The following is a 144179-nucleotide window of genomic DNA, read 5'->3' as shown; positions in this document are numbered from 1 at the left end:
GGGCATTCCAAGAGTAACAATCTGCTTATTCATAAAGAAAGAACAATATAGGAATAGCCTCGTTATACAATACATGACATGTATCTCCCATAATCACGAGTCTCTCCAAACAAAATGAAAATTCTCCTGTTTATGAAGCAATACCTCTTTTTTCAACTTGACCCTCACATGATCCCAGCGGAAGGGTGCATCTTCCCCTGCAGCAAGAGGAGAACCACTTGTGTGTCCATGATGGATAGCTTCCTCCTCGGGACTAACAGGTGACTCCACTTGTCTTAACCCCTTTAGCCTGTCATCACTTTGGATGAATCCAAGAACATTCTCCACTGATTCCCAAGTCCCACAGATACTGCCATTAATTCCCTCTGGTGCAAGAATGATCCCACCTGAAACACGCTGAAAAGCATCAGCTTGGCAAGGTGCAAACACAATGGATGAACTTGACCAGCAGAAGAACAATGTAAAGGGAAGTGCAAATTACAAGGTCAGACACGTAAATACTATCCAGCCTAGAAAACAAAAATCTAAAATCTGCTAAACTCAAAGCAAAAAAAGGATAGTCCCAGACACTACAGGTTTGGCTACCATGTCCTATTCCAGATTCGTTTATTCTTCCATTTTAAAAGAATTTTTTTTTTTTTTCTAAAAAGAAGCTAGTATCAGTAATTACTGCAAGATTTAAGATTGAATGCGCTCCCATTTCTTAATAAAAATAAAATTGCCTTTATTGGCAACATCAATGATTCCTAAAATCTCAAAGATCCACTTTCTTCATGCCACATTCACTTGGAAAGTAAACTACGAAGCAACCACAGCCTATAACAAGACAATTAAAAAGAAAAATCCCAAATTTATGGCATTACAATTCAAATACACATCAAGATTAGATACTGCATAAATAAAAAAGAAAAAAAAACACGAATGATAATGATAGAAACAAAGTACCAATTCTTCACAAAGCTCTTTTAAGGGCTTTCTCATGTCAGCATAGTCAGGAAAATCAGCGAATTTGTAGAAAGAAACCACTACAAGAGTTGATTCTGGGTTCGAGTTATTGGATCCGGGTGCGCCCGAAATGCTAAGTTGGTCTGTACTAGCAGACCCAGAGAAGCAGCTGGAGATTGTCATGTTTTGAGGTAATTTGTGTGAATTTGAAAGAGAGACCTTAGGGTTATTAGAGAAGAGTGGAGGATGATTATGATTTTGCGATGAATTAAGGGTTTGGGTGGTTGATTTCATAGGAGTTAGAAATGTAAGGCTAGGGTTTAAGGTATGAGGTGATGATGACAGCATCCTCAGTAAGAGCAATGGAGGTGAACAACTCCTGAGCATAGTATAAGGCTGCTGCTGTGCACTCCTACTTTATTTTATTTATATCTCTGTTGGCCCATTGAATGTTTTAAGCAGTAAGCCGAAAACAGTGTATAAACACTTTTCAAAATCTATTTTTATTTAATTATATAATAATTAAAAATAGATATTAGTAAAAACAAAATATAATAATTAGAATTTTGTGAAAAAAAATGTATTTTTTAGTTAAAATTTTCTTCAATGTATTTTTTATATTTTAACAATAACATGTATTTCTATTAGTAGCATTGTTTACTAAATAAAACCTAATGGAATATTTATAAAAATAAATTTAGTTAAGGAGAGTTTTATTCTAAAATTAAAAAAAAAAAAAAAAGATAAGAACATAAATGCAATCATGTCTAGGTGAAGTCATTCTACTTTCTCATTTTGAAAACACTTATAGTAAATCACTCAACGTGAGAAAGGTAGTTTACAAAATAAAAGTGACAAGCTAAAATAGTTGATTTTTTTGGAAGTAGGATGGTTGTATAGGGTGCTTGGTTGAATCTTTCTAGAAAATCTCTAATGCTATTATAGATTTTAGGGATTTTTATGTAGAAAATGATAAATTTGATACAATTTAAGAAATCTCAATGTCGAGTCTAAAAGCCATATTTTTTAAATTAAAATGATTGGTTGAAAGCATTTAACATGTTATATATATTTTATAATATGATCGACTTATTTTAGATGAAAAATATTGTCATGTCCGACATCACGACAAGCTAAATAAAAACAAGTGCTTGGTTTTATGTTTTGAATATTGGGTAAAAATAGAAAAAAAAAGGTCGACATTTAGTATTATGATCATTAGAAGTCTTAATTGATCTTTAGACATCTAAAATATGGGACTAGTTATGCTAAAGAAAACATATTATCGCTCTAAAATATCATACCTAAGATAAGTTGTATTGTCACTTGTCTTTATTTATAATTATTTTTCATGCTTAATTTACCGATGGTTTATTGATTAGTACTTAAAAGTGCATATTTATAAAGGTTTTATATCATCATTTTGCACTTAAAATATCAATAACTCCTTAACTAAAGTGTGTTTTATAATAACAAGTCTAATACTATAAAATGCCCTAATATATGGTAAATGTTCATCTTAAATGCAGACCTATCACATAAATCAAAGGATTGATTAATGAATTCAACTACTGAAATTTGCGAAGATAAAGAGAGGGTGAAACTTAGAAAAGAGATGTTGGTGCAGTCCAAACTGAAACATTGTTCGGTAATTGGGTCATATCTTGAGTTATAGATGTCCAAATGACCTCAAATTTTTATACAGATTTGGTAAGACATAGGCCTACAACTTTAATGTTTTCATCAAGATCTAAGAAGACCCATATCTGGAGTTCTAGAAGTCCAAATGACCTCTACTTTTTTTTCCTGGAAAGCTGAGTCATTTCCTACAATAACAATAACAGTAATAATAATAATAATACTCAGTACGTAGCGTTGTTATACCTGAGAATGATCTAAAAGATCGAGTCACAGGTTTTCAGCCTATATACTGATTTTATGATAATAATAGTAATAATAATAATGGTAATATTAATAGTAGTAGTAGTAGTGTTAGTAGTAGTAGTAGTAGTAAAAAGAAGAGGAGGAAGAAATTAATGAGAACTTTGAGATGGAAGATTAATGTAAGGATTAAACAATGATAAAAACAAATGTCAAGGTTAGAGGATCCACTAATGGTATTTCCAACAAGTATAATATAAACTCTTATTACTCAATTTGGAAACCACACACGAAGGAGGTTCCAATCAGATGATTTGTCATTAAGAGCTCATTATAAATTATTATGATCATATTAATTATCTTATTTACGTAACACCAAACTTTTAAATATTGTCAGGAATTCATGATGCTAACTTATGTTAACAACAAATCAACTTAGCTAAAAGATAAGACATGTTAATATTAAACATTAAGGTCCATGTTGAGTTTACACTATACTTATTCTTACACCATTAGTGTAACCTTTTCACCTTGACATAATAAACTTAGCTAAACATAATGAAGAAGAGAAACATAAATAAACAAAATAAGAACATAAACAAGATACAAGTTAATTAAGTAAAGGAAAGGAAATGAAAAGTATAAACAAGATATTAATGAAAGCAAAACTTAAGAATTACAAAAAAAATAAAAAAGAGAGAAATAAAGAGCATGAACTTGATCTGAACAATCAAGCTCCCAAATACATGGCAAATGCCTCTTTTTATAGGCAAAAATTCAGAATTATTGATTTGATGACTAATTATTGAGTGGTTGGCCAACTTTTGACTTTGTGAAAATCCTTATCTTCTTGTCTGAATAAAACGAAAATGCTAGCATCAGAACTGGGTCCACTTGAAAACATGAAAGTTGTAGGAAATGACTCATCTTTCCAGGAAAAAAAAGTAGAGGTCATTTGGACTTCTAGAACTCTAGATATGGGTCAAACACTGAACAGTGTTCGGGCTGCATGACAGATTCGGACTTCTCCGTTGTTGCTATAATTTGGACTTGGAAACAGCATTCTTAGATCTTGATGAAAACATGAAAGTTGTAGGCCTATGTCCTACCAAATCTGTGAAAAAAATTGAGGTCATTTGGACATCTAGAACTCGAGATATGACCCAATTACCAAACAATGTTCCAGTTTGGACTACACCAACATCTCTTTTCTAAGCTTCACCCTCTCTTTATCTTCACAAATTTCAGTAGTTGAATTCATTAATCAATCCTTTGATTTATGTGATATGTCTGCATTTAAGATGAACATTTACCATATATTAAGCCATTTTATAGCATTAGACTTGTATTATAAAACATGCTTTAGTTAAGGAGTTATTGATACTTTAAGTGCAAAATGATGCTATAAAACCTTGATAAATATGCACTTTTAAGTACTAATCAATATTTCTCATACTCGTAGACAGTATTCACACAATAATATTTCTCATAATACATAGTAGTACAAAATACTTATCTATTGTATTATGGCATTACAACAATGTAAACAATTAAGAAAGCAAAGAGGCAACCCTTACCTTGATGTACAAGATCCGGAGAAGTCAGGTCCCACTCTGACCTCTTCTCCTACATCTCCCCAAACAATAATAATTAGCTCTCATATCGCTAATGTAAGTCTAATCATAGAAATCTTTATACATTTCAAAATCCCTAATTAATATTCATATATCACAATTATCAATTTAAACTCTCACATGAGACTTTTACCTTTCTATATCTTAATCTCATGTTTAACACATCACAAATCAGTAACTAATATTTATTAAATGCTTAAACACACACACACACACATATATAACAATAAGATGAAATATATATATATATTATATATATATATATATATATATATATATATTTCATCTTATTGTCCATATATTTTTGTTAATGTACAAATGACTTAATTTTTTTCCAATGAATTTTAATGTCCAAAATCAACTACCAAACACACTAATTAAGATAATTTCACACAAACATCAAATAATTCAAGACACAACTTAAGTCTCCTTTATTATCTATGGTTAATTTCTTCCCAACACACCACACTTACATTTCCTTCTCATGTAAAGAACATGTAATTTTTTCAACACAACTAAAAACTCATTTTAACACAGTCTTCCTTTCATATTCATTACAAGGCCATACATATTCATAAGTTTTAAACAAATTCCCATCATTTGTTTATTTTCTCTATCATGGTCGGTTTTAAAAGGGAGTTTTTCTTGGTTTATTTTGAAATTCTCCATAACTTCTTCTTGTTTTCACCCTAATTAACACTCATTTCATGATTGTTAAATCAATTTATAACAACATACTCTTTTCCTTAACTTCCTTTATGAACCCTAAAGTTGAAAATTAGGGGGTTTTTTATTCTTTATACAATTGCTCTAATTCAAATAGTTTCCATACACTCAAATAACCCAACAACAATAATAAATAAACCCACATGAACTTTAATTTCAAGAATTACGGACGTTTCCTCTTAGATTTAGCTAATGAAATGAATAGTATTGATCAACTACGATACCGAGTTGTTACAATGACTCGGCGAGTTGCTACAGTAACAGAACTAGTTCTGGGTAGTATTTTAGAACAACAATAACTCATAGAATATAAATATTCAAGCAAATCCAAATGGTAAAGTTGTAGGTCATCATTATACACATCACATATTAAAAAATCAGCTTCATTCAACGATTCAATTACAATAAAATAAGGTTTAACCGAACTGATCTAAAAATTACAAACCTATTATCCTGGAAAAACAATTTTTGTTCTGAGTGTTTGTTTCTTATCCTCACCTTTTCGAATTTAGAGAACATCTAGAAGAACAACATATCCAAATTCCAGACCAATCAATAAAATGGTTGGCAATTGAGACTGTCTGGAAGGGTGTTTTTCCAAAAAAATTCATCTAACAATATCTCTCAAACATAGACTAATATAAAAAATCCCTTCAGAAAGGACATTAAGAAAAACATTGTACCCAAAACTCAGCCTAATCTAATGGTAGACAGTAGAGATACAGCAGCTAAAATTTTCAACCATTAATGTGTTTTCTTTCTATCTACTCTTTAAATTCCCTCTTTAGATTATTTCACAATCTTTATGTTTAAGTGCTTGGATGATTTCATCACCAACTCACTCTTCCAACATAAAAAAAATAAATCAAACTCTCATATTATTTCTTCAAGGGGAAGATAAGATGAAAGAATGGAGAAAAGAAGTTTTTTTCTCTTTTTATTACCGTAAACTCCTTCATTTAAATGGAGCTGGCATGTTTTTTTCTTTTTTTAAGTATAGTGACCACAATTCCCTTCTCACTTATTTCAGGTGATATTTCTCGGCAACTGGTAATTTTGTATAGCCTTCATGAATTTTGATTGACTTTAAAAGTTTTACCCAAGATAGAAAATTATGTCATGAGACTCCTCATAAAAGTTTAGTCCAATTAAATGGTCGGATTGAGAAGTATGATTACCATAAAACTAGATATTAAATAATTTTACGTTAAAATCTGAATTTTGTGTACCATTTTATTTACTTAAATCATCAAGATTTGCAAAATAACACATTCATAACTGTGTTAAAAATATTTTTAAACTTGTTCTTTTTAATGTGCATGACATCAAGATTATGGCGGAAATGATTGGTTTTCGAATAAGAAAGCTCCTAGAAAAACACTTCACTTTACCAAATTATAGGTCACATCAAAACCAAAAAACATTTGCTTGCCAGTTTAAAAACTAAACACAATGTCATCATACTGCAACATCATGTCCTACAATTCTTTACCCGATGGTACTGGTGGTGTAACATCCATTTCAATTTTACCAATAAAGAAGTTCTTTATGTTCTTTCTATATTTGTGATCCATTGGCAAGAATCAAGAGTGGCAATAAAAAAAAGATGTTTTACCATCATTTATTAATATGAAAGCCTTGTTATTTTCTATATGGTATGGACACGTTAGTTTTCCATGCATGCTCCTACCAGAAACCATTTCATACGCAAAAAAATCATTGATGGTCCATATCAAAGTTACCTTCATCTGAAAATTCTGTTTCCTTGAGACATCATAAGTCAAAGTTCTGAATGACCACAACTGTTTCAACTCATCAATCAACGGTCAAAGATAAACATCTATCTTTTGACCTGAACTATTAGGACCAGGTATGACCATAGATAAAAACATGAACTCTGGCCTCATACACTTTCAATGTGACAAGTTGTAAACCATAAATATCACCAGCTAACAAGAATAAGGAGCAACAAATGACTTGAATATATTCCATCCATCTATATATAACCTAGATGTACATTCTTTTATTCTATTAAAAACTGAGGATGCACCCTATTAAAATTTTTCTAGGTTTCATCATTGGATGAGTGCATCATGACTCCATCCACCGTATCATGTGAATGCAATCTTGGGAGACATAAATAACCTTTGTCGTCTAGGAGTGATTGAGAAGTATCTAAGTTTTCTATGTGCGACAAAAGTCCTTCTCTGTCAATTCTAAGTTTATACTAAGCATGCTCACAACTTCTACACTTGGTCAAATATGCATTTTTAAGGTAGTATAACATGTAGAAGTTTGCACACATGTCAATTTTCTAGTATCCTAGGTTGAGAGGTTTCATCATGGATTTCACAGCATAGAAATTCTCTTTCAGCTTATTTTCTTCATGTAAAATGCTTCTCGTTCATTCAATAATTATATCATAATCGGCCTCACTTAACCCATGATCTTACTTGATAGTGAACACATATGCAACAAGCAATAATTTACTGTGATTTGTGCACCCATCCTATAATGGTTCATTAAAATCTTTCCAAAGATCAAAAAACCTGGTTATGTCTACATTTGGTTCTTCATCTGTAATTGAACATTCACATGCATAACCCTGATTCATTTTCATCACATCCATATTCATATTTCTAATATTGCCTCCACTAGTATTTCTCATATTAGATAATGCATAATTAATAAAACCCATAACTTCATTCATATTTATGCTAGTCCCTGTTCATGGTATTCAGTGTGAGGCTGCTCCAAGAAAACTTTGACACCATCATTACAATAATCCATCCTACGCAACCCTTACAGTAAATCTCAATACATCCATGAATGATAATCCATTACTTATATCAAACCTATATATAACATTGATGACAACATGTATTAATTAATTATGTGACTAAATAAATTAGCTAACATTGGTTTAGCTCAAACTTAATTGAATCTATTTTAATAGTACTCTTAAATCATTATCAATTATCTACATAAATTCAAATTCCTACACATTTACCAAAATTTTCAACTCAACAATACAATTGACAACATATAAAACGTACCCATTACATAAGTTATTATTTATTTCATTACAAAACACCTAAGTTATAAAATCAAAATCAATTTTATCAAATTACAAACAAATATAATTTTTAAAAATCTCAAACAAACCCTAACATGTACAATTCATACATTCATACAACAAATTTATATAGGAAAAAGTTATAAAGCAAGTAAACACACAAACATACTACATATACTATAAAAAAATATGCAATAAAAATTATCATTTTAAAATTTTGTTCAAACAAAAAATTAAATCAGAACAGTGAAATTGACAGACTAGGGTGGGCAAATTTATGGTGATGAGAAGTTAATTCATAATAAAATAGGGGGAAGGGATCTACTATTTTTTATAGAAAAAATAGAGGAAGAAGAAGAAATAAAGGATGAGAGAAGGGGGTCACTCACCAGATCATAACTTAAATATTACTGATGGATTCATGAACGGATATTGCTGACATGTTTATATATTCCATTGTTATTTTTTATGTAAAAATAACACTTCATTGTATCTTATTGTTTTTTTCCACCGTAATTCCCTCAGTATATATTGATAAAAATAATTTTGTCATTATTTACCGACAGACATAGCAAACTATTATATTGGTAAAGTTCACCACAATCTACCAATAAAAATTTTTCGATTGATATTTTTATTTGTATTTTTTAACTTTCTTGTAGTGGTGATAGTGAGATGGCGGTTGTGATGGTGAGATGATGGTTGTGGTGGTAGTGAAAGAAGAGATAATGGTTGAGAAAGAGGCGATGATAAGATATATAAAGGTGGTAGTTGAAATAGATGGATGATATTGTAAGTGCATTACTATTTATAAAATAGTTTATGGAACTTTATGAGCTAAAAATATTTTTTAATAAATAAACTATGTTTGAATGTTAACGGTAAAATCTTTTTTAATTAATCAATTATTTATAAGTTATTTTACTAGAAATAAACAGAAAAAAACTTTCTGAAATATATTTTCCATAAACACTTTCAAAAAAAAAAAATACCCTTGACTCGCTCGTGGAAAGCGATCAAAGCAAAAACAAACGAAACGTTGAGTTACGGTTTCATACTGCTTGATGAGAAGGCTTGTTCTTTGGACAGTATTATCCTTATACAGATCAATGAAATATTATTTAAAATAGATAATAGCCCAATTGCTAATCCTGTGCGTTTCATCCCACCCTTACCCACGGCTCTATACACACATCACAGGTTGAAAAATTCAGACCACTTCTTGATGAGGATCAGGTTTATGTTATATAAAAAAAAAAATGTTGTTAGAAACAATGCTAAGTACAGACCTCTCTCAAACAACCTTAAAGTAATTGTTTTTGGCGTTGTCAAGGTTCCAACTGCTCCATGAAAATTTGGATTAAATAACAATTTTTAGGTTTGAGTTCCAGGATGGTCCTCCTCTTGCAGCTAGATGTAATAAAACTACTTGCTAATAGATAATTTTGAAATTGCAGTCACGTAAGATTTTATAAAATTTAATGCCAATCTTGCTCCCTTGTGATTCTTCCTTCCTCTGACACAGATACATTGGGATTCTGACAGTTCGTGGGAGTATTGAAGAATTGGACAGGAGTAATTGAACTCATACCTCAAATACAAGTTCACAAAACGGTTATTTCAACATGAGATTTTTCATTGATTTTATAAAAAGGTGTCATTCAGCTTTAAAATCCTTTCAATTTGATCTTAAACTTGCGCCTTTTCACATCGTGGTATTACTATCAAAGATTTAAAATTTTCATAAATATACCGTTAAAGAATAATATAAATTACATCTTAGAATCTCATCTAATTATTTAATTTTTTAAACGGTATAGTTCTTTGACATGGATGAGAGTCTTGTTGATCAAGTGATCACGAGTTTAAATCTTATTATCTCAATTCTATTTGATAAAATTAATATCATAAGGTGATGTGAGTGTATATAAATTTTAAATTTAAACGATTTTTATACGAGAAGATATATTAAAGAATAATATAATTTACATTTATAATAATCTCGTGTAATAATAAGATATTATTATTAATTATAGCTTAAATTATAGCTTATTAGATCTTTGACATATATTAATAATAAGACAGGACAACTTTTTTTTGATTGCCGGACCTGGATCCAATCTCGAGCCCGACCTCAAGTCATTCGGTATTGCATGGACCCTTAGAAGTACTTTCGAGTCACTTGATTCGAATCCAAATGTTCTCCGGTCACTGAGGCTCAGCTCTTCACCCAATTTGGTTACAGTATCATAAAATCTAAAACCGAAATAATAGATGCAATGAATATTTTAATTCTATCGCTTCCTATATTTAGATTAATACTATGTACATTTTTTTCGTTAAAGTTTCTTATTTAAGTTAACATTGAGTGTGAAATCAGGTGGCCAAATGTCGTCATGGCATTGGCTACTATTTGTTGACTAATGGACCACATGGTCAATATTCTACTACAAATCAAAGACGAGGCTTTAAAATAACCAAAATCTAGAGTTTAATGGTTCAATATTTTGACCAAATTGATTAAGAGGATACTCAAAGATTGTAAGCATACTGTTTATGTGAAATTAGGACACACGTATCAGGCCATTAATTGGTCAATCAGTCGTCCTGTCGAGCTAGCGAATGTTAGCGGTGAACAAGGACAAAGTCCTAGATAAACACTTTTTTATGATATTAATTTTAATCCAGGTTTAGCATCAACAGTTTATTGGTGATTCATATTTCTTAATGAGCAAGGTATGCAATGCTGCCTCGAAAAAGCCAAAGGTAGAAGATTAGCATGGAAGAAACCTCGTATTCTTTATTCTTACAGAGGCTAGCGAGTTACACTGTTCTTCAGTACAGACAGATAAGTGTACACTACTGTTGATGACAAATGTCTACACCAACATCTGACTAACATGTACACGTTTAAGGATGATCTTTGCATAAACTACTATGAGGAGATTTCTTGCCTGCCCTTGAAGCAATCAACCAATATGAAACGAACAAAAAATTGCTATCAAAATCATACTCGCTAACCCAGCAAGTCCCACGGAAAGAGAAGAATCAGTACAGCCATGTTTACAATTTCAAATCGATGCCTTAATTAATGAATTGAGCTGTCAATTTAAGTAACTACGTTTTCCCCCTCAAAGAGACAGCAAATTAAAGGAAATCCATCCATTCTAACTAACCAGCGCTCCTGTGTCAATTGTTTTTGTCGCTTGGCTGATCCCTTTTTTCTTCCGAGATGGAAGGGAAAATAAGCTCCATGCTGTTGGTGCTACTACTGCCAGAATTAAACATGGCATCAGCCATATCTGATATAGGGTAATCAGCCTCTTTACCAAATCGACCAGCAGTGGAGGGACCAGCCGCACCGCCGCTACTACCTGCAGCCATGCTGCTGCTGCTGCTGCTGCCAGCACCACCTCCAGGACCCAGACGAAATTCCACCCATCTGCCTAGAGAAGTTGCTGCGGATGGTTGAGGCTGACCAATCATAGTTTGGGCCATCTCTTGAGTAATTCCCGGTGCTGGTGGTGGAGCTGATGGTGCGGTGGCAGACATGTGGCAAGTGTGCTCGCCACGGTATACTACTTCAAGTCTGCAGGGATCGTCATCAAGTCGCTGAACTTGTTTCTTGGCTGGGCAATTGTACAAGTTTTGGTTGGTGCACCTGTAGTAGGCCCTGAAAGGGACAACAGATTATAGAGTTAAAACTAGTCTTGATACCCGCGCGATGCCGCGGGTGTCAAAATCTGTAATATTTTTTTTTGCACATGTTATATGGGAATAGATAGTATATTCACAAAGTTAGTTGCAAAAGTCAAGTTCAGATAGTTAACAAAGTTAGTTGCAAAAGTTAGTTCAAGCATAACAAAAGCAGTGAGAGGTAAATATTTTATGCTTTATACATATAGGTAGAGAATTGGACGTGAATGAGCAGCAAGCTGTATCAACAACGCAGATGGTGAAGACGCCCAATCAGGTTGTGATGTTGGAAAAGCAAGCATTGACTAACCCAATGTTAATTGGCTTCCTATTGGAAAAAATCAGTGTAACTGTAAGTTATAAATTTTATACAGCAACAAATATTAAATTTTTTTTAAAGATAAATCAGTAATGAGAAATGAAGATGTAATTATTGTTGAGCATGTGAGTTCATAAAGAAGGGAAACTAATTAGAAGTAGATGCTTACTTTTTCAGGTGATGAAACGGAGAGGCGCTGCTTCTTTGAAAGTTGAGGTGCAGGATTGTCATCATCTTTGTAGAGATGCTCCTTTGATGAGTCTTCGTTGAAGGGTTTTGGGTGGGGAAGCTGGGTGCTGAATCATATGTTGAAAGGAAGTACTTAAGGAATGGGAAATGTAAACAATGTGAATGAAAGACAAAACAATTTATTTATTAGTAGAACAATTAAGTAATAACTTTCATAGGATGAATGTAGAACAAATATGAGATAGTGGTGTCTTGGAAGTTAATATCTTGAAATCAAAAAAATAAGAATAAAAATAATGATATAGCTGAAAAAAGATTCCACGGGATGATATTTGCATGCCAAATAAGATATTAAGAATGAAAGGGAAGACTATTTATAAAGTTGTTGATCAGGCAAGGAATAATTACTAAAGGAATGCATATCAAAGAAATGAGATAGTGGCCTCCGCTGGTGTGTCATGTTTGCACTGAAATTATTTGTTATGTGTGGGGAGGCAAAGCAAACCTGTCGTGTGGCTCAGCATCATTGAAGGTTAGTGCTCTTTTTGACTGGCGATGGCAGCTGTCATGAAACATGTCTTTTTGTGGAGAGGTGTCCTGCTGTGAAGCTGGAGTCTGAATCTGAGATTGATCTACATCCAAGGGATCTGCAACGTTTGGTGTTGGAGGGGTGAAAGTCCTTGAACTTCCAGCAGCAGAGGTTATTGAGGCTGGCGTGTCAATGTTTTTAATGGGGCTAGGTGGGCTAACAGATGCTTCAGTTGGTATTTCATCAAAGATGTTGCAAACATATATCTCACATCTGCCGAGAACAGATTTGTATGCTCCAAATCGAAGCTGAAATATTTTTGTCTTGTTTAATTTCTCAATCATTTGAGGTGGAACAGTAAATGGGTCAGTGAATTGTTTGTCGAACACCAAATGATGAGCTGAAGCATTGAAAAAAATACTCAGCTGTCTTGCCAGAGAGAAGAAAATTCGTGACATCTTGACCATCGCTGACGATGCAGTTAAGTCTGAACCTAAAAGATATGAAAAAGAGCTCCAGTTAAGAATGAAATAAAAGCATGTGTTAATATATGTTTCAGCTGAAAATTTAAGGATGTTTTGGTATGCATATTAGTTGAACCATGGGATCGGTGCAGAGGATGGATAGTCATGCTCCATGCATCGCAAATTATTAGGGAGTCCAGAGAGTGGCTTGTTGCAATCTGGACAGCTTTGACACCACCATCCCTTGAAGAGATCATAATCAACTATGAAAGCTTTACATGTAAATCTTTCATTCTGCAGGTGTCAATTAAAAGCACAAAGTCATACATTTTTTTTTTTCATAAAAATGAAGGCTATGCAGTGTTGGCGATTGCCAACAACAGTGTAATCATAATATTATAGGGGTCTGGAACCAGCCATCAGATATAAAATTATAGGCCTTGAACTTCTATGCCATGATTCTTGATCCTAGACACTATATTTGATGATCTATCTCTATTAGACAATTGCTGGGATTGGGCATCACGACATGAATTGCAATAAGTAACATTTAAAGAATAACATAATAGATACCTTGTGTTCGTATGGGTCCATACAGAGGATCTCTCTTATTGTTCTTCTATTTTCATTTATCTGAGTTTCCAATGAGAGGACAGCTCCTGATGATGGAGGCAACTGGTGTAAGTCAACAGCCATTTGAGCATAGCTACAAAAAGATAAAGAAAAAGGTGTTGAGAATGACAACAAATTTCAACATTAATGTGTGCATTGTATCGAAGCAAAAGTTCTTTGTTGTATGGGACAACATGACAATTTGACAGGGAAATGCCATTTTTAACAATGTGACCCATAGGCTGCATGCGTCGTTTATAGTAAACAAAGCCATTCTCACCAAAGATGGTTGCATCTTTGTTTTTTTTTTGGAAATTGTTTGGAACATTTATTCTTTTCCATACATTGAGCCTTTGGATTTGCAGCACCACATGGACCATGCATCATAAATTTTGAAACTATCTCAAAGCAAATAGGATCTTGATGCTTGTCAGGTATTTCAGCTGAAATAATAGAGTCAACATCCTCAGGCGAACGGAATTTGAATTCTGGAGCTAGCCAAACTAACAAATGAGTATGCGGCAAACCTCTTTTTTGAAACTCCACAGCGCAAACATCTAAAAAGAGAATGCAAGTAAAGAAGTCAAAACAGATGTTTGTAGAAGGATAAAAATAAAAACTTGAAATTTAAGAAATAAAAAAGAAATACCAGCAATTGTCCGCCCAAAAGGTTTTCCGGACTTGATGAATGACATCATATCAATTAGTTTGGAATGAAATACCCTTGCTATGATGTCAGGTTTGTCCTCAGGTTGATAGCCCTTTGTTTTTTTAATTTCTCGGCGAATTTCAGGCCAATTAACATTGCAGGTAAATGTGATAAAAAGATCAGGATTCCCATAACATCTACATATAGCCATAGCATCTTGGTAATTATTAACCATATACCGAGGGCTTCCTGTTAAAGACGATGGAAGTATAATTTTCCCTGTAGTTGATCCATCAGTATCACCTCTGGCAATAGCATCATGTATTCCTTTGTAATGCTCACTTCTAAGATTTTCTTGGTTTGCACGTATAAAATCTAAACGTTCCTCTTCAACATTAACAAATGCATCAACCAAAAATTGTTGGTACAATCGTCCGCCTTTTATGAGAGTGCTTTCTTGTTTTTTCTCTTTCATGAATGAGATAAGCATAATAGGCTCTCATTGAAACCTTTTGTCTTTTTTTTAGGTGGTTGCTGCTCTTGATGAGCTAATGGAATATCAGTGTGGAAACCATCCTCACCATATGGAAAAAGAAGTGGGTAATGAAGGGACATAAATTTTGGATGAAGCTTTGAGATCCTCTGAAGTGTTCCAGATAAACTTTCAATAATTATGTCTCGATCAGATCGACAATGACCAATGTCCCCAACAACCAAACCACCAATGTCATTTAAAGAAGGATCGTCGTATTGCCTTGAGTCATCATCTCTTTTACCAATTAACCGAAGTTTTGAGTTCTGGAACCTCGACATCCCCAAGTCTTTGTCGAGCATGACGGAACAAACGAACCAATTGATTAGATGAATCAAGCATATTGATTAGACCAACAACAATGTCACTATCCAAGCTTGATTGAAAATTTTCATTGCAGAATGGTTGCAGCCGGTTAGAAACCTCATTATCTGTATCAAAAATATAAAGTTGCGCAAACTTGGGGCCTTTATTATCCATGGGAAGAAGAGAACCCATAACATGGTGGCAATATCCATTGACCTTAAAAACATAAGATCCAGGTCGAGAATTAACAGAATTATCTACCACAGCCCCCATGGATGTGAAAGCGAACATTGAGTTATAAGCACGAATTTCACGCCGAAATTTTTTGGATGATGAACCATTGTTTGGGTTAAGAAGGTTATCAAGATAGCTAGGTGTTTCTTGTGGAGCAGGAAGCACCACCTTTCCATTATTACAACAAAGTGTAAAGCATGGGTTTGTTTTAGATGAACGGGCCAATCGTTCTTTGCAACCAAAAAAGAGCGTTGCAATGCTTACACTTGTATGTTTTATCGCCAAAATCAATGTATTCAATTAAATAACCTGTAAAAAATAAAGGTAAGATACTTGGAGGAATGATATGAAAGAGGTAATTACAAATAAAGGAAAAATGGCTACAAAAGGTACATGATTGGATTACATACGTCTTTTTTTTTTTCTGGTATGATGCTTGACTTATATAGTAGATTGATGATTAACGGTTTGCTCAGAGAATCCTTCAGATTCATGACTTGAAACTACATCACTACAGTGAAATGAAGCAAGGGCGATAGATTGTGGAGGATTGGATTGCCTTGCAGCACTAATTTGATTAGTTCCAGTTTGCACTATGTTGCTTGATAAGGAGAAGGTGGTTTGTATATCTATGTGCTGGCGTGAACAGACCAAAGTGCCAACTCCTTGAGTATGTTGTGGAGCAGATGGTGTATTTGAAGAGCTTGGGTTATCGGATAGCAAGATTCTATGAACGGGGGTTTCATAGTCATTCAAAACAAATTGTGAGGATTGAGAAGATGGCATATATCCATCCGATTGAACATGTCCGTCAGGACTTGTCATGTTATTGCTATAAAGAAACCATGGAAATTAAAAACGAAGTTAAATGAAAGGAAAACACAAAAAAAAACCATGATTAGTACATGATCATGGCCAAGTGAAGGAAAACACAAGGATAGAGAAAATCTTAATGACATGTGGTTTCTAAAGAAACCATGCAAAACATAGGGATAATAAGTAATTCAAAAACAAAAACGTAATGAAATTAAGTGCTGGCCAAAGATTAATTCGCTTGTAAGGTGAAGGAATTACATTAGACTAAAATCTTTGATATATCATGAGACATGATGACAGGGCATGCTTAGCTAAAAACAAAACTCCTTGGTTCAGGAGAGGATGAAGATATAACAATAAAAGATCAAGCAATTAAAAAAAAGATATTATATGTTGCTAAACACATAAATACCATAACCATGATTACGCATGCAAGGAAATAGAAATGCATAAAGTAAATAACAGAAAGGCACAAAACAAACCTGAGAAAACACCAACGATAAATAAAAGTGGCCGTTTTAAAAGATCTGAAAGACAAAGTTAAATTTTGATGAATATGTGCAAGAATAAAAACGAAAAGACACGCGGGATAAGACCTAGAGAATGAGGCATGAAAAAATAAACAAAAATAAAAATAAAAGATGAGGCAGCATGTTTAGGTAAAAGAAATTAAGATCACAATCACAGCAAGCGCTTAAAAAAAAAACACCAAAGAAAAAAAAGAAAAAAAAGCAAGAACAATCTTTGTAATTTGTTTAATGAGACTGTCATGTGTCCTGCAATGTTTTTTTAAAAATTTAATTTTCGAAATTGTCCTATAACCCATAGCTTGACTCATGCAAACATTGCTAAAAACACTAAGGACTCGTGACCTGCTTTCTACATATGAACATTAGGCATGTGAAATCTATTGCAAGCTCATGCCCCAAACGAATAATAAAAATTAATCTAACCTCATCATAAAAGTATAAAATCCTATGTTATTTCATGAAATGTCACCCACACCATCAACATATGTATAGCAGCCATGAAGAAAAAGTGTCTATTTGTACAAACCAACAAACACCTTGAATTTCTCTTTTCATATCAGATGTAAAACGATATTATATCAGAGTGATCTGAGAAGCATAGCAGGACAAAAAATGAATAACATTTATGGAAAAATAAGCATATTATATAGTTGATAGGGCATGAATTTTGATCCAAAAGTAAAAATATTTTTTAAATTAGCTTTTGATCAATCTCTCCAAACAAAAACAAAAACAAAAATAATATGTTTCTCGAGTGTCCATCTGATTTAAAAAGGTTTAAGTCTTTTTATATTTATTATTTTTATATCAAACACTAACAAAAATTACAAACTTCGTGGGTGTTTGTTTACGTGGACGAATTTACTTTTTACAATATTTGTTTTTTACTTGAAAAAAATATTAAATTAATATTTTTAATATATTCTCAAATACTCTTAAAAAACCATCATACACAACCTTACAACCTCACCAGAGACAAAGTTTAATTTCATACGGTATCAATAAATTATGTTATCCTGTTTATCGTGTACAGGCTACGCCACAAAGTTAATTCATATACAGCTTTCATGGCTTGATTTGTCACAAAGGATTGTTCAGCCCAAAGATTTATAAAAAATGAGATCGAAAAAAATACACTTGTCTTATCGTATTTTTTTCCACGTTAGATGGCGTGATATCTATCCACTTTCTAGGAACACCAAATTAATATTCAAGCTACCACCTAAAAAGAATTAATTAAGCTCTTTTTAATACCTGTTTGTGATATTTTAATACATAATTATCATTATTAATTTGTCAATTCATCAAAAAACGTTCCTGCACCTAAAAAAACAAAAGGTCTTAATGAATATAATATAATATAATCCAAGCTTCAATCAAAGCTCGATTCATCCATTACTTTAAGACCTCAAAAGTAATACCTGTTTATTTAATATGCCGATTCATCCAAGCTTGGTGAGGGGTCCATGAAACACGGAGTCATCCATTATATATCGAAGCTTTTGCTTCATTCAAGGCAAGATCCCCATGTGCATGTTCTCATTGACCATTGCCCCGTGATATTTTCAGGTACACATATCCACCCGACACCGTTTACCATTTACAACATCAAGACCGTCAAACCGCAGTCCTCAATCTTTTATTTTTTCCACGTTAGATGGCGTGCTATCTATCCACTTTCTAGGAACACCAAATTAATATTCAAGCTACCAACTAAAAAGAAATTAATTAAGCTCTTTTAAAAGGCAGACTCCAGTTTCCTTTCGAGCCTTTTGAATCATAAAAGCAAGATGGATCGCTAGTGCGTAGCCCCTACCAAGAAAAATGTTAAAAAGCCAGCAATCCATGCCGTGCTTTCTGTGGGCAAAAATGCTGATTTTCCTCTGCAAGTTGGCATTCTTCGGTCACTTTCTTGTGGCAACAGTCTACCACTGGCATCAATCTCGCAAGATGGATCGCTAGTGCCTAGTGCCTACCAAGAAAAATGTTAAAAAGCCAGCAATCCACATCGTGCTTTCTGTGGGCAAAAATGCTGATTTTCCAGGCAAGTTGGCATTCTTCGGTCACTTTCTTGTTGCAGCAGTTTCCAGCCCTCGCATATATATACTTGCCATCCCATTTTCCTTTCAACAAATCAGCCACAATCTAAAAAAAAGAAGAAGTTGTTTTTTCAATCTTGGAAGTCCAACTTCTCATCACAGCAAATCATCAGTTTTCTTAAATGAGTCTCATCAAGAATCACAAACCTTGTCCAGTGATTGAAGTTGCATATTCCTCACCCTTTCTCTCCGCCTATTCCCTTCTCTCTACGGCTTCTTTGTCATTGTCCTCCACATGTCCACCATCAAATGGCATGCAGCTCACATGATCAGCACCTCTCTAATAACAATATTTCAAGCATCAGTTTACGGATTCCTACTCTTCCACTCTCGTTCCTCTTCCTACAGGTGCGGGCAGCATACTATTATAGGGGATCCTCCACTGCACTGGAAACTTAAAGAGATATTTAGCACTGGTGTTGTGCTTGGAGGTTACTTGGCCCTGATGACAGTATTGTTCTTCTGGATTATGAAAGACACAGACTTCTTCTCAGCTTGTGTTTCCCTTTATTTAGATTTTATATATTTATATATGATTTTCGTAAGACAGGATAAGTTTTGTGCAAGATCACTGAGAGATAGCAAATATGAAATGATGGCGGCCTTGCACTTGCAAGTGAGTATTGTGAGCCAGGCCCTCATTTTCGTCAGACGATCCCGCAGCTGGTCTTTCGTTGAACGTCCTGGACTTCTTCTTGTCAGTGCGTTTGTAATCGCTTAGCTGGTAAGGATTCATCTTATCCGCCAATCGCTACTTAAAACAACCCTCCCTAGAGTGACCTTGAAGCGCGCTTCTTGTTCATTTTCTTCCCTTGGCTCCATTCCATCCTTTACAAAGTACAGGTCCCAGGTCCGCGCTTTCCTTTGAACATGAGCACTTAGATAGATATCAGCATAGCTTCGTAATTAAACTCCTCGCACATCTTCTCTGAAAGCGAGAGCCTGAGATGCATTGCTTGCATCTTCATTGGGTCTTACGTACTTAAAAACAAAAAACGAAATGACCAACATACTGTAATGGTCTAGTTCCAGCGCCCAACGACCAATATTTTCTAAGCAATATTTGTATACCATAACAGCTACCTTATTCATTACACAAACATATATAATTACAAAGACGATATGCCATCTTATACTGCGGCATGCAATGAAAAAACATCTCTACAAACTTTATAAAAAAACAACAAAGAAGTTCACAAAGCTTGGCAAAAGCATAAGATTTGGTATGTAGAAATACAATTGGCCGCGATGCTATTTTTTGTAAAACTAATTATCATGCACAGCTGTCAGACAAAGAAACACACAGAACCTAGAATGTGGTGCAGAATATCAAATCATATGCGTTAGGACTTGATGAAACGAAGATAGTATGCAGAATCACACAAAGCAGAAAGAAAAGAGAAAAGAGAGAAGCCACTCTTTTGAGCAACATGGCAACGACTGCAAAATGAGACACAAACGTAAAGACACTTGATGGCCAATGAAAAAAAAACACTCCTTTTCATAATATGACAGAGCACAGGCCATGCACAATATGCAGACAGCAAGATGAGTATAGTCACTTTCCACAACACAATCTTAAAAACAACTAAGGAAAATATTCTAACCTTGAAGCCCAAACTCTCCTGAAAGACGATATGATAAAGGGAACAACGAACTGCAAAGGAAAGCATAACAAATCATGGCCACCCGCATACAGAACAAACAAAAGTTGCAGGGAACAAACAAAAGTTGCAGGAAAACATACCTTCAAATATTATAAGAGAGGCAGGAGCTGAGAGAACTGGCTCGCCAGAAACACTATTTCAAAAGAGCATCATCCCATGCAATTAAACAATTAGAAAGCAGACTAACCAGAATAGAAATGCCAATGAAAACTGAACAGGAAATAATGAAAACGGAGGCAAGAATATGTGTATAATGATGCCAACGCCACATCCATTTAATGCACCATCAAAGAAGATCAGACAGCTTGACTTTATTCTAAAAGAAGCCTGCAAGCATTTAATGCACCATTAAAAAAACACCGGCTGATTTGACATTGTCCAAGTGAAACCTGAAGACGTAAGTTAATTATTCTAAAGGTGATCAGATGTCAGATAATTCAGAAGACCCAGTTACAGGGGGGAAAATGACAGTCTAATTTTTCAATGCATTTAAGACACTGGTATTATGATCTAACGTTTTTTCAAACCTCTGCAGCGACAATTTATGCCTTGGCAGGGAAAACCGTGGGGAAAGCTACAGTACTTTCCCCACGCGTTTTAGAGTTCTTTAATAAAGAACATACGTCAATGGCATAAGCAGTCCTGAACCAGATGATTTTAATCAACTTGGTCAATTTGATTTTTCTAAATCTCTCTCTCAAGTCTATTCATGCCATGGAATGGAAAATCATATGCTCGGGGAGTTTTCTAAGAGCGAGACCATTTCCCATAAGCAGTCAATGACTCAATCTTTTAGGTGGTTGTATACCAAGTCAATGTCTGCTGAAAGAAAGGTAAAACCTAGCATGAAGAAAACGCAAGTTTAATAGTATATTATGAACAGACTTGATTTCAATGCCTAAGAAGAGCCGCATACATATCTTAATATTCTATGATTTGAATGTGTCATATAAGATATATATGTTTTCTAGAAAATATAAAAGAATAAGATTTCCTCTCAGCCATTCACAATATTGTAATTACCTCGGAAACCTTGACCCCAGAATCTCTTTCTGCCCATATTTCCTCCAAGAGAAGCCATCTTCCGGTGGGATTTCAGTATTGCCGAACTGTTGAGCAGGTACCCTCACCGTCCGTTTCTCGGCATCATCACTAATCCTACAGGTTTAGAATCATAGCAAGATAGCCATTAGCCTAATAAAACGAATTCGAACTTGTTAATCATGACCCGCTTAAGCTTGATCTCCTTTATCAAGATAGGTTCTAGTTTCATGATTCCAAAACGGAATACAAATATATAGTGTATATGGTATGCATGAATATACATACCTGAGTCTGTATATTCAACATTTTCGTATATAGAAAACAATATGTATGGTGCGAACATTGCTACCGACCCTCTTTTCCAGGGAAAAGGGTTAAATGGGCTTTGCTTTTACGATTTACTTTCCATACAATTTCCTTCCGGCAATTGGCATGGGGGTTGTAAAACACATTGAACTACGTTTAATTGGTTCACATGGATGATTCCGAAGTAAAACACAAGTAATCTATATATATATTGCGTACAGGAAAATGTTACAGTGACTGAAGTTTTGATGATATGCAAAAATCAAAATGAACATGAGCATTGAATTCTCTCACCTTGTTCGCGGTCTTTTTGAGGATGATGAAGAACCTCTGCCGGAATCTGATGCATCCACTGCCTGGACATCTGATCTGCTACCTGATTCAATAGCTAGGCCTCCTGATCCCATCTGTATTCCTCCACCTATCTTACTCTCAATCAATCCCAAGGCACTCCTCTCAGCCATAACGCCTTGCGTTTGATGAAACAACGTCTCCATGGCCGATGTGCAACTAGTCCCTAGCAATTCCTGTAAGATAGGATCAGTATTCTGCTGTTGATGTAAGTCCTGTGGCTCACGAAACAACATAGGATGAGGGTATAAAGTGGTGCCTAGTTGATGAACATGTAGCCTCTCCCTGGCATTAGCGAAAACCCTAATGATTTCCTCACACTTGGATAGAGTTTCTGGTTGGCTGGCTGAGTTCGCTAGGTTTAATTCAAGGTCTTTAGCTAGCTTGCACCCATGAAGAATAAGAGAGATGGTGTCATCCATGGTTTCTTGTTGTTTTTTTAGTGCTTTTTTGGATGATCTTTGATGGGAACATAGAAGAAAGTTAAATGGGGGCAATAATGGAGCTTTTCGGTGAGCTTTCTGTGTTAGTGCTTAGGTACTTCATCTTAGAGAAGAAAAGGTGGGTAATTATTCAAAGTATTGATGTATCTATTACACGGTACGAAGAGGAAATTAGAACTTGGAAAATATGACCAAGTCACGGTCTCCTTAGCATGCACTTCAAACCTTTTAGTGAGTTTAGACGATGACCACTTTGTTAGTTTTGGACCTTGAAGAACTTTCCTCGTGTAGCCTTGAATTTCCCACTTTCCCATCTTCTGTCACTGATCATCAATCATTAATTAAGATCTATGCTAAACTTTGAAATAGGAAAAATATGCGTCCCTACAGAAATTCTTAGGCAAATAAAGAGCACGTAATTAATTACGAAATTGTCAACGACTAACGACCCGTCTTTTGCATCAATAGGGACCCCCTTTTTTTTTTTTTTACACAAAGAAAATTCAGTTTGTAACTTCTTATGCATTTGAAGTAATAATTGGTAAATTCGCGATGGTACCAAGTAGTGGTTCTAAAGGAAAAGACATGTGTTTATATATAAAAATACCAATGAAAAAATATTGTCAGTAAGTTACAGTATCATTTATCGATGGAAAATGACTTCAGTATTTTTATTAGTATTCATTGATGAAAAATTTCTATGGATGAATACAGAGGGAATTATAGATGGAAATCAATGATTGAAAAAAAAAAAAGGTATTCCTCGTTATTTCCATCAGAAAATATGAAGTGTTAATATTACAGACAGAATTATTAATGAAATATAATAGTTGTTAATATTTGTAAGTGAATTTATTGATAATATTTAAAAAATTAACAAAAATAGTATTAGTTGTTGATTAATGTTTTGTGGTGCATAGAAATGTGGAAATTTCATGTTTTAAAGTAAAATACGTAATACAAAATTGTGAGTGATTTGTGGAGATGAAATTGGTTGTTGTGGAAATGAAAAGTTTATGTTTGAATAAGTGTGAAAATATAGGTTGTTACAGTAGCTTGAATGTGGGGGAATTTAGGGTTCTTACGACGACTCTAATATGTGAAAATATAAGTTGTTACGATAACTTTAATATATAAAAATAAAAGTTGTTACGACAACCCAAAAAATGCATAAATATGGGTTAATGTGACAAACATAAATGTGAGTATTTATGAACTATTATGATAGTCATGAAAGCATGTGAGTGGGTCATCATGGTTGAAAAAATGCATGTATGTATTGTGGTTTTTATGTAAATAATGGCGTGTGTATCTATATATATATATTGATGGATTATTAGCCAAAGATGTGTATGAGTGTTTGAGTATGAATTTCCAAATATGCTTATATTATTGTTGAAAATAGATTGATTTTGTGTATGGTTGTAATGTCTGAAATGAGCTAAATTTGTACAAATGTGTATGGAAATTTGTGAAATCACGTGCTTAGGTGAAATTGATTTCTAAAAGAATAAATGTGTGTGTTTGGCCAAACCGGATGTTGATTTGTTTTTATATATATATATATTCTCTCTAGATGTTATCATACAAGTGTCTCCTTTTGTCTTAATGGATAGCAATAACATGCCATAATTATAAAAAATATATATATATTAATTAGGTGTTAAAATGTTAATTGAATTTTTGGAATGCTTTTTAAATTAAATGTTAGTCATAAATAAAATCAATTGGTTTGTGACTTTATTTATTAATGTGTATTTGCAAGTAATAAAATTTTAGGTAGTCTCTTATACAAGGGAGGTGCTGAATTTTTTTTTAAAAAAAATAGGATATGATGATAATGTTATTAACTTTTTTTATACATAATTTGTTTAGATAATGAAAAGAAGGTTATTAAAGAGAAGTGATACTGGTTCTTTTGGCAATGCTTTTGGTGACTATGAGCCGCTAAGTGTAGACCATGGCCATACATTTCAAGCATAGGCATCCTTTCTCAATGTAGGCTCGTTGAGTGTGAGGCCAACTCGCAGAAAGGACGTCTTTTCTAAGCAGGATGTTGCACTGAGAAATTTATTGGTTAGTGGAAGCCTGACCACAACATGTAAGTTTGTTTTCCTTTCCTGCATGATAAAAAATAAGCAACAATAGATAATTTTTTAATAATTAATTTCTATGAACAAAAAAAAAATTCAGGTTTACAAATGTGGAGGTTGCTCATATGATAACATCGATGATGAAATCATTAATTGAAGTGCCTTTGTTTCGGTTCAGTAAGGTTTTCAAAAATCTTGAATGAAAGCTTGTGATTGATGTTTGGTTGGGAAAGTTCAAGATTAGTATATGTATAAATATTTTTTTAATAGTAAATTTGGTTAGTTTTTTAATTTTAATAAACTAATCATTTTATGAAATTGACGTGTAAGGAAAATTTTTCTTTGGAGGAGGTTGTCAACATTGTTGCCAAGAGAGTTTGAGAGAATAATAGTGCTATTAGGTAAGATTGAATTCAAAATGTGATATTTTTTTTAAAATGTTCAAATTTTATTTTTTGTAATCTTAACTAATAATATTTTTCTACTAACCAGGTTATATGATTTCTATTATGGGGCCCGGAAAAATCAAAGAAATATCCAAAAGAAAAAGGTCTTCCAAGTTGGGAAGACGTGCTCATGTGGAGAGATTTTAGACCTCCACATATCTCAACAATTATCTGGGATGCTTATATCTAGCACGTAATGTCTGAGTGTTTCATGTGGTGGTCACAGTTCAGCATGAAGAACTAGACTAAGGAGATTCATGGTTATATTATCACGCACACCGACAGATCAATTCTATTTGTTTTGTATGCAAAACAAATGATAAGATTCTATTTTATAAGATAATTTTTTTTCAATTGTTTTATTATATGAAAATGTTTAACTAACAATAGCTTTTTTTTGTAGGTCACGATGCTTGGACGCGATCTAAGACCAATTGAGCTTTTTGTTGAAACCCACTTGTTTTTTTTTTTTCAAGAAACATATTACACCTAATTATAGAATAGATACGAGGATGATCTTTCGACCCATCCAGAACTCGATCCTGATTTGTGGTTGAATGTTGGATCGTCTAGTGGACCTAATAGAAATTAGGTTTATGATATCTCCAACACTACGACTAGGGATATATAAATGGGTTGTAATGTATGATTATTGATTCCTCATAATCAAGATCGAGGTAGTAATCTTTGACCATCCAAGCAATTATACAATAACAAATTCAAGCTCAGTTGGCCTGACTTAGTGCTAAGATGACCTAATTTAGGTCTGAGATAGCTAACTTGAGGGATAAAGTGAATGTCCTCGAGTAGTTGTTGGCAACCCTCACAAGTATATGTGGTTAACCTCATCCCTCTTTTAGTTCTGGTGAAGATTTGTCTTTGCCTCCGCCTCTAGCTTCTATCATATACACGACACAAAAGAGTGTCATCCACTCACAAAAGAGATAGAAATATTAATTTCTAAATGGTACCTTCAAGAATTTATGAATGAGTAAATACGATATGAATCACTACTAGAAAAATTGATAAATACAAATGAAAACACCAACGAAAGTTTTCCATTAATATTGCAATGACCTTTATTGATAGAATTTTCCATCCCTATATCTATCGATAAATACCGATAAAACAAATTTCCTCGATATATCCCAAGGGGATTGTAATGGGAAAATAAGGAATGAAAAAAATCAAACAATATGATGACGTGTAACTTTTACAAATGTTATTACCAACAGAATTACCTAATGGCAAAGTACACCCGTAAATATTACCAACAGCGATCGGCCCTCCTCTCCCCCTCCCCCATTTATTCTTCTTCCTTATGTATTTTTTTTCTGCAACAAACATTCATCGCCTTCCCCTAAATCTCAACACAATTCAACCTCCCACAACAAATTTGACCACCACAACACTCAGTTTGTCAGCATCCGTATTTCGATTTAAATTTTATTGAGGATTCTCCATTTTAAGTAAGCAAATCTACCCTTTTTTAGTATATGTATTTTGTTTGGGTGTTTACTTGTTTTATAGTTTTTTCTCATACACATTTATTGTATGGATTATGATTTGTATATGTTATGATTTATTTTAGATTTTGTAAAATAGTATTTATTTGTAAATTGACAAAACTTATGTTGAATTTTTAACTTATTTGTATTTTATCGAATTTCTATATGTTCCAGTGACTATGGGAATTGCTCCCCTTCTCCTTGGCACTGTTCATGATGTTCATTACTTGTGAGTATATCAACAGAATGTGTCCATCTTTTTTGTGTTTTTTTTACATTATTTTTTTTCAATTATGTTCTTTATAATTTTATGAATTAATAAAGGTGTTGAATTTTAGCTGTTATTGAATTATTTTTTGCATTATTTTGTTGAATTTTAGTTTTTATTTTCAAATTTGCTATTCAATTTCAATTAAATGTGTAGGATTAATTTTAATTATTATTTTGTATTTATTACATTTAGAATATTTTTTAAAAAAAATTTATGATTAAAAATATTATCACTTAGAAACAATTTTATTGAATTTTAGTTGTTATTGCAATACTTTTTCATTATTTTGTTGAATTTTAGTTTTTTTTTTCAATTTTGTTGTTGAATTTCAATTAAATGTGTATTAATTTAGGATTAACATTTTTATCTTGCAAGCTACAGTTCATAGACACGAGCCAAACCCAATTGAACTTTTTGTTGAAACGCATGTGTTAAGTGATGACTATCAAAAAGAGATGCAGCAATTTGTGGATAGCCAAGCTCAACACTTTTTCATATGTTTGTTTTCAACCATTTTTTTCTTAAGTTATTATTTCCTTGAATTTGATGATTTTTTTTTCTTTTTAAGATACGTATAACAGCCGATTGAAGAAGAGATATGGGGACAATCCTTCGACCCATCCAGATCTCGATTTGGATTTGTGATTGGAGGCAAGATCGTCTAGTGAACCCGATAGAAATCTGGTATACAGATTTTCTAACACCAAGATCGATAACTTACAAGAGGCCCATGGTGTTTCAATCATTGGATACTCACAATCAATTCCAAGCACTCAAACTCTAAAGTTCACGGCGATGTTAGACCAATGAGTACAGGCTTGGATGGCCTTTCTTAATAAAAAAATGTGATTGTTAAGAATTATGTCGATTGGTAATGGAGATGAGATCATAGATGGATTGTACATGTGCACCCCTTAATTGACTCTACAATCTTAGCAAAGACCAACCTTCTCCTCTAGCACTGTCTTTATTTTAGATTTATTGTATTTGAACGTACAAATATTTAAATTTATAATAAATACTTGATTTTTATATTATTTAAGTTTTTTTAATTATTTTTCTACTTCTAATCAATATATTTTTTAAAAAAATATTACTATGGGGTCACTGATGAAACAACTTTATCGGTATATTACAGAGAGAGATGGAAAAGAATTATTGCAAGTGTTGTTGCTATTGTTAACTCACCGATAAATTATAGATGATATTCAATCGGTGATAGTTATATTTACTGATGGATATATCGATGGAAAAATAAAAACACCAATGACATTACATATAGTTTTTTTTTTGTTGGTGATACGTTAAATTTACCGATAGAATGAAGTAGATAATTTTTTTGGCGTGCTTTTTCCATTTGTAAATCCATCGGTATATTTATTATCGACGGACTCACTAACATACCATAAATTGCCAACAAGATTTGTTTCTCACGGGTTGTTTCCATCCATGAGTCCATCAGTAATATATGTACCGACAGACTATGAGTATAAATACTTGTAAAAATTTATTTCGGTAAAACTGTTAAATCTAGTAATGAATATATAGGAAACAATCTTGATGATGTATTATTACCTTAGATAAGATAAATCTTAGAAGTCATATCTCCATCATCTTTTAAATTTTCAAAAAAACAAATAGTGCATCTTCATATCTCCAAACACGAAATGTCTCTTAGAAATTCCTATAGCAAAATCTCCATTATATCTTCAGGTCCTCATGACTACTTGTGTCCAGTTCCCTGTGACCAATTATGTCCAGGTCATGTGACCACTTGTCTCCAAAATTAAAAAAAGGAAAATATTCTAAGGCGGCGATAAAGACAACATTTTTATGCATACATAAGGGTAAAATTTTACACTATAAGTATTTTTCTCTTCCTCCTTAGCTTTTTAAAATCTTTCCAATATGTACGTTTACAAGATTTAAGCAATACAAAATAGAAGATTAAGATTGGACTTACTCAACTGAATTACTCATTGTAGTTTAATTAGGCACAACCTGACCAAGGCTCAATTGGGCTAAATCTCTCGGCTATATTGGGCTAATTTTTTTAGGTCAACTGAGCTACCATATAACTTGGTTGGGATGATTTTCAATTCCCAACAGGCTCACCTTTCTCTCTCTTATCTCTCTTTGATTGTTTTACTATTGCTTATGTCAATTATCTTGTTTTTTAGCTAATATCAGGTCCAGTTATACCAGCTACAATTTCAGTTAAAGTTACTACAATGGAGAATGCAACCTTTCATGGTGAGTTGTTCCTAATATCTTCAAAGGTAGGCTATAACTCAAAGAGAACACACAGAGCTTCTCTACACATAACCAAACACAATTTTTTAGCCTCTTGATTTTTTACATGCTTGTCACTTAATCAACCAAACTCAAGTACCAACTTAAGCATTGGATTGTTATTTGTTCCACGAGGAACTTGTTTTTATAGGAACAACTTGGGCCTAAAACTCGGTTAGGAAAAGTTCATTTATATGTAAAGTTTTTCTACGACTTCATCAACAGCGGAAGGCCAGTAAATTATCGAGTAAATACTATAATCAAAAGCTATCATGACTAGAAAAGCTCTTGAACAACAAACATGCTGCCTTTTTTATCTTGAAATCAAATCACATTTGATTTTCATTTCTTTAAATAACTTAATAAAAAGCCAAAACACTAAACAATAATTAAGTTTTTTAAATAGTAAATTAAAATTGTGGTTATAATTATTATTATTTATAAATAAATAAAAAACCCTAAGCTGGACCACACTTGTGCCATGTGTGATGATGGGTCATGACCGTTAATGGTCTTTAACTCCTAGAAGGATGAACATCCATGTTAATGGTCATGACCTTTTCGCATCGCAGAATTACTATCGAGAGTCAATCCTCCATGGGTCCTTTGTTGTGTACATTGTTATCAAACTTCACTTGTGGGTTGACTCTATCAAGAGGATGAGTTTCAGGTTGTACGGGTTGATCCAGGTCAAACTGAATCAACCCGGAAAATTAAAAAAATATATTTAAAATTTAATATTTCATATGAAAAAAATAAAAAACAATTCATGTGAATATAAATTATACATGTTATAAATAATGAAGTTTAAAAAATTATTTTAAAAGATTTTTTATCTCACATTGAAAAGATATCATATTATTTTTTTAAATTGAAGTATTTAAACCAAAAATATTTTTCATTCCACATTGAAAAAATAACTTTTTCTTATGAATATGAATATAGAGTATATATACTAAAGGGTTTCAAATCCCACATTGATAAAATAAAACATTATTTTACTATTTATGTAGTAAACTTTGAAATGTATTAATAACCAACTAAAAATATATATATAAAAAAAAAAATTTAGCTAGAAGAAAAAACATATTTAAAAATAAAAAAACAAGTCTCTCCCTAGTTTTACCCGATCATTCAGGTTTTGAATAAAACAGATCCAGTGAAGATGTCGGGTCACTCGTCTATAAATAAAGGGCAAAGGTGATAAATTCCAGGGCGACCGTTTGGGTTTTCTTAATTCGGAGGTAGCTTTGTGGAGAAGGTTTCCAATATTCCTCGTCCAGATTCTCCGTAATCATTGGCGCGTTAAAGCAAGAAGACTTCATGACTACGGTCTCTTCCCACCCTTCATCAACCAAAGTCTAATATTTATTGGGCTAATTTAGGTTTAACAATTCGAAAACATTTAGAGGAGGAAAATTATTGGATTGATTTTCCCTCTTCAAATTGTAAAACTTACAGTATTGAGCTTTTGCTTTTTCTAATTCTTTTTAATTATTTTTATGTATCAAGAAAATCAAATTCTTTCAAAATAATATTGCTTGATCATTAGTTTATTTACAAAGTAAATAATAGTTGAAAATATGATTGAAATTACTTTTCAAATAACTTTTCATGCTAAAATACATGTTAATAATTGTTTTTATTTTTAAAAATTATTTTTAACTTCAGCACATTAAAATAATTTAAAAACACTAAAAACATATTAATTCGAAGTAAATAAATAAAAAAAAAATTCAAATTTTTTAAAAATACTTTTTAAAATATAAAAAACAAACAGAGTATAAATTAAACGTCCAAGCCTTGCTCTACCACAACTTCAACTGTTTAGAGGTAAAACATGCCATTGAACCACTTCTATTTATTGTTGGTGGTGGTCTAGGTTGTAGAAAACTGAATTTATACTTAGCTGAATTGATGTGTTAATTTTTAGCTTCAACATTAACAAAAACTCGAAATCGATTACTGTGCACACACTCTAAATTTACTATTTATTGCTACAGCGCGATGATTTTTGTGTTATTCCGAGAAGAAAATGAGAGTGTTATGAGGTGGGGGTAAATCGATCTTTTCACTTGATTTATTAGTCATTGATTATGTGGTCCGTGATATATGTGATTTTCCTTGTTTTAAAATAACTTAATTTTTTGTTTTTCACGTAGGTTTTTTTTTATTAATTCCAAAATCACTGGGTTAATTTGATTATTTTAAATTAATTAATTAATATTAAATCTCAAAAAAGTGTTTACAATAACATAGTTGTTACTGTTTCTTTTAAGATGCGCCTCTCTTGATGGCTAAGTGTTTGGTATTATGATAGTTGTTGTGGTTATGATTTGAAAAAAATTGTTTTATAAAAAAATACTTTTTGTTCAGATTAATTTGGTATTTATGTATGTTTGGTTAAAACTGTGGTTGAAAGTTGAACAAAATATAACGTAATGTATTTGGTTAATAGTATTTTTGAAATTGAGGTTATAAAATAATTTTAAAAATATATATTGATATTAATGGTTTTTAATTTAAATATTGTAGATTTAACTATTTGTTATTACATCATGAAATAAATAATACTTTATATAAAATATTTTTCATTGTTCCATTAAACTATCTACAATTCCATCACGTATAAAATATATCCGACAAGATTTTTTTAGTTTCTTAAGCGCGTAATAAAATCAAGTAAATTATAATCAGGAACAAAATTGAGATTGCGATCAAATTTTATAAATGTTACGTCATCAATGATCTCTGTCTAATTTATTTAGTGTTATTGAATAATATTAACCATTAGTTTTTCGAATAAAACACAATTAAAAAATTAAAAAATAATTTTTATTTTTTATTTTACTAGATCAGACCCGGTTCAATGCATTTTGAGCTTTGAACTAGACCCGATCCGGTCGGAACCGGTCTGACCGGAATAGTGTAGCATTGTTCATGCTAATTAATTCATTCATGAACAGTGTAGCCTGTTCACGTTAACAGTGTAGCTATTCATGCTAATTAATTCATTCATGAACAGTGCTGAAGAAGCAACATTTTCTTGCTTTTCTTTACCAGTGTCTAGAATGCAAAAATATTGCGGGATCCATGAACAGTAAACTATAGTTTTTACTTTACCAGACAGGTTGTAGCTACGTTTTAAACAAAATGCAGACACAACTTTTTAAACAAACACTCTTTAAGAGTGTTTGGAAACGCAGTTGTACTCACATTTTAAAAAAAATTAATTTTTTTTGTATATTTTGAATCGTTTTAATGAGTTAATCTTAAAAATAATTTTTAAAAATAAAAAAATATATATTATTTTGATTTCCTTTTAACCATTTAAAAACATTTGGGAGAAGTTTTTGTTTTTGTTTATGTTTTTGTTTTTTTTTTAATGATGTTCGTTCAAATTCAAATTGTAAAAATGACAGCACTGCATGCTTGGCATCCAGTGTTTGTTTTTTCAAATTATTTATATATATATATATATATATATATATATATATATATATAAAAATTGATGGCAAGCTTTGATTTGCAAATTAAATAATAATTTAAGGATATAATAGATCAAATTACTTATTTTTATTTTACCATAACTCCAATAGTTTTACTATATATAAATTAATATAACGCTTCTTAAATAGGACTAATCTTGTCCTTTAAAAAAGTATAAAAATACCAGTATAAGAACCAAAAATATATATATAAATTGATGTATTAATTATGAGCTTCAACTCCAAAACCATATAATATATGAAGAATTAATAAATGAATACAGCTCGAGGAATATTGATCCGCTGTTACAATGCACCAATATTGTAATTAAATCAAATTATCATAAAAATTAAAAAATATTAATCTCTATATTTTTGTTATACTATAATATCTACTAGTTAATTTGCTAAAGACTCTTGTTTTGTTTTGCATATGACTTAATTGTTGACTGCCGATATAAATCTTAACCTCTTGGTTAATAGTCGATAGCCGACCATAACTTATATATATATTATTAACATGAGTGTTTAGGCCAGTTTGTGTACACCTTGATTAATTTTACGGGCCCTGAAGTTAACGACCATGAAAGTCTCCAATAACTTTAAGTTTTGTAAGACTCGAACTGTTGGCCTCTAAAAAGCAAATCTAAAGCCTAACTAGTTGAGCTACACTCATCAAAATTGATAGCCAACCATGATTATTTTTACTGGTTGATGACCGACAATCTCATATTTCTTCACTGATTTTTAAAATAAAAGGTATTATTTTAAGTTAAATGATACGTCATTATTATTATTTTGTATAAACATGTTCCGTATTATTTTCTATTTATTTCACAAATTTTTTAATATTTAAAAAATTTTAAAAATATTTCTTGACCTCGAGAATTTATAAAATCATTTATGTAAATATATTGAGTTTTTGTTATAATTTCTGAAAAGTTTCAATTAAAAAAAAACGAATATCTTTTCTAACTTTTTAAAAGCCCTTTTAATCAAAAAGTGGGTAGAATTTTTACTCAAAATGATGCGGACCAGCCCAGAAACACCATCAAGGACCCATTACATGTTCCAAATGGACCAATGACTCGGTCCAAGACAAAGACATTGAAAGACGCATTGAATGCATTGGTTTTGAAGGTTTCCACCAAGTCAGAATTGGAAGGTCCATTAGAGTATCAAGAGGAGATCCTAGTACATCTTATCCATGTGGAAGAGGAGTCCAATACAACCTTATTTGGGCCATGAGATAAGGGCTTTATTTTATTTTGTTAGCTACAGCCCAAGGCTTGTTTGGGCTTAATTCATACTTTGTTTTAACCTAGGATCCAAGGCTTGTTTGGATTAAGTTATGGGCTTTTCATTTTAGGGTTTTGGGCCAGTTTTGAGTGGACCTCATATAAGTCCACATAAAGGGTCCATTAGAGTTAACTTTTCAAGAACTATTTAAACTCATGTAGGCCAAAATTTCGGCAGCTTTGATGATTATTATTCTGAAATTTTCAGTTTTAACGTGTGAGAGTGATTCTTGCATTCTTCAGTTCTTGAACGAACTGAATCTGACTTATCGAAGATTAACTGGCTTCGTGGCGTCATTCTACTCATTCCAATAGTGTTGGTGCCTTGGGGCAGGTTTCCATTGTGTCGCACTCATTTCAGACCTATTTCGGCTTTCCGGGATCAGATCTCAATCTTGATTGTGGGTTGCGTGACCACGTGATCACGAGGTTCGCATCAGTTGGTATCAGAGCTAGGCTCCGAAACAAGGTCATATCATTCTGTTATTTTCGTTTTTTTTTTAGTGTCCCTTAAGTTTTTTAGTGTTTGCATCCATCTTCTTGTTCTTCGTGTCTGTGTCATCTAAGCAAAAAAAAAAAAAAAGTTTATATTTCATCTTGTTACTGCCTCTAATCATATCAGTTTGTTAAAAGAAAAAAAAATCAGAAAGAAATAGAGAAAAGAGTGATTAGTTGAAATTTGAAGGATCATTCAATTTTTGCCGCAGAAACACAAATCTTGGTGAACCATAAGCAAACCACCTCGGAATCAATTTAAACTTCATATTCAGTCTATTGGGGGTGGGATCGCATGATATATCAAATTTGGGCTTATTCTGATATTATTTGCTTGAGGTTTTAATTCGAGTTTCAATTCTGCTGCAAAACACTACTCTTAGTGAACCCTAGGTAAAACACCTTGGAATCTATTGAAACTTCATATTCTGAGTATTGGGTATGCGATTGCATCACATATTAAATTTGGGATTATTTTGATATCGGTTTCTGGAGGTTTTAATTGGAGGTTCAATTCTGCCGCAAACTGATCATACAAGGGGTTTGGGTACCTAGACATTATAGAGCGACCTATAAATTGATTTTTGGTGTTTTCATAGTATTGCAATACTAAATATTGAATTTGAGGTCATTTCGAGATCGTTTGGTCTGGGTTTCAATTCTGTTACGTAAAATTACGTAATAGGTTAGATTTGCCTCGAGTTTCAAAACATGATCTTTGCTGTTTAGTTTTGTCCAAATATTTTTTGTTTCTGCTATATTTGGATTATCTAGGAGTCAAGTAATTGTTTTCTTAACATTCGCTTCTGTTTTATTTCGTGTCTTCGTTTCGTCCACAATTCGTACGAATTTGCATTGCTACTCGCAAAATCGTAATCCTAGTTTTGTTTTGCTTTGTTTTCAGTATATTTATTGATTCTTGAGTCTGAAAATTATATTTAGAGTGCGCTGCGAAGGCTATTGACTTTGATTTGTTGATTTCAGTTCCTAAAGAACCAAAAGAAAGCAAGTTGTGAGGTAAAAGGCGTAGAGAGCTTAATAGAGTGAAAAGCCTTAATTTTTGTTTGTGTGATACACGAGAGGTGTGAGGATATATTTGTGCTACTGACCAAATTTTGCAGATTCAAAGAATGTCTGAAAACAACGAATCAGCGACACAAAACGTTGACGTAGCTTTCCAATTGCGATCCATAGGCCAGCAACTTGAGCTGTTGTCTAGGACGTACAAGGATCTGAAAGATGAGGTGAATTCGATAAAGCAACAGAATAGTGGGGCTGATCGACGGGGAAATACGGTCTGTATGGCTGCACGGAATGTTAGATCTGATTTTGAAGAGTTTGTTGATGAAAACGCAGATGCGGGAGAAGATGACTATGATTTTGCATCAGCTGGCCAAGGAATCAGGTCTGGACCGAACAGGGCTAGGAGGAATGTGAATTTCCGTGGCATGAGCACTCATGAAGATATGGATGGGGACTTGGACATCATTAAACTGAAAATTCCTACCTTTCAAGGTAAAAACGATCCCGAGGCTTATTTGGAGTGGGAGAAAAAGGTAGATTGGATTTTTGATTGCCATAGCTATTCTGAACAGAAAAAGGTGAAATTGGTGATAATTGAGTTTACGGAGTATGCGTTGATTTGGTGGGATCAGATTGTGATTAGTAGGAGGAGGAATGGCAAGTGACCCGTTCAGACTTGGGGGGAGATGAAAGTCTTAATGAGGAGACGATTTGTGCCAAACCACTATTATAGAGACTTATATCTGAAGCTCCAAGGTCTGAATCAAGGTTATAAGACAGTAGATGAATATCACAAAGAGATGGAGATAGCAATGATTCGGGCTAATGTTGTTGAGGATAGAGAAGCCACCATGGCTAGATTTCTTAATGGGTTGAATCGGGACATTGCTAATGTGGTTGAGCTACAGCACTATGTGGAGCTAGAGGACATGGTTCACATGGCGACGAAGGTTGAGAGACAACTTAGGAGGGGGCATGCTCGGCCAGCATTTAATTCGGGTTCGTCATCATCTTGGAAGCCGAATCTAAAGAGAGAGGGCACTGTCCGCCCAAGATCCTTTGGTCCATCTAGAACTTAACCACCAAAGGCTAAAGTTGATGTCCCTACTGATGCCAAAGGTAAATCTGAAACTCAACCTAAACGTACTCGTGATGTTAAATGTTTCAGGTGTCAGGGACATGGACATTATGCTTCAGAGTGTCCAAACAAGAGAATCATGATGATTAGAGATAATGGTGATGTGGAATCTGAAAGTGACAGTTCTGATTGTGAAGGCATGCCACCATTGGAGGATAGTGATGGGGATGAGTTAGCATTACCGGTTGAGGAGTCCTTGGTTATAAGGCGAACACTTCAGGTTCAGGTCAAAGAAGATGATACTAATGAACAAAGGGAGAACATCTTCCATACGCGTTGTTACGTACAAAGAAAGGTGTGTGGTTTAATTATAGATAGTGGAAGCTGTGTTAATGTTTGCAGTGCCACCCTTGTTAGTAAACTGAATTTGTGTACTGCTAAGCATGCTAAACCATATAGATTGCAATGGCTGAATGATAGTGGTGAAGTGAAAGTGACTAAACAGGTTGTGGTTCCATTTTCGATTGGGAAATATGTTGATGAAGTTTTGTGCGACGTGGTACCAATGCAAGAAAGTCACATCTTGTTGGGGAGACCATGGCAATATGATAGGAAGGCAATTCATGATGGGGTTAAAAATAGGTATACCATTGTAAAAGATGGTAAAACCATCACTCTTGTACCTCTTACACCCAAACAGATGTATGATGATCAAATAAAGCTAAAAAGTGAGCATGAGGCGATGGGGAGAGAAAATCAAGGTGAGGAAAAAGGGGAGAGAAGACCATCAGATTCGGCTAGAACCCAAACCACTACAACCCATTCGGCCACCCATCCAAATATAAGCAAATATTCGGCCAACACTCCAAACAAATCAAACCATTCGACCACAACTCAAAAACACCCAAATCTGGCCGAGAGTGGAGGTAAGACAAGAGGAGTGAAGAAAGTCAGCAAGTGTGATGAGAATTGTGTGGAAAAACTAAAGAAACAACCCAATTTTTATGCTAGAGAGGGTGAGGTCAGATCTGCATTTTTCACTAACAAGCCAATGATCTTACTTGTGTACAAAGAGGCTTACTTTAATACTAATGATCTTGATCATATTGTGCCTAGTGTTGCTATTTCTTTGTTGCAGGGATTTGATGATGTGTTCCCCGACGATATTCCTAGCGGATTACCACCATTGAGGGGGATAGAGCATCAGATTGATTTCGTACCCGGAGCTTCAATTCCTAACCGACCAGCTTATAGAAGCAATCCCGAGGAGACGAAGGAGCTTCAAAGGCAAGTTGATGAGCTGATGGAAAAGGGCTACATTCGTGAGAGTATGAGCCCGTGTGCTGTACCCGTGCTACTTGTGCCAAAGAAGGATGGAACATGAAGGATGTGTGTTGATTGCCGAGCCATCAACAACATAACGGTAAAGTATAGACATCTCATCCCTAGGCTTGATGACATGTTAGATGAGTTACATGGATCCTGTATTTTCTCTAAAATTGTCTTGAAAAGTGGGTACCATCAAATTAGGATGAAAGAAGGTGATGAATGGAAAACAGCATTTAAGACTAAGCATGGTTTGTATGAATGGTTAGTAATGCCGTTTGGACTTACAAATGCACCTAGTACGTTTATGCGTTTAATGAATCATGTGTTGCGTGCATTCATAGGTAAGTTTGTGGTTGTGTATTTTGATGACATTTTGATATATAGCAAGAACTTAACTGAGCATCTTGATCATTTGCGTAGTGTACTTAGTGTGTTGCGTAGTGAGAAATTGTATCCTAATCTTAAAAAGTGTGCCTTTTGCATGGAGAAAATTGTGTTTCTTGGCTATGTTGTAACTACACATGGTATCGAGATGGATGAGGAGAAAGTTAAGGCCATCCGGGAATGGCCTACACCCAAATCGGTAAGTGAGGTAAGGAGTTTTCATGGGTTAGCTAGTTTTTACAGGCGTTTTGTGAAAGATTTCAGCACAATAGTTGCGCCCTTGAATGAAGTTGTTAAAAAGTCAGTTGGGTTTAGATGGGGGGAGGAACAAGAGTTGGCTTTTGTTTTTTTGAAAGAGAAATTATGTTCTGCACCTGTTTTGGGTTTACCTGATTTTACAAAAGCATTTGAAATAGAATGTGATGCGTCTGGAATAGGAATAGGTGCTGTTTTGATGCAGGATCGGAGACCTATTGCGTATTTTAGTGAGAAGTTAAGTGGAGCGACCTTGAACTATCCCACATACGACAAAGAACTCTATGCTTTGGTAAGAGCACTTGAGACATGGCAACATTACTTGTGGCCAAAAGAGTTCGTAATCCATTCGGATCATGAGTCCTTGAAACATCTGAAAGGACAAGGTAAGTTGAATAGGAGGCATGCAAAATGGGTTGAATTCATTGAAACTTTTCCTTACGTAATCAAGTATAAGCAAGGGAAAGAGAACATCGTAGCTGATGCACTCTCGCGCAGGTATGTTCTTTTACACACCATGAATACTAGATTGTTAGGTTTTGAATATGTGAAGGAATTGTATGATAATGATTATGACTTTGCTGAGATTTATAATGCGTGTGGACATTCGGCTTTCGGTAAGTTTTATTTGATGGATGGTTATTTGTTCAAAGAAAATAGATTGTGTGTTCCTGCTAGTTCTTTGCGTGAATTGCTTGTTCGTGAAGCACATGGGGGTGGTTTAATGGGTCACTTTGGGGTTGCGAAAACCTTGGATGTATTGCATGAGCATTTCTATTGGCCAAAGATGAAAAGAGATGTGCAACGAATTTGTGAACAGTGCATTGCTTGTAGAAAGGCAAAATCTAGAGTACAACCGCATGGACTATATACACCACTACCTGTGCCTACTGAACCTTGGGTAGATATCTCTATGGACTTTGTTTTAGGTTTACCTAGGTCAAAGAAAGGTAGAGACTCTATCTTTGTTGTGGTAGATAGGTTTTCTAAAATGGCGTATTTCATTGCATGCCATAAAACAGATGATGCATCTCATATCGCAGACTTGTTCTTTAGAGAGATTGTACGTTTGCATGGCATTCCTAAGAGTATAGTGTCAGATCGTGATGTTAAGTTCCTTAGTTACTTTTGGAAGACCTTATGGGGAAAGTTGGGAACTAAACTCTTATTTTCGACAACATGCCATCCTCAAACAGATGGACAAACTGAGGTAGTGAATAGAACATTATCCCAACTTTTACGTGTTGTAATTCAAAAGAATTTGAAAAGTTGGGAAGAATGTTTGCCTTTTGTTGAGTTTGCTTATAATAGAACTGTGCATTCAACTACTACTTTTTCTCCTTTTGAAATTGTTTATGGTTTTAATCCACTAACTCCTATGGACTTAATTCCTTTACCTTTTGAAGAAAGGGTAAGTTTAGATGGTGAAAAGAAGGCAAAGATGGTGAGAGAACTCCATGAGGGAGTTCGACTACAAATAGAGAAAAAGAACAGACTTTACGCTTCTAAAGCAAATAAGGGACGTAAACTGGTTGTTTTCCAACCCGGTGATTGGGTATGGGTGCACATGCGTAAGGAACGATTTCCTAACCAAAGGAAATCAAAATTACAGCCTCGTGGTGATGGTCCTTTTCAGGTTTTAGAGAGAATCAATGACAACGCATACAAAATCGACCTTCTAAGTGAGTATAGTGTTAGTGCTACCTTTAATGTTGCTGATCTTACTTTGTTTGACACAGATTTTGATTCGAGGTCGAATCCTTTCGAGGAGAGAGGGGATGATGCGGACCAGCCCAGAAACACCAGCAAGGACCCATTACATGTTCCAAATGGACCAATGACTCGGTCCAAGACAAAGACATTGAAAGACGCATTGAATGCATTGGTTTTGAAGGTTTCCACCAAGTCAGAATTGGAAGGTCCATTAGAGTATCAAGAGGAGATCCTAGTACATCTTATCCATGTGGAAGAGGAGTCCAATACAACCTTATTTGGGCCATGAGATAAGGGCTTTATTTTATTTTGTTAGCTACAGCCCAAGGCTTGTTTGGGCTTAATTCATACTTTGTTTTAACCTAGGATCCAAGGCTTGTTTGGATTAAGTTATGGGCTTTTCATTTTAGGGTTTTGGGCCAGTTTTGAGTGGACCTCATATAAGTCCACATAAAGGGTCCATTAGAGTTAACTTTTCAAGAACTATTTAAACTCATGTAAAATTTCGGCAGCTTTGATGATTATTATTCTGAAATTTTCAGTTTTAACGTGTGAGAGTGATTCTTGCATTCTTCAGTTCTTGAACGAACTGAATCTGACTTATCGAAGATTAACTGGCTTTGTGGCGTCATTCTACTCATTCCAATAGTGTTGGTGCCTTGGGGCAGGTTTCCATTGTGTCGCACTCATTTCAGACCTATTTCGGCTTTCCGGGATCAGATCTCAATCTTGATTGTGGGTTGCGTGACCACGTGATCACGAGGTTCGCATCACAAAATATAATAATTCAAGGATAAAGTTGGAAAATTGATGCCTTACATGTTACTACTCCAATAATTGAAGTATAAAAACTACCATTAAACTGTACGAAGAGTAGAGTCCAAAAAAGACATGATATTTGCTTTAACATGAGACTGCCGGGAATATATTCGCTCAAGAAAAGCTTCTCAAAGCTTTTATAGGAGTGGTCACATGTTCTTCCATCTTGCTGCTTGGGAAGAATGATTGGTGAGTGGGATTTTGATTGTTTTTTAAAATATTTTTTATTTAAAAATATATTAAAATAATATTTTTATTTTAAAAAAATTATTTTTAATATCAACACATTAAAATGATTTGAAAATACTAAAAAATATTAATTTAAAATAAAAAATAATAATTTATTAAAATATATTTTTAAAATAAAAAAATAAACATGGCAATATAGAAAAACAAAGATGATTTATATTGTGCTGATCTGTACCTCTATTTATTTTTATTCTTTTTTTATTTCCATTGGCTACGGTTTTATTTTTTTTGAGGTAAAACAAAAAAAAGTCCCAACAACAATACAAACTCAAAATTTAAGCTCACACCTAAGCCCACACCAGCCCAGCCCAGCTCAAAATTTGATGTGGTTGGAAGTCAAGCCCAATTAATCAAAACGACTAATTTAATTTAATGTTTTTGGTGTAGTTATCTCCAGTTCATTCCATTTTGTGTATTTTATTTTACTAGCTGTGGAAACCATGCTTTTCCGCTGGCCGCTTAATTTTTTTTTAGTATAAGAAAATGATATTCATTCAACACAAGTGTGTTATAAAGAAGGGGGAGAAAATCTGCTTTGTGGGTCATATACCTAATTAAGCTAAATATATTTATTAATTTTAAGAAAATGATTAAAAAAAACCTAAAAGGAAAAAAAAAGAAGCCAATGACTATAATGTGAGGATAATCTAAAAAAAAATAAAACGTAGTGGCTAAATTATAAGCACACTCCACACGGAATGATGCAATTGTAGGGGGGGGGGGGGACAGGCTAGGGGTCCTCGTGGTTCTCGATGCTTGGCCCATTCAGAAAGAAATTTATTCAATTGGCTAATTTTTTTTGGACGAAGATGAAAAAACTATTACATGTAAAAAAAAAGAAAGTGAAAAAACAAAAACTCAAGTAAATACAAGTTGATATATAAAATATATAACCTTAGACATGAGATCTTGACAAACCTATATAAAAAAACTAATGAAATTAAATTCTTGACAACATAATAATAAATAATGAAATAGATAAAAGAATAATTAAAAATAATATATAAAAAAAGATTGGAGTCAACTCAAACTAATTTTTAAAACCTGTCACTTAGTTTACAATATCAAAATTAGCCTATAGAAGGAAAACATCAAAAAAATAATGAAACTAAATCCTTATTATAAAAAATTCTTAGAGATGAAGTTGAAAAAAAAAACAAAAATCAAAGGAATGAAGTTAGAAATTGTAACACAAATAAAATAAAATAAAATAAAATATTGAAGGATAAAATTCAAAAAATTCAAAAAAAGAATTGAGGATAAAATAAAAAAGAAACCAAAACAATGAGGATCAAATTAAAAATAAACAAATTGAATCAAATATAAGGGATGCAATTGAAAAAAAAAAATGATTCAAAACAAAATAAAAATAATTAGTAATCGAGAGAATAAGAACCAAATTAGGAGATAAAATAGACCAAAAATGATCAAATTGAAAAAAAATTAACCACAAAAAAATTTGAAGATAAAATAAAAAGAAATCAAAACAATGAGAGTCAAATTTTTAAAAAAATATATTGTATCAAATATGAGGAATGCAGTAGAAAAGAATGATTCAAAACAAAACAAATCAAAACAATTAATAATCAAGATAATAAAGAAGAAGGAGAAGATAAAATTAACTCGAATAAAAAAAATTAAAGTTTGGCAAAAAAAAAAAAATGAAAAAAGTAGGAGAAGAAAAAAAGAGTCAAGAATCATATCTCTAACATCAACACAGGCCAAACTATTATGAAGAGGATGACTGGTCCTTTATAAAACCATCACAAAAGGTGGGGTAGATCATCGTAATGCACCTTGTGTGTCAATCAAATGGCGTGGATAGAGATGGTGTATTTCTGCGTGGATCAAACATGCCTAATGACTTTTGATATTAATAATATTAGATTTATGTTAAAAGGTAAAAACCCTTATCTCACCATAAATATAACAAAAAAAAAAAACAATATAAAAATACAAAAATACTCTTAAAGCAAAGCTAAAAAAATATAGTATAAAGGGCAATTAAGTATTTTCATTATACATTAAAAAAAAAATCCAAAAAGTCTTTGGAATGATTATATTGAATCTTTATTTTTAAGGCTAATTCAATCATTACACTATATAAAAAAAGTAATTAATCAAAATATCCCAATAAATGTTACAAATACTATTTTTTTATACGACTAAGCTTTATAAATAAATAAAATAAAAAATGAAATGATAATTTTATTATAGCAATTAACAGTAAATGATGTCTATATTGTTAATTTTTTTTATTTTTATTTTTATTTTTAATTTTGCCGATGCCATCCCCACCCCTCCCCACCCAGGTCTTCTCTTACGCAGAGAAACAGAAACAGAAAGGAAAAGAAGTCTCTCTCTCTCTCTCTCGCTCTTCCTCCCTCTCAATCTGTGATTTGTTTAGAAATAGATCTCTCGAGTCCTCGAGCCCAGTGACTGGGTTAATTATAATGCTGAGATTTTTAAAAGGAGTGGTAGGTGGTGCATCTGGTACTGGACTTAAAGATCTCCCTTACAATATTGGCGATCCTTATCCCTCCGCTTGGGGCTCCTGGACTCACCATCGCGGCACCTCCGCAAAGGTGAGAGTCTCTCACCCTTTACTCTTCTCCTTTTCCCTTTATTTATCTGTCACTTATGATGCTTAATTGCAGTTGGTTTTGATTTGATGTTCAGGATGATGATGGATCTCCGGTGTCCATCTTTTCTTTTTCTGCAAGTAACGCACAGGATGCCCATTTAGCTGCTGCTCGTAATGGTGTCAAGCGTCTTCGTACTGTCAGTTTTCCTTTTCTCTTTTTATTTGCTATAAAATTGATTTCATTTCTGCCTTTATTAATCCTGTCTAGCGTTTGTTTACTGTCCGGGATAGAAGAGACAAAGACAATTAAGATTTCTTGCTTTTGAAGGACAAAAATTCAATCCAAAACTGTCCCTGAAACCGATTTACTTTTATTTTTCACATTTTTGTGTTTATGTTTTTCCTGTTACGAGACAATAACCAAATGCAGCCTAAAACTAGGTTTTTAGGCTGCTTCTTAAAATTATTTTGTTTTATGATACATATCAATTTCATCCTTGCTTCCTTGTGATCTATAATTTATGATAAGGTTTTACCTTTTTAAGGCTTCTTGTATCCTCCTGCAAACTGCAATGAAATTAGGTGTTCACAATCTTTGACCTGCTTAAAGCTTTCGTAATCGTATCATAAGGGCTTTTTCTATCCTTTATTGTTAAATTTACGTATTCAAACCATTGCCCCACTCGTAATGAAGCTGCTGTTCTTTCTTTCCAGGTCAGACATCCAAATATTCTGTCATTTCTTCACAGTACTGAAGTTGAAAGTGTTGAAGGTTCTAGCTCGAGAATTACTATTTATATAGTAACTGAGCCTGTTATGCCGCTATCTGAGAAGATTAAGGAACTAGGTTTAGAAGGAACACAAAGGTTTGACTGCTCTAATCTGCTGGAGTTGTTTTCTTATTTCGCCTATTCCAATTCAAGTGGCCCTTTATATATATATATATATATATATATATATTAAACAATACATATATATATATATGTATGTATGTATGTATGTATGTATGTATGTATGTATTAAACAATTCCTAACACAAGCTTTTGCTCTCCTTATCATGATAATATATTTTCTTTTGACATGCAGATTAACATTCTAAGAACTTCCATTTATAACTACCTTTTGATTTGGTAGTGAAAAACACAGTCTAGGCACAACTTCAGGATCATTTTGTTTTAGCTGGATGTTGACAATCTCCTATAATTCCTTGCTCTCATTCTGTGATGTTCTCTACATAAGATGACACGCTCAATACATAAAATGGTGACACTTGTTGAAAACGACAATTAGAAATTGAACTGCTCTCAATCAAACTAAGCCTTATCCAAGAGTGTTTTGGCCAGTTTCCTCCACCCTTTTCCTTTCTGGAGCTATCTTTCACTTTTAATTACCTTTCAATTAATGGGGTTCCTTAAATTTTTTCTCATAATTCCTTTTTATGGCAGGGATGAGTATTACGCTTGGGGGCTGAACCAGATAGCTAAAGCTGTGAGCTTTTTGAATAATGATTGTAAACTTGTAAGCATTTTCATCTCTACAAGTGATCAGAAAAAAATCATTAACTTCTTGTGCCCTTTCTTTATTCTTCTTTGTTTGCATCACTTTATGACTAGATTTGACCATGGCAGGTTCACGGTAATGTTTGTTTGGCCAGTGTCGTTGTCACACCGACATTAGACTGGAAGTTGCATGCTTTTGATGTTCTATCCGAGTTTGACGGAAACAATGGGAATGCAACCGGACCAATGCTGGTAATTCAAGTGTCTGGAAGTGAGCAATTGATGCAAGTTTCATGTTTCTCCTATACCAGGCTTATATTGTACTATATTCCTAAATTTTCAAAATTGAGCAGCATTTGCGAGTAGGAATACACTGATTGCTTCTTTGAGAATTTTGTTCCTTGTCAACTGATTTACATTGACTAATAAACTTATTTTCTTCAGGAAAGAGTTTTGATTAATTTAGATTAAGGCTTATGCAGCCTGTTTTGTTCTTTGTAACCTCATGTTTTCAATGATAAAAATGTTTTACTTTATTCTGATGCTATAAATTTTCAGCACATTCTTCCATCACTCAACTATATAATTCTTTATGGTGGTGGATGGTAGAGTAGGAATTACCAAGGCTGATATCCTTTCTGTTTATCATAGTTTAACATGGATTTGTTTTAAAGACTAGCAATGGTTATAGCTGGATGGGTTTAACATACTATTTATGCTTGTTTTTCTTTTCTTTTCATCAGCAATTTGAATGGCTTATTGGATCACAATATAAACCAATAGAGTTGGCCAAGTCTGATTGGGTGGCAATCAGAAAATCTCCTCCTTGGGCCATTGATTCTTGGGGCTTGGGTAAGTCTCTTTTGCTCCATTTGTTGATGTGTTGCTTAATTAATATGTTGGCTTAGCTTTGTACTTAATGACATTCATCAACAAAAAGCCGTGTTGGGCGTGCTTATACTGATTTGTTGAATTAACTAGAACTCAGCCTTTCAACGGGACAAGATAATACATGTTCATTTTATTTTCCTTGTAGATCTTTTTTAGGAGATTATGTGAATATGATGCTGGGCCTATAGACTCATCTCCATGATTGTCACATGGGCACCATATTGCATTTTTTTTAAACACATGATCTAAGATGCATATATGTTCACTTAAAACAATTTGTGTTTTTAGCGAAACGTGATCATTTCTACAGGAATAACAAACTTGTCGCTACTCTATTATTCAAGTGTTTCTATTGGTCTATTCACTTTGCCAATGGACATGGGGATTGCCTCTCAACCCATATTACAAACAGAATGGCTTTTGAAGCTTTCTGTTCTTTGAGGCCAAGACAAGCTCTTCAATAAAACCCCTGAAATTTCTTTAGTCATCTTTTAAAAATCTTTTGATCCCTTTTCAAATGCTACTGTAGTTGATCCATGATAACTATTGAAGCCCGTTGCTATGTACCCACATTCCTAGCCACTTATATTTCACTTCCCCTAAGCTGTACTCTTATGTTCTGCTACACAGTCCACATTATCCCAACGATTTCCTCACTTTCCCTTTAGTCTTCTTAAACAGTCCTCCCTTCATTACATATGCTCTATCTTTCCTCACACCTTTAGATTATTAGATCCCCAGACAATCATTCTGCATTGTTTGCTTTGTGCTTTGGGGTCAATTTTATCAAGTATGAGAAAATGTTCCAAGTTTTCTTACTATTAGCTCTTTATCTATCATCATTATGCACCGTGCATTGTTTGCAACTCTTGTAAACAAAGTTGGTTAAATTAGCATGTGGCGAGGCAAAGAAATGCAGGGGAAAAAATAATCTCTAGCTATTTTTATTTTCTTCCATGCAAGTTTCTGCGCACAATCTGATTGTTTTCCTTTTCCTTTCGTTTTTAATTGAATAGGATGTCTTATATATGAACTATTTACTGGTACGAAGTTGGGGAAAACAGAAGAGCTGCGTAACACTGCTTCCATTCCAAAGGTTTGCCTTCAGGAATTTATTCGCATATATTAGTAATAATGATAGTGTTAGATACTGTTTCATGGCTTCTTTCTGTGTTTTATTATGTCCTTGATGATTCCTTTGATTTCAACTCATGATTTATTTTCATTTGCATCTACTTCTTCCCCAGTCTTTACTTCAGGATTATCAGCGCCTATTGAGTTCTATGCCTTCTCGCAGGATGAACACAGCAAAGCTTCTAGAAAATAGTGGTGAGTTCTTATTAGGAGTTGATTGTAGTTTTATATTCTTGGAGGAACTTTCTAGTCCTACTAGCAGCATGTCTGGCATCAGATCCATATTAAAATTCAAGTGAACTGAAGTTATTTTTGCTAAACATACTTATTTTGTATAAATTTGTAAGGATTAGAATTCAATGAGGTAGAGCTTGTTAATTGAGGGAGAAACAAATTGATGAAATTCCTATTTTATCCATCTCAAAATGCTGCATTCATAAAATTTTAAGGATAATTTTGGCTTTTAAGAAAATGTGGCCACCCAACAATATAGGGACAAGTAATTGTGCTGATCACATTTCTTTTAGCTCCCCTCTTTATTTACCTGATTATGTTCATAAGCTTTAGGGGATTTTGATTTTCCAAAACTGGGTCCCTGCACCAGCTGAATTCTTGAGCAAATCTGACCCTTTCACACAGGTTTGAAAGTGCTCAAAAATCATGGCTTTTAAAAGCCATTTCAGTCATTTTAATAAAAATCAATTTAACAAAAAATGAATATTGAGTAAAAGTGATGAATTTATTTGAATTCACCACAATCATTTACTTTCCAAACAGCCTCTATAGAATGAGTTTAGGGGTTTTTCTTCACTGATTAGTCTAGTCTAGTTACTGTAGCTATCTCAACCAATTAAAGGTCAAATTTTCTCTAGTTATATTAACATCAACAGGTGTGTGCAGTTGCAGAAGAGAAGTAGAAAATGTTAAGCTGACTTATGTTGTCCTCTTTTCAAACAGAAAGTAAACTGAAGAAGACTTCACTCAAATCTATAATTGCACTAAAATGATTGGGTAACCGATGGACAAACATAGGGTAGGCTGACCAGAGTGTTTGAGTTCTCTAGCTATGTCTCTAAGTTATTGTAGTCAGTGGCTTGTCGTCATTTGGAGAGAGTTGAGGATCATTATTTGATCTGGCCACCTCAGCAGGAAGAGAGGAGAAAGTAGAAGTTAAATCTGATTTTGGAAATTCTTAAGAATGGATTAGTGAAAGCTGACTTTCATGTTTTTAATAGTTCCTCACATACATATTATAGGAAATTGCTATTATATTCGGCCTTAAGTTAGATCTCCATGCTCAATTAGACTGCATGAGTTCAGATACTTTCTCCTGGTTGTTTTTCTTCTGTAGTTTCTTCTTTGTGTTTTGTTTCCCATTGTTTCCTTAACTTCTAAATTTGCTTAGCTTTCCATTGTACCTTACTAAATTTTTTAAAAATTGGATTTTGCAGAATACTTCCAGAATAAGTTGGTGGACACCATACATTTTATGGAAATTCTTACTTTGAAAGACAGTGTTGAGAAGGACACCTTCTTCCGCAAACTTCCAAATTTAGCAGAGCAACTTCCTCGCCAAATTGTACTGAAAAAGGTGGGAAATTCAGATTCTAATGTGTATGTCAACATGAATTCTATACTATATACTTTTTTCCTTTTTTGATTTTCATCTTGGTTTCTGCAGTTACTTCCTTTATTAGCTTCTGCCCTTGAATTTGGTTCTGCTGCTGCCCCTGCTTTGACCGCGTTGTTGAAAATGGGTTCTTGGCTTTCAGCTGAAGAATTTAGTGTCAAGGTCTTTTTCCTTGCCTCCTTTTACATTATCTTTTTTTAATGGGTCATGGGTTGGTTTAAAGATTTTTATAACGCTTCTCTTGAAGTGCCATGATGTTGTCACCATTTGTGTAGTGTTGTCATGTCATAGAGGTAAGTTCCAATTATTTTTTTTTTCAGGTGTTACCGACTATTGTGAAACTTTTTTCCTCCAATGATCGTGCTATTCGTGTTAGTCTCCTGCAACATATTGATCAATTTGGAGACTCATTATCAGCACAAGTAGTCGATGAGCAAGTATGCATCACTGATTAAATGATTTAGTGTTTTTTTTATTCAAGCAAGCTAGTTATTTTTATTTGGAATGTGGTCTTCATAATATTTGTAACTCTCAAAATTGGAATAATGTGGCTAGGTTTACTCTCATGTTGCTACCGGGTTCTCTGATACATCTGCTTTGCTTCGTGAATTGACTCTTAAATCCATGCTGGTTTTGGCACCTAAGGTACCTGTATAACTTTTGCAGTGGCCAAATGTGGTTCTTGTTATTCTCTGCTGTTTTTCCGTTTTAGGTTTATTGGTTCATTTTGTGTTATGCTTGTGTGAACAATTAATTGTGGTTTTTGAGTCCTTCCTGAATGTTGCTTTTGTGTTGACCTGAAATTGCAGCTTTCTCAACGTACTATTTCAGGCTCCTTGTTGAAATATCTTTCAAAGTTACAGGTCTGCACAATTTATTTGTTGATACTACTGAAGTCTATTTAGATTACTTTGTTACTATTTAGACTGCCAATTCTGCATTTCTTTTAGGGTTAGTTTGAAATTCTTTTCGTTCAATTGACAATCCTTTTCCCTCTGACCTTCTATATGGAAGCAAAAGGAATGCTTCTACTACACTGTGTAGTCTGTGGTTTAATATATTTATTTTTTCTGTAGGTTGATGAAGAGCCTGCAATTAGAACAAATACCACCATATTACTTGGGAATATTGCAATCTACTTGAATGAAGGGGTAAGAATCACTGAATTGTCATGTTGTCTTTAGTTCTACCTGTCAAGAATTGCATTCTACTCTTGTTGAAGAGGGATTCTATTAAATTTCTGTAATCATTGATTAATAGAAATTTACTAGATTTTCTTTGTGAAAATGTTCTCTTGTTTATTTGAATTACAAGCAGACAAGGAAGAGAGTTTTAATTAATGCTTTTACAGTCCGTGCACTGCGTGATACTTTTCCTCCTGCCAGAGGAGCAGGTACAAAACTTTACATTTTGTTTATTTCTTATTTGCTTTTGATCAAGTTCTTTGTTTTGGGAGAAGGTTTCATACATTTCAAGGTTTTTTCTTTTTATTTTCTACTGTCTATGCTGATTTTTTATTAGTAGATATTATTTCACTCTATTACATCCCGGTGTTTTGTGCACCTGCTAAAATAAACTTGTATTATGGCAGGAGTAATGGCTTTGTGTGCCACTAGTTCTTATTATGATGTCACTGAGATCGCAACTCGGATTCTTCCAAATGTTGTTGTACTTACCATTGATCCTGACAGGTTATATTTCTTTGGATGATATATACATATTTTAGTGTTTTCCCTTCATTGCAAATGAACGGAAATGCTTTTCTTTTGGACAGTGATGTTCGATCAAAATCGTTTCAAGCAGTTGAACAGTTTATGCAAATAGTGAAGCAATACCATGAGAAGGTATGCTTTTGAATTGCTGTTCCTTTTGTTTCAATATGCTTTCTGTTTTCAATATGGACATTTAAAAATTTGAAGAGATTACTAAGGGCACATGCATTATAAAGGATATTAGACCCCATAGCTTATATGAACCAAGTTATGCTGCTTTTCCTGGTCAATACTTGAAAGCACTCATGTAGAAATGGTATTCTCATGTAAATATTTGTTGTGGTTCACTGATCATTTGCAAACTTAACATTGCTTTTTTCATTAGATCAGTATAGGTTCCAATCGTAAAAAAATCGTAAGATTTTACTAATTATAAAAATAGCTAAAAAAAAATAATATGCATGTGAAAAACATTACTGAAACAAAAAAAAATTCGAACAACATTACTTTAAAAGTACTGCTTTGGCAAATCAATCCAACTGAAATTAGTAAATAAAAGTTAATATTCAAATATTCCTTCAAATAATATATATAAAGAAAGTCCTAAAGATGTAAGAAAACGAAAATGATGAAAATGGTGTTAAAATCAGGATTTCAATGATTTTACAGTTTTGAATCGCAAGTCAGGCGTGATTTCACTTAGCTGCAATTTCTTGCTGATGTAACATGGTCACTGCATTTTGAATCTTAAGATCGTATGATCTTATGCTCCAAATTGCTATTTTAGTAACCTTGGTCGTAATAGTACATAATTGGTAGCCCATTCAGTGCCCTTTTTTCCTGCCCCTGCTTCACCCAGGCAAAGCACTTATTATATGCAGCCTGCTGATTTGTTAGTATCCCTGACTGGGAGAAGTTTATGATAGTTGCCACTCACATGTCTTACTTTCTGCGTGCTGCAGTAACAACGAAACTTCGATTTGTATGGCATTATTATTATAACAGTTCCATGAAAACTGCATTTTAATAATGTTGGTTAAAGAAGTTCCAAGTCGTTTAGTAGAGTCAGGTGTCTGCGTCCTTGATAGATGAAAACATCCCCCTTTTTAATACTAAACTCTGTTATTCATCCTTCACTCTGTCTCTCCATGATATAGATGACCATAATCTAGATGTGTCCATGATCTGTTTTACTTCCAGCAAGATACTGTTGCTTTTTATTTCAAAGCATTGAGCTATTTTGATTTGCCCCCTTTGGTCATTTGTAGACAAATGTTGGAGATACAACAGCTGCAAGCACAAGAATCTCATCAATACCAGAAAATGCTAGTTTACTTGGGTAAGTTATTCCTGAATTTGTCATATTGGAAAACTTCAAAATGCTCTTGCTTGACTCTAGTCCTTCCATAACTGGGATTTAAGTTCTGGTGTAGCTGGTCAATTGAGTTGGCGGTTTTTTCTATGTACTACCATCGGTAGGAGCATGTCTTAACATCTATATATTCTGAAAGTGTATGTGTGTGTTGTATTTTCCTTTTGAACCTCTTCTGCCCCATTTTTGTTGTATTCATTTTTTCGTAGAGGTTCAGATTAGAGTTTCTTTGTAATCTCATATCCTATATTTTTTTATCAATTGCATATCAATCTATTTCTTTTTTTCTGTGAGTGGTGAACATGAATATGTAGCAATTTCTCATGATCAAAATTGCATGTTCAGATGCTTACAAGTTACATTGCACTGGTTGCAATGGCTGCAGGACTCCTAAACACCCTCTTAATTCTCCTTGACCGATGCATCTCCATTTGCAGTGTGTAACTTCATTTAAAAAATGCATAAAGCAACTCTAAACCATTAATGATATTTTTGTCCAGTTTTTATTTTCCTTAAGCATTTCTCCTTACTTTTTTGCTCCATGAATTTTGTATTGATCTGAAGCCATTCCTTTCCATTCAGATGGGCCATGAGCTCCTTGACAATCAAAGGTAAACCTTTGGAACAAGCTCCACTTGCTCCTGCAAATTCTGGCTCCCCTCTATCTTCCACAACCTCCAATGCCAGCTCAGGTATATATCTCAATAGCTTGTTTACATTTTTATATGGGTTTAAATGGAGGAGAGCTTCAATTGACCAAGTGTCCAGTATCTTAATGGCCATTTTGTTCTCTGGCATGCCTCATGAAGCGTTAACTGCACACTGATAGTAGTTGGTGAAATGCACTGTTGATTCAACAATGCTTGCCTCATCATTGCTTATGCCTGCTTTTATTACGATGCATTTATACTATTCAATATCGGATGGTGTTTTTGTACGGCAATTGTAGTGATGGACTCTCCAAGTATAGCAGCAGTCCAGATAAATTCCAGCACAGAATTGGCTGATCAACCTGTACCGGAGTCCCCTCCTTCAACAGATGGCTGGGGAGAAATTGAAAATGGAATTCAAGAAGAGCAGGGCAGTGACAAAGATGGGTGGGATGATATTGAATCTTTTGAAGAGCCAAAGCCTTCTCCAGCTCTTGTGAACATTCAAGCAGCTCAAAAGCGGCCGGTCTCACAGCCAGTTTCTCAGCATAAAGCGCAAGGTGAAACCATCATCATACACATAACTCAGACACACAATTATAGTTCTTAATTAAAAAGTATAAGCTTCTGACTGAATGCTTTGACCATCTGGGATCTGGCTCAACTGCATGGTTCTGTCATCAACTGCACGCATAATTGCATTTCTATATGTTTGGATTAATGAATTATCAGAAAATCAAGAAATCAAAAGGGATGGTATAGAAGCATTGTTTCAAGGAAGAGGAGCAATTCCAAGGGAAATTGAGGGTATTCTGAGCTGGTTATAAATGAGTAGAGAATGGAAACCCTTGTCATGAAGAGGGGAGAAATTTAGAGACAAGGGTAGGCGCTCCTTAACAATTACAAGACCTGAAGAGTCTCAACCTTTGAGAACTTCTTCTGCCAGCATGATAGGAACTGTTAGCATGTAAGAGAAATTTCCTTGCATTTTGTGTGGGTGAAATCCTCATGGAATCAAGGTTAACTAAGAGTTTGTTTTGTAGTGCTTATAAGTAAAGCAGCCACCCTCTATAGCTGATTATAAGACAAGCTGGAGAAGACATGCTTCTCTCATAATAAACCTGTACCTTGATTGCTTTTCCTAAAAGCAAGCTCTTTACCAATCACATTTCTTTAATAGTTATACCAAAAGCTGCGTGATTCATAAGCTCAACAGGGCCAAGTGGAGCCCAGGAGAAGGAGCTCCACATAGAATTGCAGCTGCTAATGCTGTCCTGAAGCAAGCCATAGCACATTAGCGTGCCTGGGTCTGTGAGACACCTTAGAGTCTTTACTACCACTGGGTTCATGTGGTCCCTCTGAAACTCCTTTGAATTCCGGGCTTATGAGTTGCTTTATAAACCATTTTGGATACTGGGCTTGAAGGTACTCTTAGACTTGGAGCCTTTTAAAGTGCTTCAATTATACCGAAGTTGAAATCCTTATGTCTGCTGTAGAGCTTCCAGGGATGGGTTTAAGACCTTCATTGGGGACGACTTCTGCGGGGTACTTGCTTGTTTAGAGAAATCTGCGTTACTTTTTCCTATGAACGTCCCATTTTACTTTGTTTGCAGTATTATTTCTTTTATTATAATTGCTTCCATGAACATATTGTTATGCTATGAAAATGTCAATGACTGTCTTTGACATATATTCATGATGTACGCAAACGAACTCTCCTAGAAGCATGTCTTTCTGTCTATTAGCACCTGCTTGGATATTAGATGCATATCCTTGTCATCTGTTCTCTTGGTGAGATATTCAGCAAGTCTCTTTAATTATTAATTTTACCCCTCCTTCCTCAGCTACAAGTTTGCGACCAAAAAGTACAGTGAAGGTGACAAATGATGAAGATGATGATTTATGGGGTTCTATAGCTGCCCCTGCTCCAAAAACTACGACAAGACCTTTGAATGTCAAATCAGCTACAGCACTTGATGATGATGACCCCTGGGCAGCGATCGCTGCTCCTCCGCCTACTACTAGGGCCAAACCATTGGTAGCTGGTAGAGGCCGAGGTAAACCTGCTGCTTCAAAATTGGGCGCACAAAGGATAAACCGGACGTCCTCATCTGGGATGTAATTCAGGGACAGAGAACACAAGGAAGCAAAATGAAGTTTTGTAAAAAAACAAAATTCTGGTGACTGGTTGACTTTAAAATGGAATAGATCCTAGTTGACGTGAGTTATATCTGCTACTTTGTGCCCACATATTTGATTTGTAATATCATTCTTTTCTGCATCATATTCATTCTGTTTTGTTTCTCCTTTTAATATAACTGATATCTGGTAGAACAATTTGCAATGTATGTAGTAGGTAAATTAGTTTCTGCCACAGCTTCTTTTTTGAATTAGCAAACTCACAAGGCTTGTAAACATACTTGAGATGTAATGCACTTGATTGGAAAAGTTGTGGAAATATTTTTAATTGTTTGGATGTTGATTATTGTTATCTCAAACATAAGTTTGTGTTTGTGTGCCTGTAGGTGCATGGACCAAAGCGAGTTTATAATCAATCTTTAGTAGCACATGTCACTGTTGCATAAGGTCGTCGTCATGCTAAAGCGATCTTCCATTCATGGTTTTCTATGTTTCTTGTCTTTGCTGGGCTCCTCAAATACTCGGTTTTGATTTTGCTCGTGATAGGAACAAGAGGAATCAATGTCTTCACTCGTGGATGGAAAAGATTTATTCCGCGTGGTTTATGTTATGAATCTTGCTTTTATCGCTGGGAGAGTAGCAAATTTTTAATTTTCACAGCAATGTCTCGAATAATTTGGTGAAAATGAGGATTTCCAAGCAGCCAGATGCAGAATGATGCTCCTGTGTAGTAAATAAATGGATTTTAGATAATCTTTCCCTTGCATGAGCCAATATGCAACGGGTTTTATGCATAAACTATAGTTTGGAAATTGTTGCTCCTGGGAATTAGTAGCTGTAAATACTTCCAGTCGAGGAATAGCAAATTTTTTTTTTTTTTTGGGTTCAGAAATTGATTGTGCCTTAGTTTTGGATAACTTTGCGAGTAAAGCTAATCTTCTCCTTAATCCTTATAACCTGAAACGATGTAAAATGAAAGCCAAGCCATGCCAAGTTGCCCATGTTGCTTCTTTATCCTGCGGCTCCATTTGTCCCCCAAACTCGAAGAAACAAAGATTTTCATGGCCTTTATCAGTTTCTTCCATTGGTACACATTGATGCCATAATCATTGCCTGTCATACAGTGACAAAATGGAAAAGCAGTGCTATATTCTGCACTGTTCTTCCTTGTGCTTCTTCAAATGGTGAAAGCTGCTGGCCAGATCAACCTGGACATCATAGCTGGTTCTAACCAGATCCTCCCGACCAGAGTAGTTGCTTCCTTGTTCAAATCAGTTCATGTTGCTCAAACCTCAACAGAGCACTCTGTAAAGCAACAGTACTCTGAACAGGTCTTTTTTTTTTTTTTGTAACTCTGTATGAATCAAACTACCAAAATCATATGAACCAACCGAACTGCAAGATGATAGAACATCTGTCACTGTAAGGGAATCAGTGGGAATCTTAAGCATCTTCATCTGTTTGTAAATTTTCGAAACATTGGAAGCACATCCATCAACAACATATGCCGAGATAATTGCATTCTACAATTCAGTCTTTTTCTCAGAAACCTGATCAAAAACATTTTCAGAATCTGCAATTAATTTGCACTCGGAATACATGGTCAAATAATGAGTGCAAAAATAAGGGCCATTCTCCAAACCCAGCTCAACCACATCACAATGAACCTGCCGGCCAAAACTAACAAATTCACCTTGACAACACGCACAGAGTACTAGTAAAGGATGCCAAAACAAATTTCAAATTCTCGTTTTTAACAAAAACTAAAGAAGTTGAAGGTCCGCCACTATTAATAGTGAACCTCGTGCTCTTTTTTTTTTTTTTTTTTTTTTAATTTCAAACTTTCTTTTTTCTTTCAGTTGTATCTTTTTATGGTTTCATTATATAAAGTTAAGCTCCAAATTAAAACAAGGAGAGAATACATGGCTCACCTCAAATTCATAATAATTGTATTTTGATCTAGAAGTTTATTTTTTAATTCTTGAGTTAGAGAAAGGTGAGAGAAAGTTGCTGAATTTTTATTTTTCTTTCAATTGCATTTTTTTATGGTTTAATTATATAAATTTAAACTTTAAAAATTAAAATACAAAAAAAATACATGACTCATCTCAAATTCACTCCTTCATATGTCCAAATGAAAAGTACCCATGAACTATAGAATTCCAAGAGGTTACATCTTGGACTGAAACTTCACTTTCCGGCCATTTATCAAACATAGCATCCCCAAATGAACCCACATTTAAAATGCATATAGGCAATTGATTTTGGAATTGATCAGATGTGATAGTGCTAGATTTAAACTTTTGGTTTGGGCTCTTCTATTGGGGATTGTAATGATTTCGAATCACCAAATTGTTTGCCATTGGCTTAGGGAGTAGTCAGAATCACCAAGTTTCTGAGAACAGAAAACAATGTACTAGAAGAAATTGGAAGTGTATAAATTATCTGAAACCACAAAGTTTAAAACAATAACTTGTGTGTATTAGAATTGTAAAATGAGTCAATAAAACATGATTAGCCCTATATGCATAAGATATTTCATGCCCAGTGGCAAATTACGAGTTCAAAATAACCATGAAAGGCAGCAAATCAATTCTGACGGGCATGCCTGCAATTAGCCACATGTCCGGTGTTATAGCCTCGGCATCTGTCTGTAGTCTCATCAATCTGCCATGTTTCAAAATGATCTTCTTCATGTTTTAGGTTCGTGTTTTACGAGCAAACTTTTTCTGCTTTGATAGTCCCTTTTGCTTCCCTTCTCTCTTCCTCTTCTTTGCTTGATTTTGAAATGATTGTCCAACCAATGATGGCTGCTGCTTCAGTCCAAAGCTTCTGGAAACGTGCCCCAAATGAAGTTTCTTCACCATAAAAATTCTTTTCAGGTCACCACGATGGGCTGTGTATGCACGGACCCAAGAGCAAAATGCAGTCTGAGCCAGTTTATTCATCCGTGGCTGAAGAAGGATATGAAAAGCACTAATCAACTATGAAGTACATAAGAAGAAACTCAGGCTCAAGGGGGCAGCGAATAAACAGATTATAGACAAAAATATAGATGCCAAATGCAATGTTTATAAAAAGAGATCCGAACAACTTTGAAAAAAATATCAAATGCCAAATGCAATGACTGAAAAAAAAGATCAAAACAACTTTGATATAATACAATCAGAGAGCTGATAGAAGATTATGCCCAGCATCACCAAAAAAGAATATTAAGGATTGCAGGCAATACAACTCAAAACAAAATAACATGATATTGGAAAGCCATACCTCAGACAAGATAAATGACTCCAGTGCCCTCTGCAAATATAGAACCCAAGGATGCAAATCTAAAGAAACAAACTTTCTGGCACGATACACCTGACCATATAATGGGAAACTACCCAACACTTTGAGGATGGGATACTCTGTCAGTGATACACCATGTTTCTCCAAGTCATGTAGATAATCTACTTCAACTGGTTGAAGAAATAGCAATGAGTCTCCCTTTTCACCTAACCGAGCAGTACGACCAACCCTGCACCATGAATTATTGCTGTAATCAAGCTCAAACAAACCATTTATCCAATCTTAACAAAAACAAAGATACAGTTGACTCGAGAAAATATGCATATAACCACAAGAGAAAGAAGTTCCTAAAAACCTGTGAACATATTCAGTTGCCTCTCCTGGAGAATCGTACTGAATAATGCATCTAACTTTTGGAAAATCCAAGCCTCTAGCAGCAATATCTGTGGACAAAAGAAGAGCTGATTTCTCAGTTTTGAAGGCTTGAAATGTATTCCTTCGGTCTTCCTGCTTCATGTTCCCATGCAACCGAAGAGTGTTACATCTCAAGAACCTCTCTGTATGTTCTGCTTCTGATTGTGAGTTGGGTGACCAGCAGAATTCACTTAGGAGGGAATAGTGAAAATCAACTGCATCACATGTTGAAAAGAACACCACAATCTGTAAAATAAGTAAGTGAGTGATTTGACAAGTTGAGGCTCAATAAGCCAGTAACTAGTGAAAGAAATTAACTAAGTAAACAGAACAGTGCACATAATCTCAAGCATAGAGTAATCATGAAGGCAAGAAATATTCATTTAGGTTTAAGTAAGTGTTAAAAATTCGATATTGCTTAAATTTAGGCAATTATTGTAAAATAAAGACAAGAGAATATTATAGAGCAAAACTATTGCCTAGACTCGGGATTGGAGGCAGTGAACATAAGCTCCAAATAAGTGAACAAGGCAGAATTTACATATCTCAACTAGAGGACATATGATAATAGTCAATAATAACAAAATTCAAAACTGGTATCCTTTGGATTTTGGACCTCATAAACCAAGCTAGCTTTACTGCAAACACTGGTCATGTATTTTAACCTCAGTTCAATTACAATTCACTATATTAGAGATTACTTATTATGCTGGGACCCACACCAGACTATGATGATCTTGCAGAGGATAAAGTGATGGCGACAAAACAAAAAAATTAAAACAGCACCAATACACACAAATTTCAAATACCTGTATGTAGGGCATCTCGAAAGCAACATAATGAATAATAAATAAATCAAGTACAAATTAGGAAAGCAGCCATACCTTATGCGAAGCTTCTCTCTCAAACAGATTCTTGAGAATGGATAAAAGTACTGCAAGCCGTGAACCACAAGGCACTACATGGAAATTGAATCAGGGCTCCAAAATCAACCATCCAGCTGGAAAGGTTCACAAATGTGCTTTAATGAGCATGTACCTTTCACATATCTCTGAACCAACTGAGCTGGAAGCTTATAATCTCCAGTTGAAGAGTTTTTTACTTTGCTATATCCTAAACCATCATCTTCATCAGATTCCGCAGTTTCAATATGATCTACTGATTGATCCGGTTGTATCTTCTTGTCATCAAGACCAATCATAACTGGATTTTCTAGACTGATTTTAGCAAGATGATTTACCTTTTCATTTAAGGTAGCTGATAGTAGCAGATTTTGTCCCTGAAAATTAGAAAGGCTTGAAACTTGATTTCCATTTCCCTCAGACCCAATATGCCTAGATCCCAAAAGATCCAGTATCTCCTCTATTTCCTTGCCAAATCCTAGTTCCAAAATTCTGTCAAGATGCTCAAACAGAGTTAAAGATGTCATAGGAGATGCATAATGGCAAAATAAAATATCTCCAACTTATTTTGCAAAGAATACCTATCTGCTTCATCGAAGATGATCCAGCGCAGATTTGTGTGAACAAAAGATGCTGTGTTCTTTAAGTGATCCAACAGGCGACCAGGAGTTGCAACAAGAATAGATATACCTGAAAGGAAACATATCAAGTATTTAAGAGCCCAACCAACATAAAACAGCATCTATGTTGGCATTTGTAGGTCATTCATAAGTTTATAACAAATGACTTTATTAAATTGAAACCATTACAAAGATATGTTGTAGGGCAAATGAACTAACTAGGACAACCAAGTGCTCAAACCCGCATCAAGTATAACACATCTAATCAAGATTACTAGGATCACGACTCCCATGCTTTTAAGAAGGAAAACACTGTAAAACATAGCATTCAGACCATATAACAAAGGTTGAAGAACCGAAGCAAATTTCCTACCTTTGCGCAACCTAGCTTTCTCTTTCGACCGGTTTTCACCACCCATTACATAGCCCGGTACAATCCAATGAAACCTATGCAACAACTTTTGCAAAATCTCATAAACCTGCAAACAAAGCTCCCGCGTTGGTACAAGAACCAACGCTGTCACCAACCATATCAAATTCAATCATAAACAAGTGCACTAACAACAAAAATATAATCAATTCAACAATCCCACATTCATTTTTAACCTCAAGTAAGAAAAAAGAAACTCAGATCACATACCAAAAGTTCCATTCTCACGGTCGATTCTCGAAGGGTAACTATGCAAATGGTGAATAATCGGAGCTAAATACACAACAGTTTTTCCGGTACCAGTCGCCGCGTTAACAAGTCTATAAATTTTAATTTCAGTTAAGTATATATATATTAAAAAAAAAAAAAAACATTGAATTAAAATGAGATACATAAATTGTTGAAAGAATTTTTTTATTTAAAAAAAAAAAAAAAACAGAAGGATACACGTGACGGCCGGAGAGAATGACTGGAATAGCTTGAGCTTGAACTAAAGTCGGACCTTCAAAACCCAACCTTTCTGGTTTTTTTTTTAATTATTTACATAAACAAATTCAATGATTAATAAAAAAAAATCAAAAGAAATTGAGAACACAAATATTAATGAGAGAGAGAGAGAGAGAGACCTTGGAGTTGATTACAGAGAGAGGGGTGTAGGCCGAGAGCAGAGAAAGAGCATGATGCAAATATTTCTGATTTTTGGTTGTCCTTGCCTTCTTTCTTCTTTTTTGAATCCATATGAGGGAAAGGAGAGAGACGCTGAGAGGGAGGGTTGCTTCTTTTTTCCCAAACTAATAATTTTAGGGTTTTTGCACCTGATTCTTAAACCCTATCAGCCAACATCCATAAGCGCCGACGACAGGTCTTGCATACAATTTTATTTTTATTTTTTGTCTTTAGACAGAACGAGACAGATAACTTGCGCTTTCCCGCGAGCCGTGATGAATTTTATATGGTGTCAAAAAATGAAGCTCGAGTTATTATTGTATTTTAAAAAATAGATAAAAAATCAATAACTTGACATTATAGAAAAATAACTAAAAAAATAATGATAGTCAATTTCTAAGAATTAAAATGTTAAAGGATTGTTAAACTAATTGAGATCAAACACAAAAAAAAAAACTAGAATTCTGAATAATTTATATATTATGAATGCATAGTCTTAACCTAAATACAAATAAAGTATATATAGGTTAAACTGAAAATACTATTCTACTCTTAATAAATAAGACTACATAAATATTATTTAACATCTCCCCTCAAACTCACGATGCGGCAGCTATAAGCATCGAGAGTTTGCCAACCAGAAAACGAAAACGAGAGATGAAATGCACCTTGGTAAAGAAATCTACAATATGCAAAGAAGAATGAACAAAAGGCAAAGTAATGGTTTCATGCTTGAGATGATGACGAGTAAGATGACAATCGATCTCAATATGCTTAGTCCACTCATGAAAAACCGAGTTGTGAGCAATTTGAATAGAACTCTGGTTGTCACAATACATAGAAGTAGGATGAGAAAAAGAAACTTTCATATCAGCAAGTAACCAACATAACCAAATAATCTTTTTGGTAGTAGATGCCATGGCATGATATTCTACTTCGGTGGATGATTGACAAACAATAGATTGTTTCTTGCTCTTCCAAGAAATAAGAGAATCACCTAAAAAGATACAAAACCTGGTAACAGACTTGCGATCTGTGGGATCACTACCATGATCAGCATCAGAGTATGCACGCAACTCCAAGGAAGAGGTGGATGAAAATAAAAGACTCTAAAAAACTGTACCCCAAAGATATCGCAAAATACGAAGAACAGCTACCTAGTGAACATAGTAGGAGAAGCAACAAATTGACTAACAACATGAACAACATAGGCAATATATGGACGAGTAATGGTGAGATATACCAAACTCCCAACAATAGTGCGGTATAAAGTAGGATCTATCAAAGGTAAACCATCAGAAGAAGAGTACATCGTGTTAACCTCAATAGGAGTATCTGCAATCTTGTTATCAGTAAGTCTAGCCCGCTCAAGAATATCTGCAACATATTTCGACTGAGAAAGAAGGTAACCTCTAGGTGAGTATGCTACCTCAATACCCAGAAAATATCGAAGATAACCCAAATCCTTCATCTCAAATCGTCTAGCAAACTCTGTCTTCAAAACTGAAATACCATCAATGTCATCACCAGTAATAATCATGTCATCAACATATAAAGACAGAATGATACGACCTACATCAGTGCACTTAATAAAAAAAAGCAGAATCGTGACTGTTACAAACAAAGCCAAGAGATGAGATCACAATAGAGAATTTCTCAAACCAAGCTCGGGGTGCTTGTTTGAGACCATATAATGTTTTCTTAAGCTTACAAACATATCCAGAGTCATGTGATATACCAGGAAGGGGTGCCATAAAAACTTCTTCTTGAAGATCTTCATTCAAGAAGGCATTTTTAACATCAAGTTGAGAAATATGCCACTGACAAATCGAAGCTACGACAATAAGAGTACGAATAATAGTCATTTTTGCAACCGGGGCAAATGTCTCCTCATAATCCATATCATACTGTTGAGAATATCCTTTTGCAACCAACCTAACTTTTTATCGCTCAATAGACCCATCAAAATTAGTCTTAATCTTATACACCCAACAACAACCAACAACACTCTTACTAGGAGGTAGAGGAACCAGATCCCAAGTATCTGTCTTATGTAAAGCAGAAAGTTCCTTTTTCAGAATAAGACTGAAAATGTATTTCTTCAGCCAATAACTCACTGACAACAGAGTCAACAAAAGGCAATGGAGACCGATGTAGAATTGAACCTCTAAGTCTTTTGAAATCACTGCGAAATGCTGTTAAAAACTGTACCAATCTTTGCTGCTCTCTACGCTCAATATAGGCACCACATGCCTTTAATTCTGCCGATTCTGTAAGAGCCAATTGATCCCAAAGATCTGTCATTGTAGAATAAAACTCTTGAATACTCATATTCTTCTTATGAAGAACTCGTATGTCATTATTTAATTGATACTGTTTTGCAAAATTTAATTGTGTGAATAACCTTTACAGATGATCCCAAATCTCTTTTACTATCTCATATTTCGCCAACTGCGTACCTATTGAATGCTTAACATAATTGTTGATCCAAGTAATGATCTTTGCATTATTTGCTTCCCATGTATCTATCAAACCAGTATCCCCCTCCTTAATATTCTTAGGTATCACATAAGTTCCACTAACATACCCCCACATCTTCTTACCCTTAAGGAAATTTCTCATTACATAACTCCAATATGAATAGTTCTTCCCATCTAACCTCACACTCACAAATTGAAGCGAATCATCTCTTTCAGTAGCCATAATCAACAATCATAGATAACCAGAATGCAAAAGTAGCGGAAAACAAAATACTAAATTGCAGAAACTAAACAAATATCTTCTCGAAATTATACGATTACTCCAAAACATAAAATAAATTTGCAAAAATTAAACGCAAATACCAAATTGCAGAAGCTGAAGGCAAGGTTGTTAAAATCGCGATTTTGACACGGCACGGAAAATACAAAACAAACTCGGATCGTAAAATCATAAAATCATAAGGAATTTTAAAATACATTAAAAAAAAATTCATGATTCAAATAAAAATTCTTATATATTTTGACATGGATTTCTTAAGCCTTCACCAGTTGAACTGACCAAATAATTGAATGGCAATAAAACAAAAATGGCTGCAAAGCAAATATATAATGTCAACAAAAGCACTGATGGTAAAGAAAAGCTAAAAAAGGTCATTGAGTTTGAAATAGTATCTTTGAAAGGAAATTCATGGGTTAAGAAAAATAGTATATGAAGGCTAACAAAATATATGAATTGAATTAACAAAGAAGTTGTGGAGAAATATATGTTCCACTTTAGATTAAGGAGAAAATTACAATGCATTGACACAAATACCGTCATTTGTATTCTGATAAATATGACCCAAACTTGAAAGCATAAGACAGGCAATGCAAATGAGACAAAAATGAGAAAGAGTAAATAGATATTAGAAAATTCCACATAGCAGTCCTATGTGGTTCAAGCCTTTTTCAGATGAGAAAACTGACTAGTTCAAGTCTATTTAAATAAAATGAAGCTCTAATAAGAACATCATACGAGCTGCAAAACCGACTCTTTGCAAAACTCCAGGCTGACTCCCGCCATAAAATACTGAATGAGATGCATTGTTAAATGGGATACAAGGCTGCACTATATAATTAAGTAGCAATCTCCCAACAATAAAATTAACAAAAGAACTTTCCAGCAAATTATGGAAGACATCCATAATAAGATTGCAAGATCTAAACAATTCTAAACTTAGAGCAAGAAATAAAGCCAAAGGTCATCCACTAACCTGAACCATGGCTGCATCAATAAAAGGGTTCATGTCACTTGGTCCAGGAGATGGTCAGTAGAGAAGTTGGGTTGACATTGCAATAAGCATGAAATTGAGCAACTCGTGATGTAGAAGGTATGTGTTTGAACTTGGAACAAAAATAACGCATTTTAGAAGATCAAATTGCATAAAATCTTAACATAATGAGCATGGTGAGAAATCCATGGTGTACCTTACTTCAACAGAGCATGGAACATAAATCCACTATGGATGCTTTGAAACAAGCCTACACCCTGACATTCAATTTGCAGTACTTACCAAATAAAAAAAATGAAATACCTGTGTTCAAATCATTAGGTGCTGGTTCACTTACATTCAATGACAAATACAACTCCTCGATGCTATTACTGCTTTGAGCATTTTCAATTAAATACTTCAAAAAAACAAATGAAATGTAAATCGCATTAACAGCCTTCGCATAAACCTCCAAAGGTGCAACAGAATTCGAAACACTCTCTTGCGAACACCATGATAAGTGAATCAAAATATTCACCAGATGCCTAGTATAACAATTATTTTGTGCTGTACAAAATTTGTTTTTGTTAAAAATACATAATTTCTATAATTATAGTTCCAATAAAGAGAGAAACAAATGCACTAAAAAATGATGAAAAGGGGGGGGAGAGAGAGAGAGCATGGTTAGTGTGCGAATAAAGTAACAATTAAGGCAAATACAGATTATTATATAATGCAGGATAAGCTGTTAATGAATAGAGGAGGAGGTTTCGTGATAAACTAACCGAAGAGCTTGCAGGCTTCATGGAGAGAACCTATAGGAAACATCTTCTCACCGACAAATGAACCGATTAAATACTCGACCGTGAGCACTGATGACTGGACTGAAGAATGGACTGATGACTGGAGTGAAGACTGGATTGATCGTCGCCGCTTTGTGGTTGCCGGTTGGTTGAAAGAGAAGGATATTAGGGATTTGTTTTCATTGAAAAAGAACAAAGGTGATGCACCGATGATTGGAGACTTTGGAGTGACTATGCATTTACTCAGCCATCATTTTGTATTTTTTCCAACGTAATTCTAATCTTTTTGGGCACCAAAAGGATAGGCGCCACCCATTCACTGTCCGTGATGGAGTAAATGACTCCTGCATCATGGAGGATAATTTGCAAAACTTGCAAATCCAATGCTGAGTCATGCATGTTTCGGGGTACACATATATGCCTCTTCATCTCTTCTATCTTGGTAAAATCATAGCCATAGCTCAAAGCTACGCTTAATCCATCCTCACTATCAAAATCACAAACTTGTTGCACACACTTATCAACTTGGTCATAACATGTGATAGAATAAACATTGCTATAAGGATATGTCATTGCATTATGAAAATTAAATTCAATCTTTTCATCTCCTACTTCCATAGACAAAGTATCCTTACCACAATCAATCTTTGTATTAGCAGTTTTCAAGAATGGTCTCCCAAACAATATAGGAGTGATGTTTGATGAATCACAAGAATCATGCTCCATATCAAGAATATAAAAGTCGCATAGAATGACCAAACTATCAATCTTGACTAGGACATCTTCTAGTTTTATTCAAAGGCTCAAGACTAAGTGAATCATAAACATGTTTGGGCATAACATTAATGGATGCACCTAAATCACACAAGGCCCTTTTGAAACTAGCATTACCAATAACACATGGGATAGTAAACGCACCTGGGTCCTTTTGCTTCAAAGGCATATTCTTTTGAACAACAACAGATACAACTTCATCCATACTTACCATTTCATGACCTTTCAGTTTGAAAGCTCTCTTGGTAGTACACAACTCATTCAAGAATTTGGCATGCTTGGGAATTTGCTTGATAGCATCAAGCAAATAACAGTACTAGCACAAGAATCAACTAAAATTACTTCCCCGGCAACGGCGCCAAAATTTGTTGCGATGTCGCGGTCGCACAAATTAATTACCCTAGCTTAAAACACAACACACAAGATAGTATAGAGCAAGCAAGGGGTCAATCCCACGAGGAAGATTTAGTTCATATTTTTATGCTATACGTTATGCAATTTGGGGGGGTTGGATGTTATATAGGCTAAAGAAAAATAAAACAGAAAACTATCAAACAGAATTTAATAAAATAAGAAAATTATCAAGAGAACAAACATTGGTCGCAAGCACACATCCACCTATAGAAATTAGAACTAATCCTTGAAACAAAACTCCAGTTTATATTTTGAATTTTTATCTTTTCTTAACGTTGGTTAATTAACGGATCCGCCATATAACTAACCCTAACCAACAAATAATCACAGTGTCCGCACTAATGATTTAATCCAATGGCAGCCTTAAGATCTAGATAAATTCATTAATCTTAACAACTAAGTTGTCTGCTTATGTTGCTTTGATCGAATGTTCTCCCTAAGATTAATAACGTAGATCCGCTACAATTATTAAACTCAGTTGCTTCACAAGTTCATATACCACAACTCCGGTTTTGATATCAAACTTAGCAATAAATTGTCTACAATAATAACTTAGAGTCCGCTCTAGCAATTAAAATAAACAATCATAGGAAAAATAAGCATAGGAGAACAAACATATTCATCATATAAACTGAAAAGAAAAATATAAAATAGATCTCACAGTTCTTGAAATCCGAAGGTTTCCGTGTCCTTGCAACCAAGAAAATGAGTTTAGCATTGCATGTTTGTTGAACAACTAATCAAAAAGATGGAAGAATGCATGATTTAGGGTTTCTTACAGTAGGGGGGCGTTTTTCTCCTCTTGGGTGGTTGCCCCCCTTCTCTTCTCTCATTTTTTTTATATGCTAGGAAACCCTAATCTCTATTTTACAAAATAGTCCTCCCTTAAGTAGACAATTTACATTTAAGTAGTTCAATAACTATTTTCCTAAAAAAGGAGAAATAGCTTTGCATGAAATCTTCAAGCTTTGACTTAGAGGAGCTACATTGCTGAAATAAAAACTTGGATGTCGGTTTAGATGCTTCGGAATGTAATTTGGACTCGTTTCTTCACGAAACCTGTTTGCTGGCAGAATTCAGTTGTCATCTTTGAAAAATCATATCTCCCTCATATGACATCATTTTTGGCTGAAATTTGGAGCGTTTATAGGCCTTTGAGTCAGGAATCCAAAAACATTGAGTTTGCCTCAATTGGACTTTTGTAGCTCTAGATATTCAAGTCGGAATGACCAAAGGTCAATACTGGCAGATTACGAGATTTGACTTTGAAAGTTGCGATTTCCATGCTCTTCCTTATTTTATTGTCTTGCCTTAGATGTCCAAAAAGGTATGGATGTTAGCTTTTTAATGCCACTAGAATCACTTGATTTCGACCTTTAGAGCTCACGTTCTGCACAAAACATCGACTGAACGTCAAATCTGCGAATTACCTTCCATTTACTCATTTTTACATCTTTCATCCAAAAGTGCCTTCAAAATATAAAACAAAGAATATCAAGGCATTTTATATATAAAACATAGGCAAAACACTAGTTAAATGTGGATGAAACTATCGAATAATATGGTTGCATCAATGAGGTTTCGTGATAAACTGACCGAAGAGCTTGCAGGCTTCATAGATAGAACATATAGGAAACATCTTCTCACCGACAAATGAACCGATTAAATACTCGACCGTGAGCACTGATGACTGGAGTGAAGAATGGACTGATGACTGGAGTGAAGACTAGATTGATCGTCGCCGCTTTGTGGTTGCCGGTTGGTTGAAAGAGAAGGAGATTAGGGATTTGTTTTCATTGAAAAAGAACAAAGGTGATGCACCAATGATTGGAGACTTTGGAGTGACTATGCATTTACTCAGCCAATAGGCACCGGACAACTGGAGCATGGAGGGAAACATTGACTTTAGTTTATGTATTTGGGTGAAATTATTAAATTGGTCTTGAACTCGCGATCTTTTGTGATTTCACCCGATTTTAATGATTTTACCTGATTTCAACCCGATTTTACCTATTTTCGATTTTTTCAAATAATTCAAAACATGATTTTAACAACCTTGGATGAAGGGAAGACAAAATACCAGAATAATTATAGAAACTGTCGAAATACCAGAATAATTGCAGAAACTGTCGAAATACCTAATTTTGTAGAAGCGGAAGACAAAATATCACGACAAGTTGGATCCGTGAAGCTGTATTTAGGATTAAGCCTCGTTTCATAAAACCAGCTCTGATACCATGTTAAACTAATTGAGATCAAACACAAAAGGGAGGCTAGAATTCTGAATAATCTGTATATTATGAATGCATAGTCTTAACCTAAATACAAATAAAGTATATATAGGTTAAACTGAAAGTACTATTCTACCCTTAATAAATAAGACTACATAAATATTATTTAACAAGGATAAAATTAGAAAGAAAAAATAAAAAAAAACAAAGCACCAATAAAACCAAGTAAGATTGCCAAAACCCGTGAATAAGATCATGTGGACAAAATAATCCAATAAAAAGACAAAACAAGAAAAAAAAAACTTAATTTTTAAAGGAATTGAATTTTGAAGAACAAAATAAAAAAGGATAAAACAAAAGCGACAACAAAAAAACTTGGACCACTCGGATAAACCTTTTATCTAGATCATGAGACATGGAGAACTAGATTGAAAAGAAAACTAAAGTAAATAACAAATAACCTCAGGATGTAATTGGGAAGAAAACAATGTCCACCTGTGTTAACTTTTTAAACCCATGATTCTAACTAGTGACTAAACTAGAAGTACAACATCTGAAAAAAAAACTATTTCAAAACTTGACTCGACTTGACAGCTTGACACGTGACCCACGTGACCCTTGGCTTAGACCGGGATGAGTTTCAAAAGAAATTAAAAGAGAATTGATCAAGTATAAGACGATCAAAAACCCAAGTTGACCCATGTTTCAATTAGCCTAGGAAAAATCTAATAAGAAAGGGGTCAAAATCCATTAACTGATTTTATTTTTTTTAATGGCATCACTTTGATTTTTTTATAAAACAAAAAGATTTGGTTGATTTGGGTGAACTCGAGTTAACTCCCTCAACCCGTGACTCGATTATTGTCACGGATTGACTCTCAGGTAGGGCCTAGAAAGAATGGGAAAAACCAAGAAGACCAAATCCCAATAAATCACATACCGAATAATTAAATAAAATAAAAATCGAACAATAAAAAAATAGCAATTGAAGGAATAAGAATCTCGTTTGAAAAATTAAGATGATAAACTAAAATTTTAAATTGAAGGGCAAAATTGAAAAACAAATAACAAATGAATCCAAAATAAAAATTAAAAATCAAGAGAATGAGGACCAAATCTAAAAACAATTAAAAAAATCAAGATTATAGATCTTAGGATGAAATTGAAAATAAATTAAAATTTGATAAAAAAAAAAAAAGCTAAGAATCAAAATTAGGAATCAAAACATTGAGGGTCAAATCTTAAATATCATAAAAATTTGAATTGAAGGACAGAATTGAAAAGAAAAACCAAATTTACTAAATAATCCAAAACAAAAATAAAAATCAAGAGAATGAGGACTAAGTTTGAAAAAAATAAAAATAAAATCATGGATCTAAGGATGAAATTGAAACGAAATTAAAATTTCATAAAAGAGCCGAGAATCTAAATTAGAAATCAAAACATTGAAGGTCAAACTTGAAATATTATAAAATAAAAGGACAAATTTGATATAAAAATCAAATGACAAATGATGCATGAAAAAATAAATAATTGTAATTTGATACAAATAAAAAAAAAAAAAAAAGATGACCATAAAGATAATGAATAACACATCCTTTTGACTTTGGCAAAGACTACATATTTTTCAAGACGGAAGAGAGAGAAGAGGGGGGGGACACGCCGTCAGAGCTCCACCTTGCATGGAACAGAGGAATGCGCCTCACCACCATAAAAGGGGTGGCGAGATGCTTTCAATGTCACCTCGACATGCAGTGTTCTTCCAATGGGAGGCGTAGCACGCGCCACCCAAAAGGCACAAACGTCTCCCACATGCTAGCACGTGTAATGCACATGCTGGCAATTTTTTTTTCTTTTAATTTGTTCTATACAAATATCAAATTGCCCATGATCCCATATAATATTAATAAAAAAAAAAAACATAATAAAAAAAACTGAAAACCTCCTCAATATTAGCTAAAAATGATTTGAGTCAAAGGGCATTTAAGTAACTATATTGTTTCTAGAATAAGAAAAAACTAAAAACACCCTTACCTGTGTAGGCGGGAATTCAACATTTGAGGGTATTATTGACATTGCATTATATTAATAAAAGTTTAAAAGATCCCTTTACCCCTATCCAATGTTGCAATCTCTAATATATCTTATGAAAAATATTATATTACTCTTGAGTGAGTGTTAGGAAGCTTAAATTATGAAGGATAAAATAGCTAAAACACTGCTTGGATTCACAATTTTTCTCCTTATAATGCACAGGAGAAAACTAAACTCTTTTGGTTTTTTTTTTATTTTGTGTAATTGTTGAGTATAGCCGTGATGGCCCAATGGGTTGTCCTGCTGCCAACATTTTAAATGGATTATAATGGTTACAAAATAAGCCATTCAAAGTTGATTTTGATAAATAATAATAGTAATAATGAAAGAAAAACATAATTGTTTAAACTAGGGTTTTTTTGCATTAATTACACTCACATTTAATATAATCTGGTTTTAATATTGTTAAAATCGCCATTTGTAGCAATTGTTTTTGTTTTTATTTATTTATGGTCACGGTAGTTAATCCATTTTTCACTCAATATAAATTACATAAATCTTGAAGACAAACTTTAAAAAATGATATTAGCATCTCACATTATATTAATCTTTTTATTATTATTTAAATTGAATTGGATGCTTTAATTATCAATTATATAATTAATTTATGTTCTCTTTGTAATAAAATTTATGTTAAAAAAAATTAATCATTTTCGATTTGGTTTAGTTTTAAAATTTATATCAAATCATAAAAATATAATTCGATATAAATTATAAAAAAAAAATTACCTTTTTTTCCTTAGTTTAAGGAACAAGGAAGTTTATAACACTAATAAATTACATGATATAGTAACAAGCTAGACTAATTTGTGTTAACTATTTTGATGAATGCACACGTAATTAAATCAAATCCTATATTAGTGTGGTTTTTATAAAAAGAATAGTTATATATAATGTAATATTGAAACAAAAAGAGAACAATAATGCAAACAAGAAATTAAATATAATAAATCTAATTTTAGAGATAAGCTTTGAAACCAATTAATATGAATTTAAAAGGCAAAACATTGGAACCTCCAATCAAGAATTGGAATACTTACTTAAAGAAACTAAAACGAGATTATAAAACCCTAATCTGTTGATTATTTAAATCAAGAAACGAAAATTTATGGTTAGAATGCCACTAATATGATTTTTTTTATAAGTTCTAAAAAGAGCAATGAAAAACCAAAAGCAAAAGTATATATGTAATTTTTATTGAAAAACTATTTTGTCTTCACATCCTAAACATAAAAGGTATTTATATGTTTGACAGAAACAAAAATAAACTCTAATTAACTATGGGTCAAAAGTTAAACCCGAATAAATAACTAACTTAAAAGTATGAGTAAAATAAAATACAAGCCCAAATCTTGTACAAATAAAAGCCTAATTTGTATAGTAACTTCTAGGTCTTATCGAAAGGCCTTCCAGAATTTGATTTCTATAAAATTTTAACTCTTTAGGAAATAAAGCATTTAAAATCTTGTGAAAAAATCTTAGTAGGATCAAACTGTCGGATTGAGAGTTATAATTATTAACATAAAGCTATGTAGTCAAACCCTAGTACATGTTAATTAGCTTCATCTCTCACGTGGATCACATTAATCAAGGTTTAATTCTCCTTTGAACCCAATTTCTTGCTTGACAACATCTTAGAAGGAATTCTTAGAACATGTTGGGCTCGAATGTTATAAATCATATCATTAAATGTTTTTTTGATCCTTTTAGCTCATATCCTTGTAATTGATTCAATCAGCATATATAAAATGAATCTTATAATATTAGTGGTTAATTCTCATCACCACATGGTTTCATTTTTTAGCAAGCCACTTAAGAGTCCCTAACCTTTATTAGCAACCTAGATTAGGTCCCAACTTATTTTTATCTCAATTAGATCTAAAAAATATCGATGAATTTTCAAACGTGTTTCAATTAAAAATGCTAACTAGATGCTTGAAACTCGTGCAATTTATCTTTTCTATTTATAAACCATTGAATTACTTAATATCCCAGCTTTGAAGCATATGATTAGAGAAATTTTATTAAATTCATATAGTTTTCTTAATAAAGCAAAGAGTTTTATTTGATTACTTAATGATTTTGTTAATTAAAACTAATAAACTATCCGATTGATTAATCTATTAATATACTAGGGATCTTTGGGGACTACGTAAAGTTTGTTCCTAAATTGAGGATTTTTTTTAGGTTTTCCCATTTTTAAAACTGAAATGTATGCATGGTATTCAACTCCTACAATCAATCTTCCAATATTTTATGTCATTACTATACTGTGTTGCTAAAAATTAGTAGTGATCTAAATAAAGAACTTGAAGCAATTCAGATTAGTTTTTTATTTAGTTTAATTATAAGAAAAATGCATGTAAATGACACTCAGATTACAAAATTATTCTAACAAATATAATATCAAGCTGAAATCTTAAAATATAAGAAGCATGCTTCAATGAAATAGCACAAACAATAATTAAACAATTTTTTTAATAATATTTACTTGTGGAGCCACTTATAATATGATTTGGATGAAAATTTATTATTGTCAAGAATCAATTATTTATTTTTAGGATTTTACTACATGCTTTTTAATGCAAAACAAATAATTGCAATCACTTTCATAGGATTCGATAACATCACTTGTTTAGTTATACTACTAACAAGATCTAGAAATACAAAGGAGACAAAAGTCAAAACCTCTTTATAAAAGACAATAGCCTAAGCTCTCCATCATAGAGGGGAAAAAGAAAAAACTAGAGGCAAAAGAAACTAGAGTTTTTAAACTCATTTTGGTGGTCAATCCGATCCAAGACTCGGGTCATAGATTTTATTCGGGTTACCAAGTCACCCAGGTCTATCTCAATTATTTTTTATAAACCAAAACGAAATTATTTTGGTTAAAAAAATAGTTAATGAATTGCAACCGGGTCTTGCCGGGTCAATCAGATCATTGGATCAACCTACCAAGTCAGCCAGGTCATCTAGATTTTTTATTTTCTTTATTTTTTTTTAAACCCGGCCTGATTCCAATTTTGGATCAACTCGTCGAGTTGGACCGAGTTTCAAAACTATAAAAAAAAACTGAAAAATAATAGAAATGAAGGCAAATAAGCTATTGTAAAGTGTGGAAAACATCTCACATTAAAATACTAAACATATATAAAGCATAATATTAACTTTTTTGGTTAATTGTAGATGTCTAAATCAATTTACACATATCTTAATTAATCTCTCGAGATCTTAAAGTTAATGACTATATAAACTTTTAATGATTTTAAAATTTATGATACTTGAATTAATAACTTCTAAATAATAAATTTGACCAATTAACCGCACCTCTCAGAGGATTAACATAATTTTATCTTTACCAAGGTAGCTTGGTCGAGATTATTGAATTGTAACTCGAGAAGAAGGACAACATCATTGACAAGTTTTAATTGGGCACTCGACACACTAACAGGAACACGCAAACGATACGTTTTCCACGCGTATAGCAAAGTTTTCATTCAACCCTCGAAGCTCTGCTGTCTTTACGAGAAAAGCACTCCCATCCTCTCGAATATTCTCCATTACCACCCACCACTAACAAAACAGCAACTTGCTCTTTCATTATATACAATTACTCCCTCTCTTCCATCCTTGTTCTCTCTTCATTCTTTCTATGCATATACTTTGTTGTTATTTCGATCTCAGCCATCGATAATTTCCATCCATCAGAACCAAAACCATCGCCATGCACGATCTTCAGGGTACGAAACATGACCTGCTCTTTAACTAGAGCATGTTCTTGTCCCTTTCTAGTCACTTCTCTTGTTATCTTTCGTAAGACCTGATTCTTCGCTGGTTCTGTAATGTTTTAGGTGATCACGATATGAAGAACCAAGTCAAGGGCGGTAACATTCACGGTCAGCAAAAGAAGAGGAGAGGTTATGGCAAACCTAAACGCATGGCATCTCGTTGCTGCCCTTGTGTTGCAGTGTCATCAATAGCTAGAAGGATTGGGAGATGCCTGTTTGTAAGCTGTTACCCTGTCATGCAGTGCTTTCGATTGGATGACCACAGACATCAGCATGACCACCACAAGCATTTCCATTCCTTCTGAATTTGTATCATTTTCTTTTCTTAAGGTTTGGTCCAATCTCGAGCTTTTGAGTTTGTACCATGTTAATGAAGAAAAGAAGTTTTTATATGATTCTTTGGCGTATTTATTTATGCAAGGATCTTATGATCAAGCTGCCTTGCTTTTTGGCTTCAGTACTTGCACAGTCCTGTATGCTTATTGTCTTGATAGAGACATGAAGGAGAAAGAGAAGAAAAGGAGAAGGTTTGGAGGTTGTATAAGAGATCGGTTGAATCTGGGGGAGCTGAACACTTGGGGTTGCGAGGAATCAAAGTTACTAGGGAAGGTTCTATGCTTTATATAATTGGTATCCGGCTCTTTATGGATTTGGAGAGCTGTTACTCATTCATTGCAGCTTTTTTGTCTCAACTGATAGAATAAGTTAATCAATTATTGGATTGAAAATTCATGTTGACTTTGTAAGCATGCATGTTTTTGCGGATCAAGGCCAAGCAGAGCTGCCTGGTAACCAGGGAATTCTATTAAAATCTTTGGTTAAGGCCATCTCTGATTTGATTCTGTAAACATCAAGCATATGCTACACTTATCATTGCCAAAATTTGCCTTTTGTAGTCAGGGAAAATCAGAAACAGAGTAATCAACACAGAAGTGAATTATGACCATGATTGGATTTTTATATATATATATATATATATATATATATATATATATATATATATATATATATGATTCATAGCACAAGGGGCGCCTTAGGTTTTCTCCAAGAGCATCAGTTTAGAAGGATCTGTAGATTCAAAGATGGATATGGGTAACAAAATTTCTTGGGATGGGTGCAAGGCCCAGAAGTGAACTAAAAAGCAGGCCATTATTTAATCATACAGAAAGGTCAAAGCTCAACACCTGCCTGAAAAACAGAAATGTAAAAGCCATAAATGCAGCAAGGAAGTCATTGAAGTCATTTTAACTTGAGAACAAAATCAAAATCGATTTGGTTTAGCTTAAACCAAGTTCATCTAGTGATAACAAAATGTGGACTGCGGAGGATTGTTCATTGTCTGGCTTCATTCCTCTGGTAATTTTGATCACTAATGTTCTTAAAAAAACCCACCATTAACATAATAATTAACTTCTGCAGTTCATCAAATTACATCTCAATTTCACCACATCTGATTGTTTGAGGGGCTTTAGCATGAACATCTGAGCTCCTTCCTCTAAGCACCTGTTTTGCGTGGTGAATCACTTAGAGTGAGCGAGGGGTGAAAAATAAAAGCTTGCACAACATGTTCATCAGAAATAGAAATGTCTTACTTGTTAATACGGGTTGGGATATTCTCAGAAGACATAATCACAACAGGAATCTCCTTCAGAATTGACGATTCCTGTTTGTGAGAAGAAGTGTTAATATGTGGTCAGCATTATGGACCTGACTGGGCACCAAAAACAAAAACAAAAACGATAAGGATACCTTTATTTTCTTGAGGAGCTCATACCCTGTCATTCCTGGCATGCAATAATCTGTAATTATTAAATTCACCTTTGAGACCTGTAGTGTGGATAATCAAACATGAAGACAGCCATTACTGTTTGTCTTCGTTTCAGCTCAAGTGCATGCAATTGATTATGACATGAACAACTTACATTATCCTCCAAGGAAGTCCTTTTCTCATCTCCCAAGCCCAAATACTCCAACGCCCTCAGCCCATTCTCCGCAGTAGTCACTGCAGCAAATCAAATTAGTTCTTGAGCATGTGTTTATAACTCCGCCCACTGCCAAATCTACATGTTCTTCTTGTCTGAAGTAAAGGCAAAGAAAATGGAAAGAAAAGTGAGATTGGTTTTACCCTTGCAGGAAGAGTTCTTGAGCAGTCTTTCCACCAGTTTTCGATCAACGAGACTGTCATCAACAGCTAAAACATGGAGTTCTTCCGTATATGCTCCCCCCGCCGTCACATTCTCCCTTGACCCACCACCACCATCCATATTCTCCCCCCGAGGTAGAGCAAGAGGGAGGCCTGTGGACGAATAACTGAAACTGTAATAAAAGCTTTGCTTGCAGCAAATAACTAACACAGAGGCTGAAGAACACAGACCCTTTATTTTCCAACAAAGTCTTACAATTATAACACGAAGGAAACAAACTCACAGGAGTTGTATGAACGTTTTATGATGCGTATTTATAGTGAGAATGAGAAGCCCACAGCACAATGAATGTGAAACATGCTGTTAGGTGAGTGGACTCGAGAGACAAAATGTTACAGAGAGAAAAAAAGGAAGGACTAAATATTCACAGCTAGAGGGTGGGGGATAATATCAAAGTAGATCACAGATATTTCGTGATCCTTCTCGGTTTCCTATGGATTTGATTCAGTCAGTCTCCATCATCCCACCGAACCATATCACACCATTCTTACAGTCTTTTATAGAATCAGTATCAGTATCTGTGTTCGTATCCTCTCTGCAAGATCTTCTTTGCCTCGCCTTGCAGCTGCCTGCGGGCATTTCATGGATTTTGGACCGCCTAACTTAACAAGATTGAAATCAGCAGTGGACACATAGCCATAATTTTTGTGTAATTACTCTTGACTTTCTTTAAAGTATTTCATGGCACTGTTGAGGTAATAATTAAGGGCAGATTTGAATCTTGATCTTCGACTTAAAATTAAATACTAGAGTCTACAGTACCTTTTTTTTTTTTTTTGGCAAAATATATGAAGCTTCTTTGTCAGCTAAAACTAGCATTCACCTACCTTGACCATGGACACCTAATTAATTATCATACTATCCTTTCAAGCAATGGCTAGGTTATGCCACGTTACGAAATTACACCTCCCCACTTAATTTCTTTCATTTCTATGGGGACTATAGAAATTATGTCCCATTATTGTGTTTTTAATATAAGGTTTTTTAGGTTATCTCTTTTATATATATATACATATATAGAGAGAGAGAGAGAGAGAGAGAGGGTATCTTAAGTCAATTTACATGTACTGAATTAGATCTTTACACCTCGAATAAAACTTGCAAAACAAGATTTACAATATGATCCATGGCCATCAATTTTAGGGTAAAGAAAGTCAAATTAAAGACTATATATGATATTTTAACCCACACCGACATCCACTTTACCAAGTCAGCCACTCATTGTTGGTTACTTCCATCTCTTTTCTTTCCTTTTTTTTTTTTTTGTAAAAAAAAATGACACAATGATTTTGTTACCATAGGATCTACAGAAAGTATAATACTAATGATCCTAAATGATATGAAATGATTTTCAGATTGGTTAACACGATCAAAGCTTTACCTGGAAGATCCAATTTCTTGACCATATAAAATCTCCATCTCACAACTGGACAGATTTGGAGAATAATCATTTTGGACTATAAAATATGTGGCCAATTTTTTAAAATTTGATTTAGGAGTACAGAATCTTTGTAGTCTGATCATGGACAATTCAGGATTATGGAGAGCCGGAGCCTTTGTTGATTAAGGATTAGTGTTATTAACCAACAAAATCCAATGCGATTCCCTCCCTCTCTCTCCCTCTCTGTTTTGGTGCCCAAAGACAAGCAAAACAAATCACAAATCTGTGATTTCACAGCCAGTTCCTGGCTAACACACCCCCCCCCCGCTTGAGTGGCCTTTCCTTTTATCGCCAAGCCATGCACGTTTTCTTTCCTTTCCTTCTCTCAATTGCCTTGATTATGTAGCCGAGCCCTCTCCCTTTCTTGGCCATTCAATACTCGATGATTTTCTGGCAACAACATCAGATGATGCTTCTCTGCTAAGATTCTATTAAACATCTTTAAGCACTCAAACGTCTTGCAAGGAATTGAGAACAAGGGATGTCCTCGAGGCTTGTGGCATTGGATCCAAGCCATGTGGCGTGAGACCCACGTAGGGCCTGCTGGGCAGAACAAACAGCATTATTTGGGTTGACATGACCATCATCCGAATGAATCCATTATGATTCATATATTAGATTTGATATAATTCACAGATGCAGTGAGACTAAAGATTTCCTGCGTTCTCAAACGTCATGGACTATGATTTTTTGTGCGAGTGATATGAGATAACTGGCCCTGAGCTTCGCATGCATGATTTACAGTCACAAATGCAGGATTTACTTCCAATTCAGAAATGCCTGGGATAAAGGGAAAATGAAGGAAGCATCTTTAAATTGAAATCCGAAACGATCTTGCATTCTATATATATATATATATATAAAGGATTTTTTATTGCTTGCGAAGCTCTAGCGTGTGAGCATGCAACAGGGTTTTTTTTTTTTTTTTTTTGGAGTGAATGAGGAAATATACTGCCTCGAACGGAGTTATCTTAACTCTTAGGAGAACCCATAGCAATAAATAAGTGAACTAGTGTGTGTGCCCACTGGTGTGGTGGCCGTTCCCTGCATGCATGGTAATGGGGCCAATCTGCAACACAGATTTTGCATGTGGCCTGTGCCTTCTCGAATCCATTGTCATGGATGGAGCAAATTGGGAAAGGGGACTTGATGAGCTATCAAGAATGGTTGGCCATTTTCTAGAATGCGTTCCAGTACAATGTACTGCACAAAAGAGAGGGAAGGAGATTACATAAATTTCTGAGAACGATCAGAGCAGGATATGGGATTTCACTGGAAAAGATTTAAAACGGATTGTTCATTATGCCACAAAAATGCAGCACTCATCAATTAACACGATATATTCATCATTAATGAGTCAAGACAACAAAATTTAACTTAATACAACAGTCATCAAACTGATTAAAACAAGACTTCGTTAAATATTTTCAAAAGACAACTGAATGACAGTTTACGAGTATCTTCTCATGTAAAGTTGGAATATGAACCTCAAAGGGGTAAGCCGCATGGCGTTTTTAAGGTCCAATTGATCATTGGAATCATTTGATGCTTGCCTTCGGAATGGATGATGTACACGGCCCACCAGATGTCATAAATGGTATTCCCTTAAATGTGGCCACACCCTTGTCATCCGAGAAAAGATTCTGCGCCCATGAAACACCCATATGATCAAATAATGATACTCTTAGGATTCCTATAACAAACTTTAAGGAAAGACAAGAATTGCACAACTGATGATCACAACATTAATGGCTAGGTATGACAACCATGCATCAGAACTGTCGAATCAGCTCTTTCAAGGTAACCCAAAAACTTGACGTGAAACTTCTAGCGATTCAGAAACCATATAAAAGCAAAAACAAGCTAGAGACTAAAGTAATGACTTGCTGGTGCAAAGCATTTTACAAAATCCACAGGAAAGAAAATATGATCGGTATGTCTTGTATTTCAACAGAGAGCCATATCAACAATTTGACTATTCTAAATTGCTTTTGCCATTGAAAATGCTTTTTTAGAAATATAGTGCTTATTCATATGTTCATTGTTTGTTGAATATATCATGTATTTCAAAAAAAATATTGGGGCATCAAGCATCATATCATTTTATTAATTGAAGCTGTTTGCAATGGGAAGAGCAAACTGAAAACTGCATCGTCCAACTGACTAATTCACAACCATGATTCTAATAAATGATCAAAAATTTAAGCTGCAAGTGCATATCAAGAGGATGCTTGCTGAACATAAACCTATAACAAAAAAATACTTAAGCCTGAACCTCATACCGGTGTTATTTTCTCTAACTGCTTCTTTTTTGGGTTAAGAACATCTTCTGGCTTCCCATCAATCCTACATGAAGACATTTAACATTTATACATGGGAAAAAACTATTGCAGTAGAAGATTTTTTATTTCTGAATAAGTAAATACAGAGAAAATAATAGATGATCCAGCCAAATAAAAAATGCTTGCTGTAAATAAAGGTTACACTATGATTATTGCAGCCAAATGCATGCATATAAGCCATGTATAGACACTACGCATCACAGTGCACTATTCCTAATTTTGAGAATCATAATGGCACAGCACTTGGTCATTTAAAAGCACTTTGGCTGCCCAAAGTCAAAACAATTCCAAGACCAATGACCAGTGCCCCTCATTTGCTCTCTACTGATTTGTGAGAATGATGTTTCTCCAACAATTACAGATTATAAGTGGGGTTATACAAGCCTGCTCACATTCACATTTATGCCAAAAGGTGGCAGTGCCATAAGTGGCAACATGGCAACAAAAAAAATGTTTTTCATCATCAAAAGAAAAAAAGAAAGAAAAAGAAAAGGTGCCTTGCCTGTCTAAAAGATGCATTGTCGATCATGAGAAAACAATTCAACAGTACCTTTGTAAAATCTACATAGCAGTATATTGTAGTGACAACAAGCTATATATTCAAAGGGCACATCGAAGGTAACATTACAGGACTAGCTAGTTTTAGCTTCTTCCTCTTCTTTCTTTCTTTTTTTTTTTGGATGTGATAAAAAATTAGTGTTGAAAGCCAAATAGCATTTTCTAAAGTGTAAACTACAAATTCTTGTTCCCCATAAATAATTCAAAACAGTGAAGCAGTAAGTGTTAGAATGGTTCAATTATGATGTAGTTCCATGTAATCTTTAAATACATACCCCAAGAATGACACACGTTCTCCAATTTTGGCACCTTCTGGAGGCAACAAAGGCTCTACAATGGTGTGATCCTCATTAGATGCACAAAGTACCTGAAAAATTAGGAATTATAAAACGCATATAGACATCACTGCACTCTTCAGTCATTGCAATCTAAAATAAAGGGGATATTCTAGTGCAATGACAAAAGACATAGATATTGTAAGCAACTCGTCAGAATAAACTAACATTTCAATCATAAAAAAAAAAAAAGCATTCATAAAGAAATAAACATGATCAAGGATTCAACAACATTGTTATGTAATAGCAGAAGCAAGTCATTTCAAATTCAAAATTGGCATTTTTCCACAATTAGAGTGCAAGAACCATAGAAGTTAGATATATTGCTTTGTTCAAAAGTATTTTACAAACTCAGCTGGTATCACAAGCATCTTGACATGATCGAACAATTAGATTTTTTAAAATTTGTTTTTCCTTTCCATTTGTAAGCTGTACGTAGTTGAAGATGAACAAGTGGATCAATTAGAAGACTACTTTTTAAGCTGGATGAGTATAATAATTTTATTTTGAGATGAAACAATCACAACACAACTACCTAACCATTGTACAGTTATTTAAGATAGCATAGCTCTACCAGCAAGACACAGTAAACTCTAACCATATTGTCCAGTTTTATTTTCTTGCAAAGAGTTCCAGGAATGAAAAGGAAGAATCTTGAAATAAAAGCGAGGACCCGGTTTAACATAGAATATAAAAGGCATTGATTAAAATGAAAATGTCAAATTAAAAGTAGTTACCAGGCCTTCTGACATCACATCTCGTAGCTTTCCAGGTTTAACATTTGTAATCAAGACAACTCGGCGGTTCTTTATAGATGAAACAAACAACAAAGAATGCATTAGCAACTAAACTTCATAACTTCATAAAAGCAATCCAAAGAGCAGAATAAAATGAAGTGACATATTATTTAAATCAAACTCGACAAATCATCATACCGTCAAGTCATCCGGACTACAAAACTTCGCCAAACCACTGACTACCTGCCTCAATTTAGCATCTCCAATATCTATCTCCTCAACCAGTAAACTGAATCATTAATCAAAAATTAAAAATATCATAAGATTGTTTTCCTTCAAAAAAATGAAATAAAAACTCAAAGATCAAAAGAAAGGGAACTGTCAGCATACCTGTCAGCAGAGGGATGCTTCCATGCTTTGCGAATAAGACCAACTTGTATATTCAGTAAACTGACACTTAGTTCTTTGTCTTTCTCACCTGCTTCAGTTTCAGATGGTTTCTTCTTCTCTTGAGCAGATTCTTTTTTTCCAGTAGACTTATTCTACAAGTTCCAAAAACACCAACATGATACTCAGCAAGAATTGCACCAAGATTAAAAATAATAGTAACAACAACAATATGCACAAAAATTGAAGGCTAGGGCCGTCTCCAAACAGATTTTAAGACCTTTAAATAAGAATTATAAAATATCAAAAGCATTTATTAGGAATTATTGAAGTTTGACCACCCATGCACTCACTCACAATAATGCAAAGTTGGAATAAAAATGTTATCTAACCATTACAACACAAGTCAAATTGGAATAAAATGAAATAGAAAAGTCATGCAGGAGGTCAAATATAGTACAATACACTAAGTTTTCTATGCTTGCCATGAGCTGTTATCACCAGGCCAACTGCCAAGCAACTTGAGAAATACTATTGCTCGAATAAATAAACCAGGCATCATACAGTAAAACTGTAAAATATAAATTTACACGTGGGAAGCTCTATGAAATCCCTTATTTATCTGTGAGGAAAGAAAACATTAACTGGGATTATGTAAAGTCTTTTGGAGCAGCAAAAGATTGAATCACATAGTTGACACTTCTAGTGTTTATCCTGATAGTTTTCAGCAGTTCAGACCTGAGCTAGTACATGGCAGCCCAATCTTGGAATTATCTCATATATTTTATGAAGATTCCATGATAGGTTTAGGGACTGAATTTTCAGTGTAAAAAAATCAAACTTAACGAAGTTATTGATAAATTATACTTTGAAAGTAAGAAAAGTTAATTGACTAATTAAAACCCAATTTTTGTTCAAATTCTAAACTTAGAGAACTTTTGTTTCTCCAAGAAACTCATTCCTCCAACTTTAGTACTGCTAGTGCCAGGTAATTCTCCACTAATTGTCAGTTATCTCTAGCACATGCCACTGGGTTTGTTAAAACTTAAAGAGAGCATGCACACCTGTCATCAATGCAAGCATGGAAGTATGTTCAAATAAACCCCTTGTGTAGAATTTTAGATGCTAGTTATGACTTCAATAGGCTGTGATTTTGCACATTTTCTTAATTCTAATGTTTTTTCCTGCTGTCATGATGAAGCTACTCAACAGGATTCTTCATAATGACAGGATTCTTCATAATGACAGTACAGAGTTGTGCACGGGAAAAATAGTAAAACTACAGCCTTAAGGAGAAAGAAAAGTTTGAATACATTAGATGCTAGTTATGACTTCAATAGGCTGTGATTTTGCACATTTTCTTAATTCTAATGTTTTTTCCTGCTGTCATGATGAAGCTATTCAACAGGATTCTTCAAAATGACAGGACAGAGTTGTGCATGGGGAAAATAGTAAAACTACAGCCTTAAGGAGAAAGAAAAGTTTGAACACGTTAATAACAGGTATTGAGGGGGGGCGCTAGAAAAAGACATACCCCAACATCACTTTTCTTCGTACTTGGGTCTGCTTCCGATTTTTCTTTGTTCTTAGTGTTTTCCACGGTCTTTTTTGCATTTGTATCTGTTTCTGATTTAGCATCACCTTTTATTCCCTGCAACTAGAATTAAATCAGAACGCAGAGAAATAAGCCACTAGATGCTCTAACTCAATTAATGGCACATTAGTGTACAAAACTACAAATTACAGAGTCATAGTAAATTGAAAAAAAAAAAAAAAAAAAAACCCTTTGAAACAACGAAGGCAGCAATAAGACACGCAACTATTCCATTTAAAATATGACTTTACATGTTAGAATCAATAAGCTGTCCTTTCCTAAAACTTTTGACATGGGATGCACAGAAAATATCAAATTCCCAAAACCACACATAAATCAATTCCTCTTCAACCTTAAACCTTCTTGCCTTCATTTAAAAAAAAAAAAAAAAACAGTAAAAAAGAATGAACAGATGATGTATATTGATATCAAGATAACCTACCTGAAGTTCAAATGCACCCTTTTCTAGCAAAACCTTTTCAAATAGTTTCCCAAAGTCTACCTTGTTCTGCAAAAAAATAGAATAAATTAACCAAACATTTTTTTAACATGAAATCAAGTACCTAATTTATTTTACAAACACAAATTTGAGAGCCGTTTATTCTTCTTTGATTGTACAACTATGGCTATCAGGTGCAGGCATGTAGATTCAAGTTCTGATAGAATTGAGAAGAAATAACAATTTTCCCAAAAACTATTCACTGTTCTTTCTATCAGCTGGATCTAGTTTCTCAATCGCATACCAAAAGCCAACCACTTGACCCCCAGCATAAAGTTATTCAATGGTAAACATATATGTACAGTGATACGAGTAGTCAAAGTCAAACTGCAAGCCTTTGAGGCTTTGACACTCCAAGTCAATTACATGCCACAAGATGTCTGTTACTTGAATCAATAAGCTGCCAAACATGACAAGGACAGCCAAATCAGACAGAAGCCCATCACACACAACATAGTAACCTAGCCAGAAACAAAGCAGCTCTCAATAGTTACATCACATAACGGGTGCCTATGCAATAGTTCGTCTCATGTCAACAGATAGCAATTAAGAAAGTTTCTTTTAATACACGTCATCACCCATCTCCCATGACGTTTAAAAATATGAATATGGTCTTACCTGGATGTAATCCATCCATCTCATTACATGCACCAACTTTCCCCTCTCTAAATGTGAAAGGCCAATCTAGCAATAAATAACCAATCAAAAGTCAGGAGAATTTCAAACATGTGGGTGAAGTGTTTATCATATGATAAAACTTTTGTACAGGGAAAAATATGTATATATATTTCTTGACCCTGCCGCTCTGAATTTTGAAGCCTCCACCCTTCAGATTTGAGAAGCAATAAATTCAAAAAAGAGGGCAACCCAAGCAATTTTGAGCAAAGCACAGAGGATGCAACTGATTCATGAAAGTATTCAATTTTTCCACGCCAAGTTGTTTTAAATTGTTTTCAACGACAGAGGAGGAAAAAATGAAAATCCATGCTGGAAATAAAATTTGTATATAGTAACTTTATGGTTAGTGACTGGGACAACAAATGTGAAAGGAGAATTTATCATGAAAGGAATAGAATGCATACCACAGATGAATGTATTACTGAAAAAACTATAATATCAGCTTCAGAGGGTGTCAATCCATTGCCCAAAAGCACAGAATTCAGAGCCAAGTCTTTGTTCAACCCACTGAGAGCATCAAAGCATGTCGAAGAATCTATTGGAAAAATCTCTGCAAAGCTTATCCATTTCATCACCTATAACAAACAATTACTTTTTTAGATCAAGAAATCAAACGGGGACCCCTAAGAGTCAAGCATGGCAAAGAGCAAGATCCCATGGTAGCGCAGCTGTGTGCTCATAACAAACCAGAGAAACCTTACCGCCTCACTCTCTTTTGATGGGGACCTTTTTCCTGATGACTTCAAAATGTTCAAATACAAACTCTTAATATCATACTCTCCAAGGTCACCTAAAGGAGCTTCCTACATTAATCAAGTATTTTAAGCTGTTAAGTAAGTAACTATCAAATAGAATAACTCCCAAATTCAACAATGTCAAGACATCTGATTTTCAAGCATTCAGAAAAGAAAAGTATTCCTACCAAGACCCATTACCAAACAATGCTAAAACTATGATGAAAAATTGACCAAATTTATAAGAATTGAAACAAATAATAGGATGCATAGTCAAAACATCATATAGAAAACTAGACGAGTTTATTTGAAGTAAAAGGGCAACAAAAATACGTGTCAGCAAAAAACAAAATTCAAGAAAGAAGAAATGGGCATCAAAAGGAGCAAAAATTACCATTCCAAGCCAGGAACCTTCCTTTCTAAATACCCAGAAGAAAAGATTAGCATGCAGTTATCTAAAGAATCGTAAAGTGCTTCATTTATTGATCACCAATTCTCCATGCAGTAATTAAAATTTAGAGAAAAATTAAAAACATAGATCATAAATTTTTTCAAGTAATTGAAAAGGGTTGTTGTTTATGAGCTTACAGGAGATAAAGAGAGGTGCTTGCTAAGAGCTGATGATATTATTTGCTTTCTTTGCAAACCCATGCTTCTTCTTGCTTCTTCTCTCCTTTTCTGTGTAATTTAGCTTTGAGTTTTCGAGGGCAAGAGTGAGGTCGGGTTTCAATAGGGTTTTGGGAGGGGTTACGTGGGCTTACAATAAATCTGGTCCATTAGTATTGCACCTCCGGAGTCATCGGCGTTCTAATTCTACTCCTATACTATACTTATAGCCTGATTGGTTTTTTTTTTTCAAGTATTTTAAAAACTTGATTTTTTTTATTTTTTATTTATTTAAAATTATTATTTATTTATGTTATTAGATTATTTTACTATACTGATATCAAAAATAATTTCTAAAAATAAAAAAATATTATTTTAATATATTTTCAAATAAAAAACATTTTGAAAAGTACTCGTTATTATATCCCTAAACTTTAGCAATGTTATTAAAAATGATATTATTATTACGTGCAAATTATATACTTTTATAATTTAATATTTTTTTCTCTAAATTTTTTTAATTTTAAGGATTTCAAGTGTTTTTTTGTTAGATGTTATAGCATCAGGAGGATGACATGAAAGGATAATAGGAAAATAAGAAGAATGGATTGTTTGTTAGTTCTTACATTTTGAAACCCTTTCAAAATTATAGGAATGGAAATTTCAGAAAATTGTGGTGGAAGTGGAATATTGATAGAACAAAACTAATTTCGATAATTAAAAGAAGCAAAGCAATAGGCAAGCACATCTACCCTAAAATTCAAACATGTTTAATTAAAAAAATAAATTTATTTTTGAAATTTCTGTATTTTTAAAACAAAATATAGAAATATATATCTTTGAAAACAATATTTATGATTCTTTATTCCTAAATTATCCTTATAAAAAATTATCAATTCTAAAATTATCTAACTAAAACATATAAAAATACAAGTGATTATTATCATAGTTTTAAAATCTAACTCAAGTTATCTGTCAAAAAAGTCAATTCAAGTTTATCCAAATATTTTTTTTATATAAAAATCAAAATGACATTATTTTAATTATTTTTATAAAATAAGTTTTTTATTTAAATATTAATTGGGTTTTTATCTTAGGTCGCGGGTCAACATCAAAATTTTAATTAAATCAGATTAAGTTAATTAATTTCTATTATTTTTTTAAGTTTGGTCTAAAATCTAAATCAAGCAAGTTTTAAATTGACTTATCAAGTTAAATATCTTTCAAGTTTTACTATCACTACAAATTTCAGGACTCACAATTTATCATGAGTCACGCCCTAGTTAGCTAGTACTCACATGTTTGCGTTTGTCAACATTTGCATTCGACAAGGTGCAACTTCCACACAAAAAAAAAAAAAAAAAAAAAAAAAGGACATTTCTCAAGTGAGAGAATGGCATATTTTAGCATTTTCTTCTCAACCACCTGTCTTCTTTTCATGTTAGTTAGTATGGAAGTTTGAATTATAAGATAAAAGGTTGGCGCATGTCCTTAAAAAAAAGTGAGAAATCAAGTGGTTGAATGAACACATCAAAAGAAATGGTCTCAGGTAGCATATATTGTATCTCGATACATGAGAATGGTTTTGTCTATGTTAACATCAAAACAAAACAAAAATAATGGGATTTGAGTGTAACCCTCCTATGAAATATTATTTATTATAATAATATATTTTTTTTAATTTTAATTTCATTCTTTAATATTAGGTTTATTAGAAATTGAACTTTATAGTTTTTTAATTTATTTTTTATGATATTATCCTAGTCTCATGATCTAAACCATAGATTTGATGAGTTAACTTGGTTGACTTGGGTTTTTTTTTTTTTTACTAATTGATTTTTTTCTTCAATTTCACCTTTTAATATTGGACTAATTAGGAATTAAGCTTTATGATTTATTTTAATTTGTTTTCTATGAGGTTATCATATTCTCATGACTCAGGTCATGAATTTAACGAGTTAAATCGAGTCGTTGTTTTTGTGTCTTTTTTTTAATCAATTTTAATTTTAACTCCTTTCAATATTAGGTTTATTGAAATTGGACTTCATGATATTTTTTAATTTAATTTTTATGAGACCATCTCAATCCCATGACATGGACTATTGGTTTGATGAGTTGACTCGAATTTTTTTTTCTTTTCTTAATTCAATTCCAACCTTCAACATTAACTTTATTGGGAATCAAACTTTTATGATTTGTCTTGATTTGCTTTATGTGATGTTATTTTTGTCTTATAATTCAAGTTATAGGTTTTACTAGTTAACATGAGTTGACTCAAGTTAGTTTTTGATATCCTATTTTTAATCTATTTTTCAATTTTAATTTCATTTTTTAACATTAGATTTACTAGGGGTTGAGCTTCATAATATTTTTTATTTTTTTATGAGATTATTTTAATATCACGACCCAAACCTTGAGTTTGTAACTCGGTTGACTCAAGTTTTTTCCCCTTTTTCCTAATTGATTTATTTTATCAACTTCATCTCTCAATATTGAATTGATTAAGAATTAAAAATACAATCAGGACTACACCAAAAGTCCATTACAAGATCTAATTAGGCCAATTACAAGATCAAGGGTAAATAAGCTTAAATATATATTTAATAGGCTTTTTTAAAGTAGTTGGGCCAATATGAATCTTAAAAATGCTACATTTTCAACAAGTGATAATCAAATTTTAGTCAATTTAATCTATTTACAAAAAAGGGTCAAATCCATATATTTCATGGGCTAATTAATTTTTGTAGTTAAAGGTTTATTTTTTTAAATGCATAGTGTTACTTTAACAAGCATAATATTAAATTCGACATTTAGATCATGATGAGATTTTACCAATAGATTCCAAAGGCCTTGTTTTTATTGGGTTAAATTTTATATCAATCAGACATTGAAAAGGTCTTATGATAAGGTTTAGAAGCTACTATGCAAGATTCTATTAGTTTCCTAGTTAATTTAGGATTCCTTTTTCTATTTTATATAAAACTCTTTTGTTATTTTTTCAGTATTTTTTATGATGTTTTTACCAAGTATGAGTAAGATATTTAGCTTGTATTTGATTTTATTTTTTTTCAAACTTTGATTTCAGTAATTATTACTGTATTGTGAGAAATTTCTATTACTTTGATTCTTCAAAGAGCTTCTCTTGACTTATCAAAAAATTAACTAATCTTCATAGTATCTTTTATATTTCTCATTCAAGATTCTCTATAACTGTTAGGTAGGGTCTATTATTATAGTCTTGGTGACTCGGTGTAAGATATCATTATATCAAGCTCAATTCAAAAGCCTGAACTTTAGCTTTGTTAGGATTTATGATCAATCTTGATTATGGGTTTTTGGATCTTTGTATTCATGAGATTTGTATCGAATAGTATCAAAGTAAGGCTTTAAATCAAGTTATATCCCTTTTGTCTTCAAGTTTTTGCATACTCTATTGTTGTTGAGTTCTTTATCTTCTCTAAAAATCTTAGTTACGACATCAAGTTCAAAAAAAAAAAAAGCAAAGATTATTTGTAATCTTCATTAAATAATTTAAAAAAAAAAAGAATAAAGAAAATCATAAGAAAATAAATTTTTAGGGCCTACCGCAATTCTTGATTTAAAAAACATAAAATTTTGCCACTTTTTGCTTTACATCTGAAAAAACCGAAATTCTTTTTTTCCCTACTCCCCATATGCCTTCAAGCTAAAAGGGGTATTTATACTTTTTTGTTAGAACCGTTTTGCTAGGGTTTTGGGAGGTTTTGAATCTATTTCTAACTTTTTGATCTCGAGGGAAGTGTTGTAAACTCTTAATAAAGAGTCATTAAGAAGGCTTTATATGTGAATACATGAAAAATTGATCGGTTTTTGCATAATAGTTGCATTGTCATAGCTGACTAGGTTGTCCATCTTCGAGGCATCGTTGAAACAATTCTGACATCATCTTCATCTGAGATCACCTGAAGTTGGTAGAGGGGATGCACACCTTTGATTTGAATCCAATCTTGCTCAATCTGTAAGTCTATAGCTTCACATTTATATATTTGAAGTTGTCAGCTTGATCAGCCAAAACTGTAAAAAACATAGGCCAATCGACCGAATGACGTGTTGCTCACCTTCTCTTCTTTTGGTTTGAAAAACACGTTGTTTAAATTTTTTTATTTGGGATTGAAAATTTTCAATTGAGCTTCTATTCTTCCAATTTCTTTTAATAGATTCCAATTTTTTGGATGAAAATGAAGTTTTTCGTGCACAAATGAGAAAAGCACATTAATTCTTTGTTTTTACTTTAGTTCTTTTACTTTTAATTATTTTTCATCTAGTATATTTCAACTCTATTTCATTAAATTGGTTTCTAATTTAATGATGAAATTCTATCAAAAACCTTGAATTCTCTAACATTAAATGAAACAATAAAATTAAAAACAAATAAAGTTTAATGAAAAAAAAATACTGAACTGTGATACCGAGCACATAAACATTCATTAAAAAGTTTTTTAAATGTACTGTATGCTATTTAGTTAATATGAGTAGTTTTATTAACAAATTAATATTATCAAGGTAACAATAATTTTTTCTTGAGGTAAAATTGAAAATATTGAAAAGTGTATGACAATCATTGGTCCCCAGCACAGAGCATTAAAAACCATATATTCCCCGATCCAATTTACCAATGTTTCTCGAAGAAAAAGAAATAGCTGACAGACTGTGCATTTTGACCAATACGCTAGCTCAGACCCTCTAGGGTAAAAAGACAACAGGTAAAAACAAAAATAAAAAAGAAAGAAAACAGTGTCGTTTTATTGTCTGGCTTTATTTCACCTAGAGACTAGCGAAGCCATTTTCAATTTGGAGGGAGGGAGCAGAGAGGATACGTTTCCCTTTCTTTTTGCCCTTTTGAATATTTTTATAATTTGTGCAAACCCCAGCAGCTTTAACAGCATGGGCAACTGCTACAGGAAAATTCACAGTATGGGCACGTCTTTAGGCAATTCCCATTCCTAGCACCCCTCCAACTTTCTTCTTTCTTTTGCATAATTGTATTTTTTTTAATTAATATTGATGTTCGGGCTGGTTTATTCTCGATTAATTTCATGAGTTCTAAAATTAATAGTTATATAAGTTTCTAACAATCTTGAAAGAACACAAATAATAACTTTTAAAAAAACTTAAATTCGTGATGATTATTATTATTATTATTATTATTTTATTAATGGGTATCCGGTCAGCTTGCGCTCACCTCGATTAATCCCATAGGACCCTGAAGTTAACGACCATATAAGCCTCCAGTGATCATCATATTAGCAACTATATGGTTCGAACCTGAGACCATAGGAAAAACAAACTTCTTAATCCTAAATTTTTACTACTAGATCACTTACTAGATGATTAGCATTGTATTTTTTTAATTAGAAAGAAGATGATCAACACCATATTTCTTAGGCAGAGGAGATTCTACTGTGACTCCAATGATATATATAACTTCTTATTTAAGTTGAATATTGGAATATTTTCTTTCTTTTTCGTATTTGCAATTAAGTTTTTATTATTTCTTTTATTGAAATTAGCTGGCTAGATACGTTGTTTTGAGAGGAGTATTAACTATAACTGAAGAATCAACTTGAATCCCAATCATTTTGGTTGGACACAAATGAATAAACTGTGATTATACAACTCATACCGAATTTGCAAGGCAAATTCCCATGAAATCACATATCATATCCATGGTAAAATCACATGTATGAGTTGTTTTGTCTTTGATGGGTGACTCGTGTCTCTATTAACAATTTTGCTTTTTATTAATTATTTTTTCTTAAAAAAAAATTATAGCTTGACCTTTTTATTTGTTTGTAATTTTATTATTCGATTCCAAACTATTAAATATTATGTTTTTCATTTTAGTTTTCATTCTTTGAATTTTTAATTTTTTGCCTTGATTTTTTTTATAAAAGTTTTATTGGTTTTTAATTTCATTCTTTAATTCAAATTAATGGTATATATTTTTTAATTTGATCCTCATTATTTTAATTTTTAATTTTTTTTCTTGGCCCTTTTGAAAAAAATATTTTTTTTTTTTCAATTTCATCTTTCAGTCAAAATATTTATTTTTTTTATGTCAATGATGACCCTCATTCTTTTGATTTTTTTTATCCTTTTACTAAATTGATTGTTCTTTTCAATTCCAACCTTTAATTAAATATAAGATTTATTTTTTATTATAATTTTGATCATTATTTTTGTATAATTGAAATTTTTTTAAAATTTTTGTTCTTTAATGTTTGATTGATTGAGAATTGAGTTTCATGGTTTTTCTAATTTGGATTTTTCAGGTCTAGTAATCATAAGTTTGAAAAGTTAACACGAGTTTTTTTTAAAAAAAAATTTATAATTTTTTTATTATGTTATTCTAATCTCATGATATAACTAATAAGATTAACCAGATATTTTAGGTTAGTTCAATCTTAATTATTCTAATTATAGATTTTTCATGATTTTTTTTTTTTTTTTTTTGTATTTTTGTACTCCGTTCCAGCATACAAACCCCGGCACCAAGGCGAGGACTTTCAAGTTATAGTGTCATTGTAAAGCTTGCAACGTATATTTTATGTCATTTTCTGCGCATCAGTAGTAGCAATCTGATCTGTACATCTCAAATTAAGAATATACACGCCATTTTCCAAAGGTCAAAACAAGGAATCCCTGGGGAAGTCAAGTTTTGTGTCTTAAAAACACATTTTTTTTACAAGAGCTGTAGCTATTGTGGGTAGACGATTAGGTACATATTTTTGTCTCCTGCTGTAGGTAGGCCCTGCTTCCCAACACGTTAGGATGGCAATTTGGGAACAACGCATACCATTACAAACCTTTTATTTGAATTAATATTGAAAAATAAAAAAAAAAGATACCACCAGCCACATAGTAAGTTCCAAGCTTGCTAATAAGTCAAACCATGGCAGTTTATGTGATAAGACAATGTTCCACATGCGTAGTCTCAATCCTTTTACAGGCTTTAAGCCCTCAAGAGATGACAAGCTGTATAGTATACAACTACATTTTTCTAGTAATTAGAGATTTTTTTTTTTTTTTTTTTTGCTATGCTACACTAAATTGTTCCACGTGCATATCTAATTTTCAATTAATAAAATATTAAGTGGTGAAATTAAAAAAATAATTTAAAAAAAAACTAAAAAAATCAAAATCAACTCGTGTTAACCCATCAAACCCGTTACTAGAATAATGAAACTAAGATAGCATCATAAAAAAAAAAACTAAAATAAAATATTGAGCTATGATGTTTTTTTTTATAAAAATCAAATAAAAAGGGGAATAAACCCCGAGTCAGCTGGTTTAATCTGTTAAACCCGCGACCCGAGTCATAAGATTGAGATAACCTTATGGAAGACAAATCAAAACAAATCATGAATTCTAATTCTTTAAAATTAAAATTAAAATTGCAAAAAGAACAATTATTTCTTTATAAAAAGAACAAAGTACTATTGAAATAAATAGTGCTTTTACGAGGCGGTTCATTGTAAAAGTATCACATCTTTTAGTGTTTTCTTAACTAAATAGCTGACTCGTGCTATATCCTAGGTAGAAGTGATCATTTTCAGTTTGGTTTGGTTTTTATCAAAAAAAAAATAACAAAACTAGTTTTTTTTTTCAAAAACACCGAACCGATTCAACTGAACGGTTTCTGTTCGGTTATTTTAGAACAAAAACTGGTTTTTTCTTGTTCGACTTAGTTTTTTCGGTTTGGCTCGGGTTTTTTTTTTTCAATTTTTTTGTTTGGGTTTGGTTCAATGTTTTTGGTTTCAACTTATAAAACAAAAATTGAACCGAACCGGTCAGTTTTTTAAAAATTCTAATCTATTTAATTGGTTTTTTTTTCACGGTTTGGTTTTTTAGATTATTTTTTTCCCGATTTTCTTGATTTAATCGGTTTTTTTGCTCATCCCTAGTCTGGGTTGGGTCAAATATTTTTTAACATAAAAAACGATATTCAAGCGATGCCATCATTTTTAAAGAAGCGAGAAAAATATGAAAGTCATTGACTTGACTAAGTTTAAAAAACTCGATTAATTCAATAACATGATTAAAAAAGGGTATTAACAGTAAACAAAGCAATTTTTTAAATAATCAACTATAAAAAATGAGCTATCAATAATAAATTTGAGAGGAGAAGAAATCAAAAGTTGTTATATCGCTCTATTATAGACACCATCCCATTATCAAAATGAGCTCGCCAAAAGAGAATTATAATAGTATTATGTGAAAGGCTACACGATGACATTGAAAGAGACCTTATGCGCCATTAGAGTAATAACTTGTAAAGCAAACCAAATAAAATATCATGAAGTGAGAATCTCGTACTTATATTTAATCAATTAACTTAATTTAATTCAAAAACAAATTTTTTTCTGAAAGAAGTTAAACTTAACAAAGAACGATAAATAAAAAAATTTATGATAGCTTGAGTTATTTTTAAAATTACTAAAAAATCCTATAAAAAGGCAAATAACAAAATAAAGAAGCTCAATCTCTAATTGAATAAATTATGAAGGATGAAATTGAAAAAAAACATAAGCTTAAAAAAATAAAAATAAAAAGTAAAGGAAAATTTTGAAGAATAAAACTGGAAAAAAAACTCAATTGAAAAAATTTGCTAAAGAAAAATAAAATAACAATCAAAAGAACTGAGGATTAAGTTTAATAAAAAAACTTGAAAAAGATAAAATTATAAAACAAATTCAAATTTAAATATTATTTCAAATAAAATAGATAATAATCAAAAGAATAAAAATCAAGTCTAACATACGAAATAATTGAAGAAGGATAAAATTAAAATAAATCAATTTTATAAATTATTTTAAATAAAAACAAATAATAAAAAAATAAAAATCACATTAAAAAAAAAAACAAATTAAATCGCTGCTTTAACCATTTAAAAGGCGAGGTGTAGAAATCAAGTAGAAAAAAAAAAGTTGTTGACATCAGACTTCAGGTCTGTAGATCACACGCGTTGCTAAAAAACAGAAAAGCAACCGAGATGATTCCAACGCATTTTAGAAGTTAGAGTTTGGTTGTTGGGCGTTGCCCGAAGAACGCAGCCACGCAATACATGGACTGAATTGTACAATGCATGCAAATCACTTTTTAAATAATATTTAAATTTATTAAAATATCAATGTTTTTTAATTAACTTAATTATAATTAATAACCGGCACAATAAAGTTTTTTTCAGAAAATCAAAATAGTAATTTCAATGTGCTAGTAACGTGTATAGCATCCTTAGGTTTTTTTTTTTTTTTAATGATACTGTATAATTGATTAAACCCGAAGTAAAATATCAATGAAATATTATTTTAGTGATTAAAATATTATTATATTTTTATGAAATACAAGTTTGAATTTAAAAAAACATAATTATTAAAAGAGCAAATCACAAAATTTTTAGTCTTATCTTTAAAAAAATACGGAGGATATCGGGTGGAAAAAAAAAACATGAAGTAAAGTGATACACGTTGACCAACTAGAATTAGTGGTTGCATGGAATTAAAATGTGCAGGTCACAGTGGAATGTACTTGTTCAAGAAGCAAGGCAGGCACATACTTGAGACCCACCACCTGCCCATTGACTCTCAGATCAGAAGCAATGGAGACAACATCGAAATGAGGCAAGTTGAAGGATTGAAAAAAGAGGGAAGCTTCAGATAGGTTCCCCAACTATTTATTTTAGCAATGTTACCCCTAAAAATTTCCCAAATTCATCGATGTTGCCTCAACTAATAGTTTTAACTAGATAATTGCCCGCGCTACATCAAATGGTAAACAATTTGTTTTTTAATTTGAAAAAAAATGTCCATGTGCTATCAATGTGTATATTCCTATAGCATGAAAAAAAAAAAATCATTAACTCAAAACCCGACCAGATTGGTCAACCTTGAATACTTACATGACTTGAATTTCAAATTAAATCATGAAATGACAGTTTAGATGACGGATAAAAGCATAGGCTTGACTAAAAAATTTTCCAAGATTATATTTTTTAAAAAATACTAAGACGATAACATATATTATATTGATGTTAACTGACTCACCAAACTTGACATATTAGTCATGAAATTCAATGAATTTAATAAGTTTATTTTTTTTTAAAAAAATCATTTTTTTATTTAATCACTGATAGTAGAATTAGACGATCAAAATAAAGCCATTGAATAAAATATAGAAAAAATATTTATGATGGATTTCACAAAAATAAACCTCTTTCTAACATTACAAAAATATTTACTATCTCACTTGAGAACAAAAAAAAAACCAAGTAAAATTTAATAAAATAATATCCTAAAATATATTCTTAATTAACTTAATGATTTTTAAAAACAATATATATACATATAATACATTTTATATTATTTTTTAAAATTAAAATATTTTTTTGATAAAAAAACTAAAAAAACAGGTCGTTCACGTTGACCTAGATGCCCCAAAACACCTGAGTCCATATAAAAAAAGCCCGGGTCTATCCTGGGGCTATATTTTTCTCTAAACTAGGCAAATGACACGTGTTCATTAAGTTTTTTTTTTTTTTTTTTTAAAAGACAACATATGATATACAAACCTAGTTTTGAAATAAGATTGAAATCAAACATGAAATCCAATGTCAAGATTTTTTTTTAAATTGCAATAATCATATAAAAAAATTAACAATCCTAAATTTTAATTAGCACAATATTAAATGTTGTAATTAAAGTTCAATTATCAAAGTAAAAAAAAAAGAAGACCAAAACAAAGAAAAAAAAACCATTATACTAATCTACAATCTTATGCAAGGATAGAAGTGTTGTTTCTCCCACACCTTTTAGGTTTTTTTTTAAACCAATTTACCAAACTCTTCCTGTAACACAAATTCCATCACATGTCTTGTTAAGGACACACTTTGAATACCCAAATTAACCCCTAAACTTATTTCATAAAAAAAAAAAATCATAATACAACTTGATAATAAATTCGTTAAGTGAAATTTCATGAGTGATGTAAGGGTGATCTGTTATAAATTAGAGGGCATTCAAGCTTAATTTTAACATCCAAAATACAACCATATTCTATTTGATGGGTTTATTGAATTGAAACCGATGATGGGGATGCAATTGAAAAATGCATGATGCTTCGAGGGTAATATTGCTTAAATAGGTAGCTGAAGGATGTAATTGAAAAATATATGATGCTTTGAGGGTAATATTGCTTAAATAGGTAGTTAGGGGACGTAATTGAAGTTACCAAAAACAAATAATGCGAACCAATCGACGTCCTCCTATTCATACATAATTTTTTTATAAATATTTGGGTTAATTTACGTATTTTTTAACTAATTTTATAGGTTTTAAAATTAATAATTATAAAAATTTTCTATAATTATGAAATTTGTGTGATTCAAATCAGCCAAATGTCTTGACCAACAATTATTTGCATTCTTGCTTGCATTGCAAATCGACACCGGATTCAGCACTGGTTTTTCGTTTTTCATAAGAATGATTATTAACTTTTTGAGAAATCTGGTTTAGTTGCTTTCAAGGAAACGGCATCACTCATAATTCTACTCTTGACCAAGATCTCTAGACTGTCCAATGGTGTTAGGTGAACATTCCCCCTTTTTTTTTCCCCAGGCAAAATGATGTGAGATTCACCAGAAAACCACCAAGCATTCTTTAATCCACATGCATTTCAGTCACAGTTTTTTCTTCAATGGTTCTAGGGTTCATGCCTTTCGGGTCTTGAAAAATGGATAGCCAGCCCAGACCGCTCCACTTAACGGCAGGGAAGAAGCTGGTTTCCAAGAGCAAAATCAATCTCAAGAAGAGAAGTTCGTCGACATTCAATGAGAGTTAAGACACAGTAACTCTGCAATGAAAATGGAGAATTACAGGAGGCAGGAGGGGAGGGGACCCTCCTGTGGATCGCGGGCAGTGGGATTTAAGAAAAGCTTGTAAAGCAGAAGTTATGTCGCTCTCAGTCCTTCTGCACTGTGCAGCAGCAGCAGCACCTCACACTCCTTCCTTTATTACACAACCCACCATTCCACCTACTCTCCTTTATTGCTTTTCTCTCTCTCTCTCTCTCTCTCTCCCCTCTCCTCTCTCTCTCTGCTTATCCCATGGCTGCTCAACCATCTCTTCGGTCTTTTATTAGCTGAAAGGGAAGCCCCTTTGCCTCTTTTATGTCCTCGAGATTTGGATTTATGCTTTGGTTTTGTTTACATGGAAGCCATTTTTTGTTTTGCTTCTTTCGCCGGAGAAGACTGCGTCTGCATTTTGCTCCGTTTCGACCAGGGGACGCAAGAGGAAATTGCTGTCCTAGATTCTCTATCAATCTGCCCGAATTATTACAGCAACTATACATTACATTACATTACATTAAAAAATTTTAAAAAAATCCCTTTATATTAGTTATTTTTTAAAATAGTTTTTATTTGAAAATAAATTTAAATAATATTTTTTTTATTTTAAAAAAATTAATTTTAATATTAGTATATTAAAACTTGAAAATACAAAAATATTTATTTAAAACAAATTTAATTTTTTTTAAAATATATTAAAACACAAAAATAAATATAATATTAAAACAAAAAATAGGCTACTTGGGTCGTAACTCGTAATCATCCATTCACATTTTTCTACAGCTTTTTTGTTTTCTAACAGTGAAAAGGACTACGTGTAAAAGCCACGTAGGACAGCCCATCCACCTAATGTAAAGAGACACGTGTCCATAAACTCATTAAATAGCCCCCACCTGCTAACCAGGTCCATTCTCTCTATTCTCTTTCCCGTTAATAAAAACGCCAACTTCATTACGACTCTCTCTCTCTCTCTCAGTATCCTCAGCTCAAACACCAACACACCCCTTAACTAAACTCTCTCTCTCTCTCTTCCCTGTGCGTCTTGACGGCAACTCTCACCGGAACCCTAACTTTTTCACCGGAATCTGGCGAACCATCCTCAGCGTTCACTAAGCTTCAAATGTGCTAGATTTTTGCAACTTATTTTGTTCTCAGATCAACTGTTTGCTTGCTTCAAGTTTTTATCCTTTTCTTCTTTGTGAAACTTGAACCCTAAAAGTTGTTGCCTTGTGTAGGAACACTTCTGGGTTTTGGTCACTAGGGAGAAATACAACATAACAAGTTTTTGGGATAAAGGGGTGTCATTTTGCTGAATTTAATCCTTCTTTGTCTATTCTAGCTGTCTCTCCTCTTCGAATCTAGCCGTTGTAAAGAAAAGAAAAGAAAAGAAAAGAGCCCATTTTTTTCCACTTTAAGCCAAGAATATATCACTGGTTTTTCTTAGCTTTCCCTTTGTTTTCCATCTCCATCTAAGTTTCAATGGGTTGTAGTGCCTTTTGAGTTTCTTGATCAGAATTAGCAATGTTAAGGGCAAAAGAGTTGCTAAGCTTGTTAGTGTTCTTGGTTTTAGCTTTTCAATGTGTGAGATCCCTTAATCCATCATTAAATGATGATGTTTTGGGTCTAATTGTGTTTAAAGCAGACCTTCAAGATCCAATGAGAAAGCTCTCATCTTGGAACCAAGATGATGACACTCCCTGCAACTGGTTCGGTGTCAAATGCAACCCGAGATCCAACAGGGTTGCGGAGCTCACTCTTGATGGGCTCTCTCTATCAGGTCGGATCGGCCGTGGCCTCTTACAGCTCCAGTTCCTCCACAAACTCTCTCTATCAAGGAACAACCTTACTGGTAGCATCAATCCTAACCTTACTCGCCTTGAATACCTTAGAATCATTGATTTAAGTGAGAACAGCTTCTCCGGGACAATATCGGAAGACTTTTTCAAGGAATGTGCGGCTTTGAGGGATCTTTCTTTGGCTAACAATAAGTTTTCAGGGAAGATTCCAGGTTCTTTGAGCTCATGTGCTAGTCTCGCATCTATAAACTTGAGTTCGAATCAGTTTACTGGGTCTTTGCCGGCTGGGATTTGGGGTTTGAATGGATTGAGGTCACTTGATTTGTCTGGTAATTTGCTGGATGGTGAGATTCCCAAAGGGATTGAAGTTTTGAACAATTTGAGGAGGATTAACTTAAGCAAGAATCGGTTTAATGGGGAGGTTCCAAGTGGGATTGGAAGCTGTTCGTTGTTGAGGTCTGTTGATTTCAGTGAGAATATGCTTTCTGGGCACATTCCAGACACAATGCAGAAGCTTGGCTTGTGTGATTATTTGAGTTTGAGTAGCAACATGTTTGCTGGTGAGGTTCCAAACTGGATTGGTGAACTGAATCTCCTGGTGACTCTGGATCTTTCTGGGAATAGATTTTCGGGTCAGGTTCCAATTTCAATTGGGAAACTTCAATTATTGAAGGTGTTGAATTTGTCTGCAAATGGTTTAAGTGGGAATTTGCCAGAATCTATGGCCAATTGTGGAAACCTTTTGGCTTTGGATTTTAGCCAGAATTTGCTGAGTGGTGACCTTCCTACATGGATTTTTGGTTCAACGTTGGAGAAAGTTTTGCATTTGGAGAATAAGCTTAGTGGAAAATTTAGCTCTGCTCCAAAGCTTCAAGTCCTGGATTTATCACACAATGATTTTTCTGGCAAGATTGCATCTTCCATCGGGGTTTTAAGCAGCTTGCAGTTCTTGAATCTGTCAAAAAACTCCATCTCTGGTCCTGTTCCGGGAACTTTTGGAGATCTGAAGGAATTGGATATTCTTGATTTGAGTGATAACAAGCTAAATGGTAGCATTCCTACGGAAATTGGAGGAGCTTTTGCTTTGAAGGAACTGAGACTGGAGAGGAACTCACTGTCGGGGCAAATCCCAGATTCAATAGGGAACTGTTCTTCATTAATGACTTTGTAAGCTCTCTTTGATCTATCTGTTTTGTTTTTTGTTTTTTGTTTTCTTATCCTTGTTCAATTTGGTAGCCTAGAGTTAGATAAGTTCATAAATCTTGTTTCAATTTCTCTTTATCAAACAGTTAGAAACATATTTTTCTGCGCTGGTAAGATCTCAAATTCTTCATAAAACACGACAGTTGCTGCTGTAGATACCTTTATTGTTAGGGTTGGTGGTGTATAAGTTTGAAGATTATACAGTCTCTAGATTATGATTTTGGACTATCAATTATTTGTTAGAATTTGAATTTGTAGTTGCTTATTGCTTAAACTAAAAGGATGTGATGCTTTCGTTGCGTGCCATTGTTATATGATGTCTACATTCTAAAACACGAAAAGATCCTGTCCTTTGACCTTTGCTTCTCTTTTCCTGAAAAGTTAATATTGGTTGAAGCTGGCATAATGGTTTTCATTAGTCTAACAAGCTTTCTCATTCTTGTTTTTCTGTTTCTTTCAATGATGTAGAATCCTATCTCAAAACAACTTGGCTGGAACAATACCTGCAGCAATAGCAAAACTTGGAAACCTAAAAGATGTGGACCTGTCTTTAAACAGCCTCACTGGCAGCCTACCCAAGCAGTTGGCAAATCTTCCCAATCTCTTCTCCTTTAACATTTCCCACAACAATTTGCAAGGTGAACTACCTGCAGGAGTTTTCTTTAACACTATATCACCTTCATCTGTCTCTGGAAATCCATCTCTTTGTGGCGCTGCAGTCAATAAGTCTTGCCCTGCGGTCCTTCCCAAACCCATTGTTCTCAATCCAAACTCTTCTTCTGATTCTACTCCGGGCTCACTCCCTCAAAATCCTGGTCACAAAAGAATCATTCTAAGCATATCTGCTCTCATTGCCATTGGTGCTGCTGCTGTCATTGTTGTTGGTGTGATTGCCATCACCGTGCTTAATCTCCGTGTTCGGTCATCAACATCTCGATCTGCAGCTGCTCTCACGTTATCCGCAGGTGATGGCTTTAGTGATTCTCCCACTACAGATGCCAACTCTGGAAAACTTGTCATGTTTACTGGAAAGCCTGACTTTAGCACAGGAGCACATGCTCTGCTCAACAAGGATTGTGAACTTGGGAGAGGTGGGTTTGGAGCAGTCTACCAGACTGTCCTCAGAGATGGTCATCCCGTTGCAATCAAAAAGCTCACTGTCTCGAGTCTTGTCAAGTCTCAAGAAGATTTTGAAAGAGAAGTTAAGAAATTGGGGAAAATCAGGCACCAAAACCTTGTGGCACTTGAAGGTTATTACTGGACTCAATCCTTGCAGCTTCTCATATATGAGTTTGTCTCTGGTGGTAGTTTGTATAAGCATCTGCACGAAGGATCAGGCGGTCATTTTCTGTCATGGAATGAGAGGTTCAACATAATTCTAGGGACTGCAAAAAGCTTGGCTCATTTGCATCAGTCTAACATTATCCACTACAACATAAAATCAAGCAATGTCCTTCTCGACAGTTCAGGTGAACCAAAAGTAGGTGATTTTGGCCTAGCAAGGCTTTTGCCAATGCTAGACCGTTATGTTTTAAGCAGCAAAATTCAGAGTGCGCTTGGCTACATGGCACCAGAATTTGCCTGTAGAACAGTAAAGATAACTGAGAAATGCGACGTGTATGGTTTTGGGGTTTTGGTTCTGGAGATTGTTACTGGCAAGAGACCCGTCGAATACATGGAAGATGATGTGGTTGTGCTTTGTGACATGGTTAGAGGAGCATTGGAGGAAGGCAGGGTGGAAGAATGTGTTGATGGGAGGCTCATGGGGAATTTCCCAGCAGATGAGGTGGTTCCAGTCATGAAGTTGGGTTTGATTTGCACATTGCAGGTTCCATCAAACCGGCCAGACATGGGAGAGGTAATTAATATATTAGACCTGATCAGATGTCCTTCAGAGGGACAAGAGGATTCAGGATGAACAGGAATCATATTAAGAAATTAAGTGATGGGATTTATAACGGGGTTATCCGGGGAAGAGGAATCCGGTTTATTCAATTAATCAATGAGGAGAAATTCAGTTGTTGGGAGTTCTTTTTTCCTTTTGTTTTGTATTGGTTCTTCTCCTGATTGTTTTTAGTTTATGTTTGTGGTTTCTTCTCGATGTTACTGTTAGATTACCGGATTCCTTTTCACCGGGCTCTAATATAGGACCCCTTTGGATATCTTGTCGCGCGGTTGTTACTAATTCTTCTGTACTGCATTTTGTATCTTGATTTTGTTTCTAGTTGTGAGCTGATAGTAGAATTGGTTCCTGACTAATTTCACAATCTTTAGCTCATGACCACTTAAGTGCATTCTGAGGTGTTTTTGAACACTTTGGTTGATTGAGCTCGTACAGTTGTTTTTCCTAGCTATAAATCTTGCTTTGATATCGATAGCAGACCACTGCGCCTTACGGGTCTTGTGGTTTGGTGTTGTGCTTTCAAGCCTTAGTGACCAGCTATTGAATCATCTCCCTGAAGGAAAAATGCCACATCAGTAAGAGAAGTGGGCAAAAAAGCTGCTCTTCTAGTTCAAGCATCGGTCCCAGCACAGTAGTAGGTAGCATCTTCAAGAGATATAGATAGCAGAATGCAGATCCCTTGCATATGTAAGGAACTCCTGTTGGTGCTAACAAAATAGTTTTGCACTGTTCTTAATCCCAATCCCACCGGAACCGAACATAGTAAAATCCATCAAGGCTAATCCCTATTCTTACAATGCTGGAGAGGTCACCAGGTTGATTGAATAAATTCTCAAGTTTTTTGATTTTCTTGTACATGGCAAAGGGTAAATATGACTCTCAACATCCCGAATAAAGAATGCTTGTTTCGCTTAGTATCAAAACCAAGTGTTGCCAATGATAGCAAGGGTGGAGGAGGCATTAAAATGCTTTCTTTACAAGTCAAAAGTGTCCTAGAGACGGCGAGGACTCGAAAAGATTCTTAGCACCCACTTTGAAGCAAGTAATCTTAGTGCTCAATTGAATAAACAGGAAGAGGCACAGGAAAACCTAAAAGAAAACAGGAAGACAAAAGGGAAAGGTAGGGCAACAGCTAGAAAGAAGCGAGGCCCTAGAAAAAAAAAAGAGTGTCAAGGTATGGGAATAGAATATTGCAGCACAAGATGATGCTGTCGGAATAGAAGCATTCTTTTTTAAAATGTTGGATTTTGACATCCAACGCCTTCAGTTGTTCATAATCAACTTTGTTTAAATGGGTTATTTGTTCCTTTCCTCTTGGATTTGTCTTCATTTCAACACAGCTAATCTCACATGGTTCTTAACCTTTTCATCCATTCCTTTACCCCTTCTCAAGAACCGCGATGCACCTTTAAACACACCCATCTTTCACCCTCCGGGAAGAACAACCTTTTCTTGTACAAATTTGGACAGCCATGTGCAGAGCATAGAAACCAGTGTGCTGTCCCTACTCTGCTGGTGGAGTCAGCCTCAAGGTTCTATAAATGATGCTGGGCCCAAGAGAACCACCTCATGCTCGTCGGAACACTTTTTTTTATTTATCATCTTCAAGCAGCAGCGCATGGGGCCCTCCACAATCCTGTTTCTTGTCCAAGGATGGAATATCTAAGCCTCTTGGCCATGGAAGTGACAGCTTGAAATACCCACTTCTTCTTTTCTTGCTGTACTTTTGAATTGCCTCACCACAGTATCTCCATTATCAAAAGATGTCTGTTTAGTATTATTATACCCTTCCACGCTTAGCTACCTCTGCCCTAGGCGCTGCTTCTTTTCGGTTGCTCCTCCAATCAAGCCTCCAATCTTACCTTTATTGCAAGAGTGTTTAATTTAACAGCAACGAGGGGCAGCAAAACCCATCATCCTGTAATCTATGGAAAAGGAATAAAACAAAATACATCAAAAGAGCAGAAAGCATCATTTTGTTGAGATGCGCATGTAAAATAATTTGCACCCGCATGGCATGCATTTCTTATTCAACTCTAATGTTTTTATTCTCTCATCCATAAATATATTTTTTAAGCTATCTATATAATTTATCCGTGATAGATTTTTATCTAAATATACATCTAACTATTTAAAATTATTTATTATCATAAGTCTAACTACATTAAACATTATTTTAAAACATATAACATATTTTAATAACAAATTTATAAAATTATAAATTTTTATATAAAATAATCAATCGATTTATATAATTAAATCAATTAGCTAACCATTTGAGTTAGGAGATTGGTAATGAGACTTGATATTTAAATGTTGATATTATAAAGGTGACAATGTAAGAACATGTTATTTTATTTATTTATATATATATATATATAAATTCAAATAATATTATTCTCTCAAAATGTGAAAACATGCTATTTTCCTTTTTATTTTTAAAAAATAATGTTATTATGTGAATATGCATGATTGGATTGCTACGTGGGAAGGAGTCAAGTGCCCTTCTCAACAAATGCTCTCTTGAAATGAAGTGGGATTTGTGCAGCTTTTTACAGAAAATAAGGCGTCCAAAGCCATCATCAGTAAAACTTTTTAAAAACAATTTCAAGAATGAACATATTTTTTTACCTTTAAATATTATACCAATTCGTAGGGAATTATATGGAAACAGATTCAATGCGTATTCCCTCTCTCATCTTTAAAAGATTAAACGAAGTATTTCCAACAAAAAAAAAGAAGAGTAAAAGTAAAACATAATAAAAAAAATGAAGGTGCCGTATGTTTTTTTTGTTTTAAAAGTATTTTTAAAAATAATTAATTTTTTTTTCCAAGTTAATATGTTTTTAGATTATTTTAATGCACTAATATAAAAAATAATTTTTTAAAAATAAAAAATATTTTAGAATACAATTCCAAAAAAACTCAAGTGTGTTTGGCAGTGTGGCAGCGGTTGCTTTTCAAATAGCTTTTCGTGCTGAAATACATGCTAATGATGTTTTTTTATTTTTTAAAAATTATTTTTGACATCAACACATCAAAACAATCCAAAAGTACAAACTGCACTTAATTTTAGTAAAAAAAAAATATTCAAAATTTCCCGAAACACAAATACAAACTCAGCCCAAACAGCCCCAAATCTCAGCTCATTCTCTCTCTCAAAAACTAAAAACTTTAACTCTCTCCTGGTAAAACTAGCTATTTATTTAAAAGATAAATAAATCATTCATTTTCTCAAATCATTCAAATTAAGGGCCCACCAAGACGCCCTTCAATATTATTGTGGTTTTGATGGGAAATTTATTTTCATATAAAACATGAATTTTTTTTTATATTTTTTTTTAATTATAAAAATAAGCCAACTTAATTAAGTTGATTCATATCAATTCAAATTAATACTGTTTTATTATTTTTTTTTAAAAAAATTAAACAATGTTTTTTATAGTTTTTTAAAAAATTAAATTAAATTTTATTTAAATTTTAATAGAATCACGTATTAACCCGCTGAATTCATTGAATTTCATCAAATTAACTTTCACACTGTATTACCATAAAACCTGTCTCAAATAAATTCTTGGTCAACAAATCACTAAATTTTAAATCTCAATGAAAGTTCAAGAGTTTTAAATTCATCAAAAGAATAAAAGAAGGATAGGAGTGCTTTAAAGAAGAGAGGGAGTGTTCCGAAATATCTCCTCTTATTATGCCAAATATAAACATTTTCTTTTTTCAGTTACACACTTGTAAATAATTATTAAAGGTAAGTTTTACTTCAAAACTAGCCGTATGTCTCCACGTTGCAAGCATTAAAATAAAAGATAGAACCAATAAAAATAGGAGATAAAACAAAAAATAAGAAGAAAATATAATTATATTTGGTATTGGTATATAGAATAGAGTGCTCATTTAATTGATGGTGAGCAAAACAAAATAAAATAGAAAAAAAAATTATTTTATCATTAATAAGTATTGTTATCAAACTTATATATTTTTAAAAAATAATTAGAGATTTTTTACTTTAATTTATTTTGAGTATTGAAATTAATAATATTATAATTACCCTAATTATAAAACCCAGACCAGCTCGGAAGTAGATCTGAGACCAGAGCCTGGATTGGTTTGAGGTTAAGAAAAAATAAAGGAAGGATTCACGTGACCTGACCTGAGATAAAACCTAGGTAAAAAATGTTGACTTTTATTTTAAAAAAATGGTCAAAATGACTTGATTTTTTTACAAAAATAATTTTGGTTAACTCGGGTTACCTCTCTTGACCTTGTGACCCGAGTCTTACATTGAGTAGACCATCAGATTATGTTTTAAAACTATGATAATAACCTCTTTTATTATTACATGTCTTAGTCAGACAATTTTAAAATTAAGAGTTTTTTATAAGGATATTTTAGGGATAAAAGATAATAAATAGTGTCTCTAGAGACATGTCCCATTTATAGCTTTTGTTTTCAAAGTACAAAAATTGACTCCAAAATCATTACTGAGATAAATTTATTTTTATGTCTCTTGTCTCTTTAACCAAATATATTTTTTATTCCCATTATTTTTTTGTCTCTTATGTCCTGGAATAGTAACCAAATGCTACCTTAGGGTTTGTTTGTTTAACGAAAATATTTCCTTGAAAAAATATTTCCTCAAATAAAACATTGTTTTATGAAAAATAATTTCTTGGAAAATATGTTATTTTTCATTGTTTGGATATATTAAAGAAAACAATTTCTTATAATATAAATTAATTTTTATTTATAGTTTCTGAATGATGTTAATAGAAAAGAGAAATTACAGAAATTTATGATAAAGATGGAGATGATACTAATTATGGTGATTTTAATAATAATATCGTCGTTGTTAGCATCAACAATGGTGATGATGGTCATAAGATGATGATTATTATGGTAGTGATTATATTAACAATAATAATGAAATGATTGTTACATTAATAACAAGTTAACTATGGTGTAGTGACAATACTTTTTTATTTTAATGGTAGTGATGTTGAAGGAATATGATGAGATGATGATAAAATAATAATTATATTAATAATAAAATAGTGAACAATGATGGTGAATTTATGATTGGGTGGTAGGTGGTGATGGGGATAGTTGTAATGGTGTGGTGGAAGGGCTTCATGGTGGGATGATGAGAAAATTATAGTTACATTAATAATCATCACAATGAGTTAAGGGTAAAATAAAAAATAAAAGTTGCTTTCTAGTTTTATGATAATTAGAATCTTTCAAAGGTCCTAGGTAATGAAATGATTATGTAATAGAAAAAATTATTCACTATATCTTTTCTATCTAATATAAGCTTCATTATTGTTTGTTTTAAAATGTGTTTGTTATGCTAGAAGATTGCCTTAACCTATAGTTTTTGTTTTAAATTTAAATTAAAGAGTGATTTTGGATTTTGACTAGGAAATGATCTAATCCCCACCTTGACACAAGACATGCATTGGACTTGACGTAAACTTGTATTTGCCAATTTAAATATCCAATAATCAATCTTCAATGAATGGAGCTGAGAATGAGTCATCTAATCTTAGATTGAACTCTCGATATATATGATAACCACATAAACTTGTATTTGCTAATTTAAATATCCAATAATCAACATTCAATTATAGGAGCTGAGAATGATTCATCTAATCTTAGATCAAACTCTCAATATATATGACAACCAATAAACCACAATGATAATTTTTTTTTACCAAAATAACATACCAAGGAGAATAAATGTGTACCCATCAATTTTATTACATGATAGTCAACATCTAAAGATAGAAGTCAATAACATGCAACCTAATCTTGAGTTTAGTTCTCGAATAAAAGATGATGAGTGCATTGTTATTAAACACAATTCTCAAAACAATCCCATAAATATATATCTACACATTAAAGGAAACATGTTCATATATTACTAAATAATTCAATACAACTCAATTAATGTGAACAAATATAATCTAACAAAAAATAATTCACACAGTGAACATTAATCAAAACAAAAGCAAACAATGACAATATTCAACACACATTCATGAACCAAAACCCAATGAATATGTCATAAATAATTCTAAAATTTGGCAAATCACATATTAAGGTTCAAAATTAACCTTTATGAGTTGAGGAAGTTAGCTAGAATGAGTTTCGAGGTGTCAAAATTGTTGGAAAAAAAAAGTGGTGGCATGTGCTAGAGATGTGTTGGGTGAGTAAGCTGGACTACGAGCATTGTTAATACACGTTGTGAGTTAGGGAGGCATATGAATACGTCCATAAGTTACTCATCTTCTCATACCAACAATATATCACCACTACTTAATTAAGGTGGGAGACTGGTGGCTTCAAAGAATCCTTTTGCTACTGTTTTTTTCTCAATTGCTACTACTTTTCTACTACTGTTATGGGATGTTAGAGCTATTATGAATTGTAAGGTTGTTAAATTGATGAGATAAGGTCTGTTGAAGTAGGTATTCATTGGTTACAGTTAGAATTTAGTGATAGCAATAGGTCGAGAGGTTGAATACTAGGAGATTTAAGAGACTAGTGTTTTTCTTCTTCTTTTCTATCTTTCTTTTTTTTCCTTCTCCTTTTTCTTTTGATAGCTAGGTATTATTTTTTCAAGAGTACCCTCTTAATGTTTGTGTGTCTTCTATTTTTATTGCCTGTGATTCTATGCAAATAAGAAAAACTAAAATGAAAAAAATATTATTAAGCAATTAAATTGTTTCCTAATTAATTAAAATTTCTCTTCTTAATATGTAACATCTCTTTCAATATTTTTTTAATTTTCATTGATCCTCCAATTTATTTTCTTTTTCTCTTTAACATAATCTCCCATTATTATTTTTAGTTCCTAATAACCTTAGTCTTTTGTCCTTTTTCTTTTCATGTTACTCCCTAAACTCATTTTTCTTTCTACATATATATATCATAAAAAAAATAGAAAAATTAGGGGTAAAAAATACGTTTTGAAAACTTCATTTTCTTTACAATATTTACGACATAAAAAACATTGGTGAACTCAATATCCTTTGGATTTGTATAGTAAGTTTTTAAATGAAAAAAAAAATGATATCACAGGAAAATCAAAATGAATCTCAATTATCAGGTGATCAACCTTAATATAAAATCTAAATAAATCTAAATTATATGGTGTCTAACCTCATAATCAAGTCTAAAAAGGATTTAAACTGGTCCAAATTGTTAGGTAATTGGCCTCGACATGAGAATTAATATATGGGTCCAAATTGTTAGCTGATCAACCTTCACATGAGAATTTTAAAAATGAGTCAAAATTATTAGGTGACTAATCTCGACATGAATTTTTTTTTAAAATAAATTAAAATTATAAGGTGACCAACCTTATCATGAAATTCTAAAAAATAGTTAAAATTATTAGATGACCAACATAAAAAAAAACGTCAAAAGAAAATTGTCATTGAACTAGCGGATTTAACTTTGAAATGGAGTGCTAATTGATAGAAAATTGCCATTGAATTGGTTGTTTTCTTAAGACAAAAGTGCCATTAGATTGGTGGATTTTTTTAAAAGAAAGTTACCACTAGATTGATGGGTTTTAAAAGGAAAAGGTCATCGGGATGGATTATTGAACCTTTTAAAAGGAAGTTGTCATTAGATTGGTGATCTTTAAAGGAAAATGACATCAAATTATTGGGCTTTTTAAAATGAATATGCCATCAAATTGGTTAGTTTTTTGAAAAATAAAAGTTGCAATGAATAAATGAGTTTTTATAAAAATAATATCGTGACTGATAAGTTTAAAAGTTATCTAATTGAGAGGTGACTAATCTTGTTATGAAATTTATATAATGGTGGGTCAAAATTATTAGGTAACCAATCTCAACATAAAATTTAAAATGAGTGTCCTAAATGAAATGTGTGAACTTCCTCGCATCACTTTAATAGCGGCAGCACATGCAAGAGACGCGCGGGGTGATTGAGTTGGACTGCGAACATTTCTGACACACACCAGTGGGATTGAGGAGATACATGGATAGTTATGTAGGTTACTATGTTAGTTTAATATGCCTTTTAGCCAATTGGTTGGTTACACATGATATATATATATATATATATATATATATATATATATATATATATATATAAAGGCTTAATTTATCTATTCATATAATATTATATTAATGAATTTAGAGTAAAGATAAAGTCCATGAGACAAAAATGTTTTGCAAAAGGGAATTATAAAGTTGTTATACTTATGTGATTCTTATTGCATCAAAGCATTGTTTCTAAAATGTTCATGGTTGATGCTCTTTTAAATATTGGATATTTATTAGAGCTGTAAAGACTGATACATATTATGTTCTTTTCTTTATAAAAGAAATCAATTTTTCTCATAAGCTGAGGTATAATGGATACCTAGAACTAATATGTAGGTGTTTGTTATAAGAAATGTACACTGAACTGACATACATAAGAATTCAATATAGAGAAATCACTTATATCTATGGCTCACGTGATGGTTGTGTAAGTGATTCTTAGACTTGAGATCACTATATCATCTTATATAAAGAATGACATGCTTTGATTTTATTCCATGCTGTCTTAATCAAGGTAACGAAAAGGCAAACATTGAGTATACCATAAATTATATGAAGGTACTTGAGTGATCAAGAAAGGATTCATCACTCTAGATGAATTATAAAAAATATCTATCTATTCTCAAATAGTATTGACAGAGAAATCCTTGGCCAATGTAGAATGAGATTTAAAAAGAGTTTCAAATCTTATTCAAACGATCAATGACTATTATGTAAAGAATAAACATAATTTAGCATGACAGACATAGTCATGCTTTAATATTAAATCGAAACATTATTGATGAAAGGATATTAATTACATTAAGAAACTAGTCACTGAAAGGTTAAGTGAAACCACTAATGACTTTTCTAATATTCGGAGGATCATGACACGTTGTTAAATGATGCACCTGATCTTCAGATATAAATTAATCAATTATTGAAATGATAATAAATTAAGTTATTTAATTAATTTATTTAGAATTATAATTTATATTTGGGTCAACATATTAGAAACCTAATGGGTCACACACATTAAAAACTATTAGTAAAAAATTAAAATGAGATGATTTAATTAAGTATGATTTAATTAAAATATATTTTAGAAGTTAAGGAATAAAATATAATTAATATAAGGATTATTTTTCTAGACCTAAAAAAATAAGGACATGATTGAGTTAATTTCTAAAATTATCCTGAATTAATATATGACTATTATTCTGGAGGAAAATTGATATTTTGCCAATTTATAGGATTTTTCAGATTTTTCTATAAATAAATAACCTATTTCTCTTATCTTATTTGGAGGGTGATTGTCTATTAGATAAAAAAAATTATATAAACACAATATTAGAGCTAACACTAAAAGCATAACAATCATTCTCTTTAAAATTGAAATTTAAAATATATTTTACAGGTGGTTCGTATGAATTATTATTGGAGGCTGGACAACTAGATAACTTGTAGTTTGTGACAATCCAGCCTTTAAAAAATTATTTAAAGCTGAAAAAAACTAAATTTTCAAGTAATATATCTTTAAACAACTCTAAATTTATCTAATAAAATTCTAGGGATTCTTATATAATTGTGTTTAATATTTACTACTATTTGTATGATATTTGAAACCCAATATACTCCTCTTCTCGTGCTTTCTTCATATACTGGTAATGTAAATCAACATCTTTTACGGTGGGAGATCGATGGCTTCGAAGAACAATGCTGCTGGTGTTTTTTTTCTCGACTGCCGCTATTTTTTTTGCCAATGTTTTGGGTTGTTGGAGCTGCTGTGAATGCCGCTGCTACTAGTGCTGACGAGAGACAATCTATTGGAGTGGGTGGTTGGCGGTTGTAGTAAGAATCCGATGGTGGCAACAGGTGCGGGAGGCTGAACAGTAGGTTTAGGGGACTGATGTTTTTTTTTGGCTAGCTAGGTATTTTTTTGCAAGAGTCCCCTCTCAATATTTGTATGTGTCTCCTAATTATATTTGCTGAAACCCTCCACAAAACAGGAAAAAAACTAAAAAAATAATGTTGGTCAATTAAATTATTTTCTACTTGATTACAGGTTTCTAATTAATAAAATTTTCTTTTTTTAATTTAATGTGTATGATCTCTTTTAATTATTTTTTTAATTCATAATCACCTTAGCCCCTTGTCCTCATTTTCTTTTTATTTCACTCCCTAAACTATTTAATATATATCATGAATATAAAATTAAATAAAAAAAATTAAGGGTAAAAAATAGGTTATTATGATGGATGGTGGTTGTGATGAGTGGTGGTGGTAGTCTTTGGTGAATATTATAAGTTGTAGTGTCAAGAAAAACATTTACCCTTCTCCACGAGGTTAAAACATTTTCTCCCTTTTCATGATATTGAAATATGTTTATTCAAATTAATACTATTTAGGAGTGTTTATTTTAAATTGAAGAATAGAGGAAAATATTTTCCATGAAATTATTTTCTTAAAAAAAATTATCAGTCTTAAAATGTGAGTTTAATTATATGTGCTGAAAATTTAAAATGTTAAATTTAATATGAAATCTCAGATTTTATAATAATTTTTGTAAGTTTGAAAACTACACCATGCGAATACACTCGAAAGAGAAATGCATGGATTATATGTTTTTTTATAAAAAACTACTTGGATTATGAAAGCGTTTAAAAAAATAATTGTATTCATGTTTTTTTTATATATTTATTAAAGTTATTTTTTGAATTGTTTTAATACATTAATTTCAAAAATAATTTTAAAAAATATTATTTTAATATATTTTAACATAAAAAATATTTTAATAAATAATAACGATAATACTTCCAAACACGCCCTATCATTTAAGTGTTCTAACTCTTGAAAAGCAACTGTTGATTCAAGCTGATACGACTAATGAGAAAAGACCATCTGTTAAAGTTGGATCCGAATATTTCTTTTAAGGATATGTTATTTAAAATAAATTATTTTTTCTTTACATGATTAGCTAATTTATTTTATCTTGATTAATACAAACTAAACATTTAATACAACCAACCCTCCATTTAAAAAGCAATTACAATAATTAAAAAGCCAGAAATAAGAAAAATAAAGTGAATTTCATCTTCATAAACGTATTTTCTGAACAAAAATCAAGAAAAAAAATATATTCCCTAGTGGATTAAAATAAATTATCAACAAATTCGTTTCATGTACCAAAACTGTTTTTCATTTATCTAATTTTCAATCTGCTTCCACATTAACTCAAGCACTTATCTTGAACACTAAATCTTGACTTCCTGACTTTTCTACATGTAATATCTCTGTCGTGTTTCTTTTTTCCATTTTCATGGACAATGGAAAAGCTATACCTGTATTATTTCCCTAATCTTCCCAATCTTTGCGCCCTTCTTCTGCATCAGAGTTCCTGGAAGCGATGACATCTGATAAAACATTTGCTGTTTGATGTCCATTTGGCTGTTTCACCTCCTTTATTTCATCCCAGTCATCATCCCACCCTTCATCCCACCCTTCAGTTGTTTCCATATTATTAGCTGAATGGGAGTCTGGCCGCTCCATTTCAAGTTCCTGATATGGGACTCCATCAACATGCGAGCTTTTTAGAAACCAGCAGCAGGCACATGCCCCTCCAGATATCAAAGCTATCAAAAACAAGTAGGCTCCGTATTTGGGGGATAAATAGGTGCCATGTCCAAAGAACGGCTCATATTTGACTTTTTGTTTCTTTGATCCCATTTCAATTGTGCACGAACCATTTACTGTGTTTAATATGATGGACGGACTTCCTTCAACATTTTCTGAGACTGATACCTGAACAAAGAATGCAATAGGACTTATCAAATAAAAGATAGAGACCAAAGATCAATATGTAGGAGATGCTCAATTGATTCTACAAAGGTTGTTTATGCATGAATCAGTATTTCTGCAAGTTAAAACCGGTTCTTTGTTTCCAACTCTATAGCCCAACCCCCCATTATATCAGTTGTCAAACAAGACTCCCAATGTATTCCCACCAAGACATGTCCCACTTCTGTAAAGCATAAATGCTAGAAATTAAACGAGCTGAACCTTTATGGCATCGTGTTTGGATAGTTGTATCTCTGGGAAAGTAACCTTAATATCTGTGATTGTAAGATTCACTTTCAAGATGCCCTCTCCATCATTCTGGACAAGAAGAAACAGTTCCCTGGATGCTACATAGGAAAAATAGAGAGCACTTCACTGTAAATTCAGTAAGGCATGAGGAATGATCAGTAAAGATGAAAAACCCAATCCAATGCATCATAAATCTAAGTGGACATGAGATTTGCAATGAAAGAATTGCAGCCTTGTGCTAAGAGTCTTGTCTCTAGTTTTATCAATACAAACATGACGTCATGATCATTAGCAAAAATTGCCATGTATTTGCTTTAGCAAGTAGTGAGAAAAGCTTTTTAAAGATTGGATTGATGTTTTTCCATTCAAAACAGAACATTGCACAGTCAAAGGCATACGAAAGGGAAGAAGTGATGGTTTGATGTTTTTCCATTCAAAACAGAACATTGCACAGTCAAAGGCATACGAAAGGGAAGAAGTGATGGTTATCTGACATTAGGAAGCAGAACATCCAGAATATAGGAATCTTGGAGTGATAGTTCTTCAAATTGGGTAGAAGAATGGATCCAAAGTGACTGGGGTTAGACAACAATAGGTATATCCATGAGTCATCAAACATCACAAATAAGATAATCCAATGTTTCATTTGTTCATTCCAAATGTTCTATTTAACTGAAAACAATCTCCATAATAAAAGAAAACCATTTCCCAAGAGATTCAATAGTCAAACTAAATCCATATTCTGTCAAGTCAAGCACAAATCAGTTCAATTAAGAAAAGTACAATATGGTTAAAGCAGGCAAGCTTGAAGGTAAAGCCAGATTAAGTCAATGCAAGAAGGAAAATTACAAAACCCTTATGGGGGAAGATGGGGCAGTAAAATGATTTGTCTGGCATGTATGATCATTTCTACTAATTTTAGCATTACAATGTTGTTTCCATCATGATTAGCAAAAATAAGCTCCTGATGCTCTCTCTGTTGGGAATTATCATTCACTCTTCAAAATGGTAGTGCAGACAATGTTGCAGGACAAGTTATAAATGCAGCATGTATCCAAATACTTTGGAAAAATAATGATTGTAAAACCAGGTGATTTCCTGACCTTATCGGTTTTATGACATTAAGATGATCTTCAACAAGCAAAGAAGGAATGGCATAAGTTGCCATCCCATGCAAACAAAAGGACTAGATTTACATAACTTGCTGAAAATGTTCTACTAGTTGATTAACATACTGTAGTAGAATATGAAATTAGAACTGTAAAGTGATGATTAGTTGAGACATTAAGATGATCTTCAACAAGCAAAGAAGGAATGGCATATGTTGCTATCCCCTGCAAACAAAAGGACTAGATTTACATAGCTTGCTGAAAATGTTCTACTAGTTGATTAACATACTGTAGCAGAATATGAAATTAGAACTGTAAAGGTATTACAAGAACATTTTTAGAACTTTAAGGTTGGTTTCATCGAACTCAAAAACTATTTATCAGGTGGATGAGAAAGTGGTCAAATTGAACTTTGGACGAGATCACAAGAATGTTTTCATAGAAAACAAATAAATCAGCAAGACCTAAGTTAGAGAAACTAGATGAAGCAGCTGCATCTTCTCAGGGGGAACAGTTGAGAGATAAAACATGAAGAAGAACACCTTCAAGTTTGAGAACCAAGATCGTTGTTCTAATTATTTCAAATCTATTTATTTGAATAAAAATTAACTGAACAAAATCAATATTGAGATATTAGGGCAACAAAAAGAAAAGAAAAACGAGAGAGAGAGAGTCGAGATTAGCAGTAGAGGAGTACTCACAGGTACTTGACGAAAGAAGGCAAGCAGTGAGGTTATTAGTGGAGTCCCGACATCCCCTTTTATCTATCGGATCGGAACACCTCTCCTTCGTTTCCATGTAATATTGAAATGGTGCAGGAATCGGAGAGCTCTGCAACAAAAATAAAATAAAATAAAATCTACATATTATTAAAAATTCTAAAATAAAAGAGAGGGAGGGAAATGGAGTTATCACCTCTGGAGATTCTTTTGTCATTAATTTCCGAGGTAATTCAAAAACCCAACCATCGCATCCTTTTCCCATTATGACACTCATCATCAACCCACGAAGAAGAAGAAGAAGAAGAAGATTCATTACCCTCTGATTACTCATAATCAATTGATTTACAGATAATTATTTCAGCTCGACACTGCTCCCTTCGCTTTTTCTTCTTCCTCTTCATCCTCTCCTCTTTTTAACTAGCTTCTTCTACAGGTCAAAGTCTATACTCGTTGACTCCGTCTCTCCTTTCTTGGCTCCTTCTCCCTTTCATTCTTCCTTTCACAATTAACTAATCCTCTACGGTTACTCGTACTGAGGCTGCTGCTTAGTTAGCTTACCCTTTCGCTTTCAAATTACTCATGTGGCAGTTTTGGGGTCCACAACGGTATCTTGAAGACGTCACCGTTTTTCTCATTCCGTGAAACGACAGCGTATCTGTGCCTATCTGTGTTTGGAATTAGATTTTTTTTTTCCTGAACCCTTGTCTGTAAATCAATGATCTATTCTCTTAATTCACTCTCTCTCTCTCGTATGGAAACAAACCCCCAAATTCCTTCAAATTAGGGTTTGATTTCGTCCATTTAAATCAAATAGAAAAAACAAAGAGAAATGTCAACAGAGGAAATATCTTTAGTTTCTCCACAAAACGGAATAAATTCACAACTACTCTTCCAAGACGATCCATTACGATTCAATTGCACCGGACCGCCTCCGCAACAACAGCAGCAACGCCGTGTCGGGGATCCCAAAACTCGGGAACTCACCGGTTTTATCGATGACAACAAGCTCTTCTCCTCAACCACTACTGCAACCGCCACTTCCACCGCCGGCTCCGACCGTTACTTTCCCTCTCACCACCACCACCACCAGGATTTCCCGAGGAATGTTTATCAGCGTGAACCGCAGGGAACTAGTGGAGATGATACCGACGGTGAGGATGATGAAGATGATGAGGAGGACGATGAGGAGGAGGTTGATGACGTAGACGGTGGTGATGGTGATCATGAGAATGGAGTTGATGTGCTTGTTGCTGCTATTGATTGTAACAGCAAAAACACTAACTGTAACAACAATAATTGTAGTGGAACTATTAGTAATGCTAGTAATAGTGTTCATTTGGACAAAATTGGAAATGGAAATGCAAAGCCCAAGCATCTTTCTTCTTTTGGTAAGTGGAAAGAAAATCTTTTTTTTTTTTCAAAGCTTTCTTTATTTCCGTCTTCTTTATTGGTGTTATTTGTTCTGGCTTGTTTAGGGATTAGTGGGGAAATGGTGAAAGATGGAATTGGTGGCGGCGGCGGCTTGGGGCAAACAGGGAATAATGCGGTGACGATCGCGGAGGCAGATGGGGAGATGTATTATTCGCAGTATTTGCAGGGGACGGGGGGGTCTGGTGCTGGTGGAAAGGATATGGGTGTGGAAAATGGCTGTGGATTTAGTGGAAGGAAGGAGGTTTCAGCATTTTCGAGTGAGTCTGGAGATTCTTTAAGGGCTATTTTATCGGACCCTGTTACGTAAGTTTTTGAGATTGATTGTTGAATTTTTTTTTTCTATGTTTGTATGCGATTTTTATGTGTTTGGCATGACATGGACTATTTGTGTTCGAATCAGAAGTTTTTGGAATATCTGTTTTGGCATGCCATTTTTTTATTCTACCTGTAAGCATGTTGCTGGCAAAGTTTTTACTTGTGCAATTTATTTACTTTGGTTTATGGATTCAGGGGAGCTTTAATGGATGACGCCATGATATTGCCTTGTGGGCATTCATTTGGAGCTGGTGGAATGCAGCATGTTATCAGAATGGTCAGTTCTCAATTGAAGGAATTTTTGGTATTTGAATAATTCATTGCAACTCTCTATCATAGGAGGTTTGAATAACTTCTCATACTGAGAAAGTACCAGATCAAAGAGTGTGAGAGAAAAGAGAGGGGGTGGGGGTTTTGAGCTTCGTTAATTGTGTGCCTTAATGAATTTTATCTGCAAACTTTAAAATTACTACAAAGCTTCAAGCTGCTTCTGTTACCTCCAGCTTTAGTCACTGTTACTATAAAGTTTCCTTCAGAAGCACTATAATGAAGTCTGGATATGTCCATATCGAACTGTAATTTTGGCTTAGTTGAGGCTCTAACACAAGCACTGCCTTTTAAGTGCGTCTATTTGCATGTTTGATCCTTGTAATTGGCCACTTTTCAATCTTATACCCTTAAGCAGTCCTTGTAATTTGATAGTTGAACTTGTACAGTTTTTTTTAACTTTTAATGGTAATGCATGTTTCTAGGTGCTGGTTTTTATAATAGTTGTATTTTATTGCTTTGGGCAAGAGCAAGCTACAAACCATGTCCTGACAATCTGTCAATAGTATCATAACTGTCTTCAAGGCCTTATGATCAACAATTAATGAAATAGCAAACTTTTGTTGGTCAGAGATAACACTTCTTGGACTTTCAAGAAGAGCAAGCTTGACCCTGTGATTGATATACTGGAATGAAGTATTTTTCTTCTTGTTGAATTGTCTTCCTTCCACTCATTTTATAACAACTTATATGAGATGTTTCTGCATTTTAGCTTTCTGCTTAGCAATGCTGAAAGTTGTGCGCCTCTGCTTGTTCTGTGCAAATGGTTTACTTTCACTGGACTCTGTTATTTTAGAAATCTACAGTTGTGTTGCATTCTGATCTCTCTCTCTCTCTCTCTCTCTAAGATGTTCTTACAGTTGTTATGATATGATTTTGATTTCAGTTTTATGCTTGCATTTTCAGAAAGTCTGCTACAGTTGTTCAGAGTCAATTTCAGAAGACTCAATAGCTCCCAACCTCTGTAAGTAGTAATTTGTTGTTGTTGTTGTTGAAGGTTGTAGGATTTTATGATCCTGCTTCCTACAAGAAAAAATCGCAGGCTTTGTATTTTTAAGCAGTGGCAAGATATAGGGAGTATATAGTCACTATGATAAAGAGAACTATGACAAGTTCATCACAGCTTTCTTTTTCTTTGGCTTTGCCTTTTCAACTGTTCATTTTGCTGCTGTCTATACAGCTCTCAGATATGCTGTCCAGGCATTTCAGCGGGAAGAGGAGTTACAATTTTATCGCTCATCCAAAAGGAGGAGAGAGAGGTTTGACCAGGTTTGTTCCCGTCAAGCCCTGGGTTTCCTTTTAACATAATTCTCTTTAACAAATGTCAATAGAATAGGAGCAGACTGCATAACAATGCATACCTTTCCTTTTCATTGCAGTCATGCTGAACTGCATGGTTCTTCCTCATCTGGAAGTAGATTTTCTCAATGAGATGTCTTCACTGTTGACAATTCAATAGCCTGGCATTTAAAAAACTGTGTCAATCACTGGGGATTTTAAAACCCTGCAACTCAGATACTTTATTTAAGTATTCTCTTATGTTTTAATTATCCACTCCATTTTTTTTTTTTTGTTTCCTCGGCAACCCTTTGGTTTTAGAATGCAGCAGTGGCCTCAACTTTTATAGCTTTTCTAAAATCGCCACTGTTTTTTCTCTTATAGGACAAAGGTGGTTATGGCGATTCAGGGGTCATGGATCCACCAAGGGGTAGAGGTGTGCAGTTCCCATTTGCTGTGACAGACCGGGTTATTATAAAGGTTGTTTAGCAAAGCTCCCAAGTTTTCCCTGTATGCGTTGTCTAGTAATCATTTAAAATTAACAATATGAATGGAAATATTCAGGGAAACAAGAGGACACCTCAGCGGTTTGTTGGACGGGAGGCTGTTGTGACAACACAATGCTTAAATGGATGGTTGGTCACTTTCTTGTTTTTCTTACCTTCAATTTTTGCATGTTTTAAGGTTTGGTGCATTGCTCAGGTCAATTCTATACTGATGTCGGTTGCTCTTTTCTTTCCCTTGAGAAGTAATACGTTTATCTTTTGTGGGCATTTTCTGTTATGTGACCAAGAAGTTTTATCAGACATCTGTGCATTGTTGATTTTGAATTTCTTGGCTGTCATTACATGCATATGGAGATACGTGGAACAAAATCTGTTTTGAATGAGTTAATACTTTGATTAGTACTGTAAATAAGTGAGTACATTTGCAGCTTGGATGAGATAACAGATATGGTGATGGATACATCTTAAATGGTGTGAAATGATTGAGCAAACCTCTAGTCATTAGGATTGAAGATTGTCTCAGTTGAGATTTCTGCACCATGCATGGTTGCCTGTTTGTATGAAAGGTGGTGGTGAGTAACTGATCCTTGTAACTAATACAAAGCCATTTACAGGTATGTAGTGAAGACGTTGGACAATGCAGAGAGTGTAAAGTTGCAGTATCGATCACTTGCCAAGCTTTCAGATGATCCATCTTCAAAAACAATATCAACCAAGATTGCCCCAAACTGGCTCTAGTCTTGCTTATACACAACCGAGGTAGCATTATTCTGCCTACACACCATAGCAGGTTGGTTTCCGATACTCAAAAACTAACTTTTCTTTACGCGATGAGTTTCTTGCTTGCAGTCCCTACTAGCCAATGTAAAGCCATGTAAATTATAGAAGCCATGATGCAAATGTAATTTTAGGAAGCATAGGATGAGAGTTAAAATGCAAACAATGTTATTTTTGTTTTGGACAATGACTGAGGCTGTCTGTATCTAACTAATGTTTGTGCACACATGATTATCCCATATCAAGCTTTGTTGTTCTGCCAAGTCTCTGTGCATGATGTTTAAATTATCCAGAGCAGCTGATCATTAGTCTGTCAGAACCAGAGAGATCCAAATCTCTTGCAAAAAAAAATATTAGTAAACGAGAAATTTGTGCTTTGGTCTGACTACGAGTCATGTACTATAGTGAAAAATATAATTAATATTTCTTCTGAAAAAGTTTACTATATTAGCACAATAATTAAAAGGAGAATTCAATGGAGCCTTTCAAGAAGCCCGTTGAAACTATTATGAGAGATCTTAAGAAGCCTTTTCAGTTTAGCAAGGCAATATTTTTTTTATATATATAGGAGAATTCAAAGTATTTTATTTATTTATTTATCCTTCTGTTTCCGAATGGTGGATAACAATCCACCAAGCTCAAGACTTCATTGGACTCAAAAGTGCACTTGGAGCACTTGTTAAGAGTCATCTAATGCTCTAATCAATTCACGTCTTTTTTTTTTTTAGAATTTATTGTAACCACTTAAAAACATTACCATATAAAACACACAATTATTTAATGTACTATAATTATCCTATATTTTTATTTAATATTTTATTTTCATTCATTTACTTAACACAATACATTAAAATAAATAAAAATATAAAGTCTAATAGAAATATTCTTATCATTTTTATTATTAATATTTGAAGAAAAATTTTATTTAAATTACACATCAAATAGAAAAATAATTAATGAATGAATTAATGTTAAGAAATTCTTGGAAATGCTAAATTTACCATTTCGTGTTAATTGATAAATTAATGTAATAATTAAATTACATTAATTTATCAATTAAAGTACGGGTATGGATTCAAAGTGGAGGTAACATCCTTGTGAGCTATTTTTTTATATATATAAAAAGTGTAAATTCAAAATATGATAAGTTGAGACCTCATTTGACTAATGTTTGGAATTTTTTTATTAAAATTTATTATTTCAATTATGAGGTGAAGATGTTCTAGATTAATATGATTTAACCTATTAGACTATTAAACAAGTCATGCACCTGGTTGGGTTTAACAACCTTTTTCTTGGAATCATTTATTTTTAATTATGTGATGTAATAAATAGACATATATAAGAAAATACTTGAATAAAATTTAAGGGGAAAAAAAAGAGATATTATTAAGGGGTATATAAAAAAAACATATGCTAATATACAAAAAAGAATGAGATAATCTTATTCAAAACATGTCAATTGAAAGAAATTTTATAAATATTACTCTAAAAAGTTTCTAAATGGATTTATTTTAATGAATACTTGTCGACACAAGCATCTCAAACATATTTCTAACTAATTTATTGTAATTAATTTAAATTTAAATTTAAATTAAATAAAAATAAATAAATAAAGTTAAAAGTAGGGTGGACGGTTGGGCTTTAAGTGGTCTAGTCCATCTAAGCTTCATAATATTTTTTTGTTTTGTTCAAGTATCGAACGAGATATTATCCATCATTTTTTTTTATAAAAAAAAACAAATGATGTGTTGTTTATATTTCTAGATTCTAACCACTAAAAAGATGTTAGAAAATTGACTAGTGAGGTTTTAACTAAAAAAAAAAAACATTTTCTCAACATGTTTTAACCTAAAATCACCTAAAAAAAACCTTTAGAATCTAAAAAAATAATAATTTCTCAACCCAAAATGACTAAATTAGTTAAGAAAAAAACAAAAAATTAAATAAAAAAACATTTTCTTTCTTAACTTCAATATACTTTTTTGTCATGATGAATGGAAAAAAAAACACTTAATTGTAGCTTCATTCCTCAAATGGAACTTATTGACACCAAAAATAAATTTTTTTATTGTTGTTATAATATTGACAACCAAAGATTTTTTTTCTTATTTTTTGACAACTTTCTCTTTTATTTTTTAAATTCAAAATATAAATGTAAACAAAATAAAGTTTTGAATCAAAATATATAACTATTAAATAAAAAAGATAAAAAAAAGGCATTAATGTACAGTTTTTGAAAACAAAGTCTTTAATATCTTTCTTGAATCAATCCTCTATTTCTAATTTTTCACAATTAATAAAATTAATTTTTTTTAATTAAACATTAATCCAATGTCAATATTTTTTTTCTACACAGCAAGAACCCCTTATTAAGCTAATTTAATCAATCTATCAAGATCAATTTCAACCAACTTAACATGACAAGAATTAAACTGAAAAAAACTACGTGGATGGGGGGGGGGGAAAATTGTGCTTGAAACCGCAAATGCTTTTTTTTTTTTCTCAATTTCAATTCAAGTTCCTATATTTTTAATTACAGCAAATAATAAAATGAGATTTTTGTTGCAAAACCAAACATCAACTCCATATCTATACATGTTTTGACACCATGAAAATCAAAAAATCAGTCCAACCTACCATTTTTGTTGAACCGCACTCATTAAAAAGGTGCATTCATGGTTTTCAAGGGATGAAATTTGATCCAAAAACAGTCTTTATGGAGAGAGATTGCTTCTTTTTCTTCTTTTTTATCTAAATCAAGACATTGATATTGAGATATGAAATTATTGACAACGAATAAATCTTAAAAATTTTCGTCAATAGATAAAATAAGCACATGATGAAGCATTAAGGACGCAAAAAATAGTGTAGTGTTTGTCATTATGAAATCATTTAAGACATGCTTTAGCATAAGCTAACCTCATCCATTACCAGAAAAAACATCATACAAAGACTGTTTGTACTAGAAAACATGACCTAAGCATTGTTTGGGCTAGAAAAAAAAAAAAAAAACAAAGAGTAAGGATTTTGGTGAGAATTCAGGTGATTTGGAGATTTTAATGTCTAGCACTTCAATTTTTCTACATTAGGGCTTCTAGGTATACTTAAAGATGCGTTAAAAACTTTTTTAAAAAAATTATCTATACCATGGAACCTCAGAATAACTGTATTATAAACAGCCAACCCCCAGAGCCCAGACCTGTACCATCCACTGCAAAGGTAGCATTAAACTGCAGCTGGATTCTTCACTACAGTCAAACGATGTTTTCTGACATAAATTCTTCAAACCGATCAGGGAACGTTGAATGAATCGAATCGGCTTCATGTCCTGATTCTCAAAGATGAACAGGTTGTGCTTGACCATCCATGCGTGAGCAAAGAGGAAGACCTGTTCAATGGGAAGAGTCTTCACTATTTCCTGTTACCATCCCTTGAAGCAAGACTGAGCTGCAGTGGATACATGAAAACCAAGAGGACAGTCTTGGCTTACATGCAATTTTTTTCATCTTAGGGGGTAAGCTTTCCACACAGAGAGTAAGTGTTCTATGTTGTCTAGTTCTAGAACAAAACATCAGATGATTTGGTAAAGATGAATATTAACAGCAGAATGAAAAGCACTCTTCACTTCCTAGGTGCGCCAAAGCGGTTTAGCAGGGCTTTCAAATACAACAAACACCAAAGATTTTTTAAAACACTTTTAAAACGCAAAAACAAACAGAACCAAAACTGAGATGCATCAAAAGTGTCTTTTCTAATGTGCACTGTTCTAAAAATCAAAGAAAACAAGAGAAGAAAAAATAAAAGCATGAAAAAAGGGTAAGAGCACTGTTTCATGAACAAAGAGTTCCAATTTCATGCTACACTGGGAACTGAGCCATAAGAAAAACACATCAAAGAACCTGATAGTCGATTTATTATTTCTCAGCAACTTCCTTTATCAACTAGAGTTTATAACAATCTACCACAACAATGATTCTGGCTACTTTTTGAAAAAGAAAAGAAAAGAGAGAAAATGGGGGCTCAACTTGATGTTATATAGCTTGCTATCCAGCATAGCTTTGCAAAGATTAAAGAACTGATCAGTTGTTTGCTAATATTTTAGAATTCAACACCATTAGAGATAGGAGGAAGACACTTCGGTTAATAAGATCAGAAACAAGATACATTCTGCTTCGAACTCAGGAAATTGCAGGTTGAATAGATGGAAGCTGCAGCAGCTCTAACAGCCAATTCCTTCTGCGAGCTATCTGCTTTCTCAGTTCTGCACATTGAAGAAAACTGTATAATTATGAAGTAACTTGCAGAATATTTGCCACATGGTGAGGCATGAATAAAAGAATGTTGACGAAACAGATTGTTTATAATGATGATAAATGATAATGTCTCTTCAGTCATCATAATTCATCATCCATAATATGAGCTCAATCATGCAATTTAAGATACTATACCAGATCCTGCCACAAGTTTGACAAAGGTATAATGGCGTAGTAATTTACCTTGGGTAACCTAAAATTGCATTATAGTGCAAATGTTGCAGCCCCTGATCACAGTGCACTTGCATTTCCTTTACTTGGCTCAACCAAGTTTCCTGAAATTCAAACCAGAAAGCACCTAAATAAGCTAATGAAAGAAATTGGATTAAAAAATTGAATTTTCTATACTATCATAAGCTCTGCAGAAGAGGATTTATTTAAAAAAATGGAAATCCTATTACAAGTAAGAAACAATTTTTGTATTCAGAAACTGTCTAGTGTATTCAGGCAAATGAATTAGTCTGGTCAGATATAAGTTGATACCAAACCATCGCAAATCACCATGGAATCACTAAGTCAAATTCACACACACACATCTCTAGATTACTAGTAGAATTTTGTAGCATGAGAAACAAAGAAAAGTCTCTCCTATTGCACTTGTCTTTCCAATCACACTTACAAGTTGTTTCTCTTCTTCAGAAAGTGCACTGTCCAACTGATCAAACAATGCTCTCCATCTTGCTTGATGCATGGCAGCTGTTGCATTACTGGACACTACTTCTGAAGAACTTTTCATAGTATAAGAACCGTCCACTTCAATAGCTGAGAACTCTTTTGATATTAAAAATGGTAACTCAGTAGTTATCACTGCTCGGACTCTCTTCCTACTTCGGCGCAATGCTGAAAGTACAGGAGATGGTTTATTAACATATGGACATCATGTACCATACTAAATAATACTCAACAACCATTCACATTATAAAGCATTACCTGCTATCCGTCCTCTAATGTCTTGATGAAGAAGTTCCAACCATTGAGAAGAAACAGTAGCAGCTGAAAGTACAAAAACAAAGTACAAACCTTTCAGCTAAGATGTTCTTGGCTTTCAGTTTGTCGTGTAACTTCAATGTCGTGATAAATAGCAATACCCTAATTCTATAAAGATACACAATTCATTTAGGTTGTGTTTGTTTTTGTAGTTTAACCATGTTTTTGAAAAAAATTGAATTTTATTTGTTTTAAATTATTTTTTAGTGTTTTTTTATCTTTTTAATATGATGTCAAAAACAAATTTTAAAAATAAAAAGATATTATTTTAAAGTATATCCAAGCAAAAAATACTTTGAAAAACAACTTCTGCTGCAATCTTAAACACGCTTAGTGTCTTGCAATTCCTATCTACCGCAGTTTCACATATAAATATCCAAATATTAAATTGTCAATTCCTTCTAAAAAAGAATTTAACACACCTTTCACAGAAAGACAAGAAACACTTGCGTTGTTTGCTGATTCCTCATTCAGAACAGTTCTAGATTCCTCCAAGGCGTTAGTTGATGAAGGCAACTTCAATGTCAATGCATCATTCTCACTGGCAGCTGAGTGTGAAACAAAATTTCTGTCATGTACCATGTCTACCATGCTGGAGTCACCCTCCCCGTTGGATATAGGGTACCCTCTTGTTTGCTTGCTCCCAAATAAAGAAGTTGAACTCCCATTTCCATGAGAAAAACTGAGTCGATGTATTCCAGAATCACTCGTACTATTGTTTTCTTTAGTTCCAGATTTTAGATATGCTTGTTTGCTTTCAAGACAGCCATTTTCGAGTTTTTCAGACCTTACCAAAGCCTCTATTATGGAATGGACCTGCTTTTTATTTCTCACATGGTTTATGATCCCAGGGTTCAAGCCATTTAGCAATCCACTTGGAGCAGCAATCTTGGTAAACCTATCCACCTGCTCTCTCTTTGCAAGTTCCATCTTTTCCTTGAGAACATCATCTTTGGGTTTCCTCCCACGTTGCTTTGCCATTGGTATCCCTCCATGAGAAGATGTCATAAAACCACTTTGAATTGAAATCCCTCCATATGAAGATGACAGAAAACCGTTTTGCTTCATTTCTTTCCACATTCTTAATGGATCCTTTTCCTGCACTGGACCAGTAGTACTCCCACACTCAGAAATATCTCTTGTCTTCTCATGATCTTTCTGAGTGTGGAATGGTTCCTGGTTCACAGAGCTATCATCCTGTGCATTCAGATCCAAGCCAAAGCCAACAGAGGTTGCGCGTTTATTGTCATGTTTGCTCTCATGCTTCTTGAGCAATGGGACTTCATTACAATTCTCAGCATGTTCTGCCATATCCTTTCTCACCAAATGATTAACAATGCAAGCTTCATTACTGAGATCCAGTGGCTTAGAGGCAGCAGTGACCTCAACTGATAATGCGGTCCTTCCACTTCTTTCTGCTCGATAAGCATTGAAGTCCAAGGTTACTGGAACATTGGTGACTTGGGACATCTTTTCAGTAAACTGAAAGCTGTCGTCGTCTTCTTTGTTTTTCAAGTGATTGCTGCTTACTTCTGTGCCATTATCAAGTAGAAAAAACAAAGCTTTAAAACGATGTTTATATTGGAAGTTCAACGGGCCACAACAAGTTGATCTACAGTGGAACTAAAGTACCATTCTACGTGTCCAGGCATTTCAATTTGTTTTCAATTAAATGTTTCTTGTTGGTCTTGTTCTGCTAACAAGTATTACTAGTGAATAGATTTGTCTATTATACTTGTACATAGCTGCATTCTGACATCCCAGAAACGAACAAATTTCAATATCAAAACACCTAACAGCAGCAAAAAAAGTTACATATTAATAAAACCTTACCTTCAAACCTCAGCACAGATTCAAGATTACGCATTTTAATCTTTTTTCGAGCAACTTCTGATTTCTCTCCCAATTCACCACTAGTCCGCTTCTCACCAGCCAACTAAAACAACCCAGAATCAGGAACATAAAACTTCTCAAAAGAACCAAAGAAAGAGAGAAACCAACCTTGGAATCAGATCTGGACCTCCCTGTATCCCCTCCTCGATCTTCCATTAGCTTAAACCTAATCCAAAATTCAAGACTTTTAGTACCAAAATCTTGAACCAAAAGGAAAAAAGGTAAAAACTTGAAACCCGATTTAAGACTTTAAACAACAAGGACCTAAGCCGAAATCAAAAGGACAAAAATTCTTGGAAACCCTATTCAATTAAGATCTCTAGCATCAAAACTTTTTTAAAAAATTAATCTTGAAACCCAATTAAAAATCAAGAAATTTAACACAAAACCTTAAAACAAAAGGCAAAAATAAAGAAATGGTAATAAAAGATTTCCTACCCGCTAAGTCAAATCTTGATTTCTTTAAAAAGGTTATCTGTATCTACTTTTAGTAGGATTTGAGAGAGATTGGAAGCGAGTTAGGGTTTCAGAAAGAGGAGGAGGGATGGCAATATATGTTTTGAAATGTATTAGTGATTTGAATTTACAGAGAGGGAGAGAGAAAGAGAGCGCGCTTGCTTTTGCTTATCTCTTGTCCGATTTCAAGTGCTAGAAGACATGGAGGAGTCGTGCTTCCTTTTTATTTATTTTTTTAAGGAGTTTTTGACGCTAACAACGTGAGGGAGGGAGGGAGGTTTGGGGGCTTGGAGTTTCGTTTTTCTCCTTTCAAATTCAAATACGATGTTTGGAGGGATTTTTGTATGGGCCCCCACATTATTCCCCCATTGTTATCACCTCCTGCTTCTTCTTTTTATTTTTTAATAGGATTTTTGAAATTATGATAACAGATTTTTTTTAATTATTTTTTATTTAAAATTTTATTATAATAATATTTTTAATTATTTATTTTTTATATCAACACATTAAAACAATCCAAAAATATAAAAAATTAATTTAAAAAAATAATTATGTCCAATTTTTTTTTTGAGATGCAGTACTAAATAATTTGTTTAAAACCATGTGAATTGAATTTAATTCAAACGATTAAATAAGTTTTTGTGTTTGGATCTTTTTGAGGATATTAATTTAAATTTCAAATAGAATTTAATTTATAAAAAGATATGCAAAAGTAAATCAAATGGATACCCTAGGATTTGTTACAGTAATGTATCTTGAAATTAGTGTTAAAAATAATATTTTAAAAACACTTGCATATTAACAAAAATTCTATTTTTGCTTTCTCTTGTTCATACAGCTCTTTCTTTTATTTCATATTGCTCCAATTTAAATAGCCCACGATACAATTTTACCTATTGTTACTCCAATTTAAATAGGTCTATTTATATATTCTCTAAAACACTTATATTTCATGTCATTTAAAAAAATATATTAAGGTCATTGTAACAAAACAAAAAAAAATGATTTCTCTAATAAAATTGATTTCTAAATAAAGAAAAAATTATTCAAGATTGCTAGTTAAATTTATTTTCATGGGTATTATAAACAATTTAATTGAATTAAATTATTAGGTTTAATATTTTATTTCAAACATAAAAATTATAATAGGTTATCAATTGAATTCAAATTTACTTATGAATTCAATTTAGCATGTGATTTTGTTGGAAACAAGATGTATACGACTCACTAGTTAATTATGTTAATGTTATATATATTGATCTTGGCTATGTGATACGTGTTTGTTTGGCTTCTTATAATTGCATTTTCACCAACCATCGAGGATTCAAACTAAAAAGCCGTATTCCGGGCTAATATTTTTTTAACAATAAAAAATAATGTTTAGACACTGCTAACATATGTTTTTTTTTTTAAATATGATTTGAGTCATAGACCATATTGAAAAGAAAAAAAAACATTATAATACTTAATTCTTAGCTAGCTTAATGTTGAAGGACAATAAAAAAAAAATCAATTAAAAAACCATCTTGATTCAACTCGGCCCAGCCTGCTAAATTCATTATTTGGATTTTAAGACTAGGATCACTCAATAGAAACCAAACTGGAAAAAGATTACGAAGTCAATTCACAAACAATTAAATGTAGAAGGGTGAAATTGAGATAAAAATAATATTAATCAACAAAAATGACAAAAACAAAATGATCAGAGTAAACCTGGGTGAACCTATCAAATCCACGTTCGGGTCATAAGACTGAAATACACCCACGGAAAGCAAATCGAAAGAAATTAAAAGTTCAATTCCTAACAAACTCAAAATTAAAGGATTAAATTGAAAAATAATATTAAACCTTTGTTAAAATTCTAAATATTAAAATATTAACCCGAAAATAAAATGGGTCAAATTAAATCGAAGATATAAGTTAAATGACAAGAGATAAAATTAATGTATGGAGAGAGAAAAGAAAAAGAGAAAAAAAAGTCAACGATACTACACCAGACCACTACTCAATAAATGCGCCACCCTGACAAGAATGCAACACTAACATAATTCCAATGGCACCGGTGAAGGCTACCTTCATAGTCCAATGAAAGACCCACGTGTTACCTAGACACGATGACCTTCTATCATACCATCAATTCTTTCCTCATGGTCCATGACTTTTCTTGAAAATAGGCTGAAAATTGTGTTTAAGTTTCAATTTGAGCTCTAAGTTTTATATTGTTTTGAATGCATTGCATTGAAATCAGTTTTGTCAAATCGAGCATCAATTGAGTGTCAAGTTTATTTGCTGATATCATGACAACCTCATACAAGCCAACTAAAACTAATCACAAAGTTTAAACTTAAATTAATCTAGTGTAAAAAAATTAAATTGAAAAATAAAAAACTAAAATGATTAATTAAAATAAAAAACACAATGCATTGTTGTAATCCACAATAAGAGGGTCGCACTAAATAATCAAAGCCCATTTAGTTGTTTGTATAATTTTTTTTTTATTTTTTGCTTCTTGAATGTTAGGTTTAGGGACATTTTTATTTGCTATTATAAAGCTTAAATGTAGGTTGGCCAGTCAACAATATTGTAAAATGAGATTAATTGATTTTTTTTTAAGATAATATTTGGCAGAGTGAAAATTATAATTTCTTATACGTATAATATAAATTGGTTAATTGTCTCATCCAAATATAAAGAAGAAGAAAAGTATAGTCATCTAAAAATATAATAAGCATGCACTCTATCTATTTAATTAGAGTCACACGTAATAATTTATGATCATATTGAATTTAATATGATTTAAATAATTTAGAAAAATAAAAATTATTTATGAAAATATAAAAATATATATCAACTTTTATACGTGATTATCAAATATCACATATTATTTTGATTGAAATAAATGGAATATGAAGTGCTAGGTACTACTAGAATACTAAAGTTTCTTTTTATTAAGGAAATATTACCTTAAATCTCTTAAAGTTTGAGCACGGTAAATATGCTACAATTAAAATTAGATAATGTGATTTTATATGTGAGTGTTTGGTCGGCGGTGAGGAGTTGGATTGGTTTGGTTTGGATAGAGGTTTGGATGGTGGCTGTTGGTGGTCGGAGAGTGATGGTTGTTGTGTTGTGAAGCGTTATTATTGATTTCCATGCTAGTTTTGTTTTTATGGTGGTAGAGAAAAAGACAAAACTAGGATTTATTATGCATTCGGTGTTTATGTTGCAATTCAAATGGTTGGTTTTAGACGGTCAAAAAGAAGGCCTAACTAGGTGCTGTCGTGGCTTATGAGTGTGTTTGGTATTGTGGTAGCTGTTGTGGTTGTGGTTTATAAAAAGTTGTTTTATAAAAAGTACTTTTAGTTGAGGTTGGTTTGAAAAAATAGGTGTTTGGTTAAAACTGTGGTTGAAATTGAAGTTGAAGAAAAAGCAGTTTAATGTGTTTGGTTAAAAGTGCTTTTAAAATTAAGGTTATAAAATAATTTTAAAATATATATTAATATTAATGGTTTTAAATTTAAATATTATAGAATTAATTACTCCTATTACATCATCAAATAAAAAATACTTTATAAAAAATATTTTTTATTATTCCATTAAACTATTTATAATTTCATTACATACAAAATTCATCCGATAAGAACTACAGTTTTTATAATTTTTTGAGCGTAGATAAAATATTATCAGGTATAAAATTGATATTACAGTGCAATAAATTCACTTTATACTAATGTTTTTTTTTTAAATGTTAAAAAAATTAACACTGAAAAAAAAAAAAAAGAATTTCACATGAACAATGCAATTTTTGCACTGTTTACATACTCCACTGTTCAGTGAACAGTGTATCATGGTTGGATTTCCCGAAAGCAGCATTTTCCTGCTTTTTATTTTCCTGCGTTTCTCACGCGATTTGGATGTGGGACCATGCACAGTAAGCAGCGTTTTTTGGTTAACCAAACACTTGCTTCCTGCGTTTTTAAAAAAACACAACTTCTAACGCGTAGCCAAACGGACTCTATATGTGAGTGTGTTTGAAAACGTGATTTGTAATTATATTTTCTTAAATTTTAAATTTTTTTAATGTATTAATATTAAAATTAATTTATTTTTTTAAAAAAATATTATTTTAATATATTTTTAAATAAAAAATATTTTAAAAAATAACTATAAACTAACAGGGTAAAAAAGTAGGCACGGCTAAGTGGTGACGTGGATGGGCTAGGTGGTGGTGAAAAATGTGTGGATGAGTTGGTACTGATGCAATACATCGTCTGCCTCTCTTTATATATTTTTTGTTTATTTTTACTATTTGAATGATAGATAGATTAACGATGTTTGTATCATATAAATACAAGATTAAGACTGCTTTTTTTTTTTTTGTGTTTTTAAGTTACAATTTAATTAGGAGTTGTTGATTTTTTTTCCTAATATATGAGAATACTTTGGATAAATACTCTTGCAAATAAAATTATTTTTTTTATTAAATTATACTTAGAAGAGGATTTGGATATTACAAGTTCCAAATAAGAACAAGAAAATAAAATAAAAATATTAGTACAATGAAAATAAAAGGCATGGGAAAGTATGGTGACAGAATTAAATTCTCAACTAGTTTAATATTAAAAATAAATCAGCAAAAATAATTTTGAAAAAAATATATAAGTTTTTTTTTTAAAGTAAATCATGGGGGGAAATCATATAAAACAAAAGAAATAAAAATATTAGTACAACCAAAATTAAAATGTGTGGGGAAAGCTATTTTCCCCTCGTCTTTTAGAGTATTGTTGATTGGGTTTTGATTTGAAAAAAATTATGGTAAAAGAAAGAAAAAAGATATAAAAGTTATAAGGACACAGTAGAAATTAATTCAATTATAATGATAAACTTATATTATTTCAAAACTTTTTGTTGAATAAGTTTTCATGTTTTTAATTTAGGCCTCGTTTATTTGTTGGAAAGTAGTTTATTTTTGAAAAGTGAATTCTAGAAAAATAAATTCTGAAAAAGTAAATTATTTTTTGATATTTGGTAATGTAATGAAAAATAAGTTGGAAAATAATTTATAGTATTTGATTATGTCATGGAAAATGAGTTGGAAAATAACTTATTATTGCATTATGTTTTTCAAGTTTATTAAAATAATAAGGAACAAATCTTACAAATTAAAAAATTGAATGAGAATGAAATTGAAAAAAATTATAATTTGATAAATTATTTCAAATAAATAAATAATAATCAAAATAATAGAGATTAAATCTAAAAAATAAAACAAATTGAAAGATGAAGAAATTAAAATAATAATAATTAACATTTCATAAATTATTTCAAATAAAATAAGTAACAATCAAGAGAATGATGATCAAATTTGATAGATAAAAAATTTCAATTAAAAAAATAACAAGAAAAAAGTAAATAATAATTATAAAAATAAAGATTAAAGTTAATATAAAAATTAAATTCTAAGGAATGAAATTGACAAAAAAATATTCAAAACAAAATAGATATAGCAATCAAAAGTTTGAGGATCAAATTTGATATAATCAGCAAATAATATAACATTTCTAAATTTTTCACAACTTTCAAAAAGTATTTTCTGTCTAAAATAAAAAAAATATTTTTTTAAAAATCAAATTAAATTTTTATTTGAATGAAAAATATATTTTATTAATTAATTTTTTTAATGATAAATAAACAAAGGATTTCTCATATGGATGAATGAGAGAGAGAGAGCGTTACCCCAGGATTTCTCATAAAAAAAATAGTTATTAAGAAAAGAAAAGAAAGCAAAAAAAAAAAAATAACAGAGTGCCCAAATAAGCGTTGATGACTTGGCATTCCTAGTGTCAAGAATTGATTGATGTGGTTGGTGAGGGAGCCAATGGGCGTGTGTTAGCATTAATGCTGCATGCAATTGAAGCAAGACTACCACGTGCCAGCGTGCATCCCATCCCATACTGCCACATTCTCCACGTTGCCTTCCTATCTTTTTGAAATTGAACGGCCCTGATTAAAATCACTGCCTTTAACTGCCTGTTAGATTTTGTGTGAGCCACGTTATTATTAAACATCTCCCAAACACGCAATCGTTGGTTTTTTGGTTTTTTTATTTCCTACAGCCGTTAGCAGAATCAGCAACTACACCCATCCTATCATGACCCTTCACACATATTAAAAGCATTTATTTATCTTTTTTTTTAGCTGATGCCAATTTTTATGACGAAATACTTTTGTGTTCTTGTTTTATACATATTAAAAAACATTTACTCACAAAAAAAATTATTTTTTATCGTTTTCACAAATAAAATTGTTTCATTATCAATTATACTACTAAGAAAAACAAGATTAAATAAAAAGAATCTCTAATTATTATTATGAGAGAGATAAAAAAGAAAAAATAGTGTTAATGAATGTTTAGTTGTGTGGTAACAATTGTTTTATAAAGTAATTTTTGCTTAAAATTATATCAAAATAAAATTATTTTTGATATCAGCATATAAAAGGGTTTTGAAACACAAAAAAATATATTTAAAATAAATAAAAAAATAAATTTTTAAAACATAAAACAAACATAATCTTAGTATTCAATCAAACAGCGACAGCCAAGAGGGTTGCAATTAGATCTCAGTGGTTTGTAGGCAGAGGATTAGACTCTGAGGTGGAAACGAGTGGACGTGACACAAGCCTTCGTGGACATGGTCTTTATAAGAGAAGGCAAGAACCAATGACATTAGCAGTAGAATACGGAAGTTTCACACGAGCAGGTTCTTGAACCCTTCTTGCTTGCACTTCTCACACCAATCTTGACCGTCCACGGATCTTTTCTTGCCTGATCTTTTCCTTCTCGTGGACTTCAACTCTGATTCGGAGAGTAAATGCCTATAATTGTCCCAGTTGCGATACAACACTGCTAACGTCCCTCTTACCAACCAATTACAATTCCCTGTGCGATTGTGTTATCTTCTCCTCTATATTCCTTGCCGTCTGTCTCCATACATAGATGGCATCAGTGGGCATTCGTCTTGAAGGGAATGGTCTTCGCCGGTTTTCTGAAAATAATCCCGTCAAGAATGCCCATCTGTGGCCGTGTAATAATGTCAAGATATCCGGCAACTTGTGTGATGGTGCAAGATTCAGGAAAGGGAGGGTCTCGATGTCAATGAAGAGTATTACGACGCCGGGAATTGTAAGGGCAGCCGATTCTTCTGATGGAAACAAGAAATCTGCAGTTTTATTTGAGAAGGTTGAGCAATGGATGAGGGATTCTGTGGTGGAGATTGTCAACAACTTAAGGGAAGCGCCTCTCTTGGTCCATGTATACGCGGAGGAAAGCGGTGGAACGACGGTGCTGAAGACGGAGAAGGAGGTGGCGGAGGAGAAATGGCCGGGCTTGATGGAGAGATGGGGAAAGAGAGAGACCCAGTTGCCTGATGGGGTGATTTTTGTGGAGAAACTGGAGGACGGTGAGGAGGAGGAGGAGGAGGAAGATGCGATTACCAGGGCATGGGGGATCGTGGTGCAAGGGAGAGGAGTGGATTGTGGGCCTGTCTGCTACTTGCTGAAGACAAGCAGGGTCGGGGCTGGGCCTGGTTTGGGCCTGTGCTGCACTCATTTTTGTTTGATGAAGGTACAGAGTTTCAGGGAGACAGCCAGGTCTCAGTTCAAGAATTGCTGGTTGTCGCAAGGGCTTTGAGACTGGAAACGGTGGCGTTTCGATTATCTGACACATAAATCATTGGTAATTAAGGGTGATGGTTTATGATGTAAATGATTTATACATTTAAAATCAATTATGATTAGTCAATTGTAACAAGAGATTGTTTGTTCAATTTTAATTTTTTTAACTTAGCATTAGTCTTGTTTTTTTTATGATTCCCTTAGTGAAAACTGGCTTGCAGTCATGGGACATGATCCATGAAAGAATTTCTTCTGTTTATTGTTCCATAGATGTTTTATGAATTGACATCAATTGTGTATTTTAATTAAATGGCTTGAAATCAAAAGAATGATGCTTAAAAAATATATTATTTTAATAAATTTTTTTAAAAATAATCACTGCCAAAAATTCATGCCAAATCAAAATCTTGTATGATTTTGGTAAGATTTGTTTAAGAATACAGTAGTAGTTATAGTTTAAAGTATTTTTTTGTTTAAAAATATATATTAAAATTATATTTTTTTTAATATCAGTACATCAAAACATTTAAAAACATAAAAAAAAAATTTAAACAAAAAGATTCAAACTTTAAGAAAATATAATTTATAATATATTTTCTAAATAGGCTCTTAAAGCCTGTTTGAGATTATAATAAAATATTTTTTATTTAAAAATTAAACAAAATAAAGTTTACATATGTAAGGGATTTTAAGGTGTACTCCATAAGTAAAATACACGTTAAGAGAGAAGAAAAGGAAAGCGTAGAAGCTGCATTCATCGTGGCTGGTAGCTTGCAAACGATTACTTGAGCGTTTAATGTATTCTCCAGCACATGATTAGCTTAAAAATATTGTAGATTACTTTACATTTGTGAGTAAAGCAAGGGAAAGCCAAACACTAGTATTCGTGTGTGCTTTATCTAACGAAGATAAAGATTATCTTCCTTCAATGGATTGAAAATTTTACTCTATCTTTTACTTTATATTGGTTAAAAAAAAACATAATAAAATTAATGATGTGATAAAATGACTGTAACACTAACACTAGAGGAGGGGATTACGCTATAAATTGTAATGGTATCACACAATGATTTATCTGGTTTATTTGGTCCTTTCGTTTTTATTTTTATTTTGATCACTTGATTTATTTCTAATTTAATTATTTCATATTGTGTTGATTTAAAATTAAATTTGATGGTTTATTCCGGCTGCCTAAGTAAAGGGAACGAGTGATGTCGAGAGAATTTCAATCTTATAATTCAAATTGTAGGCTTATAAAATTAGCTCAGGTTGACTCGAGTTTGTTTTGGATTTTTTTTTTCTAGTTTTATCCTTCAATATTTATTTGGTTCGGAGTTGGACTTTGTAATTTTATTTTAATTTTTTTTTATGAAGTTATCTCAATCTCATGATTTAATACACGAGTTTGACAAGTTTTTCTAGGTTGATTATGGTCAATTGTTTTTCTTTTACTAAAATATATTTTTTAAAAAATTATCTTTCATCATTTGAGTTGGTTAAGAATTGGACTTGATAAATTTTTTTAATTATTTTTTGTATTGGATAATTTTTTTTTATGACATGAGTCGCGAGTTCAATGAGTTTACATAGATTGTTTCAAGTTGTTTTTTTTTTTTAATTGGATGGATTTTTTTTTATTTTTATAAAAATCCATAGTAAAAAGAAATCAAAATCTCGTACAACAAAATGGGAAGCTTTGACAATACCATTAATTTGAGCAATGTGAAAGAAAAAAGGAAAATTCATGGATGGAACAATTAGTGCTTAACACATGCGGTGTCATGGGGCCCACTCTGGGCGGTGGAAAATTTCAGCATGACGAGGTCCGCGTTAGCAAAAGTTAAAAAGCTTGGAAACCATTTTAGAGCTTTTTTTTTTTTTTTTTTTTTTTTTTTTTTTTTTTTCTGTCTTTTGCATTATATACTCTTGATAATGAGTAAAAATCACTGTGGCACAATTAGGTTCCCGTCAATCTATTGAGTTGAGTTCTACAATAATGCACAAATCTCATGATTTTAGATTACAAACTTTATGATTTATAATATAGCCTGTCACTTTCTTAATATATATATATATATATATATAAAGCGTTCTTCTTTTGAAGACTAGAACATGATATATTGGAAAAAAATTAAGGGTGTGACAAAATCATTTTAGTATTAGAGGGGAATCACTATATATTGTAATGGTATTGTACAGTGATTTATCTAGGTTTTTTTAGTCCTTTCATTTTTATTTTTATTCTTATCAATTAATTTTTTATTCTTAATTTAATTTTTCTAGCGTGTGGTTGATGCTAGGTTTGAAAAAATAAAATGAAATTTTATTAATTTAAAATAATTAAAGTTTTGATGATTGAATTTAAGACAAATGTTAAACCATTTTTCTCTGCTCGATCATTAACTAGATTGGGTAGGTAGTGAAATTGTTTTAGCCCTATCAGAGAACTATCTAACTCAATAATATGAACTAAATTGGATAGGTAGAGAAAAATGTTTAGCCTTGTTAGAGAACTATTTCAATCCAATAACTTAAGCTATTAGATGGTTTCAAGATATGATTTATATTATTCTCTAATACACCCCCTTAAATAAAAGCCTTTTAAACTTGAAACCTGTATATATCCACATTATTTTTTGCTTAATTTTTATCAAATAAATAGGGATGGTGAGATTCAAATTCATGACCGCTTGCATATCAAGACTTTGATATCATATTAAAGAACCATCTTAACTCAATAACTTAAACTAGTAATTAAGGTTACAAGATATAATTTATATTATTCTTTAATAAAAAAATTTTATTGGTTATTTTTTTTATTTTTATTTTGCAATCAAACATCTTTGAATGATAGTTAAATAAAATGGCGGAAATAAACAAATAGATTGCAAACCTAGTGGCTCTATTTTTTTTCATTGCATGGTTATGATTGTTGTGGCTTGTTGATCGTTAACGTTTCATGTTTGCAGCGTTGTCGTTTTTGGTGGATTTTCTTGGGAGATTAAAAAATCAGAGTTCACTTTTATAGACCAAAAATTTATACGAAAAAGCAAAGAAACCAAAAGGAAGTGAAGAGAGGTATGAGACCCTAACATTACCCAAAATACAGCATTTGAGAGTCTTAGAGTGTGTTTGGTATTATGGTAGCTATTGTAGTTATGATTTGAAAAAAGTTATTTTATAAAAAATATTTTTAGTTGAGGTTGATTTGATATTTATATATATTTGGTTAAAACTATGGTTGAAATTGAGGTTGAATAAAAAGTATTTAATGTATTTGGTTAAATATGCTTTTCAAATTTAGGTTATAAAATAACTATAAAAGATATATATTAATATTGATGGTTTTTAATTTAAATATTACAAATTTAATTACCATTATTACATCATTAAATAAATAATATTTTATATCAAATACTTTTTATTATTCCATTAACTTATTAACAATTTCATCACGTATGAAATTCACCTGATAAGGACTATAGTTTTCATAGTTTTTTGAACGTGCAACAAAATCAGGTAAAATATCATCAGAAAAAAAATTGGAATTGTGATTAATTTCCATAAATGCTATGTCATCATGCGATGTTCTTCTAATTTATGTAGTGTTATTAAATAATATTAAACATTAGTTTTTTCAGTAAGACACAACTTTTAAAAAATTAATTTTTTTTTACCGAGTTAGATGTAGTCCAATGAATACTATTCACATGAATAGTGCCACAAGAATTCACGTGGCAATGTTCAGGTGAACAATGTCAGGTGAATGCTTCAAGCATTGCAGATGAATTATAATTCACCTAGCATCACTTGGCAAGGGTGCTATTATGAACAGTGCCCAAGTGAATTCCAAGAGAAGCATCTCCCAGCTACTATGTTCAAAATGCCGGTTTGATGAAAAAATTTATGGGGCCCACCAAACAATAAACTGCTTTTTTCATGTTACCAAATGCTTGGTTTATGCAGTTTGCTTTAAAAACTAAAGCTACCGTGTAAACAAACACCCACTTAAACTTTCTTGGAGCTGGATTTATATAGTATTTGTTTGGATTGGAGACGTGGTGATTTTTTTGAATGAAAAACATGTATTTTTTGCTTTTAAAAGATGAGTATGTTTTAAAAGGGTTGTACTTTCTAAAAACAAAAAAATAAATGTTTCTCGTTAAAAAAAACCAACCTCCCACCTAAACACACACACACACACACACACACACACACACACATATATATATATATTATTGAGAAAAAAAGGCTCCATCCCCCAATATATTTACCTGTCTAGATGATATTTTTCCTAAATATAATAAAGAGATGTTACATTAGGCATGTAAATTGTTTATTTATAGATGAGTCCAATGGACAAAGTTTTCAAAGTTTATTTGTAGGTCAAAATTCACTTTAAAGTAATGTTTAGGAATGTGATTAAAACTATGTTTTTTTAAAAATTGAATTTTTAGTTTAAAATTATTTTTTAAATATATTTTTTAATTTTTTTAATGTACTGATGTTAAAAATAATTTTTTAAAAATAAAAAAATATATTATTTTGATTTATTTTCAAGTAAAAAAACACTTTGAAAAGTAACTACTGTATATTTCTAAACATCCTACAAAAATCCGACTCATACTTATGCAACTTATGGATCAAACTCAAATTGATCCTATTTCAAAAATAGAGTTTTTTTTTTTTATTTCTCCTTCTTAATTTGTGCACTTGTTTTATTTGTTTTCAAATTTGATATTTATCTTCAATTTCTGCACAAGATGTCCAGTCAACACTAGTTAAGCCAAAGCCCAACCCCAACAATATGTCTAGTCAACCATGATTGCCCAATGCAAATATGTCAGGCCCGGCCCACCAAGGAGGTGATCCATAACTTGTTGGGTTGAGCGGAATAATGGCATGTTCGCAATGTTACAGTCTCTAGGTATCAGTACGACCTCGTATAAGGTTGATAAGTAAGACCATACGATTCTTGTCAACAAGGGTGTCTAAATATCCAAAGGCCATAGACGAGGGGAGGACACGTGAAAAAATTATTCTAAAGAGATAATGGTATTAAAAACCATAGCTTTCATACCTGCTCAGTTCAAACCCGGGTTTTGAGTTTTGACATGATTATCAGGTCATCCCAATCAATTCTTTTTATTTTTAAATCAAAAGTTTTAGTAAAAATAAAAAATAAAAATCAACGGGTTACAACCTGATTTTTAACTAGATCTTGCCAGGTCAGCTGGATTAATCTACTAAATTAACCAAATTACACCAATTTTTTTTTATATTTATTTTTAACCCAATTTGATTTTAACCTCAAATCAATCTAGTTCTTAATCAACTTGACAGACGATACCGAATTTCAAAACTACGTTAAAAACTGTCACTCTCCGTAAACTAAACAAGAGAATTTAATTCCCTTTATTTTCCTTTTCCTTACTTATAGGTTTCTTTACTATTCCCTAGCATTTTTTTGCCCATATAGAGACTGCAAGGGTAGCTTCTTACTTCCTGGCTGAGGTATAGTCTCCAAGCTCATTGATTAGCAAAACCCAAAACATAAGAGCTTTGAATTTTAGTATCTCATTATTTTTAATAAAACTAAGTATAAAATAATAATAACGTGTAACAATTCTTTTATATATTTTTTATTTCAGACTGGGTTGATTTGCTGTCTTTTTGTAGCGATAGATGAATGGAATTGAACAGGATTTAGCAAAGGTGAATTTGTTGTATTAGATATATTACAAGATATCACATAACCATGGTCAAACCTGTTTATCTTGT

At 32.8% G+C, this 144179-nt stretch overlaps 11 protein-coding genes and 2 long non-coding RNA genes across 17 annotated transcripts in view; 5 read left to right on the top strand and 8 right to left on the bottom strand.

The window, feature by feature from the left end:
• Nucleotides 1–1359, bottom strand: part of LOC118035966 (rhodanese-like domain-containing protein 7) — a 3686-nt gene extending 2327 nt beyond the window's left edge. Inside the window, exons 1-3 of the mRNA XM_035041637.2 lie at nt 946–1359; nt 145–396; nt 1–21 (exon numbers count right to left, since the gene is read on the bottom strand). The exon at nt 1–21 is cut by the window's left edge and continues 78 nt beyond it. Of these exons, the coding sequence (XP_034897528.1) occupies nt 1–21; nt 145–396; nt 946–1332 (660 nt within the window). The 5' untranslated portion in view covers nt 1333–1359. The remainder of the gene's footprint in view (nt 22–144; nt 397–945) is intronic.
• A 9683-nt stretch (nt 1360–11042) lies between these two features.
• LOC118035967 (WRKY transcription factor 55) lies at nt 11043–23259 on the bottom strand. Its single transcript, XM_035041638.2, has 3 exons — nt 22549–23259; nt 21928–22062; nt 11043–11935 (listed from the first exon to the last, which is right to left on the bottom strand). The coding sequence occupies exons 1-3, from the start codon at nt 23025–23027 to the stop codon at nt 11452–11454; spliced, it is 1098 nt and encodes a 365-aa protein (XP_034897529.1). The 5' UTR covers nt 23028–23259; the 3' UTR covers nt 11043–11451.
• On the bottom strand, nt 17042–21224 carry LOC118035969 (uncharacterized). Its single transcript, XR_004685285.2, has 3 exons — nt 20985–21224; nt 20845–20894; nt 17042–17135 (listed from the first exon to the last, which is right to left on the bottom strand). It is a non-coding gene; the product is annotated as an uncharacterized lncRNA (long non-coding RNA).
• Nucleotides 23260–44105: 20846 nt separating the features above from the next.
• Nucleotides 44106–55737, top strand: LOC118035971 (uncharacterized). Its single transcript, XM_035041639.2, has 21 exons — nt 44106–44374; nt 44469–44570; nt 45088–45239; nt 45819–45891; nt 46002–46124; nt 46616–46724; nt 47780–47859; nt 48011–48092; nt 49349–49488; nt 49579–49689; nt 49848–49964; nt 50083–50172; nt 50337–50390; nt 50604–50678; nt 50845–50920; nt 51119–51218; nt 51302–51371; nt 52508–52578; nt 53194–53303; nt 53561–53821; nt 55106–55737. Exons 1-21 carry the CDS (start codon nt 44243–44245, stop codon nt 55381–55383), a joined length of 2406 nt encoding a protein of 801 aa, XP_034897530.1. The 5' UTR covers nt 44106–44242; the 3' UTR covers nt 55384–55737.
• Nucleotides 55738–57817: 2080 nt separating this feature from the next.
• LOC118035972 (DEAD-box ATP-dependent RNA helicase 17) lies at nt 57818–61949 on the bottom strand. 3 transcript variants are annotated; one of them, XM_035041640.1, is made up of 10 exons: nt 61681–61949; nt 61502–61574; nt 61265–61374; nt 60998–61141; nt 60586–60694; nt 60141–60496; nt 59987–60060; nt 59044–59348; nt 58671–58917; nt 57818–58354 (listed from the first exon to the last, which is right to left on the bottom strand). In XM_035041640.1, exons 1-10 carry the CDS (start codon nt 61790–61792, stop codon nt 58100–58102), a joined length of 1785 nt encoding a protein of 594 aa, XP_034897531.1. In that variant the 5' UTR covers nt 61793–61949; the 3' UTR covers nt 57818–58099. The 3 variants fall into 3 exon arrangements, with proteins under 3 accessions (XP_034897531.1, XP_034897533.1, XP_034897532.1); XM_035041642.2 differs by lacking the exon at nt 61681–61949 and having other exon boundaries at nt 60998–61103; XM_035041641.1 differs by lacking the exons at nt 61265–61374; nt 61502–61574.
• A 13279-nt stretch (nt 61950–75228) lies between these two features.
• LOC118035973 (uncharacterized) lies at nt 75229–76449 on the top strand. Its single transcript, XR_004685286.2, has 2 exons — nt 75229–75506; nt 75618–76449. It is a non-coding gene; the product is annotated as an uncharacterized lncRNA (long non-coding RNA).
• Nucleotides 76450–76771: 322 nt separating this feature from the next.
• Nucleotides 76772–78525, bottom strand: LOC118035974 (two-component response regulator ARR17). The gene is made up of 5 exons (XM_035041645.2): nt 77680–78525; nt 77477–77556; nt 77304–77381; nt 77147–77217; nt 76772–77057 (listed from the first exon to the last, which is right to left on the bottom strand). Exons 1-5 carry the CDS (start codon nt 77816–77818, stop codon nt 76961–76963), a joined length of 465 nt encoding a protein of 154 aa, XP_034897536.1. The 5' UTR covers nt 77819–78525; the 3' UTR covers nt 76772–76960.
• Nucleotides 78526–80033: 1508 nt separating this feature from the next.
• Nucleotides 80034–87828, bottom strand: LOC118035975 (tRNA-aminoacylation cofactor arc1). Of its 3 annotated transcripts, XR_004685287.2 has the most exons (13): nt 87652–87828; nt 87031–87132; nt 86734–86904; nt 86270–86335; nt 85595–85660; nt 85093–85215; nt 83562–83713; nt 83370–83460; nt 83172–83240; nt 82375–82466; nt 81482–81545; nt 80687–80842; nt 80034–80402 (listed from the first exon to the last, which is right to left on the bottom strand). XR_004685287.2 is itself a non-coding variant. In XM_035041646.2 (12 exons), the coding sequence occupies exons 1-12, from the start codon at nt 87712–87714 to the stop codon at nt 80738–80740; spliced, it is 1164 nt and encodes a 387-aa protein (XP_034897537.1). In that variant the 5' UTR covers nt 87715–87827; the 3' UTR covers nt 80480–80737. The 3 variants fall into 3 exon arrangements, 2 of the variants coding, with proteins under 2 accessions (XP_034897537.1, XP_034897538.1); XM_035041646.2 differs by lacking the exon at nt 80034–80402 and having other exon boundaries at nt 80480–80842; nt 87652–87827; XM_035041647.2 differs by lacking the exon at nt 80034–80402 and having other exon boundaries at nt 80480–80842; nt 85093–85209; nt 87652–87827.
• A 12626-nt stretch (nt 87829–100454) lies between these two features.
• LOC118035976 (probable LRR receptor-like serine/threonine-protein kinase IRK) lies at nt 100455–104711 on the top strand. Its single transcript, XM_035041648.2, has 2 exons — nt 100455–102513; nt 103018–104711. The coding sequence occupies exons 1-2, from the start codon at nt 101072–101074 to the stop codon at nt 104465–104467; spliced, it is 2892 nt and encodes a 963-aa protein (XP_034897539.1). The 5' UTR covers nt 100455–101071; the 3' UTR covers nt 104468–104711.
• Nucleotides 104712–115591: 10880 nt separating this feature from the next.
• Nucleotides 115592–118965, bottom strand: LOC118035980 (uncharacterized). Its single transcript, XM_035041651.2, has 4 exons — nt 118632–118965; nt 118418–118547; nt 116581–116705; nt 115592–116322 (listed from the first exon to the last, which is right to left on the bottom strand). Exons 1-4 carry the CDS (start codon nt 118767–118769, stop codon nt 115876–115878), a joined length of 840 nt encoding a protein of 279 aa, XP_034897542.1. The 5' UTR covers nt 118770–118965; the 3' UTR covers nt 115592–115875.
• Nucleotides 118966–119139: 174 nt separating this feature from the next.
• LOC118035979 (U-box domain-containing protein 62) lies at nt 119140–123335 on the top strand. The gene is made up of 8 exons (XM_035041650.2): nt 119140–119826; nt 119914–120172; nt 120380–120461; nt 121418–121475; nt 121692–121780; nt 122174–122269; nt 122354–122424; nt 122910–123335. The coding sequence occupies exons 1-8, from the start codon at nt 119268–119270 to the stop codon at nt 123031–123033; spliced, it is 1338 nt and encodes a 445-aa protein (XP_034897541.1). The 5' UTR covers nt 119140–119267; the 3' UTR covers nt 123034–123335.
• A 3632-nt stretch (nt 123336–126967) lies between these two features.
• On the bottom strand, nt 126968–131024 carry LOC118035981 (uncharacterized). The gene is made up of 8 exons (XM_035041652.2): nt 130707–131024; nt 130377–130434; nt 130209–130311; nt 128798–129907; nt 128319–128381; nt 128008–128228; nt 127572–127663; nt 126968–127336 (listed from the first exon to the last, which is right to left on the bottom strand). The coding sequence occupies exons 2-8, from the start codon at nt 130422–130424 to the stop codon at nt 127225–127227; spliced, it is 1749 nt and encodes a 582-aa protein (XP_034897543.1). The 5' UTR covers nt 130425–130434; nt 130707–131024; the 3' UTR covers nt 126968–127224.
• Nucleotides 131025–137443: 6419 nt separating this feature from the next.
• Nucleotides 137444–138569, top strand: LOC118035982 (uncharacterized). Its single transcript, XM_035041655.2, has one exon. It carries the CDS (start codon nt 137722–137724, stop codon nt 138412–138414), a length of 693 nt encoding a protein of 230 aa, XP_034897546.1. The 5' UTR covers nt 137444–137721; the 3' UTR covers nt 138415–138569.
• Nucleotides 138570–144179: the final 5610 nt, after the last annotated feature.

Source organism: Populus alba, chromosome 19 (genome assembly GCF_005239225.2).
Source record: "Populus alba chromosome 19, ASM523922v2, whole genome shotgun sequence".
Classification (NCBI taxonomy): domain Eukaryota; kingdom Viridiplantae; phylum Streptophyta; class Magnoliopsida; order Malpighiales; family Salicaceae; genus Populus; species Populus alba.
Note: the sequence above shows the minus strand (reverse complement) of the source record. Positions and strands in the feature narration are given on the sequence as shown.

Coding starts and splice junctions, on each gene's coding strand:
- LOC118035975 (XM_035041646.2), bottom strand. CDS start 87,714: ATGGGTTTGCAAAGAAAGCAAATAATATCATCAGCTCTTAGCAAGCAC. Junction 85,216..85,594: donor AGGGTGCATTTGAACTTCAG/GTAGGTTATCTT, acceptor ATTTAATTCTAG/TTGCAGGGAATAAAAGGTGA. Junction 82,467..83,171: donor ATGTGATGTCAGAAGGCCTG/GTAACTACTTTT, acceptor CTAATTTTTCAG/GTACTTTGTGCATCTAATGA.
- LOC118035972 (XM_035041640.1), bottom strand. CDS start 61,792: ATGGATTCAAAAAAGAAGAAAGAAGGCAAGGACAACCAAAAATCAGAA. Junction 61,142..61,264: donor CCGTGAGAATGGAACTTTTG/GTATGTGATCTG, acceptor GGTTGGTGACAG/CGTTGGTTCTTGTACCAACG. Junction 59,349..59,986: donor AGAGAGAAGCTTCGCATAAG/GTATGGCTGCTT, acceptor CTTATTTTACAG/ATTGTGGTGTTCTTTTCAAC.
- LOC118035971 (XM_035041639.2), top strand. CDS start 44,243: ATGCTGAGATTTTTAAAAGGAGTGGTAGGTGGTGCATCTGGTACTGGA. Junction 49,965..50,082: donor CACAAGTAGTCGATGAGCAA/GTATGCATCACT, acceptor TAATGTGGCTAG/GTTTACTCTCATGTTGCTAC. Junction 50,173..50,336: donor TGCTGGTTTTGGCACCTAAG/GTACCTGTATAA, acceptor CTGAAATTGCAG/CTTTCTCAACGTACTATTTC.
- LOC118035979 (XM_035041650.2), top strand. CDS start 119,268: ATGTCAACAGAGGAAATATCTTTAGTTTCTCCACAAAACGGAATAAAT. Junction 120,462..121,417: donor TGCAGCATGTTATCAGAATG/GTCAGTTCTCAA, acceptor TTGCATTTTCAG/AAAGTCTGCTACAGTTGTTC. Junction 121,781..122,173: donor GGAGAGAGAGGTTTGACCAG/GTTTGTTCCCGT, acceptor TTTCTCTTATAG/GACAAAGGTGGTTATGGCGA.
- LOC118035967 (XM_035041638.2), bottom strand. CDS start 23,027: ATGGATGACACCATCTCTCTTATTCTTCATGGGTGCAAGCTAGCTAAA. Junction 22,063..22,548: donor TCAAAAAGACCGCGAACAAG/GTGAGAGAATTC, acceptor CTAAACCTGTAG/GATTAGTGATGATGCCGAGA. Junction 11,936..21,927: donor CTGGGGTCAAGGTTTCCGAG/GTAATTACAATA, acceptor TGTCCCTTTCAG/GGCCTACTACAGGTGCACCA.
- LOC118035976 (XM_035041648.2), top strand. CDS start 101,072: ATGTTAAGGGCAAAAGAGTTGCTAAGCTTGTTAGTGTTCTTGGTTTTA. Junction 102,514..103,017: donor TGTTCTTCATTAATGACTTT/GTAAGCTCTCTT, acceptor TCAATGATGTAG/AATCCTATCTCAAAACAACT.
- LOC118035981 (XM_035041652.2), bottom strand. CDS start 130,424: ATGGAAGATCGAGGAGGGGATACAGGGAGGTCCAGATCTGATTCCAAG. Junction 130,312..130,376: donor GGTCCAGATCTGATTCCAAG/GTTGGTTTCTCT, acceptor GGGTTGTTTTAG/TTGGCTGGTGAGAAGCGGAC. Junction 128,229..128,318: donor CATTAGAGGACGGATAGCAG/GTAATGCTTTAT, acceptor CTGTACTTTCAG/CATTGCGCCGAAGTAGGAAG.
- LOC118035980 (XM_035041651.2), bottom strand. CDS start 118,769: ATGAGTAATCAGAGGGTAATGAATCTTCTTCTTCTTCTTCTTCTTCGT. Junction 118,548..118,631: donor TGACAAAAGAATCTCCAGAG/GTGATAACTCCA, acceptor TTTTTGTTGCAG/AGCTCTCCGATTCCTGCACC. Junction 116,706..118,417: donor CCTTCTTTCGTCAAGTACCT/GTGAGTACTCCT, acceptor TTTCCTATGTAG/CATCCAGGGAACTGTTTCTT.
- LOC118035982 (XM_035041655.2), top strand. CDS start 137,722: ATGGCATCAGTGGGCATTCGTCTTGAAGGGAATGGTCTTCGCCGGTTT.
- LOC118035974 (XM_035041645.2), bottom strand. CDS start 77,818: ATGGATGGTGGTGGTGGGTCAAGGGAGAATGTGACGGCGGGGGGAGCA. Junction 77,382..77,476: donor GGACTTCCTTGGAGGATAAT/GTAAGTTGTTCA, acceptor TCCACACTACAG/GTCTCAAAGGTGAATTTAAT. Junction 77,058..77,146: donor ATCCCAACCCGTATTAACAA/GTAAGACATTTC, acceptor CACGCAAAACAG/GTGCTTAGAGGAAGGAGCTC.